At 43.7% G+C, this 121926-nt stretch overlaps 4 protein-coding genes across 9 annotated transcripts; 3 read left to right on the top strand and 1 right to left on the bottom strand.

Moving 5' to 3' along the window:
- The first annotated feature begins 239 nt into the window (after positions 1-239).
- On the top strand, positions 240-43684 carry RHEB (Ras homolog, mTORC1 binding). 2 transcript variants are annotated; one of them, XM_086741795.1, is made up of 8 exons: positions 240-520; positions 20531-20602; positions 26889-26956; positions 29996-30078; positions 34345-34401; positions 34502-34549; positions 35076-35157; positions 43167-43684. In XM_086741795.1, the coding sequence occupies exons 1-8, from the start codon at positions 469-471 to the stop codon at positions 43257-43259; spliced, it is 555 nt and encodes a 184-aa protein (XP_086597921.1). In that variant the 5' UTR covers positions 240-468; the 3' UTR covers positions 43260-43684. The 2 variants fall into 2 exon arrangements, with proteins under 2 accessions (XP_086597921.1, XP_086597920.1); XM_086741794.1 differs by lacking the exon at positions 34345-34401 and having other exon boundaries at positions 315-520.
- A 3109-nt stretch (positions 43685-46793) lies between these two features.
- CRYGN (crystallin gamma N) lies at positions 46794-60119 on the top strand. The gene is made up of 4 exons (XM_086743074.1): positions 46794-46917; positions 52457-52791; positions 54277-54422; positions 59876-60119. Exons 1-4 carry the CDS (start codon positions 46794-46796, stop codon positions 60009-60011), a joined length of 741 nt encoding a protein of 246 aa, XP_086599200.1. The 3' UTR covers positions 60012-60119.
- Positions 60120-78697: 18578 nt separating this feature from the next.
- WDR86 (WD repeat domain 86) lies at positions 78698-101699 on the top strand. 3 transcript variants are annotated; one of them, XM_086741791.1, is made up of 8 exons: positions 78724-78799; positions 78935-78970; positions 79058-79246; positions 81953-82094; positions 83638-84070; positions 93490-93625; positions 98521-98624; positions 100470-101699. In XM_086741791.1, exons 3-8 carry the CDS (start codon positions 79084-79086, stop codon positions 100686-100688), a joined length of 1197 nt encoding a protein of 398 aa, XP_086597917.1. In that variant the 5' UTR covers positions 78724-78799; positions 78935-78970; positions 79058-79083; the 3' UTR covers positions 100689-101699. The 3 variants fall into 3 exon arrangements, 2 of the variants coding, with proteins under 2 accessions (XP_086597916.1, XP_086597917.1); XR_015257789.1 differs by having other exon boundaries at positions 78698-78799; positions 78935-79246; positions 98521-99564; positions 100470-100603; XM_086741790.1 differs by having other exon boundaries at positions 78698-78799; positions 78935-79246.
- Positions 101700-104264: 2565 nt separating this feature from the next.
- NUB1 (negative regulator of ubiquitin like proteins 1) lies at positions 104265-120433 on the bottom strand. Of its 3 annotated transcripts, none has more exons than XM_086741788.1 (15): positions 120350-120433; positions 117010-117127; positions 116762-116923; positions 115238-115296; positions 114582-114652; positions 113516-113698; positions 111953-112041; positions 109993-110099; positions 109060-109246; positions 108600-108707; positions 108273-108425; positions 107256-107402; positions 106845-106940; positions 105880-106072; positions 104265-104944 (listed from the first exon to the last, which is right to left on the bottom strand). In XM_086741788.1, the coding sequence occupies exons 2-15, from the start codon at positions 117124-117126 to the stop codon at positions 104781-104783; spliced, it is 1836 nt and encodes a 611-aa protein (XP_086597914.1). In that variant the 5' UTR covers position 117127; positions 120350-120433; the 3' UTR covers positions 104265-104780. The 3 variants fall into 3 exon arrangements, with proteins under 3 accessions (XP_086597914.1, XP_086597911.1, XP_086597913.1); XM_086741785.1 differs by lacking the exon at positions 120350-120433 and adding an exon at positions 120109-120296; XM_086741787.1 differs by lacking the exon at positions 120350-120433 and adding an exon at positions 117966-118115.
- Between the last annotated feature and the right edge of the window lie 1493 nt (positions 120434-121926).

The following is a 121926-nucleotide window of genomic DNA, read 5'->3' as shown; positions in this document are numbered from 1 at the left end:
CGCCACTCTCGGCCAATCGCCGCCCGCCCTGCCGTGGCACCGCCCAATCGGCTGGGCGGCGGGGAGGGGCGGGTCAGGCATGACGCAGCGAGTTTCCCCCTCTCCCCCCTTCCCCCCCCCCCCGCACTCCGCCCCCCTCGCGGCGCCTGGCGCCGGCTCTCGGCGGTGGCGAGGTCGCCGCTCCGGCGTGTGACGCGGTGACGCACAGGTACGTGAGGGGCTGGCGAGCCCCGGCGGTCACGTGGGCCGGCCGCCGCCGCTGCTGCCAGGCGCCGCGGGTCCCGTGCGGTCCGACCGCCGCTCCGCCGCCCCCCCCCGCCTCCTCCCCCCGCCGCATGTCGCTGGCGGCGCGCCCCGCTCCCTCTCAGCCGCCCGCCGACCGTCTCCTCCTCCTCCTCCTCCTCCTCCACCGCCGCGACCGCAGCCGCCGCCGCCCTTGATGTGGTTCGGGGCCGGGCGGGGGAGAAGATGCCGCCGTCCAAGTCCCGCAAGATCGCGATCCTGGGCTACCGGAGCGTGGGTGAGCGCGGGGCGCCGCCGTGAGGTGGGGTCTGAGGGGGGGGGGAGGGCGGGGAGGGGTGCGGCGCCTTCCCCCCGCGCAGGCGGGCGGTCCCGGGCTCCGCAGCGCCTCCCGGCCCGGCGGCCCCCGCCGCATCGGCCTCCCCCGCGGCAGCAGGTGCAGCGGCGGGGAGGGGAAGGGAAGGGAGAGGAGGGCCGGGCCGGGCCGCTTCCCGCCGCCGGGAGCGCGCAGCCGCGGCGGACGGGCGGGCCCCGCCATGGCGGCGCCGCAGAGCGCTGCGGGCCCGGGGCTGCGGGCGCGGGGCCGCCCTGCCCTTAATAGGAAGTTTCACCACCCCCCGCACCCCGCCCAGCCGCCGCGCTCCCAGCCGGGCCTTTCCGTAAAAAAAAAAAAAAAAACCCAAACCAAAACAAAACACAGGAAACGGAGTCTGGGGGAGTTTGGTGAGGAGGTCCCAGCCCCGCCGGTGTGCTGGCGGGGTGCGGGTCCCGGGGGAGGGGGGGTCACAGCAGGCGCGGGTGATGCCGGGCCGTGGGACCGGTCAGGGATGCGGTGCGGGCCGGGAGCGCTCCGGTCCCTCCGGCTCAGGGAAGCTGTGGTCTCACTCCCTCCGAACGCGCCCCCACGCAGGATTTACAGCCCAAATTTGCAGTGCCGAGGGGAAACCAGGCTGTTCTGTTCCCATTTCTGGCTTTTTTTTTTTTTTTTTTTTTTTTCTTCGCCCTCCGTAGAGATGCTCCATATCTGCAGCAGCAGCAGCATAGCTGCCGACGAGCCGGTTGTGCTCATTCAGGCCGTGGGTTTGTATTGGCTCTGCGGTGTCCCCAGCACGGGGTCGCGTTGCCCTCACACGGTGCTGCTGGCACAATCCAGCACAGACCGGTCTGCGTGGAGGAACGTCCTGGAAGCGTCCAGCACAAGTCTATAGTAGCCGACCGCGTTTTGTTCTATGACTGCCCGCACCTGTAATCCTTTCTTTTCCTACGTTCACCATCTTTGATGGAAGACAGTTTCAGATATTTCAGCGTTTGGGTTTTTAAAGCAGAGGGGAATAAGCCGTAGTACAGCTCTCCTAATCAATGAAACTTGAAAGCATAGATCAATGTTGAAGGTAATGTGCGGTTGGAAAAAAAAAAGATGCTGCAGAGAGATACAACGCTACTATAAAAGGGGTTTTTACACTAAAGTAGTGGCTAGATCAGTAATCTGTCTTCTGTTATGCAACCAGCAGAAAGAACTCTTAAAACAAAGCTTTTTTTTTTAAGATCAAGAAGAAGCCTAAACAAGCAGAGGTGTTTCTTAGATTTTATGTGTAACTGCAGCCTGACTTTGAGATGAGATGATGCTGAGTTTCTGTAGTAGTAGATTAATTAGTTTACATAATATATTTGACATCGCTTGTTGGAGTCCATTTCATTGTCTATCGTGTGTTATGTTGTCTTTTATCTTTTTTTTTTCTCTTTGAGCACTGGCAAAAACAAGCAATGGGCAGTGTAAGTGGGAAGGAAGAATGCTGGAAATTCTGCCCTTTAGAAGTCTGTGATGAGGACTGGGCGTACTGTTGAGCTTTGGTCTTTCTTCTGTTAACAGTGAAAAGCAGCAGTCAAAAAATCAGTTTGTAGTAGGCTATATACTCAGTTGAGGAGAAACAGAAGAAATAGTATAGTATTGTTAGTCAGATGGGTGATGTTTTGGGCAATAGTACTCATATGGAAAGGATTGTAGAAAGAGATGGGCAAAAAGTTACCTAACATCTATTAAGATCTGCTGCTGGACTTTTTCAACTGAAGTTTTTGGAGACTGGTGCAGTATTAGGCTTGATGGGACGAGTTGTAGGAACATAGAATTAAGAGGGTCAAAAAATTCTGGTTTACTGTAGTTTTCCTTTTATTGTCCTTGACAATTCTGTGTTGCCTCTTAGGAAAAAAAAATGTTGCATGTTAAAACTGCAAAGTTACTCTTCTTAAATATAGGAACATTAAATTTCTGGGCAAATACTTACATAAAAGTTCAAGCAGTAGAAACAGGTCATTGAGGTGTTACTTCCATCATGTAAAGCTGCTGGAAAAACAAGAAAGTTAAACTGTGAGATTTAGGTTGGGTCCTCTGCTTATCCAAGTATGTGACTTTAGTTTGGGTTCAGAGGAGCTTTTGGGTAAGTCTTGCTCTGTATCGTGATGGCAAGAATATTACTTGAACCCTGGGTAAGAAAGGATCTGATCTCTTCTTAGGACAAGCTTTTGAGTGGTAGAAAGAGAAGAGCATTTCTTCTGGGGAAAATGCAACATTTGAATAGAGCTAATGGTCGTTAAGGTGGGGAACAATTCCAGAATCTGAAGGACTGGAAGGAAATGTTTTCTAAATTTCCTTTTGTAATTAGGGAGCTATGTTCCTTTGCCATTAACGTTAATCTTGACCCTGGACAGAGGGAGGCTAACTCTGGTAAGCTGTAAAATGTTTACAGTTTTATAGGTGGGCATAAATGCTTAGGTGAGCCGCTCTGTGAAGTTGCGTGCTCTCCTTACAATTTGTATGGTGTTTGAGATGAAGCTAATCAGAAAATGGCGAGCTTTTTTTCCCGTGTCTCTTTCAGTTACGTGTTGAAATACCCAGGTTTTGATGACATATTTCAAGCAGTGAGCTGTTCCCCACGGTTGATGATTCAACAATTTTGTGAATCTTTCAGGTTATGTGTGTGTATAGTAGCGGACAGGCACGTCCTCCATCGGGATTTGTGAAACTTACCTAAATCTTGCACTGGCTTTGTGCTAAGCCCGTGTTTCCTTTACTTACATTAAATTTTATTCTTATCCCAGTATTGTTGTCAGGTAGACCACGGGTTGGGAGTGGTGTTCTGATGCAGTAGTTCTCGGAATAGAAAATTCTGCTGCTTTGAATACACTCCCTCTATCTTTCAACACCGCCATCAGCCCTTTAATATGTGAAACTAATATGCGTTGCTGATGGGAGAGATCACAGCGGAAGCCTCACAAATTCACAAGGCAGACGTGCTTTCTGAGATGCAGACAGAGTATTTGCCAGGAACTTGGGGATTTGTGTTTTGGTGAGGAAGGCCAATTATGTGTGGAGATAGCATACAGGTTGTGGCATGATGCTAGACAAAATCACACAAGAATGTCTCCTTTGGGTTTTGCTCAGGCTTAAATTGGTCTCAGAAAGTTAAATTGCGTTACGTATGTGTGCTTGTCTCAGTGAGGTTCTGGGTAGAAGTCAGATGGATTTCATCCCCAAATCTGATACCTTCACAGTGGGAGGAGCTTGACTTTGGCTGCTGTTGTTTGATAAGCAACCAGAGTGGACCAGCTACTTGAGATTTGATTTTGGGAAAAAAATCTGTCTTATGCATGATGAAGGATAAGACTTCAAAAATTTACTGCCTTCACTAAAAAGAGTCTTCATACTTGTGTTTTGGTAATAATTTAATATATCCCAAATGTAATTGGAAGTAATGGATTTCCATGGAAATAAATCAAGCAAGACTTACCTTTTCTGAATCTCTTCAGAGTAACAGCCACTCTAAAAAGCAGCATATAGTCGTCCAAAGTGCTTTGTTCTCAGTTCAATTCTTTTTCATTTATAGAAGAACTATGTAAATTCAGACCACAAATGCTTGTATCAGAGAAGAGGTTTCTTAGATCAACTTGTAAAGTAGCTTATTACTGAGATTCTCTTAATTGTATTGAACTGATGGATTTAAGATAAGCAGGGAGGTATTGTTTGGATCAGCTGCCTCAGTCGTAGGCCACTATCTCAGCCTGATTTGTTTTTTGCTGTTGATACAACTGGTGCTGCTGGTATTACAGATATACTTGCAGAAACTGGAATTCCTTTTCTGAATTTTACCCGTTTGGACTGGTGATCTGAAAACACTCTCCTGATTAATTTATAGCTCTAAGGGGCGAAATCCAGTTAAGTTAGTGGTGACTTACCTATTTTCTTCCCCAGCTAAATACTACTTAGTGACTTTCAGGTTTATCCATCAACTTTTCTTCGTAGGTGGAGAGCCGTCCGTACTGCAGGCAGAAGTAGTCGTGGTCTGTGACTGCAGCATGCAGGTAGCAAAAAAAACTACAGTGGAATAAAATTACCTACCAGGGTTACATTTGTATAGAAAGGCTTCCAGGTGGTTATAGTAAGCTAAAAAATGCTTCTCCCCCCTCCACCTTCCCTGAAAGCAAGAAAGGCAGAAAAAACCAGTACCTTTAATATGTATCTGTAAATAGTAAGAATAATTATTAGGATAAAACATAGTTACTGGTTTTGAAAACATGGGTTACTTGAGCATTAGGAGGTTTTGTGTTGTAAAATGGAGCTTAGGCTTTGCTTTTTGTTTCCGAAAGACGGCATCTGTTCGCACAGTAGTATACCACCCTGAGGAGATATCCCTTTGATATTGGATGGAGGGAAGTGGTAATTTTAGCAGGCAATAAATTGCCCGTGTAAATGTCAAGAGAGAAGGAATGGAGAAATTACTGCTGTCGTGTGCTGTAATTTGCTTTACAGAATTGGTTGTATCCACAACATTGGAATCCTGAGATTTAACAGGAAAATTGAGTGGTTCAGGATTCAGCTGATACGTAGGGTTAAATTTTGCTGAGTTCCTCTTAAGTGCTGAGATTATTTTCGCAGCGCTTTTCTCATTAGGACTGCATTCACTCTGCCGGGGCGCAGCAATGCTGCTAGAAGGAAAGGTTGCAGCTACCAGGGGACTGAAACGTGGCTGGAAATGCCAGCTTTAATTGCATTTCGATGTGAGTGACTACGCTGTTCAGCAGTGAAAGTTGCTACAGCACATTTGATAGCTGTAGCTGGAAGCACTAGAGGCAGCATGTTCAGCTGTAATATCAAGCCACAGCAGGGTTATTTGAGGACATGGTTGCAGGATTAACTCTTAAACTGCCTACTCTGATCTCTTTTAATAGTAACACTTGGGCGTTTTGCTTGTATATTTGAGTGTTTTGGTGTTTGATTACTCAACTTAGAGTTAATATCGATGGGAGAAACCAAATGAAATGTAGATCCTGTCATTTATAAGCTATATAAAGCTGAAGCTCTTCATTTAGATACACTACACTGCCTTAAGTGTAGGTTCTGGGTAAACCAGCCACCTCTGTGGTACATGCTGCTGCGGAAACTCGGCATAACCACACGTTTGGGATTAGAAGTGCAGTGTGATTAACTTCCTGTAGCTCTCCTGAAGGTGACATTCGAGGGCGTATTTTAAAAACTGCTCGACTTAATTGTGTGTTCAGTCCAAAATCAAAACTGCTTCTCTGTGAGATGTTCATAATGCACTCAAGCTCTGTGAATCCAACATGAGTCAAAATTGCTTGGTGTCAGCTCAGATTTTCCTAAATCAGAAGCTGCAAACGTGAAGCACGGTATGTAAAAACATTAAGCTGCCCTTGTCGTTCATGGATCTGTCTCCTTAACGACTTGATAGGTCTCATTGTTTTTTCTCCAAGGCCTATTTTAAGTGAATGGTAAATTTGTTGTCGATTTGAAAACGTGAGAAACTAAAGTGTGCTTCCTGAATTTGGGGAGTGGTTGTTGCTTAAGATTTCTCTCTTCAGGGAATTTGCTTTCCTATACAGTTCTTGCACACTGATGGCAGCTATCCTGCAAGTGAGGCTATGTGGGATGGGGGAAAAGGGAAGAATGTGGAGAAAATACATGTTATATGTTGCCTAGCAGACCACTTAACAAGATTTAAGATTATTAAATTTACCAAAAACATATGAATGTGGGCTATTAAAGATTGTATTCCCTTCTTAAGAAATAAGAAGTACAGTGCGTCCTGAATTGGTTTTTGGAGGAAAAGAGGCTTGTAGTGAACTTGTCACAAGGAAGTAAACTGAGGCAGGTTTTTAACAGAGTGCTGAAACAGGCTTTCAGGTGCAGCCTTTTTGGAGAGACTTCCCTGCCGCTTTCTTTTTTTAATTGCCATGTAATGATGGCACCCCTAACTGTGTAGGGTGGGGCTTCCCTTGGCACAAGTCGAGCTAATTCTGCGCTGTGGCTGGAAATTGCACCTTCCTGCCTCAGCCCGGGTGCTGGCACTGGTGTGCTAGAAGCTTGGTCACCAGCTTGGGGAATTAATTTCTTTCCAAATTAAAGCAACCAGAAGGAAAAGCTTTTGTATCGCTCACTTGGTTGGCTCTGCAAGTACAACCCTGATGGAGGGAACGGAGTCAGGAGGGTGAGCTGTTTGGGGGAGAGTGGAGTAGGCTCTGTGTGGCTGTGCAGGCTTTGGTTCAGTCGGACCTCTTATGAAACCACATCTGTAAGTATTTTCCTCCACCCCTCCTGATAAGCGTGAATGCTTTGTTGTAAACTTTCACCAGCGGGCCTTTTGAACCTGAGTAGTTCTCTTGACGGAAAAAGATAGCCTTGTAAAAGTGGTGAATGTACATTAGGGAACCGTGAAGAAATCAAGGTTTTTGAGATTCTTGTTTAAATAACCTTCTGTAGTCAAATCTAATCATTTCATGCAGAATGGAGGAAAAGAAAGATATTTGACCTGGCATAAATCTAAACTTTGTTGGGAAGTCTTCAAATTCAGATGATGCTTCAAGTGATAGGATCTGGAATTTTCTGGAAATGCTTGGTAGTGAAGATGCTGCAGTGGATCAAAGCCAAAGCTCCAGACTACGGTCATAGAATCATATATTTATTTAGATTGGAAAAGACCTATAAAATCATCAAGTCCAACTGTAAACCTGACGCTGCCAAGTCCGCCCCTAAACCATGTCCTTAAGTGCCACATCTGCTCATCTTTTAAATACCTGCAGGGACAGTGACTCAGCCACTTCCCTGGGCAGCCTGTTCCAATGCTTGACAACCCTTTTGGTGAATAAATTTTTCCTACTAACCAATCTAAACCTCCCCTGTCACAACTTGAGGCAGTTTCCTCTTGAGCTGTCACTCCTACTTGGGAAGAGACCGACACTCACCTTGCTACAACCTGTACAACTGTACAGTGACATGCAATGCATTCAGAATCACTGTTTGCCTCCCTACTTGGAAAACCAGGGGAACAAAATCTAAAGGCTGTGCTACTTTTCAGAGTAATCTTCAGTGTTTGCTAAGATACCCTACAAAATATCTGTTCCCTGCAAATACCAGTTGGCTCCTCAGCTTGGCTGACTCCTCCTTTAGTTGTAAGTATCTGTCGACACTGTTGCAGCATAGAGATGATTCACAACTACTTAATCCGTTTAGATGCGCTGGTTCTTCCTCAGTTTACCATAGGCACTGTGATTATTATACGTGCAAATATTAAGTATAGTTGTATGAAGGATGCAGGATGAGACAACGGTGGAAATGGTGGTGGTATAACCAGATGATACAAGTTCTGAAAGTGCAGATTTTGGATTATCAAGCGTGATGTGCCACTCAAGATGAAGACCGAACAAAGACAAAATAGCTTAAGCCTTGGGGGCTCCTGCAAAAAGGAAGTCTGTTTGGAATTTCTTATGAGACTTCTTACTTGAATGAGAGAACTTATGACCAGAACACGAGGAGGAAATTTATAGCAGTTTAATCTAGATGAAATCCTTAAGAGTTTGTGGATAATGGCCAAAGATTGATCTTTGGAGGCATAAGGCTAATTGAGTGATTTCTGAAGGCCTTTTAAGGTACGAAAGACCCTAAAGTGTGGCGCTCAGAAGACATGTTGGGAAAAGTTGCGATGGTCCTATATTAAATAGATAGGAACTGAAGGAATCATGTTTCCCATTAGATTATGCTTTAAACAGTCAAATCTCCTTTCAGCTATCTTTTTTTTTTTTTTTTTTTTTAATATAACACTGAAGCCTTAAAGAGTGAGAGGTTAATACTTCTGGAATGGTTATCAGTGTTCTTAGGTGGTTTAGATTACAGGAACCAGAACAGCATGCATGACAAATCTTAGCTAGGTCTTTTTATTTTGTGGAATATTGAGTTAAATGGATTTTAATTTATAAAAAGAGGGAATACATAAGTGGTCTTCAGTGTGTGGGTGTGAACATGTGCCAGTGTAATACAAAATTCTGATATGAAAGTGTCTCTTGACAACATTGTCTCCTGAATTAGTGGGATGCATCTGTCTAGCTTCAACAACTTGTCAGATTGTAATGCCAAAACTTCATTCAATATGTACGACCTCCTTTGAAGGTACTCTTGCTGTATGCAGGAGAGCTGGGATGCATAATATGTAGGAAAACTCCATTAAATCTGGCCTACAAACTGTCAAAACAATCAAGCCCTTGACATTAATGCGGTGAAGTGTATTTTGCTTTAAGGTTTGGTACCCCATTAGTAACAAATTTTTGGTATTCTAAGATCTGTTTAAAAATTAGCGTTTTGAATCAGAACTGGAAGGTGCTGCTTTGAAACATGCATGTAGACAAGCACCGAGTTTCTTGGTTTGCTGCAGTACTTTCTTCTGCATTACTGTCTTGGAAACATCCGTTTCTAATAGATGTTCTGCTTCATCTGTATGGTTTGACACTGGTGAATAAATTCTAAAGAAAGGCGTTAATTGTGCTGGTTTAACTTTTTTCATGTTTGGAGAAAAAGGTTGTCAAAATTCTGGATAAACCTTTTGTGGATGCTGAACTTAAGTCTAAAATTTGTTTAAATGTAAGGTAATTCAAGTTTTTCTGAACAGTAGAGCTTGGAGAAAAAGAAGTTGTCTAAATGTTTCAAGATCGTGTTCTTTATATAGAGTGTATCAAGGAGTCTTATGACACCTAAACCATTTTTCCTCATGTCTTTCCTCAACTGCAAAAATACATTTATCCCTAAGTGTGATGGTAGGACAGAGGAAGAGTTAAAGTGAAGCTTCCCAGAAGTGTTTCAGTGACTAGCTCGTTGAAATTTCTTCTTGATGAGTGTCTTGGATGGTCTTCCTAAGCCTAGCATTGGGTTGTGCTTTTGTCACCACCGACCGCTATGAACAACTGTAAGTTAATGGTAGTACAGAAAAATGAGATTATGCCTCCTCTCTTTGCCTTTCCAGGCAAGAAGGTTGTGACCTTAAAAAGGTATTATCACAAATATAAATTATATAATTTATAGCTAATGATAGGACTGTGGGATATAAGTTTATTTTTTCTGAAGATGGTCATACAAACATCGCATTATTTTGGCATCCAGCTGCTTATGTGGGCATGGACTGTACATCCCAAATGTTGAAGGCTTTAAAGGTGGAGGTTGGTAAGGAGAGAAAGGGACTGTAAGAGAAGGGGTGTGTGGACCCAAATTTTAAGGGCAACTTATTATGGGGAGAGTTGGGCCATGACTCTGCAGTTCTTACAGCATGGAAATGTGGAAACCGAAAATGAAGATAAGGTTATTTCCAAAATGGCCAGGCTAAGGAAGTAAGCAATTTCCGAAAGTCTTTGCTGTACCTGTGGTACATCTTGGCCCTTGACCTATTTGCCTGTAATGGTTAATATTTTATCAATTTCTGCCAAGTAGATGTGATGTACTTAATTTCCTAGGTACTGTTTAAAATAGACTCAAATTTAAGATTAGCTGGATTAATTTATGATTTCACTGGATAATAATGGGGTAATAATCACTATTGCACTTAGAGAATTTGATTTGTTTTGATATGCAAAGACTTGTATAGCAGACAAATACAATGCACTGCTCTGTATCTTGAGGGTCATCCTGAAGTTAGGTTGCCTTAAACTGTAGCTTGATACTCAAATCCTTGTCCAGGTTGTGTGGTTGTGCTAGCGGAGTGCTGGGAAGTGAAGATCCAGCTTCTGTTGGCAAGTGCTTCCTCAGGTGCTGGAGCTGGACTGGCTGGAGGACACTTCACTGTGAAAGACAGTCTAAACGGAAAAATTGTTTCATGTCAGGTTGCAAGTGTCATCCTCGGTTATCTCCCTGGGCTCTTTTCAAGTGGTTAAGGGAGAGTGGGAGTTGGGTGGTGGGGTGTTTTTTTTGAGTTTGTTTCTTGTTTTTGTTGTTGTTCTTCCTTGCGAAGATCAGAGTTCTGTATTGTGACCTTTTTGTACTAGATAGTATAAAAACTGAGAATAAAAGCTATGATTCCTACCCAAAACCTCTTACTTAGAAATACCTTGTGAGCCAACAGATGGATACACCCGGTTAAGAAGGTAAGAGAGCCAGCTGGCTGTCATGACAGGCAAGAACTTAATAGTATGCTGTAGCAAACAAGGGTTACCTGTTCTGTCTTCTCTGCCCTATTGCTAAATCAATGGTCATGTCATCTCTGATGGATCTTTGGCTAAAATTCCCTTAAAATTTCCCAAGGCTGGGGGCTCTCATTATTCTTCTGGTACTCTGCATGGTGTTCTCCTTACCCTCGAGTTTTTTTCTTTTTTTCCTGGTGTCTTACCCATGTCTGTCAGTAACATCTTCCGTACTGTTAACGGATTGTCCTCTGTATTCAGAGGCCTCTCTGTTATGTTGATTGAGTAAGCGTGTAAATGAAGAAGGCATGCAATCAGAGTTAGTGGGGAGGGGTTAATGCCTAACTGAGTGCTATGGTATGAAGATGGCATTTAACAGATTGTGGCTTTCTTCAACCCAGATTAATAGAGGGGAGGAACTTCACATGTTAAGCGGAAGGAATGTGGAAGATGCCTATAAAGGTAATTCAAAGAAGATTTAGAATTGAATTGCAGAAGAGAAACAGTAACTTATCAGAAGTTGATCTGAATCTGATGAGGGGAGACAGTTTTTGTAGAGGACGGTACAGTCCAGGCATACTGGTTTCTGTGTTGGTGTGGTTATATGTAGGTCCACAGCAGCCTTATGCTAGCACAGGAAAATTAAAGTGGTCAAGGCACAATGTTATGATCATTGATCAAGATGGCCTCAGTGTCTACTTGTGCATCTGTTGACAGAGGTGTGATGGAGTTGGCCGTGTCCTGCTCCACTGGTGGAAGAGAGAGTAAACACTAACCATTGTCAGTATCCCTAAAGACCACCTTCTCTGTTTTGTGCTAAGAGATGTTAGTGTTGTCAGGGTTGGTACTGCGGTTGCTGATGTCTCATGCAGCTTTGGGAACTTCCTCCAGTGTAGGTCATTGCAGGTAAATAGTGCTGTGTGCTGACGCTGACTGCCGGTAGCAGCACGCTTTCACTGAAAGTCAGGTTTTGGCTGCCATGTGCATTGCTGGCATTTGTTGATATTGGGTTCATCAGACCTTGGACCATCAGTGGGGACACAGAGTCTGTTACATTGACTGACTACTTCATAGTCATGCACACTGCTGCAGACTGAAGCTGCCTTTTGTTGCTAAGATCTTCTAGTGATTACTGTGCAGTTAGATTTTTATATATGTTCAATATGTTCTAAAAGTAGCCTGCTTTTGTTGGGACAAATCAGTGATATCTTCACGTTTTGCTACAGGATGATGAAGGGCTCTGTGGACCTCCCCTTTTTGCTATAGTTGCCAGATATATATCACATTATTTGCTTGGGTGATGTTACCAAGAGAGGGGATATAACTGTTATTATCTTGTCAGGATTTCGTCAGATACTTGCCTTCTGTGATCCTACAACAAGGAAGAGAGGATGACATCTCTTACTATTGTTCTTGCAATTCCAAGAAGATCCTTGAGGCCCTATATGATAGCATTTCAGTAGTACTGCCAGGAGGGTCCATTCCTCACCGTTCCAGCTGCGTTTCTGACAGTTTACTTGGAGTTACGATACGCTCAGGGTCAAGCTCCTAGACTTGTCGTTTTAAAATGACGCTAGGAAAATCTCACTGACGTTTTCAGAGATGTAGCCCTCTGCTTGGTGGTGATTGTAAGCAATGGTGAGGTATGGTGGCCACAGCCTTGGCAACAGTGAGTGCTATGGCTCCAGTCCTCATAAAGATCCTTCTAAAGGAAGATCATTAGGGAAGACCTGCATTTTGGTGAAATGGTATTCATCTGTTGAAAGACTGAGGTGTTTCGTCGTGGTAAGGGTTCTGTGCTACTAAAGCTTTGTTTGGTTTTTGGTGTAGATCAGGTGGTCTGAAAACATAAGTGAGATTTGCAGTGAAAGGAAGAGCAGAGTTTATCCTGTTTCCTAATAGAAACGTTAAATTTTAAATCCCGATTTCTGTCTGTGCAGTCTAGCTTGTTCTATGGCACGCTGCTTTACCGGGTGGTCAGTAGTAGCACGGAACTTAATGTGGCTGCTGTTAACTTCAGCCAGTTGTTTAGAAGTAAAAAAGAGGGAAATTATGGCTGCAAACCCCCTTAAACAGCTGCTTTATCCCATGTGGTGAGCATAGAATGGAGTTCATCGGCTTCTGCTGTGAAATTCAGCTGTGCTGCAAGTGCAGTTGAGGCGGTGTCTATGCAGCAGATGGAGAGCTGCTGCTGGTAACAGCAGTTGGGAAGATCCGCTTCTTGAAAAAGAGGTTAAAATCTGCTCATCCTGCTATTTCTGGCTTGCAGAAAGGTAATTGAAGTTGTACATCCCAGTGATCTTCAGCATCAGGAAAGAACTGACTGGAAGTTGGGAGTTTGTTCCCTTGTGTTGAAGCTAAAACCTTGAAGAAGGAGAAGGGGAATGCATGGCATGCATTAAAGCAAGAGATACACATTTTTATTTGTGTTGACATAGCATTGTATGAAACAGTGACAGTTACTAAAAGTATCTTTCAAAGACATTTCATATTGTGCCTACCCGGTGATCCAAGGAAAGGTCAGGTTTATTCAGATACCTAATTAGCTGCTTGAAGTGTGTGCGTAGGGAGAGAGGACTTGGCTTCTACCCAGCACTGCGACTTGAATTTTGCCTCTTTTTGGGGAAATCAGTATAGAGTTCAGGCTCTTTCCCTCTAAGCATATCATAAACTGAAACATTAGGGTCTGATCCTTAAGCTTAATAAGCTTCCCTTTAGAAGTCCAATATATCAAGTAGTACTGCCTAACTTTTAGTTTAGGAATATATTTGCTAAATAGGCTAGCAGTCATGCCTAGTGAGTCGAGTTGCCTCTGAATTTCTACAGCCATCTGAAATATTTTAGGCATGGTGCTGCAGGGATGCACAGTTTCTGCAGGAAGTCTGAAGGGAGTACAGAGGATGGTATTTATCTGAGCAAACCGTGGTTGAGTGTCTGAATTTCCTTCCTAGTTAGGAGAACCCGGGATGCAGTTTCCCTCCCCTCTTGAAAAGCACCTTGGATGCAGCCATCTATGCATGTATGCCATGGCCGGGTGAGGTGCATGCCATGGAAGTTTTCTGGATTTCTTTAAACCTTGTAACAGCTTTTCTGTCTTTGACAACTGATAGTAAACACATGGAAGTAAAATTGGTTTGCTTCATTAAAAGGGAAATATCAGGCAAACTATGGCACATGCTTTTCTGCCAGCAAGGGTAACGAGCAGAGCTAGCTGGACTATGCACTAAAATCACTAAAACGTTTCTTCTGACAATCCTTTGCTGAGGTTACTAATTTACATGGAGACAAAATGGACATCTGGAAGTGGTAACTAAGCTGTTGCAGCAAAACACTGGAATTCTTCTGTTCATACTTGCCTGGACGTCTAATACATTGCAGTGAAGTGCAAGTGAACATTGAGGGGTGAGCGCTGCAGCAGGATGGAGCAAGCTTGCTGCTACGTATCAGGGAGTAAAGCGTGTGCTCTCTTCTTGCTCTCCTTACAGAAAATACGATCTAGAGAGCATCATTAGGACTTCTTGGTTTGTGTTTTGAGTGCTCGTTGCTGCCAACCTTGCAAGGGCCTGCAGATATACTTATGAGTTTGACTGAGTGCTGTGAAATCTGAAGAAAATAAAGGAAGCCATCTGACTTCCTTTCTAAATGACACTGCCTCTCAGATTTCTTCTGGCTTGCAGAGGAATACCTTTAATAAACCTCAAGAAGATTGTGCAATGCAGAAGGAAGGGAAACAAGCATGTGTCCTTTTCTCCCTGCAGGCTTATGTTCTTGGTGTTACAGACCATCATGTGAGCCTCCTCTTCTACTGCAGGAGTGGTTCTTGCAACAGTACCTTGCCTTAGACTGCCAAATGTATTTCCTGATGTCCTAATATCAAAATAGATCAGGAGAAGGCAGCGAACAGTTGTAGCAATGGGGTAGAGTGCGGTAGGAGTTGAAAAAGAGCTTGTGTTGTCCTGAAACACTGATCTGCTGTTTGGCTTGTCATGAAGGTCTCTTCTGTTCTTGAGGTCCCTCACTACCAAAAGATATCTCATTGAGGTCCTCAGGCTTTAACTCTTAGAGGATTGTAAGGGCAGAGCCTTCAGTCTGTCCTTTATGAAGCTCAGACAGCTTTGAGAGAGGAGGAGTGCCACCATTTGCTGTGTTGCAAATGAAGCGTGAGTATGATGAGCAAGTGTACTGGCTGAGCTCTCTGTGTCAGCAAGAGTTTTCTCTGTAAGCATCAGAAAATATTTTTTTAATCCTGGTATCACGATGTTGACATCGCAAGGAGATCACTACAAAATGGATAAAACTACAGCTCAAAGTAGATAATTGATAATTCCCCATGATTAAATGTCTAACAGAAGAATTAAGTTGCATCTGAGTAAAATATAAACTGCTCATTGTATCGCTGTCTCCAGAGGTTTAGAAACAATTCTTTCTTTACCCAGATGTATCGTTTTTGTACTCATTAGAATGATTCACTGAGCTACATAGCAGTGGACAGCAAAATAGCAACTACATAGCCGTAATTAGTACCTGGGGGAAAAAAAAAATCTTAATTAACCATATAAAGTTGCTGATGATGAAGCCTGAGATGAATGATGAGCTAGTGATGGGTTCTGAGATCATCTGCTGTCTTCTGAAAAGATATTTGTTGAAGAGTGGTGCTATAATTCCCTTGGCTACCTACTTAAACCTCCATCTGCTCCAAGAAGTTGTTCTGTCCCTTTCTGTGCTCTGATGACAAATAGATAATCTGAGGAAATGCTGGTGTCTCCATTTTGTGCATCTTGGTATTCTGAATTAAGGAAGATAAAGATCCCAATGTTCACGTTAAACCGAGTATGACTTTCGGTATGAAAACTTAATCTCTGTGAAGCGTAGCAAGTTTGTGTAGCTGTGTGTGAGGTATTGAAAGCTGGGCACACAGTATGTCCTAGAATCATAGAATGGTTAGGGTTGGAAGGGACCTTCAAAGCCCATCCAGTCCAACCCCCCTGCAAGGAGCAGGGACATCCCCCACTAGATCAGGTTGCTCAGAGCCTCATCCAGCCTGGCCTTGAACGTTTCCAGGGATGGGGCATCCACCACCTCTCTGGGCAACCTGTGCCAGTGTTCTACAACTCGCACTGTAAAAAAATTTTTCCTAATATCCAATCTAAATCTACCCCCCTCTATTTTAAAACCATTACCCCTTATCCTATCACAACAGGCCCTACTGAACAGCTTCTCCACATCTGTCTTGTGATACGACTGACAGCATTTCCTTATGAAATTTCTTGAACCCTTTTGCAGCAAAACCTAAAGTAGTTTGTTCTGTAGGTAAGACTGAGTAGATCTACGTAGAGACTAACTTAGGTAAGATGCTAGGCTTGTGGTAGGAGTGTGATTAGATGCTGCCAGCTCTTAAGTGTTCAATAATTAAGCAAAGTACATAAGCAGATGTTTTAATGGAAAAAGATGGGTTAAAGAAACTATGCATCTGAAATTCTAACAGAACAGAGAATTGCAGCTCGTCAGTAGTGGTTGTTCTTAACCTCATCAAACTGTTTACTGATTGCTTGTGCCGATGATCTTGCGTATTGAGAAATTCTTCCTGTTGAGATAAACGGCACTGTGCTGCCAGTGGCTGTCATCAAGGAGATGCCACGTTAGAGGGCAGCTGCAGAACCCAGCTTGCACAATGCCTTGCTTGTGGAGCTGTTGTTTGACTTGCTCGCTGGCCGCTTGCATCATTTCTGTCTCCTAAGCTTGGATGGAAGTTGGCTGCAGATGAGAATTTCATCTGGGCTGTCCCTCTGCCCATTGCAAGGAGATGTGGGGAGGGGACGGCAGGCAGGTGGTGGTGCACCGAAGAGAGCACATGGCCTTTTCGGGGAGGCCAGCTGCTCGTGAGCCCACCCGTGCTCGGTTACTCATCTTCTTGGTAAACTGCCTATTGTTGTAAAGCTTGAGTTTTAAGGCTAGATTAAATACCACAGCTCTCATCCAAGAAGTAGAAGGATGAGTAAAACTCAATTTGGCAATTGTTTTGCCTTGACAATTGCAGTGGCATTTGAAACTGATGTGCTGTGACTGCACTAATCAGTGTTTATGGGATGTTCCGCTTTATGTAGCAAGTGGTCTATTGTATGAACAAAATACAACAGCTTTGTTTGTTTAAATGGCTTTCTGTCTGAAAACCTGTTCCTTTTCTGTTTTGACAGTAGAAAACTCTCTTCTTTACCACTCCCACATCATATCAAAATTGTGTATGCAAATACCTTTTGAGTTGTTCTGGACAGCTTGAGTTGAGTTTTTGGCCACCTGGGATTTGTATTCTAAACACTTGTAAAACCCATTCCTTCCAGCCCGTACCTTCTGTCTTTTTCCTCCAGGGAAAGTCAGTAAACTTGGAGGATTTTGCTTACAGCTCCTCTGCAGTAGAGTATCTGGTGCTTTGAGTTACCGTAGCAAGTACAGCTGGAGGAGTCATTCTGTTGCCTTGCCCCAGTGTTGCCCTTAATTAATTTATTTCTTCCTAGTCATTTTAAGCTCTCTGATTCTAAACAGAGTCAAAAGGTTAAACCATAATCTTTTCCAGTAAGATTTTGCAAATGCTTTTTCATCATAAAATCTCAGTCCTCCACCAATATAGTGAACTTCTTCCAGCAGACTTTGCCGTGCTTCTGTTTATGAAACTTCTCCTGGTCTAAACAGCTGCTTATTTTCCTAAAACTTGAGGACAGTGGGTACAGTAAAAGTCCAACGTGGAGGATGCTACAAGGAAAAGATTAGCAAACAAAAAACATTTGGCGTTTGTTCCAAATGAGGACATGTTAGAGCTGAGCCTTTTTTGTGGTAGGCACCCCTGAGTAATCAACTAATCAAGCCTTTGCTGCTGCTGTCAGGCGCTCTTGTCCTTTTAGGCTGAAGTGTGCTAGCTGTGTATGCACATCCAGACTGCAGTATCTCCTCGTGTCCTCCTCCCTGCAGTGCTCTGAGATGGAGTTAGCGCATCAGTACACGCAGTTGCATGTAGTTCCTTGGCCCCTGCCACACAGAATTATACGTATGTTGTAATTCTCTCTGAAAATGCAGCCTGCTCTTTCTGGGGAAGGAGGAGATAGGAGCTAAATTGTCAACTTAATTTTCCTCTCTGTCCGCGAGCATAGGTCAATGGCCTGGAATAAAACCTGTGGGACAAAGTTCAAGCCAAGCTGTTGTTCACATGGTCCTGTCTGCCTCTTGGGCACAGACTCAGACAAGGCAGTGGGGTGTTAATTACTTGAGTTTTAAGTTTCTTGTGTCCCTTTTGGAAGCCTCGGTTTAGTGGGATACTGTTACATGCACTTATCCCGAGGGGTACGTGGCCGAATCCAGGACTGGAGAGCTTCCCCGTGGCTCGTCTAGGAAAGCAGGCATCATCTTGTGATCACAAACACATCATTACTGGAAGGCTTGTTACAAAGCTTGGAGGAATTTAGGAGGAGTGTGTTGGAATACTGGTTTTGTCTGGTTTTGTTTCCTCCTCTTTCACTGTTAGGAGGAAAGCAGTAATTAATACAGCTGGATGTGAAATGCAGCATTTTCGGTTGGCTCCGGCTTCTTTCTAGTATTCAGTTTCCAGACTCAGCACACACAGACGTTAGCAGTCGAGTCTTTCGGTTAGTTTAGAATCTTTCTTAGGAGGAAGAATGTTCAATGAAGATCTGTGCTTAACTTTGCTCTTCTTATCTTAAAGATATGTAATGATCTTTAAGATAATACTAGAACAGCCTAATACAGGAACAGTTAAGTTTGTTTTAAAAATGAGCTCTTAATGTGCTGGTATTGGCGAAGAATCCGGAAGTGTGAACTCTGGGTAGCAACTTTGGAAGATTATAGCTGAAGAAGAAATAGCTTCAGAGTTCATTCACTCTCTAAGTGGTGTCCAAAATACACAGTTTCAGAAAGTTGCTGGGATGCATAGTCTCAGTTCTAAGTCTGGCCTTATTAGGATGATTTTGGATGTGCATGGTTGCTGGTTTTCCTCTCTCCCCTTGCTGGAACAACGGTTTAGAGCGCAGTGTTCCCTGTAAACTCATGCACAGTGAGTATGACACCTTCAGTTGCACTGTTAGGTGTGTCAGAAAATGGTATCTTAAGAACTTGATGGAGAAAAAGCAACTCTTAAAGCTTGTGTGCTGGTTGGTCTTTTGGGAGTTTGTCTGGGTTTTTTAGCATTGTATTTTGAATAATCTGGCATGATTGGTAGAAGAGAGGAAATGGATAAGCATGGCAGAGCTGGGCAGCGATGTTAAAATAAACCAAGCAGTGAGTTGATTAAGGTTATGGCTGTTGGAAAATTCCCAAATGATTTTGCTTGTGTAACATTTTCTTCCTTCCTCCTGGAGAAGTAAATCCTGGAAGTCTTGCAGTTAATGAACGAATTGACTGCATGTGTAATTATAAACATTAAGCCAAACTTCCCTTGCATCACTTTCATGCTTGTAGTTTGTCTGACTTGCAGTTTTTTTAGAATGTCTTTTAAAAAATGACTTGCTAAGTATGCTGATACTAATAAAAAAAATGTGAACAGCCTTATATGATGAAGCAAGAATGGGAGGTTTGCAGCGGAAAACTGTTTTTTAATGTCTCCTAAAGGAATGCTTAGGAAAGAACTTTTTCTGCAGCAAAGTATAAACATAGCATGGTCTGAGCAGTCTTTATCCAAAGCAATTAATTCTTGAAAATAGTTTTACTATATCGTTCAACCACAACATTGGTTACTTATGATGTCACTGAAAGGCTTCCACTGAGCAGGATGGTCTTGAGTCTAAATTTTAACTTGAGGTTGTATTTTGTTTGTGCTTCTTGCCAGTGAGAAGAGTATAAAGGAACATGAAGAATATGCTCATGTCCAAAAGCAGCTAATACACTTGGCAATCTTTATAGGAGTGCATTTGGCCGGTAAACGTGATGTAATAAGATCCAGTAGATACCCAAATGTAGAAGATGTGCTGTAATGGAAATTGTGTTAAGACTTAAGTAACGCTTTGAGAAGTCTTCATTTGCAGAGCTTTAAAAGTGCTTTTTGTGGTCATTGTATGCGATTGACTTTTACTGTCTTGTAAAATCAAGACTAAATTAGTTTTCATTTCTTCAGTCTGTTACTAAGTGCAACATTTTGCATTACTCTTTACTGGGGAGTGTATGATCAGGTCAGCATAACTGAAATGGGGAACATTAAGTTGTCTGCGAAAATAGCGGTTAAATTGCTTTCAAAAGAAAAAATCCAATGATGCCCCTTCGATCACTCTGTTTAAAATACAGCATCCACCAGTCTATTCTAGTGTGTTGTTAAGAGGATTAATAGAAGAGGAGAGTATATTGATCTCAAGAATTTTGAGATCTTCCTTTTGTCAGGGTAAAGATGTCCAATCTCCTAGTCAAACCAAATTTGTCTAATTCTGTCCAAGTTCCTATTTTTCTCTGCAATGACTGAAAATTATTTCTAGTTTTCCTTACTTCTTGACAGAAGACCCTTCCAAGTATAACAGTTTGTTAAATTTAGTTTTATGAGGATTGAACACTGCTACTTTTAGATTTGTTTTAAACTGGAGGAGATGCTTAAATTATGCTATGTTAAAACAAAAGCAGAACACGTGCTGAGTAGCTTCTGCGCTGTTTTTTATATGGTCAGGAAACCAAGTTACTGGGAATAGGCACTTAATTTAAAAAATAGGTCAGTTGTCAAGTATAGATGTTTAAATGAACCATACAAAGCTGCTATCGGGTCTTACAAAATCATTAGTGTATTTACTAGTAAGTGTGAAGTGATAACAGCCTTAAGACTTGTTTCAGTACAAATAATCTTTTCCTTGCTTTACAGGAAAATCTTCACTGACGATTCAGTTTGTGGAAGGACAGTTTGTTGATTCATATGATCCAACCATAGAGAACAGTAAGTAAATAACTGACAAACTTTTTCTGTACCTAACTAACTTGTTGGACATCTGCTTCCCCTAATATAGTGGAGACACTTCAAATTAGGTATGTCATACCTATATGAAAATGTGCCACTGTATACAATTATTCCAAATTCTCAAATGTTTCATTTGATCAGTATATCCAGGTGAACACAAAGCCAGCAATACCAGTCAGGAGCAAATGACTACTTTAGAAGGTAGACATGCTGTGGCCATGATAACATGATAGTCATTTAAAAGACTGATTTCCAGCTGCTTGATAACAAGCCTGGTACAGAATCAGCTTGCTGCAAATACTGGGTAACAGACTTCTCAAGTGTCTTTTTTCCTCTTAGCTGTTTTTTCATATGAGTGCCTCTGTGAATAGCTAGCATAGTGGGTAAGTAAAGGTACTAATACTAAAAATGCTGCTAAAAGCAACAAGTCACTTCAGAGGCAAGTTACTTCATTTTACTCAGGGTTATTTTATTGTTTAGAACTGAAATTCAAATGCTCCTATTTGAGAAGCTCTAAATTGACTTTAGCAAGTCAGGGTGGATAATTTGCCCCTTGACCTGAATGATCTGTTGGTCCTCCTATAAATGTCACTAATATTAACTCCATCATCCCTTTTTACTTTCTTAGAATTATAAATAAGGTTTGTTTTGAATTAAAGCTATCAAAATGTTGAGGATTAAGTTTCTGTGTTTTAAATCTTAGTCTCAGTTGGGACGGGTTATTTTTCCACTGTCTGTGCTATGTAAGTACAAATTATTTGAAGTAATCTTTTAGTTTTATGCAGGTATATGGGAATGAAAAAGGCTTGATACATGTGAGATCAAAATCTCTCCAAAATGCTAAGTCTGTATGTTGGTTTAGGTTTTTGACACCTTGGTACAAGGTTGACTTGTGTCAATTCTTTACGAGCTGTTGTCATGCACAGAAGCCTATTGTCTGTAACTGCTGTTAGTAACTCTAATTGTATGTCTCACTGGTAGCATTTCTTAACTATAAGAAAATACGCTCTGGATGAATTCTGCTCTTACTTGACTCTTGTAGTCTGCACTGCTTGCTTGGTCTAAGTTCTAAACATTGAGCATGTCATGGCCATGAAAACTTTGTTGGGTGGCGGCATCTTGAAGAGGCTTAACTTTTCTCTTTATTTCTTATTTGTTTGGAAAACAAACAGCATTATTCATTTGGTGAAAGTCTTGTGATCCGCGGCAGGGCTGGAGGAATTTGCTTTCTGAAAGGTAGAGAATTGCAGGGCCATTCTTGCATCAGAACACTTTGCTGGGAAGTAGGGATTGAAAACTAAAACTTGTGCCTTGGTGTTCAAAACAGTAGGAAGTCTGCCCCATCCTTTAGCCCTGTAAGGCCTGGTAGAGATGTTTTTAAAGTGCTTCTGTGAAGAACGGAAGAGATAACACTTTCAAACTTACCGCTAAAGTTTAAGATCTATTGAAGGTATCTTTTTTTTTAATAAAGACATGCAGATCTAGTTTTGATGGAATTAGTACAAAATTATTCTTTTGACTTAAGAACTTAGTATTTTGAAACTGTTTTTTTCTAAATACAAATCTTTGATCAGTCCAGTTTCTTGACCAGTCCAGTCTCTTGATGCTGCTAGCTGTATGTTTCTGATTCTGTACAAGGTCATAAGACACAAAGTATGTAATCAAATATTTTATTGTTTTCCTATCTTGTAATTTCAAATCTGGTTGGCCACACTGGCAAAAGGGGTTGAGAAGTCCAGATTCCTGTACTAGGGGTGGTGTTGGAGAACGTTGCATTTTTCCAGTGTTTTATAGTAGGTTATAAAACCATTTCAATTTCATCTAGTTACTAAGTCTACTTCAGTGTCACAAAACTTGCAAATTAAAAAAGAATAGTCTGGCCCATGTGATTTCTGTTTTGTCTCCAGAAAATTGTTACTAATAATGTATTACAGTATTCTAGCAGCACTGATGAAAGAAAGCTGCAGTACTGCTGGTAGCTTAATCTTTATAATTTTTGTCTTCAAATAATAATACTTACACAAAAACATTGAGTCTAAAGCTAAATTGTATGGAAGGCAAGCTATAGTTAAGCTCTTGCAGGAACAAGTTGCATAGCGTATAAGCCTTGAACAATAAGAGCAAGATCTAATGTTTTGGTAGTTTCATTCTTTCAGTGTGAAAATCTCTACTTTCTTTGTAAGTGTTAAGGGAAAATAAGCTGCATCAGATTGCACTTAGTGTTTGTTAGTCAATGCTGCTTCACTGCTGCGTTTTCCTTTGCTTATATTACATTAGAACTAGAAAAGTGGTTTATTTAAGTTAGGGAGCATGCTGAATTTGGTTGCTTCTACTAAATTTGTGTATCAGAGTAACTTGTTTTGTGGCAGCAGCAGAGATGAGAGTTAATGGCTTAACAAAACAGAATTTAGCTTTCTGAGTGACCCCATGATGGGTGGCTATTCTCGAGACAGGCAGGTTGAGAAACTACTGGAATGATCACTTGCGGGAGTGTTGGCAAGAGAAGGAAAATCCTTGCAGAGGAGGGGTGTGTGGAGGGGAGACTGTGTAGATGCTGGGCTGGATGGGGCTCTGAAGGCAGTTTAGCTCAGATGAGCTGAGCGTAGAACAATTTAAAACTCAAAAATTTTACTGGAATAAAAACTAGAATCTAAATTTGGAACTCAAAGCAAATAGGTCAGAAGGAGTAGATAATGAAGATGTGCGTGTAACTCTCCCCACCCCCATCTTTGTAGGGATGTCTTTGGTTATCATTAATTCAGTGAGTTTGTGATGTGGCAAAGCTGACTTGACTGCCTGAACATCTCAAAAATGTTTTCGCTAGCTCCTCTGAGGCCTACCTGGCTGCTTGCTGCTTTTCCTTGCAGTTTCAGAGAGCCTTCTAGCGCTGTGCCGCATCTCTGTGTCTTCCTTCCTCCCCAGAACAGGCACAGTAGCTCCCTGCAGGGAAGGAACAGTCTTCCTCCAAGGACTTCCTACCTCCATCCTGTGTTTTTTAATGCAGTTATGAGCAGAAGCATATTAGAAAGGGGGAGAGGGCTGGAGGCACCCTAGTAGTTGTGGAGGGGATATCTATAAGTGTAGATGGCTCTGCCAGAAGCATCTTTAAGCCTAAACTTCTTCCATGCATGTCATGGCAGCTGCACTGGAAGGGTGAAGTGTGCTTCTTCCCAGGAGTTGCTGATGAGCAGCCTTCTCAAGGCGGGGAAATGAGGCTTCTGAGGAAAATTAAAAATAGCTCCGTTCCATTACACATCTCAGTGTTGTAAAAGATGTTCTGACAGATTAGTGACAGGCATTGCCTTTGGAATGAAGACAAGTAGAAAGGGATGCACAAGGTGGAAACCGAGGAATCCTTACAAGGTGGCTGAATTTAATTCCCAGCCAGTAGCTCTATGGGAATAATGTTACACCATTCTTACACCTTTACTCGGTAGCATTATTGATCTAAAAGCCTGCATTTGTGTGCCTGGCACTGATTTTTTTTATTATTATTATTATTAATATTTTTAATCATAATGGCTTGTTTTCACAGCAGCTGTCATTTCAGTTGCGTATGCAAATGGTTTCATTCATGTTAGTGTGATTCAGATATACTTGATCTTAGGGTAGCAACGATCAGCAGCTGATGGAGTTGCTGCACGTTACACTTCTGCTGAGCTGTAGCAGCATTCAGGGCTGTGCTCGGTGTGTAATTTTACCAGAACTTTCTCTGACTGCAGAGTGGCTTTAGTTCTTTGCGACGCAGCTGTTGACTGCTGCACCCCGAGCTGTACGCATAGATCCGTTTGGTGCTGTGCTGCTCACTGCAGCACCGAATTCTCCAAGTTTCAGCGATGAGTCAGAACTGGGAACGATGTAGGTGTAGATGGGGATTGCGGCTTTCTTTGTATAGCTACACTCGAGTTATGTGTTGCAAGCTGTAAGCGTGTCCCGTTCTGAGTTCTGTGTGCTTTGTGGAGCTAAAACAGGCTTTACCCATGCTTCAGCTGATGAGCAGTGTTTCACAGACGCTCATGTTATGACTAGGACTGCAGAGATTGTTCAGGTCTGCTGAAATCTGTCCTTGGCGTACCAGGAAAAGCCATGCTGTGCCATGATCGTATTATTGGTTGGGTTTGTCTTGCTCATAAGCGCAGCAGAAGGCAATGTGTCCCAGGATGATAGGTGATGGAACTGGAAGTGAAGACTTCCTCTGGATCAAGGGGACCTATGGATCACTAATCACATTTAATACAGCTGCAGGTTTTTCCCAAGATGAAATTCTTACCAGGAATATTTTTAAAGTTTCAGCAAAGACATGGGAGTCATTAATTATGCCTGTATCGAAGCAGGTTTGTGTTCATGCAGTGGGCCGTTCCTAGTGCTGCAAGCTTCTGCACTGAACTAACAGTTCTCCTCACCCAGTCTGTGGTGACTCCTCCACTGTTTCCCTTCCCCTGGCTCTGTCATGCTCTGCTTCCAGTACCGATGGTGATGATGTCTTCGCTGGGTCTATTCTGGGCTTCTAGAATAGTCTGAAAAAGCTGCCATCTGTCTGTCCCTTTTTAAATATTAACTTCATGAGGCTCTTGAAGCTCCTTTGATTGCAGAGTGCTTTCATGTATATGTGAAGTGTCAAGAGACTGTTACTTTTAATATACCTGTTAATGCGGTACCTCTGCAGATGAGTCTGTTTTCCCTCTGATTTGAAGCAGTGATGCTGTATATGGCAACGCTGCATGTTAACATCTGTTCAAACAGACGGTTGCTTCTGTCCCCACCACAGAATTCATCCAAGGCAAAAAAGCTGTTGTGGATTCTTGCTTCATAACCCTAAGATTTTGTGTAGCGATGATGACAGTGTCCAGATGCTGACTTCCTAGCAGCTTGCATGCACATGTGCTAAAGCGGCTTTCTGAGGGGATGGACAGGGAGAGGTAGGAGCTCTCTCTTTGAGGCTTCAGTTCAGATTGCATTTGTCAGTGTTGTAATGGAAATTGTAGGTGCACTTTATGCTGTTTATATAAGTAAACACTCTGCATTAGTTTGGCTTTGCTGTTTGAATTATTCTGGTTTTTTTTTTTAAAAAAAAGTCCTTTCATTTACTAAGTGGGCTGAAAGCTCCAGTTTCAGATATTTCAGCCCACTTACTCAAGATAATACTCACATTGTGGAGACTCGACAGGGCAACGAGCATTGGCGGGGAGGAGGAAAGTTGGCGAACTTCAGCTTCTGGGAGACCCTGCACAAAACCCAGAAGGCGTAGGCAGGAGACTGCACGTCGGGATCAAGAACATTCCGCTTTGCAGCTTCAGAAAGCTGTTGGGCAGTTTGGAGTATGATGAACAGGTCACTGCAGTGTAGCTATTTCCCTGCTCATCACTGCAATGAAAGATGAAACTTCTTAGGACCGTTAGTATTTGGGAAAACCACCTCAACCAGAGGACCACACAAACTTTACTCAATATATCAGTACCATGCGGTAATTTTGCCTTGAGTGCAACACTGAGGCCAAAGTGAAGCTCTCAAGCCAAGTTTGTGTGCTCTGGATGGTACGTGTAGTGCTCGGTAGGACGTTATTCCTGTAAGAGCTGTGACACTGTTTGCTTTTGCAGTTGTATAATACAAACACTGAGTAAGATTCTTCAGCTCACAGTGCATTGGCATTTCATGAATCCGAGGAAGAGCAGCAGAGCTCATTGCTTTCAGGGACTGAATGTACTTCCTGACTGAGGACTCGATGGGCTGGTGACAGCATGGTGAGCTTCTAGCTGAATTTTCATTAGGTAGGTTTAGTATATTCGTAAATTAGGCTGTGTGGTAGCCCTCAAAGAATTTTTTTAAATCCAGATCATTTACCTCATGGCATTTACATTTAGGAAATTGATTAGCTAAACTGCTTGGAAACTGAGGAAAATGTTTTATAATAAGTTCAAAGTTAGCTTTGATGCTAATTGTATTTAAGTGTCTTGTGTTACCACAAATTACAGTTGCCTGGAAGTCTCTTAGAAGAAAACAGTTCAAAGACTTTTTACGTGCATTTCTAAGTAAAGGAGAAACTGCTGCAACCAGTGTGAGAATCTTCTGAAATTTTAAATAAATTTCTGAGTTTTGTTGTCTGTAATATGCTGGTTAAGAGTACAGCTGCCTGATCCAGCCTGTTACTGCTGTTTTAAAGCCTATAGCTGATGTTCTTTTTCTTAGGGCCTTGGCTGATGAGTGACTTCTGATCCCTTCCTTGTTTATAATTCTGAAATATATGTGTATTTCTTATTTGTTCTAGCTTTTACAAAACTGATCACAGTAAATGGCCAAGAATATCATCTTCAGCTGGTTGACACTGCTGGCCAAGTAAGTTATCTTTTTTTCTTTGAATCTTTCTTCAGATTTATGACAAGTATTCATACTTCTCTAGAGCTAAGTTGGTTGCAACCATGCACTTAGAACTGAAGTTTAACTTAAATGAATCTGCCTTGTCATTTAGTCACCAAAGAGCAATATTTCTGTAGTGTTTATTTAAACAATTTTGTTTGGGTTTGGATTTGGGGTTTTTTTTTTCTCCTGTGTGTTGAACATGTGCTGAAAAGTGAAGAAGGAACTGCTTTAATTCTCATGTACCAAAAGTTCTTAAGTAGCTTGCTTGATACTTACAGACTAAATTAGCAGTCTTGCTTTAGATGAAAAATGTGAGTTTAATAAACCATGGAGAAATTTTTCATGACTTGTAGCCCCAGCCACACCACCGTGACTTACATCCATGAAATAGTCATGGGGAGCAGACAGAAATGCGTATAGGTACTACTTACTGGGCTACCAATAAAGTACTGCAGTTTGTTTACATTTTTAAGTAAGTGATGATTCATGCATGCTTCTGAGCTTTCACATAACGACGGAAAGCATGGGAAGAGTCTCTGAATCTGTGTCCTGTAGGATGATCGGTAGCTTCATGAAGCACAGGTAGTGGTTATATAGTTCTGCTTGGCTGAACTTGCAGTGCGCATTCCATGTACCGAAGTGCTCTGTCTTTTGAAAGACTTTATATTAGGAAAAAAAAAACAGAACAGGGACTGTTAAACCCCTATATTTTTATCCTAAACTTTTTATTGCTTATGTGTTCTTAACCTTCTGTGAGTTCTGATATTATGCCTTTGGGTTTTTCCAGACTATGAGTAGTGTTAAATAATCTTAGTGTCGTAAAATATGCTGCCAGTACTTAAGGCTTTAAAGCTGCAGGACGCTTGCTCGTAACTGGGACGCTATTCAGAAGGGTTATATCCTTCTAGGTATGTTTGGTTGCTTTCTTTGAAGAGAACTACGTGACTTAAGAATAACCATACTGTATTTATATGGTGTTAGCTTGTGGTGCTGATCAGCAACACTATATCCATTTATAATCTGTCAGAGGTGTTTGAAGTGATTAAAAATACAATGCTGGCAACACGTGCTGGGGCAAGATTGTTTGATGAGGAATATTCTGCGGAGGGTTGGGATGGGCAAGCTGTGGAGTGTGAACAGCAGAGCAAGCTCCATAGGTTTCACTTTGTGCCAATGTAAGTGTGCTTGCCTTACATCAATGTCATTGTAACTATTGTAAAACCAAAATAACTTATTTCCCAGCCTGTGGTTATTTTTGGATTTGATTCTTCCTACGAATGGCTTGAACTTTGAATTCTAGCTCACAGGGTTCGAGGCGGGGAGATGGGTTGGGTTATGGAAGGTGTGTGGCTTGGACAGATTTCTTTCTCAAGTCTCTCTTGCTTAATGAACCATACGGAATCCTCATCTGTATACAGCATAGCAAGGATTGTATTGCAGATTTGTTACATACTTGAAAACTTGGCTATGACTTGAAAAGTTATAGCTGTGTTGTTTTATCACTTGGCAAAGTTCTTAGTTCAACCCACAAGTTCCAGGAAGCATAGCAGCTTTTCTCCATTTCCCTAACAAGCTAAAAATTAAGTGATGTATTGGAAACATTTGAGTTTATGATACTTACTTTTCTTGGTCCTCCTCTGCTGTCTCATGCCTCTTTACCTTTCCTAGTTATCTATTCAGATTTGCGTAGTTCAGTTAAACATGAGTCTTGGTACAGGATCACGGAAGAGGAGTGCAAAAGGAAATCTTACCTAACACCAAATTCCAGCTGGGGCAATCCTGAGAAATTCCGAGTAAAGTCAAACAACTAGAGAGTTGCACTTTCACCTGTTTTACACGCAGCTCAGATGCATTCTGTATTGACTTTGGGATTACACGGCCAACTGGAGTGGCAGTTTGGCATTTCAGTGAGGATGGGGGAGGGCTGCCCTCAGTGTGTAGCAATAAAGGCAAATAAGGGCATCTTTTGTCAAGTGTTATTCTTTCAAACTTTTTTGGCTGAATCTGTGAAGGTGATTTATAAAGGGTTTTTCCTCATTTTCTGGTTAAGGAAGTTTGATTCCTTTTGGCTGTCTAGATTTAAGCTGCGTGATTGCATTGCTCCATCTGTTCCGTCATGACAATATACAGGGAGGTTGTGTGATCTTAAGCTAAAATTAACATCTTAAGGAGCACAGGTTTAAAGATTTGAGAACTCATACATTAAGAAGTATGACTCTTGTCAAAATGGAAGTATTTCCTGGGAACATCTATGAGAACAATTTAGATTTTTAACATGGGTTTCATAGTACTTGTGTTGCATGTCCTGCAATATGTCAGTCTGCTTCACTTACCTATTTAGTCAGTTCCTTTTCTGCAGGGGTAATAAATTCAGTGATTTAAGTTTCTGGTATTTTATTTGTTTGGGTTTTTTTTTTAATTGAACACTTGTCATACCATGTAAACTTCTAGTTGTCATAAAGCAACTAATAACTATTTCTTGCATCTGCAGTTGATAAGCATTAGTTAGTTGGTGAGCCACAGTTATTCACTTCCTAACAGACCCCTTGGGTAATTTAGATGTGATCAGTGCCACTTGAAATTATGAAGTGCTAGATCCTGTCGTCAGCTGTTGAAATTAGGAATTTGAAATGTATCACTAGCAGGATAAGAGATGTAACTGCTAATTAGTGGTAGGACAGAGTGGATGTTTTGTACTAATATAAACTGATAATTAAGCAGGGTAAGAGGATTGGGGATAGCTTTAGCTGATCCATAGTCTTAGAGGGAATAAACCAAAAAAAAGCTGTAGAATAAATTTTAGAGTACACAGACTGACTCAACTTTCTCTTAATTTGGTAAAGATTCCACCTGTGGCATTATGATGAAAAAACTTAGTTCTGAAAGTACTACCTATACAAAATGGTCCTGCACCTCATGTCTTACAAATAGACTGACTTAACTGCTGGTCATCTGCTAGCATCAAGTTATGTGCTGTGGCAGTATGTAATTATAAATGCATCGTTTCTTCTACAGGATGAATACTCCATATTTCCTCAGACGTACTCCATAGACATCAATGGCTACATTCTTGTTTATTCAGTCACGTCAATAAAAAGGTAATAAAATGTGTTGTGTTTTTCTGGTTCAGATATTAATCAGATATATTATGGGTTAGCTCCTGCCTCTGCTATGTTTTCTTTGCATGCGTTTAATTCATTGAATCTCTCTCTCTCTTAGAAGTATAATGGAAATAAAAATTAATGGATTTTCAGAAATTTCCTCTCAGATCCAAATGTGACAGGCACTTTACAGACTAATATGCAAGGTACTGTGTAAGAAACAAGACTGTGCAGAACTACATTGTTTTGAGGTGTAAGAAAAGGACATAGAATAATTTCAGGAACAAGTAGAGTTGATTGCTTTAGCATCAGATATAAAGACAGACATGAATGTGAACCGAAAGGGCACTGTTCATTTATGTGAAGCACCCAATTAGTTGCTAGATCAGTCCCTCAGCCTTGTCGCTCATTACAGTACTGAGATTTCTTTGACTTCTTGGCTTGGATTGTTCTGGTTAATCATCAGAAACTTTCATATAAATAGCAATGTATCAATATATGACTTTTGGCCTGTAGACTCACTCTTGCCATGCTGCAACAAATATGTTATTTGAAACGTTTCCCAGAGTATCTATTTTGTCCTCGCTGTTGGCTGTAGTCCATTCTGAAATGAGGACAGAGTCCATCGTAGGTGGAGTCATTTACTTGCAAGAAGCATCTCAGCCTTCGTAAGATTTTCTCATCTTCCATTATTTTGTCCCTTCCATCTGGTCATCTGGCTTTGTTTAAATAATGATCATTCTTGAATAGATCTTTGTTTTCTAGTATGGTACAGCATCTTTGTTATAATAGCCAAAATAATCCTATTTTTAAAAAGTTTTGCTTGAGTAAAATTAATAAGACTTTAGGCCTTTCACTCTTTTCAAGTAGAAGAGAAGTTGATGCTTCCCCTCTGCTTACAGGGAAGCTGATCAGCTTTTTATGAGTGCTGAAGCATTCAGTATCTGTTCCTCTGAAGTAGGCAAAACTGATCATCTCAAGTACTTTTTTGTAGACCATCATAAAATACAAGTAAAACAACTTGCCTGTTGGCTCTTCTGTCCTACTCAAAGAAAGGATACGGTCTGGTTAAACTTCCCTTGCTTGCAAGGTCTTTAATGTTGAACAGATTTTGGCAGTCCTTCATTCTTGGTTTTTATCTTTAGTTCTGAAGTATTGAAGGGCAAGCACAGTGATCCAGAGGAGATGCAACAGCTGTTAGGCTTTCATGTGTGTCTAGAGATACTAAACTACCTAATTCCTTTTTTTTTTTTTTAATCAGAGCTTCATTGTTGGTGATGCATAACTTGCGTGAAATAGGAGGTAATATTCTCAGCCTTAAGTAGACAATCTTCTACTTCTAAAGTGAAGAGAAAAACATTGATTGATAAGTGGAACTGTGAGGAAAAAAATGTCTTTGAAATTGGCATAGATCATCAGAGGCTTCTGCAGCTGGTTGCCAGATAAAGGACATGCTCTTTTTCAGCTACTCCAGTTATTGTCTTATGATGTCTTGAGCTTAGCAGCCCAGATAAAGAAATGAAAATTATTTTCTCTGGTAGCGTTCGATCAGTTAAAATAGAAACCATATTATGGTGAAAATACTAACAGAACAAGGTATGTGGTATTTTCATCAGTATTCTAGTCTTGATCTGTTTATTCCAAGTTTTTTGTTTCTTGCTTTAAATTTCAAAGTATCAATGATCCTGTCTTGTTCAAGTCCTTATGTTCTCTATCAAGACAGCATTAGGCAGTAGGAAAGATCTTCCACAGTGCTCTGGTAGCTTAGGTGACTTGCCCAGGCAATCAAATTACAGCCACCATCTGTCTTGACTTCTGTCAAAGTGTGTGTATTGATCTGAGTATTGATCCAGCAGGGATGAGAACTTTGACAGCAAACTTAGTAGAAATGCCTTTTAAAAATTATCATCTTCCCCACAAACCTCCAGTGGGAAGTTTAAGTGGGACTTGAGTAAAAGGTAACGCCCTGTGTTTTTCATATTCCCAGGCTCTCAGCATCAAGGTTACTGGAAGGCTTTTGCTCTAGTTCAGCTTAATTAAATTCCAATTTTATATCTTGCTTGGGTCCATGATTTCTATTACACATTTATCTGACAGCTAGTAATTTTATGTTGTTGTATTTCACACATTGAGCTGTTTACTGTAACCCTATTTGCTTGACAGAACTGGAACGAACCTCTCATTGTCTCCAGATCTCTTGCTGTTTCACAACTTTGATTTGGTAATGCTCTTTTTGGTTTAAAACACTGTTTTAAACTCTGCCTCTGCTCCTTCCAGCCTTATTAATTTGGAAACCTTTCTAGAACATTAAGTTGATCTGGTGAAGCCAGTTTCATTCTTGGCAGTTCTTAGCAACTCGTTTCTGTGTCAGAATTGCATTTGAGTTAAAATAGCGCTTCTCTTTTGGTTTCCACCTTGATCTATTAACAGAGATCAGCTGTTTATGCTTAGTCTTTTTATAAAGAATAGAGCTCATGAACTACACTAGATAAGCAGATACACAGAATTGGGAAAGGAAGAGCCGGAGTTAAACAGGAACGTTTTGCAGCATTGTGCGCCAGAACCTCAGGTGAGGGCTCGTCAGGACGCTGTGCAGTGGCATGGCTTTTTCTAGCTGTGCGGGGAACAGCCGGCCTAGTAGTGGAAAGGAAACAGTGATTGTGTTGTGTTACTGATTCAGATGTCCTGTGGCTAGTACGCTCAGTCTTTCCTGTTGCTTCAGACTGAGAAAACTGAGAAACAGTTTTGTGGTCTGTAGCAATTTTTTTTTTTTTTTTTTTGGTAGTATTTTTATTCTTCTTTCAGTTTGCAGGGTCACCTAGTTCGATGTGTAGCAATGCATCTCAACTTTGTCTCAACCAACCTCCGTTTAACTCTTTTTTTTTTTTTTTTAATAATTATGAAAATCCAAGACAAATTCCCAAAACCAGAATTTCACTAATACCTTTTCAGCATAAGCTCTTTGTAATCTTCAAGTCCTTTCTTTGATTCCACATTTTTATGTAATCGGTAATACCATACTTGAGTTACTAACAGTAAGTTGTGCCAGACTAAGTGATGCTTTTGTTTGCAAATAACTCATTTTCTGATAGGATATACTAAAACTATTAGCTGAACATGGAGAAGTATTGTGTTCTACTCAGTTGCAGAAATCACTGCTGAAGTCAGACAAATTGACCTACATGACAGAAAATCCTTCTTAAACACGGTAGCGTCTATTGTTCCAGAAATGAGAAGTTTTAATGATTCAGATAGTTTGAGTAGTGGTTTTAGGCACCGATTCTTTGAGAGCTCTGAGTTGGGAGTCAGTTTGAGTGCTGCTCTATTTTTTAGAGTTTCAGTTCTAATTGAAATGCAGTGCAAGTCAAGACACTGCCTGTAGCTAACAACCTTGGAAGCTGGAAAAATTTCAGTCACTTTTTTGCTGTTTAGTTGTGTGCCTGTCTGTTAAAACAAATCTGAATTGTGCACTTCGTGTACCAGCATTTTTTCCATACTCTAATTAGAGGAGGACAACATCTGCTCTTCAACCCCGTTTATAGCTTGTTCTCAGAAGTACTAAATGTCAAATGCAGTGGATTTTGTTAGTGAGGTTTTTTTGGCTTCTTGGTATTTCACAGTCCTGCTTCTTATCTCCTGTCATCCAAACTTCATGTACATGGTAGGTGAACAGATAAGAAGTATTTGAATAACCACTATTTAAAACCATCTTGCAGATCAGTTTACTCACTTTCCATAGAAAATTAGAATTTTGGCTTTTTTTTTCTTTTCCTTTCTTTCACATAAATAAAACTGAATAATTCTGCATGAACTAAGTGTTCTTAAAAAATGATGTATTCTTTCGAGATGGAGTGTGCTTAACGACTTTTTCTTTGGAACTGCTTTAATTTGACATGCTCATCGAAGATTGTTGGACTCTAGCAGTTAAATTTCTTACTGCAGATACAAGCCAGATGAGAGGTGGGAGGGGCTTGTAGTGATTCTGTGTTAGATGCGTCAGTCCTGGGCAATGTTATTTATTTCTGCAAATGCCATAACCGGGGAGGCTGTAACGGTAGGCATGGGCTAGTCTTTGCTGCTTCTGGGACCGTTTTGTTTGTTGTACACAAATCGGTAAGGCTTTCAGCATCTCTGTAGTTCTGCCACTATACATAGAGTTAAGTTTTAAACACAGCAACCTACATATGCATTTAACTGCTTGTGTATTGGGTATTAAGGATAAACATTGGAGTGCATGTGTGACTTCATCCCTTTATTTTGCAGTTTTGAAGTGATAAAAGTTATCCATGGCAAGTTATTGGATATGGTGGGAAAAGTCCAGTAAGTAGTGACACTTTCATCTCATTTCATTGCAGGCATGTTACTAGTACTTTGTTCAGTATACTATAACTGTTCTGAAGTTCTGAACTTTCTTTCACAGAATACCCATTATGCTGGTTGGAAATAAAAAAGACCTGCATATGGAACGGTATGTGAACTCCAGCATGTGTGAAATGCAAGACAGCAGCCGGCATTCCTGTGGCTTCAATACGCTAGTTTTGTTCTTGGCTTTCCATAACTAAAATCAAATTGTAGGTTAAAATAAGGTACTGGCAAAGGAATTGTGTCCAGAATGTGAACTAAGAGCCGTGAACTTTTGTTGTAATGTTGACTTTTGCTATAAGGTTCCAGGGACAGTCATTTAACACTGGATTTTTTTCAAAACAAGTAACAGAAGTGTACTTTTCACAACTGTAAAATACCAGATGATATTACAGATTACGGAAACAAAGCAATGCTCTGGGACAACTGCTCTTCTGGGTCACATAGCAGTTTTACCTGGCCCAGTAGTGTATTTGACAGCAGCCAAAAGCAAATGCTTCAGATCAGACTTCACAGAACATTCCTTTTACATGCATTTATGTGCTTCAGTACTCTGAGGTCTTTCCTGACATATCAAATTCCAATTCTTTTGCAAGTTATAGAGAAACATACTTTTTTTTTTCTTTGCTCAGGGTGATCAGCTATGAAGAAGGGAAAGCTTTAGCAGAATCCTGGAATGCAGCTTTCTTGGAATCTTCTGCTAAAGAAAATCAGGTAACATATTTAAGACTGGCTTTATTCGACTAGCAATGTAGTGGAATGACTCATAGTTTCACTTAATAAAGGAAGCTAAAATATTTGCATGTACTCTACAGATATTTTGTGTAGATGGTTGGAAACAAAATGACTGTCTGCCTTCAGGTTTATGTATACATGTTCTTCCATGCAACTGTAAATGGAAGGAGGAAATGAAGAACTGAAAGTTAAGCTTCACTGAACACAGCAGAATGCTTAGTGACAAACTAAAACTCGAATCCACGTGGTGGGTGGAACAGTCTGTGCTCTGCTGCAGTTACCTTAGATAGGAGGTCGCAGAGGACTGAGTTGGTAAAAGGGGAGAAGCCTCTCATTTTAACGTGCTAGGCAAGGATTGGTCGCTAATGTGGGAAATAATCATTTTGTGGGTCCATGGGGGGGGAAAAAGAAAAACAAACAAAAAAACCCAAACAAACAAACAAAAAAAACCCACCAGAAAAGAGTTAGAATACGGCAGATGCTGTCAGACACTACTGTGATACAGCTGTAGTGAAGCTGCACAATCTGAACCAGTATAACCCACACAAATTTACAGTTGTTGGTTTCCTGTCACAGAAAGAAAGTGTTTAATTACATGTTAATTAACATCTTACTCTTGGTTGCTCTAACTTTCTTCAGAATGCCTCTTAAATACATTCTGGTATTTGAATTTGTTCCTCTGGCTGTTAATATCTTGACATTGATCTGACACCTCATGTATTTAAGCTCTAGAGCCTCCTAGTTTGGGCTTAAAGTAATGGATAAGTGCTGCAGAAGGGGGGAGGTGTCTTTTTTTTATTATTTTTTTTTATTTTCCCCTTTCTATTTTTTTTTTCTCTAGAGGTCTTGTTGAGCATCAAAGCTTTTGCTTTTTTAAAATAGAGACGTGTGATAAGGTCGAGGACATTGTCAGGCTAGTTTTAAACAAATGAGTCCTTATGCAGAAGAACGCTTACACTGTCTCGTATTTAACCTAGCATATCACATCCTTGGCCGCCTTGATAACATCAGCACAATCAAAAGGGCAAACCTATAGCTAGGACAAGACCTGTTTAAGCAGCCTTTCTTTCCTTCTCCCCCATCCCCAAAAGCAAAACAAATAGCTTTTGTCCAATGTCTGCTGTCAACAATTCTACAATTTACTTGAGTAAAGTTGGATTTTCCCTGGAATAGAACTTGGGGGTTTTTTTCTGCAGTTATGGAACACTTGGAGTTATTTTATCAGTACTTCTGTTTCTGGCTAAGACTTGCATTAATCTTGTCAAAATTGGGCATGATGAAAACATGAAATTTCTCAATATCTTCTCTGTACTGCTGGAGAGCTTCAAATGCATACCCAAGGAAACTAAATTGACAGAGTAAAGAATAAACAAGTTAAAAGCATCTTGATTTTTTTTTCCTGCCCCTTTATTTTAAATGACAATACTTCTGGATGAGGCAAAGCTTTTGCCTGTACTCTTTTTCTTTTGGCATATGTTCACAATGTGTAACAGTTTGGCAATTCATATCTAGCAGAATACCTTACAGAAAACTTTTCTGAAGCTTCTATTGTTCTTAATTCAAGAAAAAAAAAAAAGTTGAGTATATTTATGCAAAGTTACAAGCTTTTAATGATGCTTGGCATGTCTTGCCTGTTAAATTGCTGCGCTGACAAAGTCCCATTGACTGCCACGTATCTCTGTCTGTTCCTCAGTCTCAGACTGTCTGTGTTAAGTTATGCTGCCAGCTGAAGTTTATATAGCAAACTTTGTAGCCTTCAGGGAAATCAGAATGGCAATTGTATGTCAGATATTCAGGATTCTCTACAGTGCTGTACAAAGCCCACCAAAAATCAGAAGTTGCATTCGTTCTTGCTGTCAAAGGTGTTCTTCCTTTCAGCAGGATCCTTCAGAATAGCAATCACAGGTCGCTGTAGATTCTGTCCCTCTAGAGTCAGATGCAGGTTTTTAGAAACAGGTGCTTGAACACAGTTCCTCGTTCGTGCCTCTTACATAATACACTTGGTAAATCTGTCTGGCTTCAGAGGTTTGGGAGATCATGTGTCACTTCTGAGATGGGTGCCCACAGCGTGTGACCATGTTTTAGGCTCTCTGGCACGCTTCCTTTGGAGCCTTGGGATGTACAGAAGGAAGTGTAAAGGAGCCCAAAACTGAGGCAGCTGCCTTAGTCTTCTCACAAACAGTTGCGGAGGAATGCTCACCTCTGAAGAGGTGGAAAATTGAGCTTGAGAGCAAAGTGTGGAGTCTAGAGCTGTGAGGTGAGAGGGGGAAAGGAGACACTGGGTGTTGTAGTATCCCTTCCTATGAGTGCTTCCCAGAGCACTTCTGAACTTGTGCAATTTTTTTCCTCCGAATCCTAATTTGACAGGATCAAAACAGCTGATACGTAGACCTCTATCAAGACAGCATATCTTCTCTTACTCTGAAAAATATCTCTAGTTTTGAGGAGAAAAGGGTTTATTTTGAACTTAGTAACAAGGCATGTTGTCATTCTTGTGGTACTGAATGTTCACCTTACGTAAGTCAACGTTACTGGAGAAAGAAGTCTGTCAACTCTTTTTTTCTTGGAGATTCATCAAAATCTTCCCCTGTACTGGCTTGGTCAGGAAATGTAACTTGCCTATCAAGATTAAGTCTAAACTCCTTCCAAAATCTTGCTTCAGATTCTGTTTGCTTTACAGAAAGCTGATTTGATGCTTAAAGGGATGAGCTGGATGGGATTGGGAATTTAGAGCTTAAAAACTTCAGCAGAGAGCTCAAACCTTCCTGGCTGGGGGGAAGTCTGTTAATCCTTTCTCTCTGAAACCTAGCCATCTGTATTTGGTGGATGTCGAGCAAGAGTGTGACAATTTCTAGATTGCTTGTCTGAAATTGATGTGGTATGTGATGTTCTTCACAGCAGCGAGGAGAGTAGGTCTCCTTGCTACAGGGGTGAGACCAAATTCGATCAGCTATGTGGTCTATCTTTTTTAACAGCTCTGTTTGCAAGGAACTGCTGAAACCAGAGAAGGTACTCCCTGTAACAGGTTCTGATAGGGCTCCTTTCCCCCTAAAAGGGGGTGAGAGAGCATTGACATGTCTCCCTTCCTGCTTTGGCCAAAAAAAACCCCAAAACTGCCATTTGGAGCATCTGTGAGAGTCCTAGGAGCATAGCCCTACTATATCGGGCAACTGAAATAGATTAACTTAAGCAAACTAGTCCTGTTCTGCCAGGAGTTACCAAAATATACCACATCCCAGAAATGGCATGACTTTGAATAGATGGAAGGTGAGAGGGGTGAAGATCAAAGCTGCAGTGAGGATAAATGGCAGTGGCTGGCAGGAGTTCCCAAGGTCAAATATATTTGAGGCTATGGATCAGCTCCTCCAGACAAGGGTGACCTGGTAGGACTTTTGGAGGAGCCTGCATATCAGCAACATATCAGTCATCTAGGGAAATCCCTGGGCTTTGAGAAGGCAATGCTGAGACTTAATGGAAAAGACCTCTTTTAGATTACTGCTGGGCTCTTGCTGTTGTGTCTTCTCAAGCTGCTTAATTATTACCAGACGTGTCAAACTGCTTTGGCTAACTTCAGGAGCTTTGATCCTTTCTTGTGGAATTACTTACTTTTGTTTCACCTAAGCGGTATTATAGTACTCCATCTTAATCCCAGCACACTAAAGTGGTAACTGTTTGAAATACAACCAGAGTCCAAATTGGTCTTAAACTCAGTTGAAGCTGGGAGCCAACTTTTACTGGAAGAATTTAGGAAGTACCGAGCAGCCAAATTGTGTTCATCCAGTTATGCAGAATTCATTAGATAAAATTGTTTTAGAAAGGGCAAGGAAATAGCAAAAAATCTACTTGTGGAGAGTTGACCCTGACTGAATGCCAGGTTCACACCAAAGCCACTCTGTCACCCCCCCCTCCTCAGCTGAACAGGGGAGGGAAAATATAATGAAAGGCTCCTGGGTCGAGATAAGGACAGGGAGGGATCACTCACCAATTACTGTCACAGGCAAAACAGACTCATCTAGGGGAAAATTAATTCAATTTATTGCCAATCAAATCAGAGTAGGATAATGAGAAAATAAAAACAAATCTCAAAACACCTTCGTTTCACCCCTCCCTTCTTCCTGGGCTTAACTTTACTCCCAAATTCTCTACCTCTTCTCCCCAAGTGGTGCAGGGGGACAGGAATGGGGGTTGTGGTCATTTCATCGCGTTGTCTCTGCTGCTCCTTCCACCTCAGGGGAGCACTCCTCACACTCTTTCCCTGCTCCAGTGTGGGGTCCCTCGCATGGGAGACAGTCCTCCACAAACTTCTCCAACGTGGGCCCTTCCCACAGGCTGCTGTTCTTCATTAACTGCTTCAGCGTGGGTCCCTCATGGGGTCAGAAGTCCTGCCAGCAAACATGCTCCAGTATGGGCTCCTCTCCACAGGTCCTGCCAGGAGCCTGCTCCAGTGCAGGCTTTGTGTGGGGTCACAGCCTCCTTCAAGCATCCACCTGCTCTGGCATGGGGTCCTCCATAGGCTGCAGGAGAATCTCTGCTCCGGCGCCTGGACCACCTCCTCCCCCTCCTTCACTGACTTGAGTGTCTGCAGAGTTGTTTCTCTTACGTATTCTCAACTCCTCTCTTCGTCTGCAATTGCTGTTGCACAGTTGGGTTTTTTTACCCCCTTTTTTACTGTTACCAGGGTGCTACCACTGTCACCGATGGGCCCGGCTTTGGCCAGCAGCAGGTCCACCTTAGAGCCAGCTGACACTTGTTGGATTGGACATAGGGGAAGTTTCTAGCAGCTTCTCACAGAAGCCACCCCGGTCACCAATCCATTACCAACACCTTGCCAGGCAAACCCAATACACTGCTTCTCACCAAAACAGAGGCTGCGGCAGGGGGGAACCTCTCTTCCTTACCTGACTGTTGCTCACGTTCCTTTCCCCAGTGCTGTGCCAAGATAAACTGGTAGTATGAGCAGCTGAGAATTCCCTCTTGAAAGTAATAAAACAGTTGCATAGTTGAAAAATACACCATACCAAGGGATGAGCTGGCTTTGGCGGCTGTGGGCTGAGTCTGGGTGTTTGCACCTCTGTGCTGGCTCCCGGCAGCGTGCTCCCAGCTTGTGCAGAGGGAATTGCACCTCCCAAGCTGTCTGTCCCCTCGCACCAAAGGACACATCTGCAGAAGCAGTTGAGCCTCTGGTGTCTTGCACGGTGCTAAGCTCTTGAGGCAGCATGCGTTGCCTAGGCTGACATTTCTTTTTTGTTTCCTCAGGGGAGAAAGGTAGAAGAAAGCCAGATGGCTTTCTGTGGGCTAGGTGTGACCCACATTCTGTACCTGGACCATATGGAGACAGATGTGTCTGGGGTCTGGCTGCGTTCTTTATTCCTTGTCACAAAACACATCTCCCCAAGTTATTTAAAAGCTCATTCTAAAATACTTCAGTGTATTTGGGCTGAATTACAACTTCCTAAGGGTTAACTGTAGGACAGTTATTAAAACTTCTCGGTGAATACATATTTTCTGTGAAATGAATTAACAAGCCCTGTGAACTCCTACATCTTAGTGTTTCAAACAGCACGTTTTTGACAGAAATGTGCAGCTTCTCGGTCGACAGAATATGTTGTGGAGGTTTTTTTAATGGGTGCTTGAAAAATGTCAGCTCTAAGTAAGGAAACATTGATGCAGTATATTTGTAAATCAGTGTATCACCAGGTTTTGATTAAGGGAAACTCTTTAGTAGTGGCACCAATTTGATAGCAATTACAGTCCTGACCATGGTTCTCCTGGCATCTAATTTGCCCAGGAAATGTGTTGTATAGTACTGGTCTCATGAGCCACTTCTGTCGGAGTCCTTGGGATTGCAGCAAAACTTCATTACAGAGAGGAACACTATTTCCAGCTGATGAAGTATTTTAAATAGTTCCAGAGATAGTACTGTGCACAAACACTGTAAAATTCAATCTCATCCTGTAAGATTGCTTTAAGATTGTTGTGGGGCTACTTTAGCCATTGGGATTAATTTGGAAGTGATCCAGTTTCATAGAATCACAGAGTGGTTTGGGTTGGAAGGGCCCTTCAAAGGTCATCTGGTCCAACCCCCTGCAAGGAGCAGGGACATCTCCAACCAGATCAGGTTGCTCCGAGCCTCATCCAGCCTGGCCTTGAACGTTTCCAGGGATGAGGCATCCACCACCTCTCTGGGCAACCTGTCCCAGTGTTCTACAACTCGCATTGTAAAAAATTTTTTCCTAATATCCAATCTAAATCTACCTCCCTCTATTTGTGGAGGCGGAAGAACATCTGCCAGGTCAGAACACATAGTCATAAATCACAGGATGCTCTTCAGCCTGCTGATTAAAACCAACAAAACCTCCTTTTTACCTTATTTCATAATGTGACTGCTTTTACATGATGAATATACTTTCTTTCTTAAGGAATTCACGAAACGGATGGCTAGAGGTTAGATAAACTTAAACTGGCATGCCTGAGATGATCAGGAGCCCATTTCCAAGTTGAAGTTTCGCATACTGAGGTACCACTCATAGGGTGAATCTTCAGCTTGAAAATACTGTAGAGAAGAAAAGCACTTTAGATTTCTCCTTGGCTGTAGTATAGATCTGTTAGAATCATAGAATCATAGATTCTGTTCTTAAATTACTTCTCGGCAATCCCAGATGCTGCATGTTGTAGTTGTTTCTGCATAATCTGATGGAGGCTAGCACACAATTTGAAACCCTTAAAACTGAGTGGATCCTGAAAATACCAGATAAACAGTATCAGGTATTTACCACAAGTAGCATTCATGATGTTGTCCTGGGCACCTTGCTCTCCCCATCTTTCATTATCTTTAAAAATGAATAAGCAAAACCCCACTGAAACCAAGCTACGCTTAATCAAATTCTTCCATAAAATGTCCTGGATCACTCAGGTGGTCTGACATCCTTTCTTAGTGTCTCTGATTCAGGTAAACTTAATTTCATGGGTAATTTTATCTTTCCATCCCAAGATTTTTAACTTTTACTCCCTAGCATGTGTGTATCTGGGGAACTGTCGCCCTCTGAGCCTGTGCGCTGTTTCCTCACCTGCGATTTCAGCAGGGGAGAGCCTTTCTCACCAGACTGCTTTGTGCTCGGCGTGGGGGCAGGAAGCTCGGCATAGACCGAGCGGAGTTGATAGCAGAATGAGTGATTCCTACTCTGAGAGTACTTACTGCCTTCCCTGTGAAGGAGAGGAGGGATCCATAGTGCTCGCGTGGCTCACAATTTTGCAGAGGATTTATAATCCTATACATTCCATACAGTAAGCTAGGATGTTTGTGTGAGCCTGACCGTGTCAGCGATGGCTATGCTGTAGTTCCAGCTGTTTAAACCGTAGAACCCCTTTCTCTCGGAAGGACTTTATCAAAGAATACTGCTTCATATTAGACACTGGCTCGTGTTTGGCTCGGCTTTTCCCCTCATGTTCTTGCACCGTATCTAATACTGATTTACCTATGGGTAAGATGAGAAAATCAAGAATATTAGAGTAACACTCATACTGGGCTGTGCAAAGTCAGTGCTTAAGGCTGAAAAATCTGCTGCCTTCTGTAATTACTTGGAGTCGTAATGATTACTTAGAGGAAGTGAATTGGTTTATTCTCTGGAGCAGCACAGCGTCAGAATCTTCAGTTCTGTCAGTCACTCAGCACAAGCTCACTATTTAATATAAAGCTGAATTACAGTTATTAGCGCTGTTGTGAGCATGGCTCAGTTTAAACTTGCCCTCCCTGCAGCGACAGAGAAAATAGTTGAGGATTGCTGTGGAGAAGGGGGTTACGCCTTTCCTCCAGAAGATTATGTTCAGAACTGGAATTACCGTATTTTCCCTCTTTGATTTTGGAGTAAGTGTTGGACCTGCATTTATCTGTTGATGTAGCCAGTAAAACTCTAACATTTTTTAATTATTATTTTCAATAAGTGGGCAGTTTCTCCTTACCTGCTAATCTTTGTACTCTCTCTTTGCAGACTGCCGTTGATGTTTTTAAGAGGATAATTTTGGAGGCAGAAAAAATCGATGGGGCAGCCTCACAAGGGAAGTCTTCATGCTCAGTAATGTAATTCCACTGCAAAACCTGAAAACACTGGGAATACATTCTACCTGAAGAAGCAAAACTGCCCATTATCTTTAAGGATAAACTATGCTTCTTTTTTTTTTTATTTTATTTTTTTTTTCTTCTGTTAACCTGAAAGATAAACAGTTGGTTTGGAGCCTTTCCCTTCAGATTATGTTAAACTCTGACTCCTGTGCAAATGGCTTCACTTCCATTTTCAAATTTTAAGCAATCATATTTTCAATTTATATATTGTATTTCTTAATATTATGACCAAGAATTTTACTGGCATTAATTTTTTCAGTGTAGTTTGTTGGTTAGAATAATCATCAAAATGATGCATATTGTTACACTACTATTAACTAGGCTTGGATATCAGTGTTTCTTTGTGTTAAATGTATACTTGTAAATAAAATAGCTGCAAACCTTAAATGTTCTGTTTATAATTTTTTGTCCATTACTCCATATAAACTTTTTTTTCTGTGAAAAATGTTCACCTGCTGACCTTAAGAGGAGGCATGAAATCCTTGGAGCCAGTGGATTGTTTGACTATTGCTTGGGAAGCTGTTTGCGCGTGATCCAAACCATTTCTGGTACTGGAACTCCAGGCTGGCCGAGTAGCTCGGCTGTGCTTTGTGCCCATGCATGGGAAGGAGGCACAAGCGACACCTTTGAGTTGGAAGGGAAGGCTTGGGCTTTCAGTCAGACAACCTGCGCTGTATTCTTCCTCTGTAAGTAAGAACTATGGAGCAGCGGGTACGCAGATCTGTCCAAGCAACGGGCTGGTACACACCTGCACTGCAGACTGTTCACGCGGACTTGTAAAAGGAACGCTTTCAGGTTGGAGTGGATTTATCCAGGTCACAAGCGTAGACTTGCTAAGAAAACAGAAATGTCATTTAAAATAAATTGCACATCCTGAACAAATTGATGTGGATTGTTTATCGTGCATTTCTGTATTTCTGCATCTGGACAGCAGTGGTAGCGGTGAGGGATCTCCTGGCGCCTGGCCGTTCACAATGTCAGGGTCCCAGCGTGGCTCTGGCAGCTTCCCCTAACCAGTTGCAAGCTTTTTCTTGGCTTTTGAACTAAAGGCTTAAAAAGCCTTAATCTCTTAAGTCTAGAAACAAACTATTTCAACTATACATTTTTTAAAATGTGCAGTTGACCTACTTTGTATTTAAAAACAAACCACAAAACAACAACAAAAACAAACGAGGCTGAGTTGGGGAGCGGTTAATTGAATGAAGCATTTCTCATGCATTTTTGCGTCCATTTGAAAACTTGATTTCCAGCAGGAGTAAAACGGAAGGGAAACTCGCAGTGTTTTTGCGACCAGAATTAGTTTTTGCATTTCGGTCTGTGCTAAAAGATACAAATTCAGCATGTCTTACCTCTTCATTTCTTGTACAGTGGTTCCCTCATATTATATAGAAGATTCTCTAAACCCCCTCATTTAACAGTGTACTTAGAAAAACTTAGTATTTTCTTTGGTAACCGTGAGATTAACTGTCTTCTTGGCAAAAAAAAAGTTGCCTTTTTTCCTGCATTTAGGATATTTCCCAAAGTTTCTGAAAGCTTGTTTGTTATCTGAATTTTGATACCTTGTGCCAAAGGCAACTTCTGTAGCTGAACGATGGTCACATGCGATAGATCACTGAAGTTCAGCGAAGTTGGAGTGCTCGTTCTTGGAAACCAGTACAGGCTTTCATTTCGGAACCAGACTGATCTGGGGCTGTCCAGTAGGCTTCCTTCACAACACTGGAACATGGGAACAAGGGTAGTTTGGCTGATACTGGAGTCGCTGAGGATTCAGAAAATTATCTTCCATGGAACCTGGGGCAGTATGCATCTGGTAGTATCCTTCATTGCCTAATTGTGAGGTGGTAGATGATGGTGGTAGGTGACTTGTTGCATGGCCGGAGTCTTTGGCATCACAGATGGACACAATGTTTTGTAGTCTACAGGAGAAGGTAGAAGTTGTGAAATACCAGAAACCGCAAAGACCACGTTGACTCAGTTTTTTTATAAAATAGTGGCTGCCTTTGTATTGGTGATCAATCTAAAGCCTGAAACAGCTACTGCACTGGTGTTTTGAGGTGCGCCAGCTGCTTGGGATTTAGAGGGAATGGGTGACAAAATGTGCACCTTGGTAATCCTGGTTTACAGAAGACCCTGGTTTACAGAAGTGAGGCTTTTCAGGAGGAATTAAAGGTCAGTGCAGATTCTCTGGGTGATTTGCACTGGGAACTTCCAAGACTTCATGCACTCAGCTCTGAGAAGCATGTAATGCTCATGCATTTTCTGTAATAGCTGAAGAATTGAATCCATGAACAGATGTTATTCCCTTTCTCCTGTTGCTGGCTCATCCAGTAAGAAATGTAAATTATTCTGCTTGCCCAAGCCTTTCTCTGCTAATAAGATACAAAGACCACTCATGTGCAATAGTCTTGCAGTTTTGATGAAATGTGTAGTCAAGCGTGATCAGAGAACTACTTGTCCTTTGCTGTAAGGAGATTTCAGTTTCTCGGGATGGCACCTTCCAGCAGTTGGAGTCTCGTGGAGGCTGGGACAGCCTCGTACTGCCTGATGCTGACGTAGGAGCTGGCACAGGTTAGGTTCTTCTGGGAGAGCCCTAAAATGGGGTGGTGGGCAGTCTTGGGAGCCCTGTGTTATGTACAGATGCAAGAAATAAGTATCTAGCAAAATGCTGCTTGCCTGGAATTGATGGATTTATACAGCCTTGTCTGGCAGGCGCCCTGATTCTCCGGAGCCTTCTGGAGGATTGTGATAAATGGAGCACGGATTAAAAGGTAAGTCCTGAAGGAAGGAAGTTCTCTGGCCCAGGCTTGAAAAAGTTTGATACACACTTAATGGGGCCCAGCCTTATTCTTAAGGGATGATCATTGGCAAAGGTAAGAGTGCAAAGATCCTCTTCCTGTTGAGGAAATGAGCAATATTTAACTGTCATAAGTCAAGTTAAATTGCCATTGACTTGCGTGGATTTAAAATGTGCTGTTCTGGAAATGACTCCTGCCTCGCTTGCGCTCCCATCCAACTCCTTGCTTTGCTGTCTGAATACTGGGAAGCCTCTCGGTATCCCGAGACCGAGCTGTCCGTCTCCCAGCCTGCCACGCGTGGAAATGCTGAGGACCGGGAGGGCAGGTGCGCCTCAGCAAGCAGCGGATGGACCACAGGCAGGAAGTGAGTCCATGTTCCTTTTTCCTGTTGTTCTTGTTTCTATGTGTAGCGAAGTTCGTCCTTGCCTGATGAACTCCACAACGGAGAAGGCTTGGAGGCAGTTTGCTTTGGGTCTGTGGAGTCTTCTGCCTAACGCTTCTTCCCAGCTTCTGTGAAGGGCTGGTGAATGCACGCTAGAGAAGAAAAAAGCTGGAAAAGGGTTTTTACCGCTCCCTTCTGTCTGCAGTAGCTGTACTGTAGGATCTGGACCAGGCAGCCTTATGTCGTTCCTCAACCAAGGGCAGATGAGCGTGGGCTGAAATTGGACTTCGCTGAGGAAATTCTTGCAGCGGAGGCAACGATGAAGACTGCAGGCTTTCCATTTTCTAGCAGCTTTCAAGAGAAGTTTCTACAGCCAAACTTGCACCCTGGAAGTGAACAGGAACATCAGGCATCACTTGCAGTTACCCTTGTTTCTGGCACGGGTGAGTGTACAACATCCAGCTGGGTCTATCCCAGCTTGCAGCACTTTCCTTTGAAGTCCAAGAGGGGCAGCAGCCCGAAATGAGCAGGGTACGCTGTGTCATGGTGCGTATCTTTGCGTTTTCACCTTCTTTAAAAGAAATGTGCAGTCTTGCACCTTTGTTGCTAAAGAATTTGTGCTGCTGCTCCATGTAAATGTCACCACGAGCGGTGCCGGTGGTGACATTCTACTTGCTGGGCTTATCCTGCTAATTAGCACTTCTGTGCTGTAGCCTCTTGAGAAGGAGAAATCAACAGGTTCTAATTAGTCTGTATGTAATCAGCACTGCTCATCTTCAGAGCATTTTGCTAATACTGACTAATCTTCACAACCTCATCTAATAAGGTCCAAATTACACCCCTTTGACAGCTGGGGAGGGGGAGTGAGAACCTTTGCGTAGATGCCTTCAGCTTGCTACAGCACAGCGGAAACATGGCTAAAGTTGGTCTGGGTGATGGGTGTCCTCAGCATCCAGCTTTTTCTTAGGTTTCCGTACAGGAAATTTCAAAATAAGATGAAAACTGAAAGGATTTAACCCAAAACCCCAGGCTTTTTGATGTTTTCCAAAATAAAATCGAAGTCCCCTCTCAGTCAGATGCTTACTGAAATGTGTGATGAGCTCCACACAAGGTGCAGCTGAAAACAAGGTGTTGCAGATTTTTTTTCAATATCCATCTCTGCAATGCTGCTAATAAATACTTGGCTAAACCTGACCAGCAGGTCCCATCTCCAAGGTGGGGAGCTATTTTTCCTCGCGGGAACCTGGCCAGATCTGAACCGTCATTCTGTGACTGGATTTGCTCAGGCATGAGGAGGATTCTTGGAGTCTGTACTCCGCATGGGGTGACACGAGGTGTTGCGTGGCATGGGATGTCCACCCTTGGTGGAGGTATTGCAGAGACTCTACATCTTGGTGCAACCACGATGAAGTCAATGTGTTGAACCCAAAACCATCACGTGACAGCTGATTCCCATTTCCAGCAACAGGTGATGTATTCTGCCAGTGGGGAGGCACTTGGGAAGATCATTTCTCTGCCTGAATGGTTCCCAGAGATGTTCTGCAGTTGGTGTAACCAGCATCCCCAGCAGCTCTGGGAGGCAGTGCATGGCATACCCAGGCACTGGGAATGGGTTAATCACCAGCGGAAATTAGTGCTTGGGCAACTGGCATGAGGTGGGCTAGGTCTTAACCAAGTGACGTGGATTTAATACAGAAACTCTCCCTTGAATCGTAAGGATGGTTTCTCACTCTGAGGTCTGTTGCCGCTCTGAAGTGGCCCACAAGATGTGCTCATGATTTTCAGCAGTGAGCCAAAAAATTTTTCATGGGAAGGAGCTAGACCTATGGTTGTTCCGTATCTAATGAGCTATAAGTATCTCGTAGTGAGAAACGCAAAGAAATCTGTGAGCTTTTTAAAGCAAGATGGCATTTTGAAAGCTCTGAGATAGACATGTTTCCTGTGCTGGGTCTTATGCTGCTTTTCAAGTACTAAAGCTCCTCCAGAAGCTGGAGCATTGCCCTTTCAGAGGATGTGGTGCAACTCCTTGGCTGTTGCTCACTTCATTATTGTTTGTGGGGAGGTTGTACTGGCTGTAGTAGGTACCTCTGAGCAGATGCCCTGCTCTCATGAGGAAATCTCTGCATCAGAGAAGGAGCAAGTTTGGCCTCTTCCTAATTAATTCTGGTCATTTGTCAGCATCCTTCTGCCAGCACCACCTAACACTGCAGATTATTGCGAGGTGCATTGCTGGGCCGGACGTGCACAAGGGCCAACGTCTGCTGAGCTGCACGGAAAAATCATCCCCATAAAGCCTACGTAACACCCCATGGAAAGGGGTGGTGGCATCTCACAGCTGCATGTTGAAGACCACCCAGCCTGGGCTTATTTACACCAACATAACCTTGCTCGCAACCCCTTGGTGTGTACTGGAAATCACTTTGTAAGAGGACAAGAGCTGTGCCTGGATCCTGTGTGTAGGTGGGATGCGGGAAGAGAGTGGGGTGGTGGCCAGGAGCCACCACGTTTTTCCAGGCAGGGTATTTTCATCCTGGATGGTTGAGTTCTGGCTTCTAGCATGGCTGGGTCTACCTCTGTGACTGGTGTGTTGGCACCAACAGCCTCCCGCAGCACTGAGTCCTTCCCACCTCTATTTTGTCAGGGATGTAACTGTAGGTTACAATGGACCTGAAATCAACCTTGGCCTTCTTGCATGGTTGGGGTGTTCAATTTTCTCACCCAAGGTTCTGGCCTGGACTCAGAGCAAATAATCTCTTACTACCTCACTCCTCAGCCTCATGGCAGCAAAGGTAGGCAGATGCCCTGTGGGCACCAAGCCTGATTTCTCACTCCCTCTAAATCAAGACGCACAAAAAAATCTCAGACTTTTGGGTTTTGTCTGTTAAAGCCAAACACTCAAACTTTACGTTCATGTCTATGGTGCTTCATCCTTTAAACAGCCACCGCAGAGGAGGGCTGCCCGCGATCCTGTTAGTGTTGGGCACCGTGGTCGGATGTGATCCTGGGCACGAGCAGGAGGCGAGCTCTGCCCCAGCACGACATGCCCAAAAGGTTGATAGTGGCTGCAGGCTCCTCAGGCTGCTCATTTTTCTCTTCCATTGCCAATCTTTCCATCGCTTGCAAGGAATTAAGGGGGTTTGTCCAGGAATTATGATTTGCTATTCCTCGATATTCTTTTTTCCCCGTTATTTTCCTTTTTTTTCTAGACGTGGGTCCTTTGTTGTTTCATATCTTTAACGTACTTCCTCAAAGAAATGAGAATAAAGTTGTCACACCTTCTTTCCATCTTTCCTAAAATAGCTTTTGAACCTGCCGGACAACTTCTAACAAATCTGGCAGCTGGGCACAAGTCTCAGATACATCAAGTTCCTGCACATTTAATTAAAGCTCACACCTTAGAAGAAACAAGAAAATCCCATCATGAGACAGGCTTTTGTGGTTCCATAAAAATCTCCTGCGACAATATTTGCTTTACTGGGTACTTTAGGGCCAGTTTGGCATGGATGCTGTGGGTCTGCCTCTCCAGGCACCGAACAGCTGATGGCCAACGCAAAGACCACGTGGGCCATTACGACCCCGGTGGATGGGAGTGTTGGGTCCCAACGCCAACGATAGTGCTACCTCATCACCCTGGTGCTCCCAGCCATGGCGCGGAAGAGGGACACGTCTCCTCCTTCCCTCCCAGGGCACCAAGTGCAAGGCCGTGGGGAAGGGCTGGTTTTGAGGACGCCGCTAGCGCCCCCCACCCTGGTTGCAGCTCTTCTAAGTGAGACTTTCCACTCTCTGTTACTTTTCTCACACCGTCTGGTGACTAATTTAGCACCTAGAAAATAACACCAACATTTCAGTGAGGGTTTGGGTAGGCTTTTTTAATTAGATGAGGCTTTTCTTCGTTATTTCCTGCCTCCCATCAGAACATGTAAGTGTAAACAGTGTTTCTGTGATGTCAGGGCAGGCTTACCTGTGTCAGCTGAAGGACGCATTTCTTCTCCAAAGGCAATGTGCTACCTCCTTGCTTCCTCCTCCAGCACATCCCAGACGTCAACATGACGTCTTCCCGCTCAGCCTACATGTGCACGCACATGTGCTGATTAACTTTACATCTTAATTGAAAGGGCAGCATACGTCTAAGCCTTAGTAATGACACCCTTTCTTCTCAAACAGTCTTTAATCTTGAAACGAAGCGGTGAACAAAGGCAGCAGAGTGGAGTTGCCGAGCAAGGCTGCTGGCACACGTGCCGATGGGAGCAACCTCCCAAGAAATGAGTTTTTAGGGTTCGGATTTGACGTGTGTGCCCGACGGTCTGGGGAGCAGAACACTGGTGGCAAAGGAGAGGAGACGGAGGACCCACAGGTGATGAAGAGGGGGATTTGATGAGCAGGAGCTGGGGGTGAGGTTTCTTCCAGGGCTATGAAATAGTAGAAAAGACAAATCTCCTTTTATGATGGTGCCCTGGTCCATCTCTGCGTGCTGGCCCATGGGCCACCTCCCTGTATTTGCCTTTACCTCCTCCTAGCCTGGCTTATTAATATAAACTGACGGGGTTTATGGGCTGGGGCTTTCCCTTGCTATTAGTCTTGAGAATAAGAAGGTTATAAGAGCAGCGCGGATGCTCTTATAACACAGAGGAGGGGAATACGAAGCAGCTTTTCCTCACGCTGGTGTTTGAGATGCCAGACTCTGAAGCCGTAACTGCAGCTATGTGGGCAATGTTGCTTTACAGGCAATGGTACGGCTTAAAAATCCCACTAATCCTGACTTACATCTGTGTCTCGGTGCTTCAGCGCTGAAAGGCTGGAACATTCATAGAAACGATGCTCGTGAATAACGTCGGTGGGTTTGCGAGCCCGACCTTTGCGCTTCAGAGGGAATTAGGTCCTTGGCTTTCAGAGGGGCCATTTAGAGAGGTTTGAAGGTTGAAGGAGAAGCCGCTGCTTTGATGGATGGAGTGCAATGTGTTACTGGTGAGGAGTCTTCCAAGGACGCTCACTTTTGGCTGCCACAGTGCAATAGATGAGAAGAAGCTGGGAAAAAAAAAACAGTAAAAAGAAGTGAACTCAATACAGAAGAACTATGTGCTGTGCTTAGAGACGCTGCTGGTTCCTTATTTACTTCTTGGCTGTTCTAAAAAAAAAAGAGGATAAAAAAGGGGGAAAAAAAAGAGGAAAGAAAGAACAGAGGGAATAAAGGGGTTAAAAAGAGGAGGAAATTAAAAAAGAGAGGGGAAAAGAGAGGGGAAAAGGGGAAAAAAAAAAGGAAAAAAATTAAGGGGAAAAAAAAAGTTCTTCAAAAAGGAGCGGTCAGTGTGCACCGCTAATCAACCAAAGCCCTGCCAAGCAAATCTTTTGTCAGATCGTCTGCCCGAAATCAAAACCCTGGACTCAGCAGGCCCCGTTCCTGGCGGTTCTGCCTACGAAGCAGAAAAGCGCAAAGCCTCCGGTTCCCGCCGCTTTGTTAAAAAGCCCTCGCGACACCAGCCCCCTCTCCCCCCGTCTCCGGCTGCTATATAGCGGGGTGCCCAACGTTCCTGTCCATCGCGGTTTTGGTTTGGCTCCCGCTTTTGGTCTTGGATAGCAGCCAGCAGAAAATGTCTCAATACTCAGGAAAAGTAAGTAACGACCCAACCGCTTCCCTTGCAGCCCGGGGCCGGAGAGCCCGAGCATCCTCCGGGTTGAAGGAGTAGATGAGGACAATATCCCAGGGGACGCGACGTGAGTGATGATGCCGGGAGCAGATTTGGTAGCAGGGACGGGGAGGGTGCAGCAGAAGGAGCTGCGTTTCGGGAGACGAGTTTCCTGTTTAAACATTCCTGCTGGAAATATGTGTGAGCGAGCACGAGGCAGCGAGAAGCGTCGTAAATGTGGGATGCGCTGCGTTCCCAGAAAAACAAATACGGTTCTTAGGAAAAAATGCCAATGATGCTGTGCTCCTCTTGCTGGAAAGCAGCTAAAAAAAACCCAAACCATCCTAAAATGATGCAGCTGCAAGAAGTCCCCATCTGCTCACCGTGGGGGTCCGGCCAAGGCCCTGCTCCTCACCGCAGGCCCGTTCTCCTCCCTCCTCCCAGATCACTTTCTACGAAGGCAAATGTTTCACGGGCAGAAAGCTGGAGGTCTGCGGCAGCTGCGACAGCTTCCAGGACCAAGGTTTCCTCAACCGAGTCAACTCCATCTGTGTCCAGAGCGGGGCTTGGGTTTGCTTCGATCACCCCGACTTCCGAGGGCAGCAGTACGTCCTGGAGCGTGGCGAGTACCCCGATTTCTATCGCTGGAACGGCCACAGCGACCACCTGGGCTCCTGCCGGCCCATCGGGATGGTGAGTGGATGCGGCCGGCGCTTTGCTCTCCCGGCTGGAGCACAGCGGGTTGGAGCTGCCTTTGGGCTTTATTTTCAGGAGTCCTGTGAATAAGTGTAATAAAAATCTGCGCTTTTTAGAAATAATACATCCCATTGAGAAGGAAATAGTCTCCAAGGGAAGGTTTGTCACCCCTTGGAGAAGTCTGCACAGACCACAAAGCCGAGTCGCGGTCTCCCGTGCCTCCCAGCCAGGAGGAAGACACGTTGCCTTCCTCCCACAGCGCGAAACGCAGCGGCTTTAACGGGATGGGATTTTCCCATGTTTTTTCAGATGAGGTGGCAAGGTCCTGCTGGCATCATGTGCTTTTCCTTTATAACGTGAGTTGCTATGAAATATTCACAGGGCAATTAAGGAGGTCCGTTGCCAGACCCACAGAGCAGCACAGCTGCTCCTAGCAGATTTTAGCTGAATTCTCTGCTGTTGCAACCCCCCACCAGTGATCCTAAACTAAAACCTTTTCCCCGTAACATCCTTCCCAAAGCCTCGCCGTGGTCCGCACATGGAGGGATGCTCTGCCGCGGGCCCTGGAGCCCGGCCGGCAAGAGGATGCGCTCCTCCTTCCCTGGCCCACGATTTCCCCTGTGAGGTGCCAGCGAGTGCTTCGAGGCATTTCTGCGGCGCAGATTCCCGGAGGAATGTTTGCTCAGGCACAGCATCCGCTCGGCTGCTGCTGGCAGCCGCCTGCTGTGGGGTTTGGCATCGCAGCCTGGCCTTCTTGTGCGTTGACGTTGTTTATTTGAAAAATGCATTTAGGTATTCTTTGAATTTGGCTTAAAACTACGCTTTCAGCTCGCTCTGTCCCACATTGCTATGCCGCAGGCTGTAGAAATCTCCCTGGGGGAATTTATGTCGTGTCACCCTCAGGGGCTCGCGCAGCAACGATGATGCTGGGAAGGTTTCTTTTTTTTTTCTCTTCCTTTTTTTTAAAGAAAGGCACAACAGCTCCCATCAGGACCCGCACTTACGCGTGGAACTGGAGGCAATATAGGTTAGTTTAGGGAAATGGTCAAACATCTCTGTACAGTCTGGAGACAAGGCCTTTTCTGCTATGCGGGTGCACGGAGAGCAGGGCTGGAGCTGGCGCTGTATTTGGGACGGAGGGTTTGTGGGCCGGTGTGGGGGGATCTGCAGATGGGCGAGGGGCCTGACAGCAACGCATCCCACGAGCGATGTGTCTGCACACGGATGGCAGCTGTAGGAAGGTGCAGCCAGGTGCAGAGATGAGGGGTTTCTGGCTGCTTTTCTGGTTGGCGCGGTGTGCTGGGAGGTGGCATGAGTTTGTGCGCGCTCTGTGCAGGCTGGCACTGGTGCTGTTGGATTGCTTTTCACATTTCCCTTCCAAAGCACCCTTCTGTTTTCCTCTTTGTCTTATAAAAACGATGGAAATATCTGCTGCTTTTTCTTTTTTTTTTTTTTGGTTGACTTGAATCTCTTCATCCCCAGCACGGCGAGCATTACAGGATTGAAATATTTGAGGGGAGCCACTTTAGAGGTCCCAGCCTGGAGCTGACGGAAGATTGCTCCTTCCTGCAGGGACAAGGCTGGGACAAGACCTGCATCAACGCTCTCAAGGTGTACGGCGACGGCGCGTAAGTCACCACGCGCGTCCCAGCGCGCAACCGCTGCGGTGCTCCCCGCCTCGCGCCCTTTGTACCCAGCTCCGCAGGGGAACAAAGCAGCTGCAGGGACTCCCCCCATCATGGAAAAGCCTGTCCATGCTGGGGGAATTTGGAGAAAGCCTAAAAATGTGAGTCAAGCCTATGGTTTAAAGATAAATTTTGATGCCTCCCCATTGAGAGCTGCTTCAAAGGGGTGTGATTTTTGGAGGGTGGTAGCTAAGCACAAGCTACAACAGCTCTGAGACACATTTTTAAAGTGTATGAAACGAGAAGCCTAAAATCAGATTATTTTTTTTTCTTTCTTCCTTTTTTTTTTTTTTAAACATTTCTGTGCATGTTTCCAAACACCTCTTTAAAATCCGTGCAAAGGCTTCCGAGGAGGGTGGACGGCTTCAGGTGATGCAGGGCAGGGTTTTTGCTTTGCAAGTGGCTTCACCAAGGCGTGCTGCAATACAGGAGCCTCCTCCTCGCACAGCACGAATGAAGCAGCAGCGGCTCACCTTAAAACCAAATCCTGTCTGAAAGACGGAGGCCACTGTGGCGGTGATGCAGAGCCACCCCGATGGGGGTTTTTTGGCCGCCCTCGGTGCCCGCTTTGCAGAGGCGTTGGTGATGCTCAGCCCCATCCTCCTGCAGATGCTCCCAAAATCCTTAGCAGGATGACAGGGTTGCCTTTGTCTTGCAGTTGGGTGTCAATTTGCATTTCGTCAATGGTGTCAGGCCTTTTTTTGGTTTTTTGCTCCAGTTTTGAGAAGGGTTGTTATCTGGCCATCTCCTCTTTTCTCTGCCCGACAATCGCATTTTCACTGCAAGTCTGCTGGGAGCAGGGCAATGCCACAAAATCCTCCCGCAGCCAGGCAGATTTGGACCCTTTCTGTCCACAGCCTCTTTTTCCCAGAATAGGAAAAAGGTTACTGCTCGTGACAAGCTCGTGACATCCTGACAGCAAGTGTCCTTTCTGGCCCAACCGAGACCTCTCCTCTTCCAAAAACCCAGGCTTCTGATCAGCCAGTGGTGGTTCTTTAAAACTACGGAGCAAAGCAAGCAGCTCCTGATGGGAATAAATGGCTGGAGCCCACTGGGACCCCGTTAAAAGGCATTTGAGTACCAGCACCATAAAGCCAAGCGAGACCCTGCGAGCACTCTGGCAAGAGCTTTAGGGCCAATCATTTACCACGTGTGTCCCCGTAGCAGAGCCCGGAGCTTGAGAAATTGGGAAGCTGCCCAGAAACTTTCAAGCACTTAAATTTTTCAGACTGATTTTCCCTCTCCCCTGCAAAATATATAAGGGGCACAAAGCTTGTTCTCCCTCACGCTGGAGCGTGGACTGCTTACATTAACATTACATGACTTCTCAAAGCCTTCAAGTAGCACTAAAAAAAAAAAAAGAAAAAAAAATAAAATACTAAGAGGAGCATAGTGAGGAAACTTGCTGAGTTTTGTAGACCAGACCCCGAGAAGACAGTTGTTGAAAGCATGGGGAAGGGTCTGTAAAGGCCATTGAAAGGCAGGACGGTGCAGAGAGACCTGCTGGCCCCGGGCTGCAGGAGGAGAGAGGGAAGGAGGAGACGTGAGGTGAAACCAGGGAGGGGAAAGGGACCCTATGGCACCGCTTTTCTCTTTTGGATGGACAGTAAAAGCCCAAGTGACCCCAGCTGTAGCTGGTGCTGCGCTCAGTGCTGGCAAAGTCCTCCCATGACCAGTCCTCAAGCATTTGGGGAGCAGAGGAGATGGGGTCACTGAAGACAAGGGGAGTTTCAGGCACAGGCCGTCTCCAGCACATCCCCAGGATGAATGCAGGTCTGTTTTACCCTGTGCAGGCTGAAAGCAGACGTTAAAACAAGGTCCCTCTGCACTCCTTGCCTGCTTCCAGCAGCGCCCAAGACTCGCTCCATGATTTCACCCCTTAATTCCCCCAACAAAATGTCCGTTGGGTACAGAAATATTCACTTCTGCTCCCAGATCCATGGATGGTGTCATGTGTTGTTAAAAAGCTGCTGCCTGCACTCATAGGGATGGCTTTGCCTGCACAAAGTGATGATGGATGAGCTGGAAACATGGGAATGGAGAGAAACGTCTCATTTCTTGGTGGGGCTGAGGGTGTCCGGCACCTTCCCCGCTACCCGTTCAGGGTTGGCAAGCGCTACCCTGCACAGCCAGGAAGGCTGAGGATAAAGCTGTTAACGCCGTGCTGGAAATGAGATTGCTATTTCAGAGCAGTTTTGAGATCCTGCCGCCTCCTCGGAAGGTGGTGCGATTTGCGTAGCGAGTGGCTTTGCCCGTCCCACAGGCTCCGGTATCACATATGGTGTTACCTGGTGTTAGACGAAGACGTGCGCTTCTCGTCCTCCTCAAGCGCCTCAGCCCCTCGACAGAGGATTGCTTAGAAATAACGACTTTCAAAAGCTGAATTTGTTTTACAGTCTGGGAGAGAATACCCCAAAAAGGGCTTTTCTAAGCCACAGTGACGTAACTTGAAGGAACCAGACCAACCATTTATTCTGCTGAAGCATTTTTGAGCGCTCGGTAGACGTTCTGCAGTCAGGCTGTGAAATATCAACCAGAACAGGTACCCAGACATTGCTGCCCAATAAATCTCACCTATTTCTTGGCAGAGGCAGTAGCTCCTCATGGCACTCTTCGAGCCCTACGTGGAGAATGGGTGACCTCCAGCCCTACCCAAAGCATCCCCCTTGGTTCAGGCTGGAGCTGCAGCGCTCCCCTGCTAGTTTTTTCAGCACGAGCAGCCGGGTTTGGCTTCCAGGGCTTGCGATGATTCCATGCGAATTTTATTTCCGTGTCCTCTGGGTTTATGTGCTAATGAAACACAGCACCAAGATGTTTGAGGGCTGCATGCTATGTGCCTGGATCAGCTCTCCCATGCTGGGCTTGAGGACAGGATCCTCTTTTTTTATTTTTTTTCTGGGCTCCCGACTGACTTGATTTCCTCTCTCACTGATGGTCTCAGAGAACGTAAATTCTAGGCAATAAAGGAACAGCTAAGCAAGCCATACAAGTCTTCACTCATCACCTTACACTGCCAATACACTTCACTCCCATCTTTCTGCTATTCCTGTTATTGCTCTTTTTTTGCACCCTTCCCCTAGGCAGGAGGACAAGCTGGTGGGTTCTCATCACCACACCAGGTCATGCAGTCTGCTTCCATCTACCCCAAGGCCTTCTCCCATTCCCTCCACGCAACTGTGCAAACACATCAACTCTGCGTCTGGAGAGAAACGCAGAGATCTTGGGAAAGAGTGACTACGAGGAGCCGGTCTACCCCCTGCACTGCTCCTCAGTTGTTGAAAGATACCCTAGAGCAGAGCAGAGCTGGAAGAACCACCATGTCCTCGTGGGCCAGCAATGCCCTGTGAACATCCCTGTCCTACCATCATGCAGTATTTTCAATAATGTTAGGTATTCTCGGCAGGAGGGAGTGATTGGAAGGTGCAGAAAATAGGATCAGGAGCTCTTCCCAGGAGTGCTTGAGGGAGGGATGGTGAGCTGATGGAGAAAGAGGTCCATGATCACTCAAAAATACAGAGAGGGGCGTATAAGCTGAAGGGATGGGGTAGAAAAGGAAGAAAGCCATGTGTGCTTTATGAACAAGGCTGGAGTGTGTCTAGAGGAGGAGGATAATTTTATAAATTGTTCTTAATTAAGCTGAAGAGCTGAGCGTGCTCTCTGACAGTGCACATCAGGATTTGCGACGGGGGACACGGCTTCAGGGCAACCTGCCGTTACACTGACAGGAGCAGTGCGCAGCCTTCTCCACGCGCTGCAAAGTGAGCTTCGAAGGAAAAGTCTGAGGACAGCTTTGTAATTCCAGTTCGGACATAAACCGTCTGCAAAAAGTGCCAAAGAATGAACTTGTTTGTTCGCAGGAAATGCTGGGGATCCAAATGTCTCGGCTGAGCACATTGCAGTGATGCTGCAGAAAAGGGACGGGGCAGCGCAGTGGAGAGGGGCACCAGGCAGGCGTGTGCTCAACGTGCCGGCCGTGGCAGTGCACAGGCAGATGGGAGAAGGAACCCACCACAGTCCCACCTGCTGACCCCTCAGAAACACCAAATAAATCCAAGCATGTTGAGGAACCTGTAAGGTAGCTCCACTAAGTACCCTAACCTTTTGCTTTTTTTTTTTTTTTAAACAATGCCTGTGGGAGGCTGGTTTTATAAACAACTTTTTTTTCCTAGGCTTCAGGCTTTTTGCTCTGGGTCAGACTGATCTGAGTTCACCAGCTGTTGTCTGACCCTGGAGGCCCAGCAGTCTTCCACCCCTCCAGTACTTTAAAGAGTTTCTCCCTGGAAATCCCATATACAGTAGGTCTCAACCCAGATGTCACAGCTAAGTTCCTGGCAAGAGACAAACCACAGAAACCAAATTATTTGGAGGATTGCATTTGTGCTCTGTTGTCGTTGCTGAGTCAAGAGATGGGACAAGCAGCAGACATCCTTTTAAAATCTTTTTAAAAGTTGGGAAGAGAAGACTGAGGCAGAGACAAACAGTTCAGCAATGATGGGGTGGAAACCTGACTGGAAAAATTTGGTTAAAAATCATGAGAGATTTAAATACAGGAAGAAGGTGACACTTGTGGCCATGTTAAGATCATGGCACAGTGTGTACTAAAGAGACAAATGGAGAGAAGAGCAGCGAAATTTGCCCCTCTTGACCATCAGAATTGCTCCTGACTTGCAGACCTTCAAATGGAGAAAGACATGCCAAAGAAACGTAGCCAAGCTAGGTGAAGTCAGGCATGCCAAAGTCACCAGGGCTGTTGAGTGTTGTATCCATTTGACTGTGTTCCAAGGGAAAGTTGTAGTTAACTCTGGACGTAGAGATAAAGTGAAGATCTCTGAGCCAAGTTCTGCTCTTTGTTGGAAAGCATCATTGAGACTTACTAGCGAAGAGAGAAATTATTAAATATGGTTCCCATCATAGCTAATAAGTCAGTTCAAAGAGGTAAAACATCTTTGAAGCGTTGCACATTTCTCCTTACAGTCCAAAATGGGTTTATCCTGGTGCTGACGGGACTCATGTCCTTCTTTAGCACAAATGCTGTTAAATTGTTTCTCTTGCACATGGTGAAGCTCGGAGAGAGCCGTTCCTACAGCAATGTGAGCAAGGGAGCCTCTAGTCCCAGGCTCCATCACTGGTGTACCCCAAACCAATTTCTTCTAGAGGAAAGGTCCACTGTGGCTGTGGATAGTTGCCAGGTTATGCTGGAAACATGGGGAAGCACCAGCAGTTGACTCCACTGGGGACATTTCTGTGCACAGGGTGGGACCAGGACTGCGGAGGGACCGTTGGGCCCCGGTAGTTTGCAGTACTGCAGTGCCTAAATGCAACCGCTCAACATGGGCACAAGGCCACCTCATGTGATCATATTGCTGGGACCCAAGTGACTCTCCCTTTCTGCTCAGGTGGGTGCTGTATGAGGAGCCCAACTACCGAGGCCGTATGTACGTGGTGGAGCGGGGCGAGTTCAGCAGCTTCAACGCGTGGCAGGCGCGCAGTGCAAGTGTCCAGTCCATCAGAAGAGTCATCAACTACTTCTAGCTGAGCTTTCACCCTACCAGCAGTGGCCTACTGAGACTGGGCCTTACCCTCTCTCATTTCACCCATCCTTCCCACTCACTGACCCGTGGAATAAACTGTTGAACACCAGCTTATGGCTCTAAGTACTTTTTTTTTCCATCACTTGCATGAGTTCAAGAGGGATTGGACTTGCAATCTTTCTAAGCTTGATTTACGTGCTGTGAATTTGCTTTTTAATTCTACATTTAAAAGGAGGACATGGGGGTGATGGGCCACAACTGGTGGTAAGAAGCAGATCTGGGAATGTGCTCCCTTGTATGGTTGTGATCAGACACGTGTTCACTCTGCCCCATGCAGGGCCACCACGCGATGGACCCAGCTGACTCCTGATGCTTGGAGGGGGTCACATTGCTGCACGTGTGCGTGGTGAGTACAGTCACATAGCCATTCGAGGGTCTGCTCGTGCCACGTAAGAACACACACCAGGATTGTGTCAGGATCTGACTGACTTGCAGGGTCTTAGCGTGATGTGCTGGTCCTGATGCAAAGATGATAGAAATCATTCATCCTGAGTTACTTTGACCTTAGATAAGCACACATTAAAAATATATTTTTAAAAAACTCCCTGAAGGTACAAAACCCAAGCAATCTTCTCTTTCCTCCCTAATTCATCAACCCTTCAGCTGACAATGACATTCTGAAGAAAACAGCCATAGCACTGTCACTTTCTGTACAACCCTCTTCCCATCCTCTGCCCCTTTGGTGTTCCCAGTCCATCCCAGTTGTTTCGGTGTCACCGAAGCCCATCCAGTGCTTGGCAGCCGGGATGGGAACAGCTCTGCCCATTCAGCTATGGACCATCTGCTACAGCGGATGCATTCAGCACCCAAAAGTCAGGTAGCCTCCTTCCTGCAAAATCCTAAGCTGTGTTCAGTATCAGCTAAGGTGTTCCTGGTTATTTCAGGGAGGGATAATTTTATTCTTTTCACTCCTTTATTCTATTAGCTGTTAAGGCTTGGCCGTCTGATGGATCCTGACAGGCACGGGCACCGTGCCGGCAGAGCTGCAAAGCTCTGCGTTAATCCAGTGGGAAAGCTGCTGATGTAACCACTGTCCCCAGCCCTTTGAAGGGACGTGAGCGAGGCTGACAGGTCCCCAGCACACTGGAGCACAAGGCGCCTGAGCCTTCAGGGCTGCTCTGCTTTGCTCTCTCTACCAGTAACAGGATTGGGGCAACTGGTAACAACTGGGCTTGTGCCTGTGTGAGAAGGACACATGGTGGTCCCACGATGAGGTGCTACCGTTGGTAGAGTTGCGTCAATTGAGATTTCTCCCAGATGCACATATGCCATGTATGTGTTACGGGGGCTATGGAAAGACAAAAAAAAAAAAAATCTACTTTGTGAATTTAGCAATACTTTTGTTGACATTTGCCTTAGCAGTGACACAAGCAATTACCTCCTCTTCTAGAGAGCGTACGGTCTGGACGTCATCCTCTACCCAAACCATGGCAGAAGCACTGCAGTTACACCAGACCAGCTCTGGCATGCGATGGCCGTGTCGCAGGTGGCTCGTGGTGACATGTGGTCCGTTGGAGCCGTAAAAATATTTAAGCATCTTTAATGGATTGCAAGGTATTTCTGTGTCAGAGAAGAAGGCAGGGAAATGATTCATTCATTGAGTGGGATGCACAAATGTACAACTCGTGCATCAACTCTTGCATATTTCATTTTCTTTTAATTAAATGCAGCTTACAAAAGATTTTAGGAGTCCTTCCAGGATTAGTGTTGCTCTTGCTTCATGAAGGCTCTAATCAGCTCCTGAGCTCAATGCACTCTATTAAAAGTTAATATTCAATATACATTGCTTTCTGTTGTGACCTCGCCATTAATCTGCTAAAAAAACCGAAATGTGGTCCCAAAGAAAGACAGGCATTGCATTGTGACTAGCTTCAAAGGAGGCTTTTCATTCATTTGAAGCACGTTCAATGTCACGGTGCAGCATGAAGGATAAAGAAACACAGGCTTTAAAATATACATGAACCGGAATCCCAGATGCTCTAAGTCGTTGGAGGACAAAAGAAAAGAAAATAAAGAGCAGCCATCCGCCCACATTCCCCTGAGAACAACCGCGTAAGCCCAGAAATCCCAGCACCTGGGTTTCTCGACACTTGGTGCACACAACCAGGGGAGGTGACTGTCCCAGTAACACTGGGGTCTGAGTTGCGGTATCACAGATATTTTGTTGGGTGGCTTTCCAGCGTTCAGTGGTTCAGCTTCCCTCCCTGGTTCAACCAGCCCTTAGTGGGACCTGCTGACATCCCTCCTCGTCCTTAACGGGATACGTGGGACTGCGCACGTACACACGGACGTACAGGCTGACGCCAACCTCCAGCTCCTGTCTGCAAGCCCACTTCATCTACATGCTTCAAACTTATTGTTTGTTTACGTGCTCTAGTAGATTAATATTTGTTGTTTAAATTGGGGAAGTACTTTGGAGCCCCAGTCCTGGACCGAACCCTGCTGCGTGCTAGGAGTTAATAGCACAAAACAAAAGGCAGTTTGGATAATCTGTACTGTTGTGAGGAACCCTGGTTTGTAACCAGCTAGTGCTTAGCCACCTATAGCACATTTTACATGTCTGTAAAATGCCTACAAACTAAACACTCATCATTTATTAACATCTGATATCCCATTTATGAACAGCCTCTCAACGCAAACAGCTAGCCTCATGTGAACGCTATTTTAAAAATCCTCTGTATGCGTAAGTGTCATATCTCTAAAAACTGACAGTGAGGAACTGAATTCCATCTATTCTTTTCTTGATCTGAAGCCCAAGTAGGGTGGCCATGGGCCTAATCCAAGCACTGATGCTGCAGGAACATGCATTGCGTTGGCAGCGGGGGGATGTGGCTCTCTTTCTCTTCCTTTTCCCTCCCCCTCCTTGCTAAATCTGCACTTGTTTAAAGGACAGAACGTACAGATCCCATATGTTTGCTAGTAGTTTACTTTTTAAAAAAAAAAAAAAATCATTGACTTTGCCGTAGAGTAAAATGGTATGATTGGCGAGTTTATAGCATATAAAATACAAATGACAAAAATGCCAGCTTGATGTGGCGTGGATGCGAGATCGTGCAGCAGAGATTTGAGCGGTACGCCGTTAAACTGTGTGGCTGAATGAGTTCTGCTACGTGCGCCGAGGAGGCAAGCAAAGGATTAAGTAAATTGGAAACTATTCTACACAATGCTAGAGATAAAACAAAGACTCAAAAATGAACAAAAGGGACAAGTTATTAATTACAAGAGAGAGAACTAAACGAAATCAACTCCATCTGGAAAACCAGGAAAGCCCTAATAATCAGCATTACTGGGCTTGGCCAGGCTGCTGCAGTGTAATATTTGGAATAACTCTGAATTACATCTGGCTCCAAAGCAAACAGCTCCTGCCAGAATGCCTGCATACATGAATATCCTTTCTCTGTAGCTGGATAATGTGGGAATTTGATGGAATATCTCTTTCAAATGAATCCTTGGAAGATATCTGAGCAACTGCAGTACTTCTGTATTGCTATATTACCCAGTACACCTATATACAGTGAAGGTAAGAAGGAAACCACCTACTGACCCACTGTTGGCATGTTTGATGTTGTCGTAACTCAAATGAATCTCTACTAACTGCTCACACAGGAGAAAGGGCTGCCCAGCCACCTCCCTTCCCCGGGGAATTCAAGAGGTGTTATCCCGCTATTGAGGCTGCCCAATGCTCGCACCTTCCTGTGCCGCCTTTTCTCCTCCAGAGACACCTCTCTGGACCTGGTAAAAATGAATTCACTCCTTGGTGTCTGCTAGAACTGTTTTATTAGTTCTTTAAGTAGAAGGTCTTGCTCAACAGTGACCTCTTTAACTGATTGCGGAAAGGAAACAAACAGCTTCAAGGACATCTCCGACCTCTGGCCCCAGGAGGAGAGTCATGGTCACTGTTAGAGCATAAGCAACGACAGGGTAAAAATGTAGAGAGAACACATCTTAGCACTCTGGGAGCACTGACAGATATCCTGGCTCCCATGCTTCGTCTGGTTTGGTTTTAGCTTTCTTTTCCCTGTTGTATTGAAGTCAAGGGAAAATTAACTTGAGTGAAAACAGGTTTGGCTTTGAAATTTTTACTATCAATGGGCTCAAACTCTTGCCCAGGAGTAAATCTGATATAGCTAACAAGTCCTTGAATCAGATGATATCTGCCTGATGTGGTCAGCATCTTCAGCATTGAACTGGTGATTTGTTTTTGTCTTTAATTCTAAATAATCTGGTTGATTGGAGAGGTTAAATTCAGTCAAAACAACCTCCAGTGGTTGGGACTCATGTCCTCTTGTTCCAGGAGTAACCGGTTAATCAGCAGAGGAGGTGCGACGAGATCTGACACAATATGAGTTGTTCCCATATTTACTGGTGGCTATGACAGAAACCGGACACACATGGAAGAAAGTGGAAAAGGACAGAAGTAAAATGTGTATTTATCTTTCACGGAGCAACAGAAACACTGAAGAAAGAGCGAATGGATGCACTGTGTTTTCCATGGACAGCTGACCATCTTTATGTGGTTAAGCATAAGTCAGTTTGTAATCAAGTCAAGCTGTCCCGGTTTAAGCATGTTAACATATGGAGGAATGTACCAGTATATCCAGTCAAATTGTGCGTGAAGCAAACATGAAATCATATTGAAACTGTTAATGTAAATCCCTTCTTTAAATACGATGATCTCTAGAGGATTGCGGTAAATCCGCGCTTTGTGTAGGCATTCGCACCTGCACTCACACAGTCCAAAATGCACTGAATGCTCCTTCCCAGTCAGAATGGTTTCACACGCTCCTGCTAGGATACTCCAATGTCTAGGGTGGTGAAAGATCAGTCCCTGCTATTCCATAGAAAAAATTGCATTTAAAAAAAATTTGTTTAGCTCATTGCAGCAGTTTTGGGATGCTGCCACTCAGTTTGCTTAGCCTGATATAAACTAAGATAGCTGTTTTCTCATGTGAGTAGTTCTTGGTGGTCACCAGCGTTGCTCGTCATCTGTGATGGGGTAACAGAGCAATGCTATTCCTTCCCCGCAAGACACCACACCAGGCAAGTCAACCCGCTCATGGTCAGCACAGGTTTATTCATGTTTTGGGAGAGGTGCTTTTAAGCTTTGACGTTGCTGCCCCATGATCATGGTGGTGGAAAGATGGGTGAATGATCCTGACTCATAGATGGGCAAGACTCTGTGGTTTCAGCTGACCTTCCTCTTGCATTTTTTGTGCTGTTGGAAACCAAGTGCTTAGAGAGAGCAATAGCAAAAGTGTGTGCATGGAATGGGCCTCTTCCTTGCGTACTTTGCTGAAGGCAACCACCACCAAAACAAGTCTCTTACCTGTCCATGAACCAGTGCCACGTGCTATGTATGCCATAAGGTGCTAGCCCTTAACTGAGCCCCTTCTGACACGGTAACACGCCTAAAGCTGAGTTTAGTTCTGCAGGGTAGGCTGTACGTGAATCCTGCTCTTCAATCAAGCTAAAGTTTTCAAGAAGACAAAGCACAGAGTGGGCCAGTCCACACGCAGAGCTGACCTGCTAAACTATGCGAGCACAACAGCTGCTCCAGTAATGTAAGTGGGAATCCAAACTGCTGAGATTTGCAGAGCTTTATGTGGTTGTCTTTGGTTTTCTTGGCTGGTAATGCAAGAAGAAAATAATAACATTTGAGTCATCTGAACCTACAATAATAATAATAATAATAACAGGATTCCAAAGGTTTTATTTTGTGTGTATCCTGCTATTATTGACTTGCCCTTTGAAATTATTTTTCTGAAAATAATAGAGCTGCTTTTTTTCACTGGGATTTGGGGCCAGATTCATTTGTCATCTACCTTTTAAAAAGAGAGAGAAGGAAAAAAGCAGGCAAATACCATTTTGACTTCTGGAATTTATCATTTCAGTTCAGGTCTAATTACAGAGCTGACAATCTGCATTTCAAAGGTTTCACACTTCTTACAATTTATTAATAAATTATATTTAACAGTCAACTCCTTTGACAATTAAGGATCGCATATCCCATCAGAAATAGGGACTTCCATGATACTGGAAAAAATTCTGATTACACTGAGTGATTCTTCTTTTCAGCTGCATTCAGATAATCCAGGTTTGGAGACACACAAAAAAAATAAATTCTGGTAGGAATCCAACACCTCTGTAACAACCCCCCAGGCCTGGGATTTGTCTAATGGTTTGCTATTAAAGAGTCCTTTGGCTGGAAGGAAGTACCAGACAGTTTCCCTTGTTCCAGTTCTTGGGGTATTTTTTTTTTCCTTTTTCTTTTTATTTTCAATTGGCATTTGACTCTTTAGCACAAACTTGCTGTCAAGATGACGGAAGCTCCAGGGCACGGCATGAGTTACCCCAGGTTCTCAACGCTTGCACTGATTTCTTGCAGAAGGTGTTCCTCCCCCAGCACCTCCCTAGCAGGACAGGATAACGATAGTAAGAATAATAGTAATAACAACAATAATAAAAGCATTCAAATCACTGATTTTTCCATTTGGGTCCAAATTGCCCCTTGAAAGACACAGCAGAGCACTTCAGCTTGCACGGAAAAGACCCAAAACTGTGTCAGGAGATGTCAGCCTCAGCCCTTCGCTGTTCCTGACCTCCGTTGGGTGCAGCAATGCCAGGGAAGCTCCACTTTCCCAGCGGCAAGGTGCCATCACCCGGCGTGGAAGGCAGTCAGTGCCCATTAGGGCGAATTAGGGCAGGCCCAGAGCCGCGCGTTGGCTACTGCCGCCTGTCCCAGAGGGACACTGCCTGCTTAGGAGCCTGGTGCAGAACTGGCTCATCAAGCCAGCCAGGTAGTTCAAGTTCCTTCAGCCCAACTGCACTGATTTACTGCAGCCCAAGAGCCGGCCCACAGTGTGTATATGTTCCTATACGTTTAAAAATCACTCTTCAAATTTCCGTTCCCGTTCAAGAGCTCCAAGACTGCATATTTCAGCAGCTATTGTTTTTATCATTTCAGTGGTTTAGTTGTGAAATTCATGCTTGAGGACAAGGGGAGAAAAGTCCCAAAGCGGCTGGCCAGAGTAAATAGCATCTCCTCTGTCTTGATTCTTTCCTCCCATCGCTTCTGCACCATTGTAACTCCCTGGGAATCCATCTCCATGCCTTAAACATCAGATATTCACTAACACCCCTGCAAAGTGATGATTAGATGACAAATAGTATATAAAATTTAAGGCTGAAAGTGAATCAAGGCCATTGGTTTGATCAGCTTCTCCTTTCCTTCACCAACGTGGAAATGGAGAGAGCGAGCACCTTTCCCATTAGCAAATGTTAATGGAGACCACAGCCAAATTTAGAGATGAGAGAGGAAAAGTATATTCCCTAAGGCTAACGACCTTAGATAACATAATGGATTTGGCTTTATCAAAGTCTGTTGTAGGTAAAACCGGGCTCTGAACCTTTTGCTTCCTCATTGCACGGCTAGGCCTAACGGGGAACTGAAGGGTTAACGGCACAACTGCTGGTCCCCTTTGTATTTATCTGTATGACCATAAGTAATGCATATTTTGAGCAATTGCATCCAAAATGAACAGATCTGTGAGAGGAGATGGATCACTTACAGAGCAGAACAGGAAGAGCCTGCAGCTGTCTTCCAAAAGCATGGGGTGGTTATTTTCTAGGTCCTAGCGCCGTTCCCTGCATATCCCGAGGCTCGAACACTTAATCAGCATGATTATCATCACACGAACGCTGCCAGAGAGCTTGATTTGCACATTTACTTTTTCACTAAACGAATAACCTTTCCAAAACCCCGTGATGTTTGAGCCTCTGTCATAATTCTTCTGCATTTTGGACGGCTTTCCTGCCTGCTTGGGGTTTGGCGCCTGTGTAAAGAGGTGTAATAAGAAAAGTTACTCACAGGAGAGTGTAAGATAAAGCAGGCAGCTCAGCCTGATTTAGCTAAGGCCTCATCCTCCTGGGGCTGAAGCCTGGCCACGGTGCAAGCAGATGCAGCAGCTCCTATTGCTATTTCACGGGGAACTGTATCTGCTTAGAGTAGGGGAGGGATTTTATTGCGGGCGAGCAGATGTTTTGTCAAAGTGGTGTAAGCTGCAGGGAACTGTGCTGGGTCTGTATATTTTCATTGTCCTTGAATCTCAATGGGTGCATGGCTGCTGCCTTGTGACAGCTTCCCTCGTTTGCACGCTCAAGGCCAAATTCTCTGGGAGCCTGCCCTGCCTTGGCCCCAGAAGGTCCCTGCTGGCGCGACAGCAGCCCAGGCTGAGAGTGGTGGGGGATATCTCAGAAGCACCCTCCCTTTCACCAGTCTGGAAGCACCTCTTTGGGCACAGCGAACAACTAACAACCCATGAGGGACTCTGCTAAGCCTCCTGATCTTGGTTTTGTAGCACGGGCTCTCTTTGCCCCTCTTTGGAAGCGGGATGGGGAAGACCAGCAGCCCGACACCTCCAGAAGCAGAGCTGAGCCCCGGGTCACTCTGGTGCTTTATGCTCACACCTTCTTAGAGCTCCACTTCTGCTGTAAGGGCTTCACAAGGCGTGTATAAATGCCTGTGCCTTTTTTCTTTGCCTCAGCTTTCAATTTATGCTTGAATGCCACCAGAATATAGCACCGAGCCTTCTAAGGAGCCCAGCGTCCTCTCCCTCCCTTTACAGCCTTGGTTCTTGGCTTCTCCTCTGAATCACAAAACGTCCCTTTCCCTGCAGCCAACTCACTGCTCTTTCTCCTGTTTCTTCTGCATTTCTCTCCCTCTTTCTCCTAAATAGTTGGCAGGAGGCCCTTTCTTTCATAACTTCCAGTCATTTTTGCCAGGTGACCCTGTGAGTAATCTCCCCCAACAAATAAGCAAAAGGCTGGTTAAAAGACCACTTCTGGCAGAAAGAATATTCTTCTTTTGAACCCCCTCATTATTCTCTCCAGTGGGTCTCTCAGGCAAACAACACGAAACCCAGATCGCCCGCGTACCCAGACCAGACACAGCTCTGTGGCACGCACACGGGGTTCTTATTTCCCACTCCAGTGAACGGCTCTGGGAAGAAGTTAACCTCTTCAGGCAGAAAGGCAGCAGGAGACTTAATAGCTCCAGTGATTCACACGCGACATTCCATAAAGTGGCACGGCAATTGTCTCTGTTCCCCAGAGCTGCACACACCAATTTTTTTTTTTTTTTTTGGTCAAGTTTCACCCAACAGGCATTTTTAATGTCACGGTTTATATCCTAGATGAATTTCACTTGCGAGTGTTGTTGCTAAGACAGACCATATTGTGGCATCAAATTTTAATCAGGCTGTTCCCTCAAACTCAACAGGGAGTTCTGCCTGAGATCTGCTGGCGATATAAATCAAGAAGTGCTGTTAGCATTTTTTTATTACTCACTTTATGCCTCTCCATGAGAAAGGAAGATAAAAGAAGTGAGAGAGAGTTTAACAGAAAAATTAACTAACTATTGTACCCTTTCTGATGAAATCTGTCTACTTTACATCCACGAAATTACAGCATCAGCCCCCCTTGGAATTCCATTTGTTTTTCCTCCTGGCACTCAGATTCTCGAGTTTGGTACTCCTGACATTTGCCCGGTGAGAAGCTGGATGCTTGACCCTGAAGTCTGGCGTGTGGACCACATGTGGGCTGGGGAATCAGCAGGCTGCCCCTCTGCCATTGTCTTTCTGACTGTGTCGTGCCGGTATCCGCTCCGTTCTCCAGGACAAAGAACACTCCCCGAATCTCCCGGCCCCACCTAACCCTTTGCTCTGGACGTGGTTCAAGTCCACACAGAGTGTATCAGTGCATTGTTTTTGTGGGCAGCTGGAAAACCTCAGGAATGAATGGAAACAGATGGTTACAGACCAGTTAAATTGCACTCTCTCCTCTTGACAGAAAAGGACTCCAGTCGGGGTGCCTTCCTAAAATGAGAATGGGATGAACACAACTGCAAACTTGGTGGGAGAGGGAGAAAAGAGAACAGAGATGAGCGAAGATTTATTCGCCAAACAAGCCGTGGGATATGCTTGGGAAGTGAAAGCAGACTGACATCCTGTTACCTTATCTGTCATCGGTGGACAGCATCAGGCTTCCTCACGCTACTCCACAGCTGCCATTTTGTGCCTCCTCAACAGAACATCAGCCACCATCAAGACTTATGCACTTCCATTGCGACACCGATTTCGGTAGGATTTTGCTTGGCAATGGCACTGTGGGCCTGAGGAGGCTGCTGCAGCACGTTCCAGCTCTATTCAGCCCAACAGCAACAAGTAAGAGAGACAGACTGTGCCCACTGGTGAGCCCAAACTCAGGCAAAACATGGATCACATTATTTCTGGTGGCTAGGTAGAGATCGTTGCAGCAAACCTACGTTGGATCAGGTAGAAGTAAAATCCATTCCTAAGGGTTAGAGTATTTGAGAAGGTAGAGCCACACTTCTGGTGAGGTCCAAGAAAAATACACTTCATAAACACCAAAAAGAAGTGCCAAAAAAAAAAGGAGAAAAGAATAGGTGCATCATTTCTCCACGAATCCAACCTGGGATGCTGCATTGCAGCAGCTCAAACTTCAGAGGTGCTAGTAATCCTCACGGTAGGCTGAATGTTACCCTGGTGTCCTCTTTACCCAGTATGACCAGGGTATTTGGTAGGGAGAAACAGTGAACAGCATTGGCTCTAAACAAGCTCTGGCAGAGACAGGGAAGAGAGCAGAAGCTTTGACATCTCTTGGGATGGTGCTATTTGCTCCCACCAACAGGAACACTTGTCTAAGCTCTTCCCCGCCCTTCTCAGACCTCCTGGAACAGCTTTGCAATTCCTGCGATACCTGTGTCAGGAGCAGGGGCGGTCTGGCGGTCTGGCCCTGAAAGCTCAGTCAAGGCTGTGGAAGATTCTTCTGTTTTGGTCAGTGGTTTTTTTTATCAGTTGTTCGTACAAATCTCCGAGGAGCGACGAGCTGTAGATCGTGAATGTTCCCCCCTTACCTAAGGTAGCAGAGTGATTTGGTTCTGCTAACGAGGCAGACAAACAACTGAGAAATCTTCCAGAGGCCAGATGTGAATGCAATTGTTAAAATACTGCCGAGGTCACTGGTTGCAACTTCAGCATTTTTAGAAATTTGTTTTTGTACCGATGTCAAAGGCACTGGGGCTCTCTGCTTGCATCAGTACAAATCTGGATTAATGCAGTTAAAGCCAGCAGAGTTGTATCCGTACAAAATCAGTTAAAATGGGCTCAGAATCAGACTCAGAAAGTTACCCTTGTGTCACTTAGTAAGACATATTTCTTTTGGCTTCCATTTAGATTTGGTCCTTAAGGAGCCTGTCATAAGAGATATACGGTCTGGGCAAGAGGCCAGCTTACCGTCTGGAAGAAACAGCAGGGCTCCCATCGAAGTCGGGAACAGGGTAAAACTGAGCTTTTGACCATTATTTTGTAATTTTGTAAATATTTGTAATTTTGAATTATGCAGTAAAGTTCCCACTCTGCAGTGACATGACGGAAGGGCCTTGCCACCTACAGACTGTGCGGGGGGGAAGCTGTTTACAGTCATCTTTGAAACAGCTGCCGCGAGATCTTACACTTCCTGGCATATAGCATCTCAAAAAATTTCTAGGAAATTGCATCTGCTTTCTTAGCCAGAGAGATAAGATGCCTCCACAGCACTGGTTTTTAAGCTATCAGTTCATCACAGCAAAAAGTTAATGCAATCCTCCGCCTCCGAGTTCATGGCTAAACTCCCATTGCCACCAGATATTTGGGTTAGGTACTCCGACCCCATTTGTATCAACCAGCCATATTACCATCACCTAACCACTCATTAGGTCATTAACTATCACTTGATTTTTTCAGATGCCAGGCTTTCAGACTCCTGCCAGTGATCAGGAGTACTCCATCTCCCCAGGCAGGGAGGCAGCGGACAGAAGAGATGCGCATGGGTTTTGCAGACAGGTATGATGTTACAGCAGTATAGGAAGTCCAGTAAACCAAATATTTTCAAAAAGAACTGTTTTGGAAACACTGCTTCAGATCTGATTAAAAACCAAAAGAACTTTGTAGATGTTTACAGGAAATCCTAGGGTACATGACAGTTTCCAATCATCTTTTGTGTTGTAGGGGAAATTTCCTAAATGTTTATACCAACCTAGACTTCTGAGCGCTCCAGGACATTTCAAACTGCAAAGGATCCACAGGTATACGAGGAAAGGAAGAACTGTGTTGCCGGTAAAGGAGGTCAGTTGCAGAGGGGTCAGAAGGAACTGCAATGCTGACTTAAGTGGTGAAGTCTGGAAGGATAACTTCAGATGGTGTGCAGAACTGCACACACAGGCACTCTGCCCAGAGCCTCTGAAGGCTTTTGGATGATCCTGGGAGAATACATGAAATTCCACAGTAGGCAGATGGGGAGGGTCTATACGCCTTCCAAAACAGCTTTTGGTGTTTCCTAATACAATTGCCAGTACTACAGTTGTCTGTGTATCTCTACATGTGCTTCCCCAGTCCTATTCTCAGCGGTGCCTCACACACTGGTGCTCTCTGGGTTAGGGATTTGTGAAGCCTGGTTCTGAACTCCAGCTATGGACTGACACTGTGTTAGGCACCACAGTGAGGGGTGCAGGCACACACCGTCCCTCCTGCGCTGCCGAGATGGGAAGAGAGCCTCAGCTCGCAGGCTGGAAGGGAACCACAGTGTGCTCCAACAGGTCATCTAATCTGGTAGCAAGAGGACAGCTCTAAAGAGCACGTGGTCCCACGTGTAGGCACTACTATGACAAGAAGGCTGCAGCTGGTCTGTGGATCAAATCACCGCTTACTTTCAAAGAGACCCCAAGCAATATTACACACAGCCTAGATGGAATGCATGGTCACAGCCTTCCCCTGCACTGTGACCGGGATGCAAAGCCTCACATGGATCTAGAGCTACATGGTGGTCTACGATAAATTTTGAGGGCTGGCAAGGTCCCACCAGTATGAATTGTTAGGGAATTTCTTTGTTAAACGCTTGGCTGCAACAGCATCCTGTGGCATTGAGTTCCACAGGCTGATTACACGTTGCCTAAAAGGTATTTCCTTTCAGAATAGCGAATTATCTGGCTTCCGTTGACTTGCCCTCATACTTGTGGCATCAGGCTGGGAAATCAAGACATTTTATCCTACAAAGCTATGCTGTGGCATTTTAGCACAAAGCTCTTTGCGCATCTTTTAGCTCTGCCAGGAAAAGTTGAATGTTGGTGTTACTGGACTTACCAAAGAACGAAGGGAAGAGAAGGAGAGGGCAGCTTCTCCCCTCCCTTTGAGCGTTAGCACTTGCTGGGTCTGTGGAGCAGGGCCTGCTCACGTACTGTTCAAGAAACTGTGCTGACTTCTGCTCCTCCATCCTAACTTCATAGTAAGGCTACATCTGCTCGCGTTTCGATAATTAAATCCACGTAAAATCAGCCTGCCTTCACCAATGCCAACTCTTAATGCAAGTAGAGCTACTTAGACGTTGATATTGTTTTAAATTAAATCAGACCAGTAGAAGCTACATTTAAATCCAGTTAAGATTAAATTTTATTTACAATGTACCAGTGTAACTGAATTGATTTTTAAATCAAATTTAACTGTACCAAGGCAATTTTCTCGGCAGAGACTAGGTGTGCTCAGCGAGGAACCCTGCCTCTGGAGGCAATGTAACACACTTTTGAGGCTAACTGTTCTCATTGACTAGAACGATGTGGTTGATTAAAAAAAGACAGGCTGGATGTCAGTACAAGATATGCCACTATCGATCTTCCAGGCCCCTGACAGTAGTTTTAAAGAGGGTTAGTTGGCTTTCGCAATTTTCTAAGGTGAAGAAAGAGGAGGCAACACTTAATTATCATCAATCCTGACAGTGATTGGGGTTGACAGCCTGAAGCAGAGCAACAGGATGAAAGTGAAAAGATGCTGGCAGCCAGAAAGGTCCTTCTGTAGGAATGCGGAGGGCTTGGGATGATGGAAGGGGTTAATTCTCTAAGAAAGATAATTTGCATTGCTGCACACTTTATTCTTTTGGTTTTGGTCGGGTGAGTGGAGCTCTCCGTGCTGACTTCTTTGGGGCGTTATTGGCTCTGCTTCTTTGACAGAACAAAAGAGCCTTTGTTGTCCATCAAAGACCATTGCTATCCATCCAGACACCCAAGGCCCCAGAAGGGGGAGGTGGACATGGAGGAGCTGCCTTTGTTCCTTCCCCCACAAACAGCATCAATAAAATTTCTGAAATAATTTGCATCATTATTGAAATCTTATCAAGGGAAACGTCCTTCAGCATTTCCATCAGTGCAGCTACTGATGTAAATGCTGACTTAAGTAAGACTTCCAGCAGGGCTGGGAGCCTACATTGTATGTCTGAAGGTCTGTCAGATGAGTCTACACACAAATATTTTGGGATGAACTTGCTCATAGAGGCTTTCGCACCCAACCTTTACTGTCTTGGCGGGGGATTTAAGGAGTCTCCCTGCACTGCGTTGTCTGTGGATCAGAGATACAAGAATGGGTTGAACCTCTGGTAGAATGAAGGTAAGTTTTGAAGATAAATATTTAATGGAAGGAGAATTAGGAACCTGCTGATGCTGGACCCCTGGCTTAGTCCATGGTGAAGGACAGAGGCAGCCCTCTCCCCTTCCAAAAGACAATGTAGCTAATCATAGAATGGTTTGGGTTGGAAGGGACCTTCAAAGGTCATCTACTCCAACCCCCCTGCAAGAAGCAGGGACATCCCCAACTAGATCAGGTTGCTCAGAGCCTCATCCAACCTGGCCTTGAAAGTTTCCAGGGATGGGGCATCCACCACCTCTCTGGGCAACCTGTGCCAGTGTTCTACAACTTGCATTGTAAAAAATTTTTTCCTAATATCCAATCTAAATCTCCCTCCCTCTATTTTAAAACCATTACCCCTTATCCTATCACAACAGGCCCTACTGAACAGCCTCTCCCCATCTTTCTTGTAGGCCCCCTTCAGGTACTGGAAGACGGCTATAAGGTCTCCCCAGAGCCTCCTCTTCTCCAGGCTGAACAGCCCCAACTCTCTCAGCCTGTCCTCACAGGAGAGGTGCTCCAGCCCTTTTATCATCTTTGTGGCCCTCCTCTGGACCTCCTCCAACTGGTCCATGTCCTTCTTATGTTGGGGGCTCCAGAACTGGACACAGTACTCCAGGTGGGGTCTCACCAGGGCAGAGTAGAGGGGCAGAATCACCTCCCTCGACCTGCTGGCCATGCTCCTCTTGATGCAGCCCAGGATGCGGTTGGCCTTCTGGGCCGCAAGGGCGCATTGCCTGCTCATGTTGAGCTTCTCGTCCACCAGCACTCCCAAGTCTCTCTCCTCAGGGCTGCTCTCAATCCATTCTCCGCCCAGCCTGTATTTGTGCCTGGGATTGCCACGACCCAGGTGCAGGACCTTGCACTTGAACTTCATGAGGTTGGCACGGGCCCACCTTTCCAGCCTGTCAAGGTCCCTCTGGATGGCATCCCTCCCTTCCAGTGTGTCGACGGCACCACACAGCTTGGTGTCATTGGCGAACTTGCTGAGGGTGCACTCTATCCCACTGTCCATGTCTAAACTCCACATCCTTCATTTACTCGTGCTGACTGTCAAAAGAGTTTAAACTTGGCTCCAAACTTAGTAACAGCCACTGGATGCTGCAAATCATGTGCTATGAATCTAGCCATAAACATCTAGTACGCCTTCTCAAGGTTTTGTATTTATCTGGATGTTATAGGAGCAGCTCATGCATCTGTGTGTATGCACATATCTGTATGTACACAGCTAATAGAAAATTGCTGAAGAATGACCAGTGAAATGCATACCAGCAATCCTGAATTTTGTACTTACACGTCCTCGGGTGTTTGGACGAAGGAGGATTCATTGCAGGATGTGGGCCCTGAGCAGCAAAACCAAACAGCAGATAACTTTCCTTTGCTTTCCTTATTGTACTACAATATAAAAAAAAAAAAAGGAGAACACAAATGTAATAAAGAAAAACTATCTAAAATTCAGGCAGATAAATAGAAAACAAGTATTAAAAAATAAAGAAAATTAATAAATATTCATGAAAATATTCAAAAGCTGAGATGCTTTCATCAGTCACCACAGGAGGGAAATATTAATTTGAAATAATCATAAAAAATCTTGAAAAGGCTTTTAAAAAGGAGGGAAGGAACAGCACATCCTCTGCTCCCACGGGCTCCCACAGCTGATGCACGGCTGAGCTGTGGCCAAGGGCTTCCCCTCCAGCTCAGCCTCCCCCGGAGATTTAAATTGCGTGTGTTTAAAATGCGCATACTTGCCTCAAACCTAACAAAACAGCCCTTCCGTCTGAATTTTCCCTTGCGTTCACATTACAGCAGCGCAGGAAAACAAAAAGGAGTGCTAATCTATCCTACAGTTTCCCGAACAAGGACTCGGGGCAGGGGTTTGTGAGTGGATCTGACAGATGTACGAGCAGATGGTGAGGGACACTCCCAGAGAGCAGCCGATTCCCAGGCCTCCATGTCCAAAAAAACATCTTTCCACGGATAATGTGATTTTCAGAGGGAAGAAATCCAGTGCTCGCGTCTCACACCAAAACTTCTTGGTCAACTCTTGAATGTGCAGGGGTTGTGTGAAAATGCCTGTTGTCAGAAAAGAGCTGGCTGGTGACGATACGCCACGGGGCTCGACCTGACCCTCGCAAAACCCGAATTTGCAGCCCCACAGCTCCATCTCGCAAGTTTCCCCTTCAACCGGCAGCTGAATCGGGATCACCTCGTGTTTGCGCTGGGTGTGACATATTAGGCCTGTTTTTGCCTCTGCCAGAACGCGCTGTGCAAAATAACATATCCCATGAAGCATCCATTTAACGCACGCGTTTCCGTACAGCCCACGCACCGAAATACATAATGCAGGAGCAGGGCTGATGCCTTGTTAAATGTCCACGGGTGCCTGCTGAACCCCTCTGCTGAACACAATAGCATGAAATGGAGCTGACAGGCCCATTTCAAGGCTGGTGATTGACACAAAAAGGTGCTTTTCTGATCAAACGGGGCAGGAGCCGGGAGAAGTGGGGTTTGTGATTTATCCTACCACTGGTCAGGAAGTTTTTAGCTGCAAATTAGCAGCAGTTGCCTATTTCTTAGCGGGGGAAACCACGTCAGACCCTGCCGCTGTCTTGCAGTGGGCTCCCAGTCTCCCCACATCGCCTTTCTCTGCCCGGTAGGTGGGACAGGACCCTCTCAGCCCATGTTTCACCCAACTCCTGAGCCAGTGGAGCCCCGCTTCCGAGCAACTCCACCCCATCAACCCCACCATGTCGGAGCCCTGGGTCAGGCGGTTTGGGGCAGCGTGAAGCCAGGGGACCCTGCTGCCAGCCCAGCCCCTGGGGTCTCAGGAGTGGAGGGGACAAGGAGCTGCGTTAACAAGAAACAGCCCAAAAAGCTTTGGGAGGGCTCAGAGCGAGACAGGGGGGTTGGGGCTCCCGTGAGAATGGAGGGGCTCCTGTGGAGAAGTTTGGCGGGAGCTGGCTCGGGGAAGGGGGCGAGAGGAGGAACAAAAGGCGATGGCTTCCCTCAAAGCCAGCCCCCAGCTCGGCAGCCTCCGTGTCCCCCCCGGGGAGGCACCGGCCTGAGAAGCCGGGGAGGAAAAAGGCGGCTGCCCGGCGCGGCGGGGCCGGTGCCCGCGGCGGCTGCCCGGAGGCGGCGGGGCCGGCGCAGCCGCGCCGCGGGGCCGCCCGGCAGCCTGAGGGGGCGAAACGTGCCGCAGGAAGCGCTGCCTCCCCCCGAGGACGAGCCTGGGGACTCCGCCGGGGCTGCGGGAGCGTTGTTCGGTTGTTTTGGTTGTAGTGCGATTATCAAAGGGTCCCCAGCCGGGAAAGGATCCCCCCCCGCGCCCGGTGACTGAAATGAGGTAAGGGGCGGCTTGAGCCCTGGGGAGGCGGGCGGTGTAGGGGGGTGGGGGATGCCACTTTTTCCCCGAAAAAGGGGGTTGTTACGGGGGGAGGCCGCTCCGGACGGGCAGAGCTGCCCAGCACGGGGAGCGATACCACCGAGGAAGCGGCGCGGGCGTGGTGGAGGGGGGAGGCGGCGGCTTCCCGCCCCGGGGAGGGAGGTGAGGGGGCTGCCGCGCTTATAAGCGGCTCTAAGATGGAGGGGGAGGCGATGGAGAGAGGGCCGGCGCTGGGGGTAGGGAACCGCCCCGAGGTGGCCTGAGAGGGGCACGGCGGCGGAGGGGAGCCCTTCCCGCCTCCCCGCAGGGCGGAGGCGGCGGCGGGGGGGATCCCGCGCTGGGCCCGGCGCTGCCTCCAGCCCCCCCCGCCCCGCAGCGGGAGGAGGTTCCCCCTCCCCGGAGGGTGAGTGCGAGATCGCCCCGCCCGAGACGAAGCCCGGCACCTCCACCCGTGTCCGTGTCCGCAGGCGTGAGTAAATGCCGAGGGCGGAGATGCTGGAGGGGGCCGTGTGGGAGGGATGGTGGCAGCCGGGGGCGGGCAGGGCTGGGGGCCGCTGAGGTGATCCGGAGGAGGGGGCAGGCGGCCCCGTGGGGCGTGGGAGGACCGCCCGAGGCCGGGTTTCCCTCGCTGGGAGGCGTCGCCTCTTCAGCCTGCCCTAAGTGAGCCCTTGAAGTCGCTGGAAGAAGCAGCAGCGGCGGCGTGCCGGCAAGCTGAGAGCAGGGCAGCAGGTACGGTACCGCCGCCCTCCCGGCTGGGTCCTCTCCCGGGGGCTGGACCCACCTCTGTCCCCACGGGGAAGGCGCACCGGTGGGCGTGGGATTGAAGGGCCGCCTTCCACGGTAAGGGCTTCGGTTCCTGCGGGGAAAGGGGCACCCGGTGGCTTCAGCACACCCTGACTGGGAAAGTGATGTATCCACGGGGGAGGTGAAATGGTTTAACGTGCCTTCCTCTTCCTCCTTTGTGTCCCTGTGCAGGAGTCTGGACTGCCCTGCTGATTTTTCGGAGTTGAGGTAATGGCTGAAGTTGGTCGGTGGGAGACGGCCGGAGGCCCGGAGCACGGTCTGGGAGTCACGCAACGCCTATGATCTGACCCGCAGCCTCTGCCTTCGCTGGGACCGGCAGGATGGGGAACAGCGGCTCAGCGGTGAAGGTCTGCACGGATCACCAAGGAGGCATCAACTGGCTGAGCCTGAGCCCCGACGGGCAGCGCCTGCTCACGGGTAGCGAGGATGGCACTGCGCGGCTCTGGAGCACGGCTGACAGCCAGTGCCATGGCCACTTCCAAGGTACGATCGCTTCTTTTTGCCTAGTTTTTGAATCTAAAGCCTGGCACGGGCCACACAGCGTGTTCTGGTCTCTCGCAGTCCCTGCAGCCTGCCGCGCAGCCAAAATCGTGCTTGTTTTGTGTTTTTTTGGGTATTGGTTACAGTAATGTTAAGCAGAAGCTGTTTCAACCCGAAGCAAGTTACCAGAGCTACTGAATGCATGGGTCCTTTTATTTCAGAGTGTGGAACATAGCAGTCGTTTAACTTAGGTCTCTTTCTGGAAGCCCTCTGTTTTACACCCTGATGAAATATTGACTTTTTGTTATTGTCTGTCTGTCTCTGTCTTCTTTCTTTTTTTTGTTTCCCTTTTAATAATCTCATTTTCCAGACAACCTTTGTTTAAACCCTCTTGACCCAGAAGCCTGGAAAGAAACCTTACAAAATAGGCTATTTTTTTTCCCCCCATATTTGACACACAGAAATGTTAATTGCTGGGCTTTTTAATTTTAAATTGATTTTGCATTTTAAACGAAGTTTATTATCCTTAGACTAGCATCTCGGTAATTAAAAAGAAAATAAAAACTCTGTAGAAAGTACAGTCATGTAGGACTAGAAATGTTTGTATTCTCTCTCATTTGTGTTCTTTTCTCTTAATACAGAAAAAAAATGTTCTTAAATTTGGAATGTCTGATCCTTTTTTTTTTTTTCCCACAGAAGAAATCACATTGCTGTGATTTTTGTTGTTGGTTGCTTGCTTGCTTGGTTGTTTTTTTAACTATGGAATATTGTCTTTTTTTTTCCCCCACATCTTGCCATGGTTTTAACTCCTGGAAAACTCACTGCATTTGCTTTAGACTTAGAAATCCCTTTAAACCACTAATTAACTTTTAACTAGAAGGAGAAATGTAGTGGATAACATTCAGAATGTGGCCTATGTACTGCTAGTGTTTGGGATAAACTCTAAGAAGAAGGCTGGCTAGATGGTTTGTATTTATGCATGCAACAGCTGATGTGTAAATTTGTATCGTACAAGCTCTAATTACTGATAAACCTGTACCTGTAACACAGTTTCAAGCTTCCACCACAGACAGCAGAACCAGCAGACTTCTGTGGTGGCTGCTTTTGACCAGACCAGCACCAGATCTTGTCTGCAACGGGGGGTTTTGGCATCCTTTGTGTGGCTTGAGTATTGATGGTTAAAATCTGAATGACAGACTTTGGTGCAGTAGCCAAGATGCCTTTTTGGTCTTCTCAGAGCAGGATTGGATGATGCTGTGAGAAAAATGCTGGTGGTTGAAACCTGTTCTATTTAAGCTACTTTCCAAAAAGTTTTCACAAAATGTGAGGATGGGTATAGTTTTGCTTACAGCCCTGGAGATCTGTTTAATTTTTGACATCTGGTGAATTTGTTTAAGAAGAAACAAGACGTGTTTGTAACGTGGATTCTGGTTCACTTTTGAACTACAGGAGTTGTAATAAAATCTGTTTTTTGGTGTCAGTGAAACGATGTGTTTTACTGGGCAGTCTGCTTTCTTTCAGTTTTTTTTTACTATCTCTTTATTCTACAGCATGATTCTGGTTTTCTAATGTCTTTGTCCATCTGTCTCTCTTTAATCACATTTGTCCTTACTGTTTTTCCTTCTCAAAGAATAGTGTTGTTTAAATCACAGTAGGGCTCACCAACTTCAACTAAAGTCTGGGATTCTTTTGTGGTAGTTACCTAAGAGGAAACAGTTCTAATCTTGAAAGCTTACAGTCTAAATAATTAAAACAAAAGAGTTCAAGACAATACTATCCCAGCGTTTAGATAGATGACAACAACTTCACGTGAGAGATCTTGGACAGAGCTGGAACTTGAATCCTAAGGTGATTTTTAAATGCGGTGCATTTAGTGATGCAATAGAAAAATTACACAATTTGTTAAGCAACAACAAAAGCTTGAGGTTGTAATATTGATTCCTCTTTGCTAGTGTTACCCTGGTTTTCAACATGAAATTTTTAGAGTAGCGGTTGTGTCTGTTTTTATTGTAACTGTAGAATCCCACCGTACTCTGAATACTGTATACGTAAGTGTGCTCTTATTCTTTCTTTCTGTGTCATTTTTTTTAAAGGTATACTTATATTTTGAAGGTTGTGGGCTTTGTTCATGTTATTAGTCATAATGGGGAAAGCATTGGCTGACTTTTTACCAGATATTTTTTTGTTTGTGTTTCATTCTGCTTGGACAGTGAAATTAAACTTGCTGGTAAGTCTCATGTCTCTTTCTTTTTTCATAGTTTCATGATTCAATTTAGGGCTCTTTGTGTCCTGACAACTGAAATGGGTTGGAATGCAGCCTTTTTTTCTTGTCTTTGGAATAAGGAAGCAAAAACATTTCTTTATTTAAAAAATAAACATATTTTTTACTGGTTTAAAATTTCAGTAGTCTGAGTTTTGTTATACTGATATTAATTTAGGTCATGTACTGTTCAATCTGCCTGATTGGTAGAACTACAGTTTTAATCTTTCACTTAATCCTTATATCAATGAAGCAGAGTTTTCTGCTCTTAATTAAAAATGTTGTGTTTTATACATACCCTTAAATGTGAAGAACACGGTGGTGCATTTAAAACTAGAGTTTCAGTCTGTTTGTTTGATGTATTTTTCTTTTAGGTAAGGTGAAGTGCTCAACTAGTCTGTCCTGCTTGCGTGCACAGTGATTGAATTTATTTGCTTTGTTATTCCTAGGACATGAAAGTTACATCACCTTTTGCCACTTAGAAAATGAGGCTGCCTTTACGTGCAGTGCAGACCATACCATTCGCAAGTGGGATGTGGTGACGGGTCAGTGCCTGGCCATTTACCGAGGACACACGTCGATTGTTAACAGGTTGGTTCCGTGGAGTTCTTCCCTTGTGTTCCTGTAATCTGTTGTCACATATATTGGCACTTAACTGCAATTCTCCATTACTACATTAATAAAATGGGTTGTGTAAACCTTGGAGTTCATGCTACACGTGTTCTGTGCTGTAATGATTAGTTTTCCTAGCAACAGTGCTGACACATCCATAGACAGCAGATAGGAGAGGAATGAAAGGCATACAGCAGGGGAATTGAATCCAGGGCTAGGAATGGAATTCCAGAAGAAATTATTCAATTGATAACAGATGCTTCTGATAAATAGATTTAAAAACATCACGTCAAGCCTTTGTGTCAGTAAGAGGGATAAAGTCAGGGCTTTTTCTGGAATTACTGTTCCTGTTTGTGCAAATGAAGTTTAATATTAAACTGATTGTGTGTGACTGATTGGCCTGTCAATTTAAAGTGCCTCTTAATAGTTGGACTGGATTTAATTAATGACAAATAGAGCAGTCAAAGATTGGTATTTTATTTTTACATTTCTTTTTTGGTGGGTCGTTTTTTTTTGTTCCTTACTAAACTGAAAACACATATGATGTGTAGCTAGATTCTGTAAATAGTTAGGCAGGCTGGCTCTGTCTGTATTTTGGCACTGGCCTGATTTTTGCTTGAATCAGCAAATGAGAAATGTGTTCCCTGTTTGTATGACTTTGTTGCCAGTTTGAAAGGTTTCAGAGGACCAAACTCAGCTGACAAAGATGACAGATCATAATGTTCCTTATCTCTGGTTTGGAAATATGAACCGTATAGATTTTTCTATTATATGCTTGTGTAGCTACTGCTCATTATTCTAGAGGCCCAGTAGGTTGAATTCTTGAGCTATAATCTCTGATTCATTCTTCAGTTATGTAATAAGTGGAGTGCCCTTGCTCTACCTTTTTTGAGATCCTGGGCTAAGTGAAAATTAGGTGTATTTTTTTTTTTTCCTTCACTCTCTCTATTTGGTGATGGAAAGATTATTTTCTTTGCACACCATCAGTTACAGTTCAGGTTCCTGGATTGTACTGTTTTTGTTATTTTAATTCCAAGCAATTTTCATAGGTCAGTTTATAAATAATTATTTGTAAAGAAATACTAATAAATAATTATCAAGAATAAGTTCTTTTTTAAAAAAGAAACAAAACAACAAAAAACAAAACCACAACAAACTTTTAGTTCGCATATGTAACTTATGAAAAGTACGTAATAGTGCTGCTGGAAAATATTTTAGAAAAACACAGATGTCCAGAGTTACAGTGCTATGGTGCTAAAATGTCTGCATTGATGTACCTGAATAAGTGGTCTCCATTTCGAAAGTAGAAACAAGGAGGTGGGTTTTTTTTTTGTTTTTTTTTTTTTAAACCAAAGAAGTTAATAAACAATGTGTATTAAATAGGAATGCTGAGCTGGGGTTATGTATGTTGTGTTAATGCTGTTGTTTCCAACTTCAGTGTGCTTAGCATTGAAATTATGACAAAAAATAGTTGTGTAAAAAGAATGATACTGTTCATACACGCAGGCTTCATTTTTTGCAGGATCCTGGTTGCCAAAGACTATCTCTTTAGTGGCTCCTATGACAGGACGGCCCGCTGTTGGAGTGTGGACAAGGAGAAACAAATCCAGGAATTCCGGGGCCATCGAAACTGTGTCCTGACTCTAGCTCACTATTCCTCCAGGGATGTTCTTGAAGAGGAGGAGGAGGAAGAGGAGGAGGAGGAGAAAGTGAGCAGAGACCTCCTGGTGACAGGTAGCACAGACTGCACTGTTAAGGTCTGGTGGGTGTCCAGTGGGCGCTGTTACCAGACTCTGCTGGGACACACTGGGGCTGTCTTATGCCTTATACTTGACGCACCAAACAGGGAGCTGTTTTCTGGCAGCACGGATTACACCATTCGAACGTGGAATATTGTCACTGGTGAGCAGTTGAAAGTGTTCAAAGAGCATCAAGGATCAGTAATTTGCCTAGAGGTAAGAACAGAGGCTTCTTCAAGAGCCGTTTGAAGAGGGTCTCCATATCCTAACTCATGTGGGTCTCTGTTGTCTTTTCATGAAGAAGCTTTTCCGAGACAGGTTATAAATAGTAAGCTTAAATGTTCATGTAATAACAAAATAATAGTGCTCTGTGGTCCTGAGAGAACTCCTCTTTCCCTAAAACACTTTCTGGTATCCTCTTCACTTCTAATGGCTATCCTGGTCCAACTTCTAGCTCAGTATCTATGTAAATCCTCCTAGGTCTTGAAATTCATGAGTAGAGTGGCTGGAAGGACTGTTCTTCCGAGTAGGATTGCATATGCAGGATCACCAGACTTTGTAGAAAAATAACCTGAGCAAGTAAACAGATGCAGGGTCAGATAACTTTAAAAAAAAATCCCCAAATCCAACCCCAAATTGTGGTCAAAAGATAATAGGAAAGCATGGCGCTGAAAGAGATTCTGCTTTAGAAACCACACAGATGTAATTCAAGAAAAGAAAGGAGGAAAGAGATGGCCAAGGCGAGAGAATGGGCAAGGGCAATGGAAAAGAGAAGTAGAGCGTGGGGGAGAGAAATCAGGGTATGGTGAGGGAGAGAAGGGGAAAAAAATTAATGTGACCTGAAAAACTATACCCTGTTTTTCTGTTTGCAGTATTTTTCTGGTGAATGCTGCCAAGTTTGTTAACGTTGCGGAGGAGAAAAGGAGGTTAGGCAGACAGAAAAGGGAATTTATCACACAAGCACTTGTCCTCTGCACTCCATTATCCACCAGAAATGCTGATGGTATATTTAAAGAAGGTATATGATGGTCTGTAACTTAGGTGCAGATCAGCAATCCTCAAATGTTATAAAGTTGTATGTGTCTGACTAAAGTTAATGACAATAGTTTTTCTCACTACTCTCCTTGTTTGTGTTTGTGCTTTTCCTGTACTGTGGCTGCAGTATGTATTTTTAATAGATGTTTCATAAATATTGACTTGGTTTCTAAAGAAAGTAGTCACAGCTGACACTAGCAGGCTAAATACCTGGTAGTACTTGAAGGAATTCTATTTTCCTTCAGTTTTAGAAAGGAAGAAAAACAACCCAAAATCACGTTGCCCTCGAGTAATGTTTGTCTTGCTCGGGTAAATTCTCAGTGTTAAAGCTTGTTTTTATGATATTGTGGTAATGCATGTTGAGGATGCTCAAGTAAATCTGTTGCTGTTCTTAGCGTCAGGCTATGTTTTGCTGTTTAATTGTAACCCTTCTCCAAGGCACAGATTGGCAACAACAGAGCTTGCTTTAATTTAATTGGGTTCTTGCTAAAATTGTTACACAAAACTGGCTTGACCTTCTCCCAGAAGCCTGGGAAATTCAATTATGCTCTTTGAATGCTCAAGAATGAGCAATGCGTCTCCGCTTGCGAGCACAGAGTTAAACAACAGTTTTAAACAAACAGAACTTCTCGTAGGGGAAAAGAAAAGCAAAACCAATACATCTATTTGGAAAACCTGAACAATTCAAAGTACACAAGACTACTGCTGCCAAGACTTTGTTGGCAACAGTCCTGGCCAGATCTTCTTCTAGCTGTGAGTAACTGGTAGCCCCTCACTTCTCAGCACCAGTTGATGTTTGAGGCTGGAAGAGTCCAGCTGAGGTACCTACTGCCCCCACGGAGAGCATTTAGTTTCTAGGGCACTAAACTTAACCCAGCCTAAGCAGTCACTGTACTGCTGTTGAATAGCTTTAGGCTGTCGATCTTTCCTAATTCTTCCCTCTTCCTTACTGGGTTCAACACTAGTCCTTCTGTTCTACTTGGCTGCCTCTCAGCACAGCCCACATGGTATTTTCATTCTTTTACAAAGGGGTCAATCACCAGAATCCATACAAAGATGTTGCAACAGAAGGGAAACTTCCTGAATAGAGGTGTTTAGTTTTTTTTTTTTTAATTTATTTTCTTCTCAAAAAGCTCTCGGAGCCTTTTTTGCCTAGGGCTTCTTAGTGACAGTATTGTAATCTGTGTCAGTGAGTTGGGATAGTATTTTTCAAACCGTGGGTCGGGAGGAACTTGGAGGTAGTTGTGAGTTGCTCGCAGTAGCCAGTGGACAGTTTTATTTTTTTTGCAATAGTTCATTTTCTTCAGGGCAGCAGTGAGCTGCTAATTACACCAAATTGTCATTCCCCTGTCCTGGAGGAGCTGAGTTGGTACCAGCAATTAAAGATAGTTACCTGTTCTCTAGGTGGTATAATGCTTGTGTGAGAATAAAGGGGAAAGAAATAAACACTTATTTTCCTTGTATTTATTCAAATAAAGATCCCTAAGGGAGAGTGACCTTTCAAAAAGTTTGAGAAATGCTCAGTGTGATCTCTCGTCCTGGATGCAGATCAGGAAAAATTTGGATATTGAGACCATATTTTCCCTGACTTCAAAAAGTACTGTATTAACGGGAGTGCCCCAGGATGTTCTAAACTGCTGCAAATTAGGTCTGGACTGTTCCAGTCGTCTCCCGTTACTTTCCAGTAAATACCAATAGTGTTGCTGTAGCAGTGAATGGAAATTCCTGGAGCTTCCTGAAGGAGCCTTTCTGGCTAGATACCCGTAAAGCACACCCATGTTTTCCACCTTGTTTCCTGCAACGCTGGCGTATGAAAAGCGGAGGGATGATGCCACAAGCATGTTCAGGTTTTGAACGTTCCTCAGTTGCCCTAAGAACCTTTAGGTGCCGTTACCATCTAGCGCAAGTCAGAGGAGCCTGAAAGCTACTCTGATCTAGCATGATCTGATCCAGAAAGCTTTGGTTAGCTTTTGGCTTTCCCTTTTTGCCCCATCCTTGGTGGTCCTGGACAGCAAAGCGAAGAGAGTCAGCTGCTTAGATATTCCCCAGGGCTTGCCCTGCTGTTCTGGGGTCGGTCTTGAAGGTGATTTACCAGCTGGACTGCCTGCCTGTGGTCTGCTGTCAGAGGAGTTCTGCTGCAGCTGCCAGCTTACTCTAATGCCACTCTTCTCTTCCTTCCACTATCAAAATTAGACTGACAGAAGTTTTCCCAGGAGACTTTCTATCTGCAGCGGGAATTGTGTGCGTGCTAGGTGCTGTGTCGGCCGTGTCTGCTTCGCTTTCATAGTCGGGCAAGGTAGCTAGCAGTGGAGCCGCCAGAACTCTTCTCTGTTTCTCCTGCAGTGTGTTGATAGCTTGGCAGGCAAGGGACAGCAGCTGTTTTGAGTGGCTCCCTCTTCATATAGGAGCCAGGGATGAGATTTTCTGGGAAGCGATGGGAAAAAGCAAGGGTGGGCTGAGTGTAATCACACAGCTCATGGTAGTTCTTCCACTTAAAAATGTCAGGCCTGGCTAAAGACCAGTATTTACAATTAATAATCAAACGTACGTTGTCATTAATGTGGCTGCCTGCAATAGGCTGAATGACCCTGACTTCAATATTTACTTGTGCATGTTTTTCTAAATGTCTCCAAAGTAGCTTTGCAAACTCTTTGCAAGGATTGCTTTGTCCTTTGCTGATTGTTCTGCTTTTGCTTATTTATCAAAACTGTGCTGCCAAAAGCTGGCAGAGAGAAATGATCCCGCTTGGAATTTAGCTTGGATCCTATAGCAAACATTCTTGCAAGAAAACTTCTTTCTTGCAAAAGGATTTTTAAACGAACATGAGTGGGCAAGGACTGGCTTCTAGTATTCCTGCAAAAGATCCTTTGTTTGGACAATTCCCTTTAGTTGACTTTTAAATCTGACTAGAAGAAAAGAATGCTTTGAACAAAGCCATTGCCTGAACTCCATTTAGATGCTTAACTATTGTGATCACAGAGACAGAATTTTCTTCTTGTTGCACCAATTAAATTAAGTGCACGTATTTCTTATAATTTGTTTATTTGTTGCAGAATTCATCAGAGGGTGAAGGTGTGCATGAGAGGAATATGATTGTGTGCAACACCTGTAGAAAAGAAACGTGTTTCTAGGACCATTACGTTGCACTGCAGTAAAGAAGTTGAAAACCGTTCTCTAACAGCCAGACCAGAGAGCTTGTTCTAGATGGATTCTCAGGAAAAAAAAAACACAACAATTTCTTGCCCACAGGGAGTTCGTTAGCTTGTTAAAATGAATGTGGTTTGAATGGGATCCTGAAAGTCTAACTCAGCTGAGGTCTTACATAGTTGTAGCTTGAGATTGGTCCAAGTTGGTGATTTTTAACTTAGAAGTGGCTGTGAGCAGAAGACCCAGCTGGCAGATGGGAGGAATGCTGACCCTCGTGTGAAGAGAAAGCTGGCAATGGGAAATGTGCTTACTGATGTGAACTCATCATGAAGTTCCCGGGAGGGAGTCTGGGTGCAATGACCTTCGGAAAGAGGATGTCTCCAAATCTTTTTGGAAAGCTGATTTGCCTCTCCTTGGATGAGGGTTAAATTGTGTCTTACAGCAAAGGTTAGTTGGGAGGGCGAAGTCCATTCCTGTAAGGTTGAAATACCTGCTGAACAGCTCTTTTGCAGATTTTTTTGGCATTTTTACAGGTGGAAATTGTCTTAAGCTGCTGCATATCTTCAGTTCTGTCAAGCTAGTGGAGCAATAGGGTTGTGATTATCTGGAGAGACCAACCCTAGATGTGATCATTTGTGGGTTTTAAAAATTTATCTTATTTATTCAAACTGTGATGTGTCTAGGGGCTGCAACTGAGGGCAGGGTTACATAAAACTGACATTTTAAAATAGTGAAACCTGTAAGTACTTCAGCGTTTACAACCTGTATTTTGCTACTGCTGTTACTTTGCTACTCACAAGCAAGTCTGACTGAACTTTTTCATGGAATAGAACATCTACAATACTTTGGCCTGAGGATTAAGGCAAATTTGCTCCATTCATGTGTGTCAGTGTTTCATCTCGTTCAAAGCAAAGTCCCTCAGAGTAATGAGAAAAATCAACAGTCCAGAACTACAGATATCAATGCAGTGGTGTTTTTGGTGTATGGCTGAGGCTTTAGAACTGGGCATCTGACTGCCATCAAGATTTTAATTCTTTTGAAGCTACTTGGGTTTGAGGTGTCCACTCAGCTCGTTGGTCTCTGAGCTGCAAATCTGCTCTGTGTTGTCTGCTCTGCTACAGGTGTCCTTGCCTTGCCATGCTTTTCCTTGTCAGGAGCTTTGTTGGGCAGTTGGCCAAAGTGAACAAAGTGCTCAAAAGCCAGCCAAGGCAAATACAGCTCTGAAAATATCAGAGCTTCTCCAGGCACTTGAAGATTAGAATATGAAACTGTTTCTACTGATGGTTTTTAAATCAAGAGTTGACAGGCTTGGGTATATCTGGAAAATATTGAGTGAAATTTTACATTTTTCCTTCTAAGTCATAAGAAAAATAAATTATTTGGTAAGAATAGGACTGGGACCTAGGGAATTGGGTATGGGTTTGAAGACTGTAGGCTAGAAAAGGCCAGTACTTACAGACCTGGGGACCTAGCACATGAGTATTTGCTGAAAATGACTGCACCTGGATTGCCCGTGCACAAAAATGGGTGCCAGCCTTGGCAGCGAGGAGGCTTAGCTCCCACCAAAGCTACAGTGTGATCTCGTGTTTTGGTGAAGAAGTCAGTATACTTTGTCCAGCTCCTGAACGGGGACTGATCTGCTGAGCCTGACATGTCAGCAGGGATGTTGAACCCAAGGAACAGTGACTGTGGACACCTTCATTCAGGAATATTACAAGAAGGAGGGGAACATACTGTTTTGCCCAGTAGTCTAACAGAACTGGTGGAACTGGGTTAAATGGTTGGAACCCATTTGGAGAGTCCCGTAACCGCTGGATAGGAGAAGCCAAGCTGGTGTAAGAAGGTTGGCAAGAGCTCTAGAGGGGGACCCAGCAGAAGGTGATCTGACTGGAAATCAGTGCTTTGGGCACCTGGCTGGAAGTCGGCAGGGGAGCTGTGTTACAGTCCCTCTTTCTTGGGCTGTTTAGACAGTTTTCAATATAATTATGACTTAAGAAGGATTACAGGAGCCAAGCACTTGTGCTGCTGGCTGACCATAGGCCGTCCGCTGCTTCCACAGTAAAGGTGGCATGTGCCCAGTCTGCATGAGGGCGTTTGCATGGTGTGTCCAGTCTTGGTGAGTTAGAGCCAGGGCTGCTGTGTCTGCGCTGGGGGGATAGCCACACCTTTTGGATGCAGGCTCTGAAGTAAAAATACCCATTTGACATGGGTCAGATTGGATTGGTGCCTCTGTCTTGCACTTGTCAGACAGCATTCCATCCGTTTTCATGTACTCTCTTGACCACTTTCAGGGATACTGTTGCTTTCACAACTGCCCTGAAGCGTGTAATGCTTCCTGTGTGTTGTGGAAAGGGAAGACTGCAGACTGGATCAGCCTCCTAAATCAGGGCTGCACTCTGGGATTTAGTCAGTTGTAAGTTAGGATGCTTAAATTTAAGTCCTTTCTTGGATGGACTTCAGTTGCATTATGCCGTGGTTCCCCATCTATAAAGTAGGGAAGGTATTGATTTTGTATTACACAGGGTGGGGGGCCTGCTTGTAAGGTGCTTTGGCAAGGGGAACAGTGTGTGATGATTATTATTGATTAAATACAGAGATCTGACGTGGTGTGGCTTAGGCTGGAGTTGTAAACTAGACCTATCTTTAGCCAAGTGAAGAAGTCGTCGTCTCACCTAAATTGACACAGATGGCTACAACTGAGAAGGCTGTCCTTGTCCGGGGGGAGAAATAGCGAGTTTTAAGGCATGACCCGTTTCAGACCTCTGCTTTGGCATGAGGTGAATCATTCCCTAGACGGCAGTGACTGTGAGGACACTCGGCTGTAGGTATCTGCTTCAGTTTACGTGAGATGATGGCTGCATCTTATCACTGAAGGTGGATCTGATTTGCAGCTTCAGCCTGAGCTGATAGCTCTTGATGGCTCTCTCCACTAATAGCTATGTCATGCTCTGTGTTTTAAAAATACTGTGGAAATGAGAGGCTGGCTGATGGTCGGAGCCTGTACTGAGTTCTGCTGTTGGCTGTGCTGCAGGCTTAGTCTGTGGTGTCCCATGTTAGTATTTCTGTTTCCATGCGTGGCTGAGAATCCTTTGCTACTGTGCTCACCTACTTAAACTGGTGAGGGGGAGGAAGGTGCGTAAACATATATCCATCGTGCAGCAGCCTGGGTAGCACAGAAGCTTTGAATTCAATGGAGGTGGTTGTGTGCCAGCCATCTCGCCAGATCTCGGACTGGGCATTGGAAGCTTTTATGGCTCTTATGATCCTGGTGCTATAAATTACCTGAGTAAGCCCACGTCATTTAACACATTTTTATATCTAGCAAATTAGCAAATCTAGGCAAGTTGCAGCTTTTCTGTTTCGCTTCAGCATTTATACACCCACCTAGCTGTAGAAATGGAGCAGCATAACATAACGTACCATTAAAGCAGAGTGGCATTTACCTGCAGGAGGTTATAACTCAGTGTTTACTCAGGGGGTGGGCTGATGCTGCTAGCAGGATGTCTGAAAAAGAAATGCAATGACTTGGCCAAAAACAATGCAGCAGGATCTCAACTCAAAGCAAGCTCTTCCATTTAGCAGGAGCAAAGTGACAACGCTCTTCGTGTCCGTTCAAGTTGAGCCTGGAAATTAAAAGTCAGGTTACCTTCCTCAGGCTAAATGCATAGCTCTCGGTTTCTGTTAGTGCTGCTGGTCATTCCTTCTCTTTCCTCACTGAGATGTAGTTTTAATGCCATTGCTAAAACAGCTTAAAAGTAATAGGATGTGACATTTCAAAGTACCGCTGGCTTTTAACTGTGGTATATGTTTAACAAGCTCCTGACGTTTAGCTATGAAAACCGTCCCCTGGGCCAAGTTCTGCTGGTGGGAAGTGTGGCCTGCACTGATCATCTTGGTCTGCCTGCACGTATTTTTTACATGGGTTAGCATAATCCCATCACTGTAGTGCTTTGTATCTTAAAATACCTTTTGTTTCATGTTCTTTTAACATTGTTGCAAGTTCTTTTGTGCAAAACTCACTTACGATGACTTTTGGGGATGGGAGAGCATGACAAACGTTCCAACCTTACAGATGCAGAGTGTGCAAAGAGCAGAGGCTGATTTATAATAATCTAAGGTGGTGGAAGAACCAGACCCTTGAAAGTGACCTGAGAGCAAGACCGGCATCAGGTTGATTTGCCATTTGTGCTGCAGTTGATTTCCTGGAGACATGAGAAGTGTAAGGGGTTAGTGCTCTTCTGGTCACTTGGTGTTATTAGTCCTTACACAAATTCTGTTTCTTTGGGGGGAATCAGAGTTCTCCCTCCTGGGTCTCCATCATTTCGATACAGAGATTGCTGGAAGTCCACGAAACTTACCTCAGGCTACTGCTCGTGGATTGCTCTGAGAGTGTGCGATGGCTGGCTGACTTCATTGCGCTGCCTTCAGATGCTGAAGATGCCTCTGCTGAAGGAGCGTGCAGAGCTGTACGTAATGACGGCCGTTTAAACCTTTAGTTTGTTTTTGGTATGTGAAGATAGAATGCAACGGGTTTTTTTGCACTGTGGAGAGTTTCCCTGCTGAGCTGCCAGGCTTTGGACAGTTTATTGCTGTATCCTGGCTAGTTTTATGGTCTTGTACAGGTCAGTTCTTTTCTCTCTGTCTCGGTTTTCCAACTGCAGTCCTTCCTTTTGTCATTCTCTGTCATGTCTGCGTGGAATAAAACCCAACCTCAACCGCTCGTGAGCTCACACCGTGTGCAGGATGACTGGTGTGATGAGGCACCGTTCTTCTTTGGGATTTATAGGCAGAGTTGTTTTAAACACACAACAGAAGACAATCTGATGGAAGATGTTTAGAAACCTGTGTAAGGATAGTTAATTACTTAATCATTCGATAACACGAATCAAGGCTTGTGGAAACGCAGATACAAAACAGTTTCAAAGAAGAGTTAGTGTTTGCAAATATTGATGCTGTGCAGTGTAATCGTGTTAAGCCCTGGTTTATATGGTGTAGGACTTTATTTTTAATTTACATTTTTTGTTACTCAAAATTGGTCTGAAACTTTTGTTGTAATTAAAACTTACAATCTGATAAGGGTTCTTGTCAAATGTGCTTTGCAGAAACTACACTGAAGCGTTTTTTTCAGCGTTTTTTAATGTAACTAACAATGCAAGAAGGGTTAGCATTGCTAAGCTCACTGAAATCCTGCCTGCTTGTACCAGCACATGGGATAAGTTTTTCATCTTCTGAAATGTGCGAGCTGTTTTTAAGGCCCAGAAGTCAATGCAAGATGCGGCCGTGAAGAATGGAATGTTGGTTTTGTTCACCATCCCTCTGTTCCAAGGTGTAGCTGTTGCTCTTTGTTACACACTTGAGTTGGAAACCGTGACTTTGTGTGAGTCACTTCAGTGCGGTTCTCTCAGGAACGTGCCTGAGAGACTATTGCTCATGTTTTTTTCTCTTCCCTTCAGCTAGTGAATCGGCACTTGTATTCGGGAAGCGCGGACAGGACAGTGAAGTGCTGGTTAGTAGACACTGGGGAGCGAATCCAAACGTACAAGGCTCACAAACACAGCGTTAGCACTTTGAAATACCACGCTGGGATCTGTAAGTTGCCTTTCCTATGTTCAGCAATCCCTTGTCTCTTTTTCGATGCTTGTCTTTGATCAAAGATTGTTAATGGAGAATGCTGTAATTTTGAAGGCTTGCAAAATTGTCACTTTTTTTCAACTCCAGCATGTTTATGCCCAGTATCAAATGTCACTGCACTACTCCGTGTGGGAAGCTTAGATCTTCCCTCCATTTTCCACCTCCCTCTTCTGGCAAATGAAGAGGCAGTTGCTTTATTTCTGTTACCAAGGGAAGTGGCTTAAATCCTGAGCTGTGGGTTGTTTATATAGCTGTGGTTTAACCTCACTAGTCTGATGTCTGTCAGTCTGCTTCTGCCGCGTACTCGGGGACAGCGAGTGCTGCTGCTGAGCGTGCAGCCCTGTGCCTGCCTCTCCTGCCGTGTAGGAACTGTGTAACGGACTGTCCTAAGCCAGAATCACATCTCAGATGCTCGCTGCTTCTTTCTAACAGTTAGGCTTCCTGTTCAGACTCTGACCGTCTCCTACAGTAATTTTCCACCAGTTCTTTTCCCTTCATCTGTCCTCTTTCATATATTTGTTCCCCAGCCCACCTTTCTGCAGTAGCCAAGTATTGCTTGCCTTACTAATGCTTGGGACTCAGTTCCCCTTCTTTCAGTACTCCTGGTGTCTTTACGTAACTCTCTGTTGATGTAACAGTATAGACTGACCATGAAACCTCCCTCTTTAAATCTCTCTCTTTGCTGCCTTTCCTTCCACACGTCATTTCTGGGTTTGCATTACAAGACTGCATCTCTGCTTTTATCAGCCTGAACCTCTCTGTGTGTCATCCTGGTCTTACTTTCATGCTGACGTTAGACCTGATACGCCTTCATTTGCTTCCCAAACAAGTACTTCCCTCCTTCAGGGTAACCAGGATGGCCATTCCTGTCTTAAGCTCATCTAGAAATTCACAGAGCTTTTCTGATTTCGATTTCTCTATTTCAGCTGTGAAACCAATGTGTAACACCAAATGAATGATTGCTATTTGGGCCCTGACATCTATTTTGGCAGACCATGAGTACGATGGTGATAAATGGCTGACAAACACAAGATGGTGCACGTTAGAAGAGAGTTGTACCTACGCAGGCAGATCACAGTTTAATGGCAGTTATCTATCACAATGCTTGACATAGCTGACTGACCACATTTATAAGCCCGTAACTGTATTGATTTCTTAATTATGTTTGGAAACTTAATGTGTAACCAAGCCCACAGATAGATTTTGACTTAATCAGGAAGCCTTTTTTTTGGTTTTCCTTTCAGCATTAGACCCACAGCATTACTTTTCTACATTAAAATAGTTAATCATAATTTATAGTTAATTTCAGCTCTCCTCACCTACATTGCAGAATTACCCCACTCTTCCCTACTTGCAGGTTATAATTTCTGCTGATTTCAGCGTCTGCAGTTGGCTAGAAGGCTGAAATGGAAGGGGAAAGCATCTGAGCTTACACTGCACTCTGAAGTTATTACTGCTCAAAGATGTAGGCAGGTAGGGCAGGGGAAATGAACCAGAAATTTTAATCCAGGATGAACACTGGCAAGCCAAATACTGATTTTTGTGTGTGTGTGTTTTCCCCCTTTTGTGTCTTTAAGACACAAAAGAAAACGTTGAATTAATCAAGACTAGCCAAAGGCGAGGTAACTGTGCTAAGCTGATGTTGGCCACATCCAATGAGGAATCTTCATGCCTGGGTGGGAGATGGAGACACTGTCTTCTTCATTAATGAGACCTCCAGAGCTGCCTTTTTTCAGTGTTGATCCTACTTTTCATGCAATCAGTAGAGAGTTGACTTGGCCAGACTCTTTAAAACCATCGTAAAGAAAATTTAGGCTTAAACAAAAGTTTCATTATCTGATGCCACCCCCATCACCTCTGCAGCTTTTTCTCTCTCCCTCCTCGTCCTACTACCCTGTCTCTGCCATACACAAACATTATTTTTTCATAACACTCTTTTTTTTTCTTAAAATGCAGGCAATATTGCTGTGTTTAGTGAGACCTGTGAAGAACATCCCTGATAGTGTGATGGAGGTGTTCACACAGTTATTTAAGATCTGATTTTAAATCAAATGCAAAAATACTAGAAGTGTCAAACAGAGAATTTAATTGTTCCACCTGAAGGGTAGAAAAAATGTCATGGAAAAATATTGGGGACTTGTTTGAATAGAATTTAGATGCATTTTAATTCTTGAAAGAGGAAATTTTCCCCTTTAAAATCAATTTACATACTGCAATTGCTTGCGTTATTGTAATACATTGATCACTTCTTTACACAGTATCCAATAGTTTTGTTTCCATTAGAATTGCAAAGACATATTCACTGGATACCAAATGTTGGAGTTAGTGTAGCTTAAAATTCTAGCTGTTCACCTGGGAGGTCAGCACTGTGTGTCCTTTCTTTCTCTTTCAAAAATGTGGAGAAAATACTTCAATATCAATTATGTTTGTTATGGTTTATGTTGCACCTGCACCAGTGCAGGAACATGGAAATAATCTCAGCTGGGAAGTGATAATTTTCTGTTACAAGATCTTAATTCTGTTGCTTGCTATCCGATCAGTACCCAAAGGCTCGTTGCCCCAGAGAGTTTACAATCTAAATAAGAAAATATAGAAGAATGTGAAGAAAAATGTATGTGTGTTTCCAGAATGGCTTTATAGAGTACAGGGAGTCCAGACAGATCTGAGAACTAAGCTTTAAATCATCAGAATATATTTTTAGTGGCTTTCCTCTGTCTGCTTGTGTAATTAGTAGCATGGGGAATATTAAAGCTGGTTGTCAATCTAATTTACTTAATGATATTATGTTGGTTATTTCTCTCTTACAGTATGTGCAAAGTAATTTAAAATTTAATATGGTTTATATTTTTTTATCTGGTAAAAACTCCAAAGGAACATATAAAACCTATTCTCCCTCCCACAGGTCTATGAAATTTAAGTAAAAAAATTAAAATGAATTGTTGATTTTATTTTTTTTTCTTGTTTATTTGTTTCACGGGTGGTATATACAAGTGTGATTTAAATGCTAAATCTGGGTTAGATCAACAGCTCTCCTTTGAAACTCAGAGGTGCAAAGAGACTTCCTAAATCCAGAGTGACAGTTCAAAAGACATAAAGGATGTCTGTCAAAAACAAAATCCTGATAGCGATAGCTAAAATAAACTGACAACTGCTTAGTGAAAACAGCTCTTAATTGGGTCTTACTCTCTGTATGTCTGTAACAGTATTAAGTGATTTCCATTCACTGGGAAAAAAAAAATCTGTGCCTTGTTCCCTGCTTTACACTGTTGTTACTCATTTGCAGAATGAGATGCAATGCTTTTTCAGGCTTGTGTTAGTAATTGAATTTATAGCAGGCCATATAAAGTGACCTTGATTTTCCACACCCAGATGTTCCTTGAAGGTGTACCCTGCTGTCTAATTTGAAATTGAAAAGCTGATGGCAGTAGGTAGCCTGTTCTCATCTCTTGTTGTACTCCTGTATTTCCTGCTGTGATAATTTCTTCACCTCTCTTCAGGAATCCAGTACCTGACTTCTCCCAAAAGATAAGGTATCCATTGTCCTCAGGCACTTCAGTTTTGTAAATATCTTCCCATGGTAGTGGCTTTTGCACAGACCTGAAATACAGGGAGCAGTGAATATATTGCTTTCTGTAGTTCTGAAATATTTCTCTCCAGACAAACTTGAGGAGTTTGGGTTAAGTGAAGGAAAGTAATTGTTTACAAAGACAGTTTGTCACCCTTAAAGCACGCGAATGTGCTCCTTTTGGGGCATACTGCTAAATATAAAACCTAAATATTTCACACTGCCTTACAGTTTCTGGATGCAGCAGTTCTGGGGATCTGATGTGAAGATCCTGAACTGTTGAGAAAGTGTTCTTCAAACATGTTAAGATATCCTAAGGAAACCTGATGAACAGCCAAAATCTCTAGTCATGCTTCATTTATTAAAAAAAAAGAAAGCCACAAACCCCAAAAATTCCAACAACAAAACCCCAAACATCTCTCCCCACTCTTGTAGCACATGTACAGTATAGCACATAGAATACAAGAGTTGCAGCCAAAACCTTCAAATAGTTCAGTGCCGTACTGAAACAGAGATTATAGCCTGTGCCTTGAATCACTTAAAAGGCTCTGCTGCTTCCAAAGATCCTAAGCTACGGGATTTAGCTGAAGAAATCTACCACACTGAAAGAATTTATAAAGCTTCTTTGTGAAGCTGCCTACACATGCTACTCACCTCTGAGGACTGAAGATTTAACTGTGGTATTTCAACAGACTGCCCTACTGATAGTAAGCTTTTGTTGAAGATTGGGGAAAAAACAGGGTATGCTTTAGTGAAGCTAAGGGCAAATTTAAATAATTAGTATGAGAGTTTGCAGCTTTCCTGTACAGACGCTTCTGCTGCGTGGTGCTGCAGCAGAAGTGATGAAGATACTGTAGTGCTGAATGGAAACCTGGGAATAACTATGGTAATGCAAATGGAAGGCTTAGGGGAAAATCCTTAAAACCAGACTTGAGATAAATTGCCTGCTTAGAGTTATTGAGGCATGATTGGGCAGGGAAATACATGTGGAAGAGCAGAGCAGAAATAGGTATTTGAAGTGTATGTGGAGTGAAGTGCTGATGTATGGAGGAACTTCAGGCTTCAAGCAGTTCGGTGTTTTGAAAAATACGAATGAAAACAAAGCGTGCTGGGGTCAGCAAAACTAAAAGTCTGAACTTGCTATAACTGAGATGAGAATCAAGCCTAAAAATGATACGTCCTGCTCCTTTTGTGACCTAGCTTTAGGTAGATTTTTGTACTCGCATGAACTGACCTTACGTGGCTGCTCACCTCTGGCCCTACGCTATGTTGTGTGCTTGCGTTGCAGTGTTCACAGGAAGTGGTGATGCCTGTGCAAGAGCTTTTAATTCCAAGAGCGGTGTCTTGCAGAAGATCTTCCGAGGGCACAAGTTCATCATCAACTGCATCCAGGTCAGGAAGGGGTTTCTTTGGTGGGGTTTCTCACTTCTGATTGCTCCCTTATTTGTTTTGTGGGAATTGGTGTGGCTGGTTGTTCAGACTTGAATATTCCTTATGCAATTTTAGAAAACCTTGATAATAATAAGGATGAGTGGAACCACAGAACAAGACCCCAGAGAAAGTCCTGTGTCTGTGACTGGAGGTTTTTCAGGTCAGGTTAGACAAGCAACCATAAGAAATGAGATAGAGGTAACTGGTCTGTGTGGGGAATGGACTCTGGCCTCATGAGACCCCTTCCATTACAAGACGCTGATGATGTTTGCAGTGCTCTAGGCAGAAAAGAAGTTTCTGCCTTATCCAAGCAGGATAATAGATAGATAGCATTGTCCCCGTAACCCCACCGGCATGGCATCCCTCAACAGTCTGGTAACAGCTTACCGTCCTTTCTGAGCTTAGTGAAGAGCAATTGGTGACTGCTATGTGCTACCCTGTATATAAACTTTTATATAAAATATTGCCATCGGGATCTATTTTTTCTGAAGGTATAAAGATGACGAGCTCTGTATTAATGTCGGACCCACATCCTACCAGGCAAACAGAAGAGTCTCTGCCACTGGCTTAAAAATTTTCTAAAAGTCCCTGAAAAGTTGCTTGTGTATTATCCAGAGATACTGGTGTTTAAAAGTTAAAAGGGGAGGAGTTAGTAATCCGTGGTGGCAATGCAAAGACCAGCATCCATCTTGGGGGGAAGGTTTGAATCACTGGATGCTTTGTGCATTTAAGAATCCGTGTTTGCCTACAGTGAGATCTCAGTGAATGCTGCATGCAGGACGGGGATTTTGATAAAGAACGCGAGACGCTGCAAGTATTTCTGGCAGGCTGACAGTTGGAAAAAAAAAAAGAGAGAAGAGAGAGAGAATTCCTTTTGGAGTTGATCCCAAGCATACAGATTGTAAATATGGTTGTCTTTTCTATATTTTTCTGAATTAGCAAGTGGCTAATTGGTCTTAAACTGCAGACTCTTGGATACTGACCAACTGGTTGTGTATCAGACGGTCACCTGGATGTATTTGGGTGATAATTGGTATAATCACTCTGTGCAACTCTTAAGTATTGACAAGACCAAAGCTTAGCTTTGTATTACTATTATTTTTTTTTTTCTCCAATTTCATTTCCAAGTGTACAGGGCAAAAAATCCTTGGAAGAGAGAGAACTGAGAAGTGGTGACCTTAATGTGATCTTAACTGTTAATGAGAGATGGATGAGGGCTGAGGGGGCTGTGGCTGTGTGGTGCTTCGTGCTGATGTAAGCCAGGCTCCCGGTGGGACGCTCGCTATTGCGACCCACCTCTGGATACCGTGAGCTGCAGGAAAGGGAAGATGATCAAGACCAATGGCTTGCTTTTAGGGCGGGGTGAGGACAACTAGAAATATTACCAACAGCACAGGGAAATGAAAAAGTAAGCATTCTTGAACGCCCCCGCTGCCCACTGGTGCTGATTTTGGTACCTCCTTAAGTTTCAGCTTCAAAACCATCAGTCTGAAACCAGCACAGAAATTCCCAGCTACAGCCTACTCTGACATTGAGTTTAGTTCCCCATTGCTTTTCTAGTGGGTTTAGGTTATAAATATCTCTTGCTGTTTATGTTTTATGGCTCTGTGAAGTGGCTGAGAAATGAGTCCTGACTTGGTAATGTCTCATCCCACTTCAGCAGCTTTTGTGATAATTTATACCGGCTCTTGCAGGGAGCTATCGGGCCTTAAGTGTTAGGATCAAGCTGTGTTTGCTCTGATTTTTGACGGTTTGATTGTGCCGGTTCTGAGCTGTGTGGTTTGGTATTAAACCCTGTCGTTCCAGATCCACAACGAGTTGCTCTACACAGCTTCCCATGACGGCACACTAAGGATCTGGGATATCCGGGGAATATGCAAGAGAAACAAGCGGCGTTTGAAGAAGGAGAGGTCTGCCCAGGGCAGGAGCTCTCAGAAGGGAAGTCTGTCTCGTCTCTTCAACAACAAAGTGGGCTGTATGGTACAGCAAGAAAATGGGGAACACGAGGCCGTTGAACTCATGTGACTGTCGAGGACAGACTTTCCGTCAGTGACCAAAGCTGAACGTTCTGTTTTCTGCACCACTGTGTCCATATAAACCAGAGCTTGGAAAGAGATGGGAAACGGCTTTGCTTGAACCTCTTTTTCAGGAGCCAGGATTCTCTGTGACTGTCAGGTGGGCTCAAGTCAGATCTTGTCGCTGCAGAGGACTCTCAGCGGAGCAGTACGGGGGTCAGGAGGGACTGCAGGGTGATGTACCTCTGTCTGTGTGTGTAATTGAGAACTTTATGTACGACTGCTTGTTTCCAATTCCCTCTGGCACAGAGGTGTTGCACGCTTCCGCCTGTCTAGTATGTAATGAGAAATGGTTTCTCCTGTTCCTGCTGCCCGCTCACATGCCCTCTGCTCACCTGAACGTAGAAATGAAAGGTGCCCTGCAGTACGACTACAAATTCAATTTTCACAGCTGACCTTCGGGTCAGTTTTTCGCTGATTAGACCAACTAATGCAGGGTGGTATGGCTCAGCAGAAGGAGTGTATAGCAGACTGGTCACCTCTCTGGGAAGTTGGGAGTAGTAGGACAGAAATTAGTTTGGTTTTTTTTTTTAACAAAACATAAACTAGAGAACAAGCTAAACCTCAGACTTTTTGTACCAAGGTCAGCTGTTCGCCAAGGCACAGCAGTTGTCCTCCCCAGAACTTAGTGGGTTCTTTTTTTTACCTTTTACAACCTCACACTTCAGCAAAGGAGGCATCACTGGCCTCACAGGTGTCTTCTCTGTGCTGGCAGGGGCGTGAGCTTCCCACCGTTTGCTTACTCCTAGGCACGGTTTCCCAGATGGAAAGCTGATGGGCTTCTCTCCCCTGAAGGGCCTTTTCTCGGCACGGCCGGAGCTGGAAGCTGTTCACCAAGCACCAGCTCTGCCATAGCCACTGCACCAGCTCTCTGGGCAGCCTGGCCCACTGCTTGATGGTCCTGGTAGGACAGGTTTTCCTTACATCCACTGGGAATGTTTAATTGTGGGGTTTTTTTTGTTTGTTTGTTTTTTTTTTTTTTTCAGCGGAGAGGAGAGTGAAACAGGCAGGCTTAGTGGTTGCTCTAGATTTGTTATCTTTCCTCTTTATGAGGTTATGCCTGGCCTTGGTGCGCGAGGTTGTTAGTAGCATCGGATAAGCAGTCAAACTCAAGAGAAGTTCTCCCAGTCTTTTTCCAGGTTCATCCCTCTCTGATAACCACTGAGCCATGAATCAACAAGGGTTCTTCTATTTTTCTATTTGCAGATATAACTCTTTGTAGAATCAGTACAAAAATATCTAACCACATGTTTTTATTTTTTATGGCTTTATTTATTCTGTACTACAGCAAGATAAAAATGCTGTAATGTTTTTTTTTTTTTTTTTTTTAGAATGGACTAATAAACATGTGGCATCTACAGACACCTAACCATCTAGTTTTTATTTTGTTCTCATTTAGAGGGGATTTGGCTGGCAACAGATGCACAGCAGTTAAGAATGGATGGAATATGGAAAAAAAAAAAAACCCACACATATACTTTTTGAAACATTTCTTGCCTTTCCCTTACTGCTGGGGCCCCAGAGTGCAGGAGTGACCAGCCACACACCAAAGGGAGAGCACAGATGATGAGGCACCATGGGCACCTGCTCAGCACTTGCCACGGTGGCACTGAAGGCCCCCTACTCTGGAACCGTAATGTGATGGCACTGAGTCTGGTCTGTCATTGCTGCTACCTACCCTGCTTGCCTCTCTTACCTGGTGTGTTTCCACATCTAGTAGGAAATAGCATTTTAATTAGGTTAAATGTCTACCAAGAGAGACTAATTTGGGAGGTCATCTGCATAGCGTAGACTTAATTCCACTGGAAACCTCCTGAGCCCATCCTTGTAGCTCAGTACCGGCCCTGTGGGAAATGTGTATGAGATGGTGGCTCCTGGTTGCTGGGTGATGGCTTGGTACACGGCTGGTTTTATTTGTATTTCCTTTGTGAGGTCAATGCTAAGTAGGAGGCCTGTAGCAGCGATGGATGGAGTTGCACAGATGGTCTGGGCTATACTTTTTGTTTAAAACTTTGCACACAGTAGACACCAGAGTTTAGCTGGCTGTACAGCAGCTGCACAGGGAATTAGCAAATGGATTTAATAGACATGGATCTTGTAAAGAGCGGAATTAATGAGTCATTACCACTTGTCCCTGTTGCTAAACCTATCACAGTGTCAGATACATGGTCAAAATTAACTCAAAAACTTTTAGCTAATGGCTTCTGCCCTGCTGATTACTGAAAACTGCACGCACAGTTACTTGGGGGCAGCGCTGGCAGAATTACATCATTGAGGAATGGCTTTTCTGACAAGCACTGTGTGTTATGATGCTAATTTTAAATTTCCCCAAGGACAAACGTTCACTTCTGAAGTTGTCACTGCCAGTTTGCTATGCAAGCCACTTCAAAGAGGAGAAATGCTGCCTGTACAGCCCAACACACTACCTATAGGCTTGCATAAGGTAATGCCAGACTGCCAGGAGGTTTGGGAACTCCTCTGGCTGAAGGAAGGAATAAAGCTGTGCTTTTATGCCTGCTTCTTATTAAAACTACATCCAGCCGTTTGTAGGTTTGTCTCATTTTCAATTCTTTTGTCTGTTCTAGTTTTGCTCTGCATTTTGTCCAGTGGTTCCTCAGTGCTCTCCTGTAGAGAAACAGGATATAATGGTTGTTGGGGCTGTTTTTGTTCCCTTAGGAACTCATATTACTGGCTTTAGAAATGCTTTAACCTTCTGGGAGGAGATACAAAACTACTCCATTTTTATAGCACTCGTCTTAATGCAGAAGTATGAAATACAAGTAATTCCTTAACAGTGTAATCACTCTCTGCTTTTTGCTGTCCTTGGATAAGGTAGCCACAGAAAAAAAAAAAAAATCTACTACTGCAGCCTAAATCTATCCACTGGAACCGAGCAGTCATTTTGGAGACAAAAGCTCTGCTTCCTCCAGAATCACGCTCGCCCTAACCAAAGGTCAAGCCCTCATTTCCTCACTGATAAATGCTGGGTAAGGATAAACCGTCACCAGTCAGAAGAAGGTTCATTTTCCAGCAGCTGCTGTTAGGCCTCGCTCAGAGCAGAGATCCCAGCCAGTTCCACTTTTCCCAGCAGCTCCAGGAGCAGACAGGCCATGAGCTCCCTCTACCGTGAGCCTGAAGTTATGGAAAGCAAATAAACCCTTTTTAAGGAAAGTGGACAAGCAGTGAACTTGTATTCCCAGGAGAGAGGAGTGCTAACATAGCAGAAAGGGGGATGTTACAGAACACACTAAAACACCGCCAAGTATTTCTCCAGAATGCTGAAGCTGGTACAACAGACAGCTGTTGAACAAAACTTGCGTTCGGCACTGATTAAAGAAAATCTTGCAGTCCCCAGGAAATCCATCAATCTTGAGCCCCACAGCTGCAAGAAGTACAGAGTTGCTGCTTAGGGAAACTGGTTGTTTAGTTATAAAAGGAAATACCACTACCCAGGTCATGGCTCTGCCAGGTAGTCCCTACTGGTTTGTAAAACCAAAGCATGGAAGACTCCTTCTAGCAGCAGAAGCAGCACACAGTTACCTTTATTGCCTGTGTAACATCTGCATGAAGTGACAAGCAGACACGGTATAAATCCATGCACAACGGGTACATAAATGTCTCTTAGAAATCTTTCAGAAGAACAAGAACAGTTTGTAAGCTGGTACCTCTATGACCTCATGAGCTACATTTCTGATTTACAAACTCAATTTTTTTTTTTAAAGCTGGTATTTTAAAATGGTTTAGAAATGCTTCTTTACTTGAATACTAAGTGAATTAACTTATTTCACAATAAAAATATAGTTTAGTTCTATTAAATTTTCTTCTGAAAATAAATGTTTCTATTTTTCTGCTATGACAATAAATTACAACGTATCACAAATGTAGGCTTTAAGCAGATATATAAATAAGCAGGAATTAAGTGTTCCACCTATAGTTTAACTGAATTCAAGGCATTTAGTAAGAGATAAGCTGAAGGTGCATTTATAATCCAAACTCAATTTGTCAAGGTAAATACATATAACTGAGGCAGATGTAATAGGAGTTAATGCTGTGGTACTTGTATGTAGGATAAGTATTCATGAATGATCTGTTCCTCTTCCTCCAGTGTTAAATCCAGATAATCCTCTTCATGTTCAGGAATATCCTCCAGGATTTCATTGACTGCATCAGTCTCCATGTCTTCGTCTGCTTGTGAACTGGAAGAACCTTCCAACAAAGAAAAGCAGCAGTGAATTCAAAGGAGCTGGTACTTTCCCTCTTTCACTGCTCTGCGAGTCTGGTACTGTAAAACTATCTCAGTTAAAATAGCTCTGCAAAGGATGTGGCAGGGCGGCAATTCTTCCTGTTATTTAAAGCTGTAGGAAGGCCCTTAGTTGTAGAACAGGGATCACTACAGCTCTGACAAGTAACAGAAGACAGAGAGTAGTGCAAGTTTCCTCTTTGCTAAATGGCAAGTATCAGTTACAGTTCTACCACTAAGGGACACGAGGAAGAAGTCTGTGGTCAAATCAGCTGACTAGACAGCAGAGATTTGAAACAAACTTCCTAGCAGTCATAACTTAGATATTAGCAAGCCAAAAAATCATCATTATCAATGGTAGGTCCAGGGAACATTCCGCAGCAACTTAGTACTTACTCTCTGAAAGAGTACAGGCAGGGAGAAGCTAGTTTGTTTTTAAGAACTGGTGTGAGAGAGCGCAAGTACAGTTAGGTGGGAGAAGCTAGAATTGTTTGTGGGCTCGAGAAGGCCGTGTGTTCCCCATGGGGAAGTGAAGACGCAGACACCCAAGGCCTCCAGCCTTGTGTGCCAAAGCCGCAGCCCACGCAGCAGCCGTTTTCTGCGAGCTCCTCCCAGGAGGCCTCTGAAGGTTACCCCTTTCTTCTGGGATGCCATTCATCCACATTACACACAGCCCGCAGCTGATATGCATCCCTCGCGGTTCTGTATATGGCTGTTGCTGACTGCCGGGGCTATAGCTTATCTGGGGTATATGGATGCCTTGCCTGTAGCTATGTTACTAATAAAAGTAGCCTGGGGCATTACTCAAGGACCCCTACCAGTATTTAATCGTTTAGTACAAGAGCCAGAACAGCCTTCCCCCCCTCCCTCTCCTCTGCCTGCTGTATGCAACGTTTTTTACCTGCAGACTCTGTGGGTGAGTCTTTTGATGAAGTTGATTCTTCTGATGGACTGGACCCTTCCGAAGACAGCTGCAGCGAAGCAGGAAGAACTCCCCCATAATGAGCAAGGGTTTGTGAAGCTAAGTAGATGTTGCCTTTAAAGACCTTTAAAGCTTGCTCTGCTGACTCACGGCTGAAACCCATATACATCAGCTACAGGAGGGGAAAAAATAAAACAATTAAAAAAGAGAAATAAAAAAAAAAAATCTGGAGAAATCCAAGCTTATTCAGCACCAGGGCCTGACAGGAATCTGACTCCGCATCTGCCAGTCATTCCTCTTACACAGAGGAAAGTGCTGCATGCCAGGAATTCCAGGACACTGACTCTGGTTTACTGGAACAGTTAACAACAGGGCAGTGACCTATTAAAAGAATGGGGATGTTGAGCAGAATCAAGAGCCTCTTGTTTAAGATCAGACCAATTCTTTTCCCGTTTTTCAAAAGGAAACTTCAAAGCACTCCAGCGTATCAGGAGGGCGCCCGTGCTATTTATTTTTTCTAGGCACTATAGTTTTTTTGCCTGTCTGACATAAATTACACAGCCACACTGACTACTGCAGAGCTTTTCAGATGTCCTGTGACGAGAAAGACACATTCCAGCTCTTTCCCTTGTGTGCTGCAATGTTTATAGACTTGAGTGAATTCCTCATTTGCTGTCTTTTTTGGGATAGAGCATTAGAGTGCCCAGACTTCCCTCCACGTGACAGGTTAGTTTAACAGGCAGGCAGTAGAGATGGATTACATTTTAGTCTGATTGTGACTTCACCGGGAAGAGCAGATGACAGACAGTGGAAGTGTGACAGCTTGAGTGACATGGGTCAAAAAAAAATGTGTGCAGCTTTGCTTAAGGAAGATCTGGTGTGTTTGAAGGTATAATTCAGAAACAAGACAACCAACTCCTAAAGAAGCAAAAGGTCTAACTTACTTGATCAATACTTTCCTGGGAAACCTGGAACTGGTCCATGGCCACAGAATCATCATCGTCATCTTCCAATAATAACTCTGGATTGTCAAGAATAAACTACAATAAACCAGAGAGGGATCAGAATAGAACAAGAGAAATAGAACAGTCCTCGGTATGGATATGTATTTAGCCCAATAGTTGATAGAAGCAAACCTCAGCCAAGTTAAATGATACCTCGTTCATTGGGTCAGGAAGTGGAAATTCAGTCATAGAATCATAGAATTACAGTTCAAAAAAAGGTAGCTATGAACTAATGAATATAGACTACAGAAAATAAGAATCTGCTATACAATAAAAAGAAAAAAAAAAAGCCACCCCTCACACTTAAGGGTTTTTTTTTGTACGAAAGACCTACTCCTGAAAATCACTTACTTTAAAGGCTTGGTCCAGGTTCCCTTGTGTATTATGAAGGGCTACCTGAGCAGCTCTCTCTGAATAGCCCATACTTTTCAAGGTGTTTATGTCTTCCAGTCGCTGCCGTCTTTTAGCTCTCTCCTCCCTCCTTATCTGGGCCTTTTCCTGCAAGAACAAAGCCACTGCAAAGCTCACTGTGCATGGGAATGCGTCAGCCCTCCCCTGTGCAGATAGGATTTCTTGGATTTACTTCTTCCAGTTTGAATCTCTTGAGGAAAAGGGATTTTTAAATTTTTTTTAAATACAGACTGTGCTGCCAGACACTCGTTACTAAATATGCATTTCCATGAGCTAGCACTGTTGCCATACTTCCGCTCTGCAGACCAGATCTTACGCCATCACAGCTATTATAGGCCCTGCGTGGTAAGCGGTAAACCTGTCTGGCAGATGGACCTGTAGACAAGACACTTGCCAAGGACATACAGTCAGAACTGGGCATGTGGCCAGGAAGTTCTGCTCAGCCTTTCTCTCAGTCATTTCACTTTCATGTCCACATTTCACTGTTTGAAGTCTAGAAGTGCCACCTCAGCTTACCAAATATAACTTCTGGCACTTCAGATCTGGACAACATCATCTTCACTGCAAGTCCAAAGCCATAATGCAGTCTAGCTTGATGGTTACCCTCTTAGCACTTCATTGTGCAGCCTCTTGTCTTTCAGACTAACCAAGCCAAGGAGTGGCAGCCTGATCATGGTGGTTTTGTTTCCATATAGAGCATTGCTGGCTAGCAAACACTCAAGCAAAGTCTTCCTATGCACTTCTGTAGCACAACCACAGGTTGTTGAGCTTCCCTTGTTGTATTAAGTTTTGTTTTCAAACTTATGGCAGCAGATGTCAAACTGTTAATTACACTAACAGTGCCAAAGCAGGATAATAAAAAAATGTAACACCACGTTGCACTAGTCACACAAAACATGATCTTATGGACACCCCAACTAATATGATCCTTGATTTAGCACTTTCACGGCACCATACCTCTCTCCTGTTGGTAATAAGATTGGCAGCGTGCTCCACATTCCCATGGCATGCTCGCAGGGCAAGGCGAGCTTCCTGTTCCGAGAATCCCAGGAGTGACAGGCGATCAACTTTATCAGGATCTATGGACAGCTCTTCATATAAATGAGATGCCTGTATATAGAAAGAACAAAATGATACTACTTCCACGGTTGCTAACACACAAAACAAAAATGTCTCCCCATTTTTCTCAGTCAGCAAGGAACAGGGAGAAGGTGCAAGACAGAGCCCAAACACAGGAGCTAGTGTGAATGGCTCAGAAGTTTTACCGAATGGTAAATGTCTTACCTTCTGAATATAATCAGCCGCCTCCTTTTCTCTGCCACTGTGATAGTGTCCTATCCCTTGGAGGAGGTAAAGCCGTAGAAATAAAACCTTCTCACGACCATAGCTTCCCTAAAGAATTGTTTAAACAAGGGAGGAGCACATGGGTAGAAGCATATGGTAGAACATAAATCCATTATCAAGAGAACACTTCCGACATTTAAAGAAGACATCGACGCTTAGCATGCAGACAAAGTATCCCACTTAAACCACTGATGATGTCTGTGCATATAAACACACGTTTGCCATGACCTTTGTGTCAGGTCCAATGCTTTCACTATGCTGACAGTTACACAGCTAGATTACAGGCTGAGGAGACAGAAGAAAACTTTCAACTTCTACAAGTCAGTCTTGTAATACTTGAACAATAACTGAATACATGGAGGAAAAAAAAGTCATACTAATTAAATCAAAATCAGCATACTTTGATATCAATAAGTCTTTCATGGTTCTCCCCATAGCACCTCTGGAAGCATCTATGCGCTGTGGACAGCTTTTTCTCTGCATCATCCAGGCAGTCGAGCTGCTCCAGGCGGAAATAGCACCACACGATATCCAGCTGCAGTACTGCATAGTTATCAACGGTATTCAGCAGTTCCGTGCTACACTCACTGGAAAGGAAAACAATGAGTTTGTTTTTTTTGAGGAAGAGGTTGTTTGTTTTTTCCCCACACTTTTTAACACTAATGAAACTAATGGTATCACTACATCTCAAAGAGTTCCAGTAGTCACAACTCATTTTGTCACTATTTAAGACAGCATCTCCTTAAAGGCAGAAAGGAATTAAACCCTGTGTAATCTTTGAGAGGACAGAGAAACTGTCTTCCTCGGTGCACGTGAACATACTGAGTCCTGTGCCAATCTCTCTGCATGTGCATACAAATGAGAAACAGATGGGGACAATATTACTTTTGGGGATCTCAAAAGAGCAATTTAGGGCTCTGACTGCTGACAGGAAGCTAGTTTACCTGGAGAAACTCTGGTATGGTTACTGACCTCAGTTATCTGCTCCACCTTTTACAAGAAATGTTTACTTCACAGGAGCAATTGCAAGAGTATCTGTAACTGTCTCTCAAGCTAATGCCATTTATAGCCTTGTACATGAACATTGACAGTTTCTGTTTATGTTGATAGGAAAGATGAACTTGCCCCATGGCAGTATCTGTTTCAGCTGTTCTACACGAAGCCACCTGTCACTGCAAGTCAGAGCCTTTGTCCACTGTTTCCCATCTACAGAGGGAGTGTGAAGTAACCCCGGGAAAAACAAGTCGCGATTTATACGCACGGGCAGAGCTAATGCTGTTCCTGTATTTGACTGAGTGTAAAGAGAAACACAAGGACTCAAAACGTTTCTTACCAGAAATGTTTATCAGCATCCAACAAATATGGCAGTGCTATTTCATATTCTTTCTTCTTCATTAACGCTCTGCCCTTCTCATGATAACCCATTGCCAGCACAAGTGCCTAGGAAAACAGATGAACACTTTTTTTTTTTCCTGCACCTCCCCAACTCACTTATATGACTAAAAAAATATCCAGGTAATCCACTGAAGTCTTTTTTCTTCCTAGAAAAACACCATTGTATCAGTTTTGTAAGAGCAGTACTATTTCACATCACTTCATAATTTTGTCCCACCTGCTAATGATATTGTCTAATTAAAAGCAATGAATGTTACTGACACATGAAACATTGCACTGAGTTTATAAGAATGCAACCCTAGATAGATTTTTCAATGATGAGTGATAAAAAGCTAAGTATTTTTCTGGGTGATACACTTCCTGACAGCATAAAAGTTGTTTTGCCTTGCTATTACAGCTATCTTGTAAACCTAACAATTCACTTCCTCAGAACCGAATATTAAATTTTGAATGTGGCAGGAAAACAGTCTAGTCCCTGCAGTATGACAAATGGAAGCGTAAGTAATATTTTTGGGTAGAAACAACCTGTAATATTTCTTCTCAACCATGTTCAATACTGATGAAATCTTGTGCACTTGAACATCTGATGCTTTAACTCCTCAGGTGAATTGCTACTTTCAGCACTTCATCAGAACAGCGTGCATTGTGAGAATGGACAGTTGTTATTCCAATCATCCAGAAACTCCAGATGCAGAAAATACAGTTTACCTCAGAAGCAGCTCGGGCAGCACTTAGCAAACACTGGGCCTGCTCATTTCTTCCTGAGGTATTTTGGATTTTTTTTTTGTTGTTACTGGGTGCAATTCCAAGTATTTGTAAAGATTTTTGTTTATCTTCAGAATATCCATTAATCTTAAAAGACAGCATCTAGCACTATTCTTCCACTTCAGCAGCAAACATCACTCCTACTGTAATTCAGTCCGTGCACCCAACTAAAGATATTTTAAATTGAGAATGTGGAAATTTCTTGAATGGTGAACAAATTTAAGTTTCATAAGGGCCATTGTGCAAAAGATTTCAAAACTATTTTAAAAGAGTTTGACTTTGAGAGACTCATCAAGTTTCCAACTGAAACTGAGGCCTAACAAACAAGTTATTTTCACGTTGTTCTTGGGCACCCAAGGATATAACACAGTTAAAGTCCACCTTAAAACACAAAAATAAGATATGGATCACACAGAGGTCGATACAAGATTAGACCTGCAATTAGATCAGCAATCAGAGGTCTCTCTCCAGATGACTGAAGTATTCTGAATTGTAGAGTTCTACTTCAATTTTATTTCAAAATTATTTCTACTACTGAACACAGGGTTAAAACCTGTCCTGGTTCCGGCTAGGATAGAGTTAATTTTCAGCTGAGCTGGGAGAGGAGCTGGAGCTGGTGGCACCTGTGGCTGGGGGACACAGCTGTATAGTTTACTAATTAGCCAACAGCTGGGACAGTTCACCCAAATTGGCCCAAGGGCTGTTCCATCCCATGTGACATCTGCCCAGTACATCAGTGGGGATGGTGCTGATGGGAGGTTTATACTACTTGGGAGGGAGCTGGGCATCAGGATCCACTGTGACCTACTGTACTATAAACTACACACTTAAGTATTTTCTGGTTTTGGGTTTTTTTTGTTTGTTTTCCATCTCTGTTTTCTTTTCCTCTGTTTTCTTAAACAGTTTTTTTTTTCCTCAACCTATGAGTTTTGCCTTCTTGTCTTTACTGATTCTCCTCCCTGTCCCACTGTGAGGGGCAGCAAGCCACTGTGTGGCATTTTAGCTGCTAAGTGGGGCTAAACCACAACAGATTTCCCAAAAAGTCTGACTGTATTTCAATCCATATTTGAAATGCTTCACAAATCAAACTTTAACAAGCTGTCTTAGTAACTCCATAAGATACTGTAACCTACCTTTTTAGCTTGAGGAGGAATCTCGATTGACCTTCCAGTTTGATTAGCTATATCTAGATACGGAACAGAATCTGGATCCAAGTACTCCTCTGAAAGATAAGGAAAAAGTAGTTTAAATGTTAAGTACCACCTTCAACAGAGTAACTTTGCTGTTGTAAGATTATGTCAGCAAGTACATGGTTAAACAAAAAACCAACAAAAAAATCAGAATTGCATATAAAGGCTGCATCTGTGTTTCAGACCAACCTACCAAAAATGGCCCTGATCAGATAAACAGGAGGAACTTTTAGAACGGTCACCAAGAAAAAGGCCCTGTTCATCCAGAAATTTAGACACATTAGAAGTTACATGAATTGTAAGGATTTTTTTTTTGCAGAAGACAAAACACCTACATTTGACACAATATAACATTTGAAATGCTTTATCAAATAAAGCACAGAATATAAAGAAAAACACAACTAAGAGTAGTTGATAAAATTGAAAACCCCCAAATTACAGTTCAGAGGTGTAACATCTTTAATGCTTATCACTGAACTATCAGTTTTGTTTCCACTTCCACCTGGCTTAAAAGATGCTTTTCTTGTAAACAAAAAATAGTTAAGCAGGAGTTTGCTAGATTAAAAGCTTCTGCCCTCCAATTTTTCAGATTAAACAAAAGGCTCGTTAAACCTGTTCTACACTTCACACAGAACCTTCAGCTTGGGAGCCCATTATGGATGCCACTCTATACTCTGCCTGTAACTTCTGACAGTTAGCGGCAAATACTTTAAAGATGGCCTATGCAGGATTCAAGGGCTGGGGTCTAAATCATCCCTTAAATCCATACAGGGAATAACTTTGTTCATTTGTTCAAAATCTTATATTATAGTAAGAAAGAGTCTGTCACAGACCATTAAAAGCAGCTTTGTTCAGGTGTTTTTGCATTTGCAGGAATTCATTACATACTCAGTTTCACAGTTTCTTGTTTGTAGATTTTTGAAACAGAATAGAGAAGTGATTTAAACAGGCCATCTGGCAATGCAGTTCACCAATACAACCTCATTTTGAAATATTGTTACTGTTAAATGGACTATACCCCTTTAACTTAATCCACAGTTGCCAGCAATCAACACTGAATGCCATGAGAACAGAACAGTCACATTACAGATGAGAATGCCAAGTGAGCTGTTCTGCACAACGAAACCATGGTTACACACAGCCATGTCTGAGGCAAACTACAAAAAAGCATGTAGTGACTTATAATTCATTATTCCACTGTGCTTATGTCTACAATAAATTTAAAGCCTGTTCTCAAGAGTCGCCAGTCCCGTAACTGTCAAGTGCCAATTAATTAATAATTGATTCTTATTATATCCTTCTCAAAGTACCAAATGTTTTCTAGCATTCTAGTTGTGTAAGAAGAGTTAGAGTAGAAAAGGAAGTTTCAGTCAACTCAAAATTCAGTATTCAAGTAGGTAGAAACCTATGAAAGTATAAACTGAAATCCAGCCATGGATGATTTTTGATGTGCAACACCCATCTCTCCCCCTCCTCATAAACCCCCCCCCCAGCAGCCCCCTTTACCTCTCTCTGCTAGAATTTCCAAACCCTTCTTAGTTCTTTGCATCTTGTCATTGATTTCTTTTTCTTTCTTGCATTGAAGTTCTTCTTCCTGAACTTTTCTTTTAGTTTCCTCATCACTCTGTTCCAGTTGAAGCACCATCACTTTTGCATTGTGTGTTACACCCTGGTCTTCAAGGGTTTTGCCTGCAAAATAGAGTATGGTGAATACAATCCAAATACTCTATTTGTGAAGAGAGACCATTTTACATTGTACCACCATTGAGGGGGAAAAAACCCCAACATCCACAAACAAAACAACCTGAACAGCCCCTTGCCTTACTCATACTGCACTGAAGAACTACAGTAATTATTAGACTCAAAAACTCAATCAAAACCCCTGACAATTACTGACATATTTGGCAGAAACTCAAAAATTGGAATCACACTTGCATCTTAAAAGTACTTTTAAAATTATTAGTGTTTCTCTGCTTGCTTTTTTCAAAACGTTTAAAAAATACAATTGTTTCTATTTCAGTTAATTGATCTTCAGGCAAAAAGTAGAATAACAACAAGTCCAGGATCATACATCACAACAGTAACAGGGCAGAGGATCTGGGAATTGAATCTGAGTTCCTATTGTCAATTCCATGGCTCTAATTCTGGCATATTCTAAGGGAAATCATCATCATTAAGCCATCAATAAAGAGAAAGCTGCTGTCACCACTTCCCACAACATGTCTGACAAGTTGAACATGTGTAAAGCATTACAAAGAGTTTTTGAATGTGCTGTTAAACAATATGATTTTTGAGGAAATTTAGAGTTTCTCTTACATGTGCAATTTCAGTGTTTCAACACCTGAAAAATGGATTTTCAACGTTCGTTACAGTATTTCTATAACTGCTCTAAGATTTTTGATCATTGTAATTTATTATCTGAATTGATTAGTATTAATTTCCTGTAGAGCCGAATCTGACAAACATAACTGCTGTTCCTTGGGAATTTCTGAAATTAACAGAATTGCAAGACTTCTGAGAATCGGTAAACTAGAAAATTATCATAAAAGCATACTTAACTAGAAATACATACCCAGGTCAAGCTGCTTCTTATTTATGATTATTTTGATAGCATTTTCTTTTAATGCATGTTCCTGTGCTATCCTGTGAAATAAATAGTTTCATCCATGAATATAAGTTTGTAAGGCTATATAGTATTTCTGTTAGAATAGCAATAAAACTTAAAAATGAGTATGCTTGTAACTGGCTTTAAGCTTTTGCTATGGAAGGCTGCTGGAAGTAAAACAACATCTTCAGAAAGCTCTGTGTACCATATAGGGAAAATCTGGGATACAGAAAGGGAAAAAGCAAAACAGACAGAAAAGAATCTGATTTTATTAGGCTTAAAAACATAAAAGAAAGAGAAGCCAATGTTCACTGTTTAGAAGACCTGCCTAGTTAGATTTGGAATACTGATCACTAGTGCCTTCTCAGGTACTTGCTGGGGATTTACAGAGAGCTATCTTCTTTCACAGCTGCAACTTTCCTGTTTTCCAGCTGTTAAACCACAGCTTCTTACACGAGGAACTGCCCTACAGGGACACTGGACATCCTATTCAGACACACTGAACAAACATATATGCCAAGAAAAAGGTCAATTGAACAAACAGTGATCTGTTTGTCTTTTTTTTAGTACTGTATGGCAGCATGCTATCTCATAAGAGAAGAATCAAGGGTGATTACACTTACTGTGATCGGAGCTCCTTGCCTGTGATGAACAGGTTAGTTTCCAGTGGGATTTTTCTGCTCTGTAGTAATCATATTGGGTGGGGGGAAAGAAGAGGAAAGGAAAAAAAAGCATGATCAAGATACTTTGGACATTTTCTTAATTAATTGTTTTACAACAACTACAATTTCTTTTTCAAATAATAATCATGTTAACAGGGTTGTGGTTGGGCATACATATTAGCAGTTTCCATGTAGGGAGTCTTGTACTTGTTATACAGTGCTAAAAATAAGCATTATAACAGCAGAAGATTCAGAATTAGATAAATCTAAATTCAGAATCAAACAATTTAAACTGACTAATTTAATTATGCTCTTCCATTCTTAACTCTGCTTTGTAATTACGCCACTCACCTGTGACTGGCTAAATTATTATTAATTCCTATTAGTGTCTTTGGTCCTAGATTAGATAAACTGGAATTTTAAATTAATTAATTCCCCTAGGTCCCAACACATTGTAAAAAGGAATTACGAAACTATTTGTTTGTTTTAACTGCATGGCAATCACTTAACATCCTCTACTCTTTAGCCCATCACATTCCCTGGTAATTATTTTTCACTACAAGAGAGAGAACAATTATGATTGTGTGTTGTGTTTTTGCAAGAGGATGCAGAAAGGATCCTTATGAAACACAGGTTTCCATCTAAGATCTTCTAGGGAGGAAAAAAAAAATAAAATAAAAAAAGAAATCATCGCCCTTTTCCAGAGTGAATATTCATTTCTGTGGCTGATGACTACAACACTTAAGCGCCCCTAAATAGAGAAGTTCTCTTTCACTGTTATCAGAGTGGATGAAAACACACGGCATAGGGAAAGATGCTGCTCCGGCACATGATCAAAACTAGGGAGTGTTCAGGATTGCTGTTGTGCTTGCTAAACGATGTTTTTAAGGTGAAAATATTCCCAGTTAAGAGGCTTTGTTTTAGTAAGAACCTAACCAAAGGCCTATCCTCTGTCCCATGACCAATCTGCACAGAACACTGCACATCCCTGTGGTTGAATCCTCTCAATCTTCAAAGCAGAGGAGCTGTATCCAAAATGCCATTTGAGATGGGTCCCTGGATCCACAACAGCACAGTGATATTCGTATGCTAACTCAACTTCAGGTATTCTACAGCTGAAAAAATACATCTGCTCTTTACCTCTAATATGAACAGTTATGTCAGAAGGAATCAAACTGAATCAGACAGACACTTAAATCTAATTTACTTTTCTTAATTGAAAGATAAATTCTCATTAAATCCTAAAGGGAAGACAGTTACTGATCTCCCAATGTTATATTTCTTTGCCATAATATTCCCACATACCTGGGAAACTGAAATATACCTGCATAATCCCCCCCCCGCCCCCCGTATTTTATACATTTAACATAGATCTCATACAATAAACCTGAAAAAGTGAAAATATTTGCATTAGATATATATCTAGAACTCAAAAAGCCATCAAAGTAAAGCTACTTATCCTGACTTTTCTCCAATGTCACTTACTTTTCTACGAGGCAGATATATATCAAGTCTCGCAATCCCAGTCACTTTAAAATTTTCATTTCCTGTTCCACGCTCAATTGCTTTACATCGTATTTCTTCAAGCATATTCTTGGTATCGTTCTCATTGATATTCAGCTTGGATGAATATTTTTGTACAAGCTCCTAAGAAAACAGCAAGAAAAACTGGGAAAATGCACCAGCAGTATGACATGGAAGATGCATGACATCAACTCAGAGTGAATATTTACCTTCATCTCTTCACCAGCTTCTTTTTTTTCATTTGTATATGGTGGTTTCCATAGCTGAATTTTGTCCTCTCTTAAGCAACTTGTCAGTTTTGCTATTAAATACTTCTTTTGTGCCATTCTTTTAAAACAAAAGCACAATTGGAAGGGAAAAGAAAGAAAAAGAATCAATCTTTCAATACAGCTTTCCTGTACTAAGATACTGTACTTTTTTAAGAAGTCCAAGTGATATTTTGGAATTCTGGAAAAAAAAAAAAGAAAAGTTGAGTATAAAATCCATTCCATGCATTTTGGTGAGGAGGCGAACCTGAATCCAAACTAATATAAAAAAATCGGAAAGGGGAGTGAAACCTGGATTGCAATAGGGATAATTCAGAAGCTGCTTCTTGCCAATTCAAGACAAATGAAACCTTTTCCTGACCCCTCGTGTGAGTTGGATTTTCATCAAAACCCATTATTCAGTTCTGCCCTGCCCTGGACAGGGCTGCTCAATCCACTCCCCCTCCAAGATTTGTCCTTGCTGTACCTCTGCCTGCCTGCTTCTCCCACTTCCCTACTTTAACAACCTTTCTGTCCACACAAGTGGACAGCTGAACATTAATTATTGCTCTCTTTGGGAGGACAGAGAGTAAGTTTCAGGAGGGAACATCTCAGAACTATGGAGAACCATGACAAGACCATAAGGTAAAGCTCACAGCTCTCCAGCAAAGTGAAATCAGCTAGAGCACAGAGCTAAAAGCAGACAACGATCTCGCCTCCCCAATCTCAAATAATTTGTCAAGCAAACAAGTTTAATAGTATCATAAAATGGTACTGTAAAATTCTCGTTTCACAAAGACCGAACAGCAGGGTGCCACTTTTCATAGCCCAAGAGACACTCTTCCTGCTGCAGAGCTAGAACAGGCACGTGGGGCACAGCAACATAAAGTGCAGAGGCTGGGATCAGAGATGAAACGTACCATAAATCTGCACCAGGCATTAAAGTAGCCATCACTGGGGAGAAGATGACAGTGAGCTGAAGAGAGCAGCTCCCTGGCTCACAGCTAACAGTTCAGGCAGAATTCATCACCACAGGTTATTCCTATTCAGCTCAGAGAAAGCAGCAGGCTCTGTGAGTGAATCAGCATGCCCCTGAAAAAAAACCTCCCAAGAAACAGGGAAGGCAGAGGGCAAGGCAAGGTGGGTGCAGTTACCTCAACAGGAAAAAAAAAAGAAAAAAAAAAAAAAAAAAAAAAAAGGAAATCTGTGTGTTTTTTAAAGCATGTGAGATTTTTGGCTCTTGGACACTAGGAATCACATGGTAGATGTAATTTAATTTATAGAGAAAAGCATTTAAAATGTTGGCATATATGCACTAAGGCTGGCATTGAAATTTGATCAATCAGTTTCACTTTTCTTTCTGAGTGGTTTCATTTTCTCATTCTTGTTTACTAGCACATAGCTCTCAGCAAAAAAGGGGACAGAAAAGAAGAATGAAACATTTCTATCAATTTTTCCAGTTTCAAAGACTGTTTCTTCCTTGGAAAAACACTATTTGAGAGCAAAAAGTGCAGGCAAACATCCAGTATGTGGTAAGTTTGCTGGTAAACCTTACCTCAACCCCAGCATTAACAAGCTACAAAGACTCTCTGAACACTGCAAAGACAATAGTCCCTTCTAAAGAGGAGTCAGAAGGATTAACTGAGCAAGTGGATAGTGTAACGATCCTTCCTGTCTGACTGCTATGATTTGTATAGCGTCTGGTCCAAACCAGGAAAGACAACCACGCACTCTTTTTCTTGCTGGGATGATGTTGTTGTTATTCTAGGGCCAAAGCAAAACGCAGCATTTGCAAAGCAGAAAGCAACAAATATGCTCAAATTTCAAAAGACTGCATTGAAGTTACTAATGCAGCTTTCCCCCTTCTCCAAAACATGCCAGGCAAGTCTGATGATCAATCTGTAACCATAATTTTCCCACTTTCAGGTTATGCTGAAGAATCATTTTCTAGCTATAGTTCTACTTAACATTAACTTGAGAAACAAAAAAGACACCCACAACTTTGAAGCATCCAGATGAAGTCTAAAACTGCAACCTACACTTAAAAAGACTATAACTGTAAATATGAGTGGCATTTATAAACTGGTCATTTACCTTCTTAAAGCTTTAGAAGTGTGTGATTTCTTACTAAGCTATTAAAATAGAAAACACTACTGGAGTTTCCAAGTAAACTTATTCTTTCCAACCCTCTATTAAAAAAAAAAATGCTTTCACAAACACAAAAGCTATCATTTCATATGTAACACTTCTAACATTTATCACAAATTCCTCTTTCACCTTAACTAAATTGGACGAGAACCCTTAGCAAAAACATTTATGACTGACTTTTCCATCAGCCAACACCACAAGTGCTGCTGACACAATCTCACTTTCGGTATCAGTTTAAAGGGACTTTCTCACAACTAATCTGAGTAAACAATCAGGGGTATTTCCCAAGGGCCATTTTGAATGTGAGACTGAGGTTTGGTAACTAAAATGTCATCCTCTACAGCCACTTAGTCTTACACATGACATCAAAGAAAACAACTACAGAAGTAAGGTTCAAAAGCCAAATTTTGGAGGGAAGGAATGGACGATTCTGAGTGATTTACCAACAAAACTGTGCATTATTTTTTCCTAAAAACAAGCTACCTGGCCCAATTACACTACATCCCTTCATGGCTAAAGCAGGGGTAAGAGACTGAAGCAGCATCAGGTGCTAAAAATCCACGAGCCAGAAGCTCAACGAAAGGATGGAAACCCAAACACTCCCAGGTCCTGGGGGCCCTCAGGCCTCCCCAAGCGCACATCCAGTCCTTCCCCCACCACAACACCACCACCGACCCCACCCCAGCCTCAAGCCGCCGCTGCCACTGGGGGATTTTAAGCACGGCCACGAAGCCGCCGCCCTTTTGGGTGCCTCCGAAACACGGCGGCCGCAGAGCGCTCGGGCCCCCCGAGCAGGAGCCTCCCACGGCGGCACTGATACAACCGGCCCCTACTTCTCAGCGGGCAATCCCGAGGCGGCCGGGCCCAGCTGGGGGGAAGGGCGCTCCCCGGCACTCCCCAGGACCGGGCACCCACCTGCGCCCCGTGCCGAAGGCCGTGCCTCGGGGCCCAGGCTGTCTCTGAGGGGAGCTCAGACCCTCACCGCAGCTGCTCCCCCTTCGCGGGCTCGGCACCGGGACTGGCGGGGGCCGCCCACCCCGAGGCGAAGGAACCGGCAACGGCCGCAGCGGCACCGCGGGCCCGAGCAACGGCCGGGGGGCGGGGCCAGGCGCGGGGGGGCGCAAGCCCCGCCCCCCCGGCACTGTCGCGCGCTTACCTGCGCACTTTCCGGGAGCGAGGCGGGGCCTGTGTGCACGTCACAGCAACCGTTTAATTGTCGGGGGAGAGAAAGGTTCCTACGGGAGCCCGGAAGGCGCGGGGTAAACGGGAGCGAGGCGGGTGCTCGTCACGTGGTTGAAGCCACGCTGCAGCCGCCATCTTAGCGTCCTGCCCTTACTTGGAGCCGAGGGGTTGTTGGTTTTTCTGTCGCTCAGTGGCCGGTGGCTGCTGGCCCCGTAGTGTTTGGTAGCCCAGCTGGGTTTGCTCGTTCCCCGGGAGGTGGTGGTGGGGGTCCCCAAGGCGCTCGGCTACCTGTTGGGGACTGGAGGAGGTTGAGTGTGCTGCAGCCTCTCCCTTTGTGAGGAGAAAAAGGGCAGAAATTGCTGTCAATGTTGAGAGGGAGCACTTCCTAAACGGCTGAGGTGCTGTGAGGGGTGCCAGGGAGGATCAATCTGTGAATTTCTTTTTTTTTTTTTTTTTTTTCTTCTGTGCTCTTGAGGGCAGTAGTGTTGAGGGTGAGCTTTTTGTCCGTGGGCTTTTATTTCCCCTTCAGGGCTGGTGGGCAGGTTCTTGCCTGGTTTTGGGGCTGTTAAAAAATTAACCTGGCTTTGGAGATAGGAGTGGAAGAATACATGGTGTGTCTGTGGGGGAAATCTGGCTGAGGTGGTGTTGGAGTGGCCCTTCCAGTCCCCATACTGGCCTGGAGTGGGAGCAGGGTATAAGGGTACACAGGCATTTGGCTGTACAACATAGGCTGCTCAGTGTTGTATTTGTAAGCAAGGCCCTCAAAGGGCTCCCTTTTTGTTGTCCTAAAAAAACAAAAACTGTTCTTTAACTCATGTGAGTTAATTATTTCACGTGACCAGTTGCCCCAGCAGCAAAGGGATTTTATTCTAACTGCTCTGATGTATGACTGAAATAGTTGTGCTGGAATATTATTTATTCCGGAATGGATGGGACTGCAGGACTGTCCTTATGTAAAAGATTTTCTTTAGGCAGTGGTGCAGACTAAGTGGGGGTGACACATATCAGCTTTGGAAATGGGAACCTCACAGGTATCCTGAGCTTGTGAAGAAGACACCGAACTAGAATTTCAGGATTCCAGGCTCCCCTACATGCATAAATCAGTCAGGTTTGCCTACTGATAAAACAAGGGTAACCTTGCTTTTATGGCAGTCTTGAGTTCAGTGCTTGAGACTTAGCTAAAGCTATGGTAACAGAGTGATGAAAGTTACTGTCCCATGATCTCCAAACATGAGGAAGCTAACAGTAAAGGGTTTTTTAAATCTGATGCACTTGAGAACTGGGACTTTCTGTATTTGAAGCTTTCCATTTTTTCCTCATGTTTCTTTGTTTTATTTTTACTACAGCTGCTTTAGGGAAAACTAAAATTCTCATTAGACGATGCTCTTGTGTGATAGTTCAGTCTCTTGAAATGTAAGTATAGCAACTTTTCTCATAACTAAAACTACTCCACTAACAAATCAAAATTTACTGAAATTGTTCTTCTGTAATGTCCTTGGATATTAAATTGAAAGACTTCTCTGAATGCAAAATGCCTTTTCTAAGTACATT

Source organism: Chlamydotis macqueenii, chromosome 2 (genome assembly GCF_036417535.1).
Source record: "Chlamydotis macqueenii isolate bChlMac1 chromosome 2, bChlMac1.mat, whole genome shotgun sequence".
NCBI lineage: Eukaryota > Metazoa > Chordata > Aves > Otidiformes > Otididae > Chlamydotis > Chlamydotis macqueenii.
The sequence above is the reverse complement of the archived record's forward strand: the minus strand, read 5'-3'. Positions and strand labels throughout refer to the sequence as shown.

Bases quoted from the DNA above. Each gene is read 5' to 3' on its own strand.
- CRYGN (XM_086743074.1), top strand. From the start codon at position 46,794: ATGAAGACTGCAGGCTTTCCATTTTCTAGCAGCTTTCAAGAGAAGTTT. The intron at 46,918-52,456 runs GTGAGTGTACAA...AAAATGATGCAG, and splicing joins TACCCTTGTTTCTGGCACGG to CTGCAAGAAGTCCCCATCTG. The intron at 52,792-54,276 runs GTGAGTGGATGC...CTTCATCCCCAG, and splicing joins CCTGCCGGCCCATCGGGATG to CACGGCGAGCATTACAGGAT.
- WDR86 (XM_086741790.1), top strand. From the start codon at position 79,084: ATGGGGAACAGCGGCTCAGCGGTGAAGGTCTGCACGGATCACCAAGGA. The intron at 79,247-81,952 runs GTACGATCGCTT...TGTTATTCCTAG, and splicing joins GTGCCATGGCCACTTCCAAG to GACATGAAAGTTACATCACC. The intron at 84,071-93,489 runs GTAAGAACAGAG...TCTTCCCTTCAG, and splicing joins GATCAGTAATTTGCCTAGAG to CTAGTGAATCGGCACTTGTA.
- NUB1 (XM_086741788.1), bottom strand. From the start codon at position 117,126: ATGGCACAAAAGAAGTATTTAATAGCAAAACTGACAAGTTGCTTAAGA. The intron at 115,297-116,761 runs GTAAGTGACATT...TGATTACTACAG, and splicing joins TATATCTGCCTCGTAGAAAA to AGCAGAAAAATCCCACTGGA. The intron at 114,653-115,237 runs GTAAGTGTAATC...TTTATTTCACAG, and splicing joins GGCAAGGAGCTCCGATCACA to GATAGCACAGGAACATGCAT.
- RHEB (XM_086741795.1), top strand. From the start codon at position 469: ATGCCGCCGTCCAAGTCCCGCAAGATCGCGATCCTGGGCTACCGGAGC. The intron at 30,079-34,344 runs GTAATAAAATGT...TTTATTTTGCAG, and splicing joins TCAGTCACGTCAATAAAAAG to TTTTGAAGTGATAAAAGTTA. The intron at 34,402-34,501 runs GTAAGTAGTGAC...TTTCTTTCACAG, and splicing joins GATATGGTGGGAAAAGTCCA to AATACCCATTATGCTGGTTG.